The following is a 133,820-nucleotide window of genomic DNA, read 5'->3' as shown; positions in this document are numbered from 1 at the left end:
CAGTTTGCTCACTTGCTAAGGCATAAAACTAGGAATCTTCTGTGATTCCTCACATTCTGGGTCCAACCCCTCATCCAGTACCATCAGCTCTTGTGTGTTTTCTGAGCTCAGCCACTTCTCATCACCTCTGATGCCACCACGCTGTCCAAGATACCATTATCTCTTGCACAGCAATATCCACTATCGCTCTGCTTCCACTTTTCCCTGTGCCCTTTCAGACCATTCTCTACATACCAGCCAGAGCAATCATTTTTAAAAGTTTGTAAGGCTACGCCACCCCCTTGTTTAAAACCCTCCAATAGCATCCCTTAGAATAATATCCAGTTTTCTTAACCACAGCCTTTAAAAGTGCATAATCTGCCTCCTGCCTACCTCTCCAACTTCATTTTATTATTACCCAGCCTGCCTTTCTGTTTCTGACTTGTACCAAGCTTTTCCCAGTCTGTAGCACAGACTATTATTAGTAGTCTCCTAAAATTTGTTTTTTTCATAGTAATAGACGGGGGCACATGGCTGTCCAGAATAAAGACTATATTTTCCAGCCTCCATATATCCCTGTGGTAGTTCCGGCCAATCGGATATCCGCAGATACGCCATGTGGCACTCGTCCAGAACCATCCTTAAAAGACAGCTGTTGCACACCTTCAGGCTTTTACTTCATTTTCCTTTTATATCCTACACCCTGGAAGAGTTGCCAATTTGGGCCATGGGCAAGTTCTCCCATACTAGGGATGGCAAAAAGTAAGCTGGTGGAAACCTGGGGCTTGAGACCTTTGTGGAGTACCGTACCAGTCCTGCATTCCTTACGTTCAGATTTTGATGTAAGGAAAAAGTGAACTATCTTATTAAAGCTACTATTTAGGGTCTCTTGTTCTCAATTGAACTTAATGATGCTCCACCTCAGGGCCTTTGCACTTGCTATTTTATTTTCTGTGAGATATGCTTTCTCTATGACTATATATTCTGTTTCCCTGAAAATAAGACCTAACCGGAAAATAAGCCCTAGCATGATTTTTCAGGATGACATCCCCTGAACACAAGCCCTAAGGCGTCTTTTGGAGCAAAAATTAATACATATAAGACCCCGTCTTATTTTCAGGGAAACACGGTATGACTAACGTTCTCATCCTTCAGGTCTTAATTCAGTCAGATATCATCTCTAACATGCCTTACTTGGCCACCCTATCTAAAGTAGCTCCTTTTTGCATTCATTCTCTCTCACATGACCCTCTGTTTTCTTAATAGCATTTGTAATTTGTCATTTTTATTTATTATGTTTCCCTTCACCCTACTAAAAAATGTAAGTTCCATGAGAGTAGGGACTAAGTTTGTTTTGTTCACTGCTTTATCCACACACGGTACACATTAGATAAGTAGTTACATGTGTGAGACTGAATAAATGAACCACTGAACTAATGAAATAAATCCTTATCCAAGATTAGGTAGACTTTTTAAGTAAATGTCTTGAAAGTTTTCCTTCAACGCATAATGTATAAAATCCAAGTTAGGAAGCAGCTAGGAAAAATAGTGCTAAACTAATGGAATAAATATGCTTAGCTTGCAGCTCTTGATAATGAAGATATGTACCTTTTTCTGGGAAACTTACAAGGTTATTACAGAAAAAAGATAAAGTAATTGGTGAGACAGAACGGCAAATCAAAAAGAGTGCTGCAATATAATATCTAGGGCAGAAACTCCCACTAAATAGTAGTCTGATTTATTATACTGGATCTCAGATTTATCATCTAAAATATATGTAAGAATCTTAAGCTTTGAATGGTAATATTGTAAAAGTTTAATAGCAAGTCTGACTTAGGAGCGACATAACGTGTTACACATTAATTTGGTCTTCAGGTGTTATTTTATCAAGTGATTATGTCTTGATAATACTGGCAAGGGTTCAGAGAAACAGCTTATACTACTGAGTATAAATTAGCACGTTTCTAAGGTGTGGTTTGGCAATATACCGGGGGTGCCAAAAAATACATATACACATGACTTGTATTCATCTTTTGTTATCGGTATATATTGAGTATTAAAATTTTAATAGTTTTTTCCTTTCTTAAAATGTGTATCCATTTTTTTGGCACCCTCTGTATATCAAAAACCTTGAGCATGAGCATTTGACAGGACAATTCCTCTTCTAGAAATGTGTCATAAAAATATGTATAACAATTTTATTGCAAGAGTGTTCATTACTGCATTGTTTACTAGAATATTGGTTAAATAAGCTACATCCATACAATAGAACAGTATTTAGCCTTTAAAAATGATGTGGAGAAAATTTTATCAATATGGTATATTAAGTGTGAAGAAAGTTTTAAAATATAATTCCAATTTAGTAAAAATTTACAAGTTTACAAAGGACCAACAGGATAAATACAAGATAATTCATGCAACCTTGTAGAAGTAACTGTTACAATTATTTTTATTTCATTATTTCCATATCAGTTTTTTAATTTTCATAGAATAAAAAAATTTAATACTAATAAAAATGCTACCTTTATCTTTAAAGAAACAAGCTAATAATTTTGGGAAATAGTACCACATACTTAGTTGCCAAGCCTGATATCTTTCATCCTTTCTTCTTACCTATACCCCACAACTAATTATTAATTCTTGAGTATATTAAAATGAGTATATTAAAATATACTCATAACAAAGTATATTTTACTTTTTAAATATGTCTAGGATCCACCCTTTATCTGGTCTTTCTTCATGAAGTTTTACCTCTTTCCAGTCTCCCAAACTACCACCCGATTCTATAGTGCACATCTTAGGAGACTCCCCTGCATAAAACCTCTATAATGATGCCTCATCACCTGCAGGATAAAAGTGCAAGCTCCTATTCATGCAATAGAAAGACCTTGATATAACACTTTTCTCCATTTGCAGCCTCAGGTACTAGTTGTGGTTTTATCCCAGTACTTTATGCTGCTTCATATTTCATGCTCTTGCAGTTTTCTTCACTCTGCCTTGAGTGACCTCCTGCTCCCCCAAAAAATGTCTTAACTTTTTAGTTTTTTATGCTGGTTTTAAAAAATATGTCCACAAATTCTTTGATATTTTGTTCTTTAAGAGGTGGAACTTTGTTCACCTCCCTTTGAGTGTGTGTTGGATTTTGTGACTTTTTTCTAATAAATAGAATAAAGTAGAAGTGACTGTGACTCTGAGACCAGGTCATAAAAGACTTCCTCATGCATACTCTTGAATCACTCTGAGAAGCCAGCTGTCATGTCATTGGACATTCAGGCAGCCCATAGATAAGCCTATGTGCCAAGGAAATGAAATCTAACAGCCAATAAGGAACTGAAATGTGCCAACAACCACACGAGTGAACTTAGAAGCAAGTCCTTTTGCCCCCTTGAGATGACGCCAACCCTCGCCAACAGCTTACCTATAGCCTTATAAGAGACCCTGAGCCAGAACCAGGTACCTAAGCCACGTACCTTAATCTGAGATAATAAAAACATGTTTTAAGATGCTACGGTTTGGTTTAAGTTGTTATATAGCAATAGATAACTAATGTTTTCTTCCTTCAAGACTCATCTTTTGTGAAATTTTTCCGAACCCACTTTTTTCCTTCACTTAACCTTCCTATAGAATTGAGTTTTGCTCTGCTCCACAATGAGCTGCTTAAGGGCAAGGACTATGTCTCATTTTCCCCTAAGTGTTTTATTCATCAACAAGTGTTTTTAGCACGTACATACCTAGCATTATACTAAACAGAGTCAGTAGCAACATGATTTGATTAGAGAAAAATATAGTTAGGAAATAGTAATAGCAGCAACAGATACGCAAACATTTAAGACTCACTACAGGCCAGGCACTATTATAAGCATTGTATCTATATTAACTCATGTATTAGGAATTGCTAAAAATCTGTGGTACAGACTCGATCAGAAAAGGAAGTGAGAGAGGACTGGTGTGTCAGGGATAACTTCACCAAGAGGCTGTTTAAGTTCCATTTTGAATGACAGTATAGATAGATGTGGATGAAAAGAAGGGGGAGATTTTCAGTGAGGGGAATAACATGAGCAAAATCATAACAAAGTATCCACAAACTGGGTGGCTCAAACAAATTTATTTCCTCACGGCTCTGGAGGCTAGAAGTCCAAGACAGAGTTGGTTTCTTCCAAGGGCCTCTGTCCTTGGCTTGTAGATGGCTGTTTTCATTTCACATGGTGTTTTCTCTATATGTGAGTCTCCAAATTTCCTCTTTGTATAAGAACACTAGTCATATTGTGTTAGGGCATACCCATATGACCTCATTTAACCTTAATTGCCTTCTTAAAAGTCCTGTCTCCAAATACAGTCACATTCTAAGGCACTGGGGATTAGAACCTCATAAATTTCGGAGGGATACAATTCAGCCAACTTGGAAGCGGAAATGAATAGTGACAGAACTAGCCTAAGATAAGCAGAGGGGGCTAGTGGAATTTAGGTAGAATAAGGTGGTAGGATTTTGGAAAGTTATAAATGCCAGGCAGAAGAGTTGAAATGGATGGGTTTTGATAAGTCCCTGCTAATCAATCAATTACAAGGTTTAGTCAGCACCAAAAAGGAAAAATAAGTTAAATAGAATCGATTACATGTTTTTTCATATCCGCTTTTATCACCTGGCCTTGCTGCTCTCCTCTTTCCAAGATAAATTATGAGGCATCTCCAAATTAATGTGATGTAAGTTTTTACCCATTCAAATCAATTTTGTACAAGAAAAGAAAAATTTTGTCCCCACTTCATGCAAAAGACTCAATACTTTTTATTCTGCTTTCTCAACTTTATTGAATGTTTAAATACATGATTAAGCTGTTTTCTTAATGAAAAGACCAATTATTTTATCTTATGTATGAATTATAAGGTATCTTCCACTTAAAAAAGTAACATTATTCCCCCAAAAGTTACCAGATTCAATGAATGTGTAATAGTAAATCAATTTAAAACTCACATATAACCAGCCAATACATTTTTGCTGGCAATGAAAAATTAAAATCTTTTTAAAAGGGAAACGGATTAAATACTGAATTGATAGAAGGAATGAAAATAATTTATACATAACAATAGATTGATGAAAGAATTATCTAAAAAAAGAAGAATTATCTGTGCTTCTTAACTAGTAATGGCTTCAGTGATAGCCATTCAAAAGCTGAATGTCAATGTTTTTTTTAACTGAGGAACTTAACGTGAAAATATAGTCAGTATTACAGACAATGAAGATTACGAAGACAAACTATGAAGTACATAGATTCCCAAGAAAACCTTGGGCATGAGAGAATCTAAAAACTCCCTACCTCAAACTGATTCTATGCTGTTCAGTAGTTCTTGTGCTCAGGAACTGTTTTTATATTTAACCTAAAATTTTTACATTGCTTTTTTTTGTTTTTACATTTTATTTTTATTTATTCCTTGAAACTGCCCACATTGCAGATTGTTCATGGATGAAATGTGGAGCTGAGCAGATATTTTTTTCCCTACAAAACTATGGTATAAACTTACTCAATTTTCCATCTGATTGCTAATAAACCTTAGCATACACAGCTTGTAAAATGAACCCCTTAAGGACTGAATTGTAGAGCATGCTGCAAGTTATAGGAAATAGCTAAAAATGAGCATATTAACCTATAGCCGATCAACAGCACTGAATGCTGGCAAACATTATTGTAACACAAGAAAAATATTTTAGAGACAGTTCAGTCCTGCAAGAGTTAATATATACCTTAATTATTATTGTTTCTAACCATACTTCACATTACAGTGCTTGAAAGCAGTCAAAGGTCTAGCACAAAAAATTACATTTATTCGGGGGGTGGGGGGTGGGAAATGAGGGTAAGGGGGATCAAATATATGGTGATGGAAGGAGAACTGACTCTGGGTGGTGAACACACAATGTAATTTATAGATGATGTGATACAGAATTGTACACCTGAAATCTATGTAATTTTACTAACAATTGTCACCCCAACAAATTAAAATAATAAATAAATAAATAAAAAGTTACATTTATTCAGTACACATCAGAAATAGCACCTTTTAAAATGAAAAGTAAGTAACTTGGTTAGTAATTAAAAAGCATTTTTTTCAAAAAGGTACCCTGTGTCAATTTTCTGGTTAAACATGAATAGTTAACTTTAGTTCTCAAAAACTGCATTAGAAATTTTCTGTGAGGACACGTGATAGCAATTTCATTTAAACAAAACAGTTATGATCACAAGTCTGTGCAGGAAGAGTGACAAATAGTCCAATAATTAATACATACACCAAGATGCCTTAAGTTGCCAAGACTTAAGTCAGAAACAGGTTATATATACTAGTGTTCAATTCTGAAATCTTTCAAAATATAAAGGGAATAAAGTCTTTAGCTCTCCTTCCCAGTCTGTGACATTCAATAGAACTAATAAAAACTGTTTTGGGATCACAGGTTCAGCTGCTATGCATTATTTTTAGAAATTGCATAGAATCAAGAGCATACTGAAGAAAAAAAAGAAAAACCAGAACATACTGTACTTTAAATGAAGCATTCACCATTCTAAACCGAGAGACACTGTGATGGCAAATGACCGGCATCCTTAATAATACCATCATTTTGGGAAGGAGGACATGTTCCATTGTATATATTCTTAAGATCACTTTTTAAGATCTTCCATACAGATGGAGGTTACTGATTACTTATAAAAGCATTTTGTAATGCTTGAGAAACTTTATTAAGCTTCTCTTCCGGGTTTTATGAAATCTCATTATGATGACTACAGTAACACTATATCAAACACATAACCAAAATATTTTTCTCGGGGCTGGCCCAGTGGCTCAGGCAGTTGGAGCTCCGTGCTCCTAACGCCGAAGGCTGCCGGTTCGATTCCCACATGGGCCAGTGGGTTCTCAACCACAAGGTTGCCGGTTCAACTCCTCGATCCTGCAGGGGATGGTGGGCAGCGCCCCCTGCAACTAGCAAAGGCAACTGGACCTGGAGCTGAGCTGCGCCCTCCACAACTAAGATTGAAAGGACAACAACTTAACTTGGAAAAAAGTCCTGGAAGTACACACTGTTCCCCAATAAAGTCCTGTTCCCCTTCCCCAATAAAAAATAAAAACAAAAACAAAAAACCTTTAAAAAAGAACGTTTAAAACAAAAAACAAACACTGCCTATGATAGAGGTAAATACTGTATTTCGTAAAACACTTGCACGTCATCAATATAAGTGAAGTTAATTCCTATTAGCTTCTAAATCTTAGCAGTCGCTACATCTGCTAGGCCTTATGATTGGTGAAGGTGGCCCCCAAACCTCTTTTCATTTTCATAAAGTAGCCCACAGTTAGGAAATAACACTTCATAAGCATCACCCACACAAAGTGGGCAGAGAACAGTTGAATGGTGAATCCCAGAGAGACAGCCAATTGATCCCTTACAAACTCAGCAGCTGCCACTGAAGGGAGAATTTGATGGATAGCACAAAAGGAAAACAAAACATAAGACTTCTAAACAGTAGGGAACACCTTGCCTGGCAGCCTCATCCCAGAAGCTCGCTTTATTCTGCGAAAAGCCAAGGACTTATCAAAAACAAAAACAAACAATCTCTCTTACCGTAGCAGCAAAGGGAGGAGAAATCCTCTATGTTTAGTGAAGCAACAGCAGACATATTTATTATACTTCTTTAAACTGAAGAACTTGCAGGAATCTGTGTGGTTTCTTACGGAAACAAAAGTTACATAAAGGAGAAAGGGAGGGAGATAGAATCCAAACTGGGTTCCTCAGACTAGTTCTATGATATACTGGTAAGTATTCTGTGAAAAAAGAATTACATTTTAAATTAAGCATTGGAAATGCTGAGTGAAACCAAGTAAAAGAAGTTTCATTATCGCTGGGATTTTTAATATGCTAATATTTGTGTCCCTAAGTGCCTTAGTTCTTTTTTATTAAAGACTCAGCTAATACTTCACAAAACCATGAACTATCTAACTACTACATTTAAGAAAATACTGTTATTCGAAAGGCTGAATTTGGGGTTCCTGTATGCAGAGAATGAAGATTCTCTATCAACTTTGTTATAAGGAGTTGTCATGGGATGTGAATTGGATACCACAGATGTTTTGAACAGGATCAAATAAGAAAGATTTATTTGGGGGGGTGGGAGGAGTGAGGGAGGGATGGGAAGGTGGGAGAGCAAGGCCCCTACTCCCAGCACGGGCCAGGGAGCTGTGTCCTACACAACTAGACTGAGAAACAACAGTTTGAACTGGAGGCGGCGGGGGGCAGAAGAAAGGGGGGGGATAACTTTAACTGCATAATATTAACTGAGTAATGTCACAAACAGCCCTATCACCACCACCACAACCACTCCTATCCACTCTTAGTCAAAAAAAATGAGAGATGGAAAGGAGGCCTGTTGGAGAAAGCAGTATTTGTGGACAAGCTGCTCCTAACATGTGATTGATTGGGGTGGAGGCTGGAGCCTCGAAGAGAATTGCTTCTAAAGATTGGATTTACAAAAGTTAGGGAGACAAGTTTCTTTTCACTGTTGGTCATTTGCTTGGCCATGGAACTTGCTGATCTGGAGCTGAGAAAGGGAAAGGGAATTTGAACGATGATGGACTGAGAAAGGCCAGGACAACAGGGAAGTAGCCACCATGTCCATCTTTTAGTGTGGCATAAAAGATGGAGTTTCCCATGGGTGGTGTGAATACCAGGGAAGGAAGTGAGTTTGAGCCACTTTGTCAGTATGAAAGCTGACAACATCAAGAGGGAACCGCAGCAGCAAGAGGTGTGAGAGAGGTCTAGTGAGCTGAAGGTGAAGGTGATACCACCACCTTCAGGAAACCAGGTAATGGTAAACCCCTGCAGGCTCCCTCAAAGAAGCCCCACTGCAGATCTAGTGTTTGGACACTGTCACAGAGAGGTTATCAATGTCCAGTCGATGAAGATTGCATCCTTGCCCAGTCAAGTAAGGAAACACTTGCCCTTTTCTTTCATTGCTGTTCTAATAGAGTGGCTGAAAATCAGAGAATATATGTAAGATGCCATTAAAGGAGCCACCACTATGAAAAAAGGGAAGATCTTTCTACCTGGTACTGGTAGGGAGAGTTACTGAAAAAAATGAAGACATTTCTTGTGTATGCTCTCAACAGTTGTAAACATTTTAGTAAAGACAGAAATACTTAAAAACGTTTATACTTATATAGTTCATTTCAAAGACTGGTTTCTATAATTCCATATCAATTTCTTTTGTGAACTCTGTAAGTTCTGAAATTTAAAACATCCTTGCAAAGTATTATAAAGGTGTATACACAACTGACGATTTTAGTGAAGATTCTGAGGCCCAGAAAGAACAAAGTAAGCAACACCCTTTACAGAATAGTATTTTTTAAAAGTCCTGTTTCTTTTTGCATTTTCTACCTATTACAAAGACAGGCAGCTATGTCATTCAATTCTGATATTGTCACCTAGTCCAGATTTTAAACAGAAAAGTAAAATTAAAAAGCAAGAGTATGAACTACCTCTTTTCTTTTACACTGTCCTTGCTTAACTTTTTACATCAAATGGAATTGCACAGAATTTTAGATCAATGTCTTTACTTCTAAGTCAATAGAATGAATAGTTTCACCCCAAAAAGAGCAAAGAATAAATTTAAAAGTTTTATTTAATGTGATTTAAGATTCAATCTTGCAGTCAATATTGAATTCCACTGATAATTAATGGAATAATATCTAGCATATATTTATTCAAACCTTTCACCATCTCGATATGCTATTATATATCATTAATGTGAAGCATAAAGAACTACTTTTTGTTTGTTTGTTTACTAGTGACAATAATACAATACAAGTGATTGCTTAGCAACTTTAGATCTAGAAACAATTGGATCATTCTCATATGAAGAACAACATGTGTGTATGCAAATTCCCAGGGCATTCATGCTGACAAATATTTACTATGTGCCAGGCACTGATCCAAACTCACGGAAATAGAGCAGTAAGGAAAGCAGATAAGGTTCCTGTTTTCCTGGAGGAGAGAGACAAAAAACAAATAAATATTCGACATAATGTTATGCAATGATAAGAATCATGAAGGAAATGAAGCAAAATAAGGGCTAGAGAGACAAGGGGATGGAATGCTCTTTCAGATAAGGTGGCCAGTGAAGACTTCTCTAAGGAAGGAACATTTGAGCAAGAGAGCTGTAGGAAAGGAGGTTGCCTGAAGGTCATTTGATAGACATCTGATTTAAGTGTCAGGCTATGAATTTAATATTCCTTGAAGACAGAAGATTTTTTTATATTATCAACATCCCCATCTAAGAAACACAGTTACCTTATAACTTATGCTACCTTGTCTTCACAAAAAGTAGCATATTGCTATGTACAGTTACATCTTTATAGAAACTTTGATGTTGTGTTGCTTCTGGTCTCATTCATTTCGTTTCATTTTAATTCAACAGATCTTTATTGAGTGATAAATGTTACGGGGGGCTTGGTTCTTCTTGCGGACACAGTGAAGAATCAAACGTCAGCAAGCTGACTAATATGCAAGCAGGGTTTATTAGTGATACATTCTCAGGGAAGAGAAAGGGCCTAGCTGAGGTGGGAGAGAGAGAGAGGCATAGGCTCCTAGTATTAGTGAATACATTCTCCGGGAAGAGAATGGGCCTAGTTGAGGTGGGGGTGGGGAGAGAGAAAAAGAGAAAGAGAGAGAAAAGGAGGGAGAGAAAGGGGGAGAGAACAAGGGCAAGAGAGCTCGAGGGCCAGAGAGGGAGCCCTCATCCGGAGGACTTACAGTTTGCAGGGTGGGGTGAGGGAGTTACACATTGATTTGGTAGGAAAAGGGGTGCATGCACATCCATGGGAGGGCATGACCCCCTAAGATGGGTGGAGGTCTGCTGACTCAGATCCTTATCTTGCTCCAGACCACCTCTTGTCATCTGTTGTAAAAACATTTGTGGCTGGAGGCAGTTAATCAAAGCTAGTTATGAGCTTTTTCTGAAGGCACTATGGACCCCCCTCCCACCCATCTACCTCCTACATTTTCTAACTTATACCTAACATTTACTATGTTCTGGACTTTATTCTAGGCTCTTGCCATATGCCAGTGACTAAAACAAAAATCCCTGGCTATGTGGCAGTAACATTTCGGCAGGAAAAGACAGACAATAAATAATAATAAAAATAAATTATATACTGTATTAGAAGGTGATTTATTTGTGCTATAGGACAAAAAGTAGACCATGTAAAAGGAGAGATTATAAATACTAGAATAGATTTCATTAATAAATTGACTAGTCAGGGTGGATCTCAATGACGTCAGACCAGAGCAAACACCTGAAGAAATAGGGCATTAGCTAAGCGCCTGTCTGGCGGAACAGCTCTCGTTGACATGTCCATACATACACACATACATACAGACACACATACACAAACATACACACATATATATGTTTTTGCCTTCATGGAAGTTATCTTTTTTTCAAAACTATTTTTTTAGTTTATTAAAAAAAATAGTGTGGATGTAATATACCATCACTATATATAACTACTTAAAGGTGTGAATCTGTTATCTTTTATTTACTTTAAACATAGTAAGGAGGAGGAAAAAATTTTCCTCTACCTGCAAGGTTCTTCTGGCTGGTCTAATAATCACATAGACATGAGACAGATTAGCAAGAGAAAATAACCAAATTTAATACATGCATACGAGAATTGAGAAAGAGACCCCACAAGCAGGAGAGGTTCAGAGGTAGAAAGGGAACTGGTAAATAAGACATTCTGAGCTAGGGATGAGTAAGGTGCTTTAGGGGCTTCCAAGGGTTATTGTAGGATGATAAGAGTAGATGCTTACGTAGTAAATAGAAGTTTGTCCTGTCCTATAGATAGGTCAAAAAAGGTTATCACTAATAATCGCCTATTATGGGAAAGACCCCTAATTCAAGTTCTTCTAGGTAGTTGAGGGAGGGGCCGAAGTTTCGCTTGAGTGTGTAGCTAAAGTTGGCTTTAGCTCAAAATAATCTGCATACCACAGAGGCACATCTTGGGGTGACTCAATCTGAAACCCCGAAATAGCCACTACTATGGATAGAGATAGATAAATTTTTTGTCATCTGAGATTATGAAGCATTACTGTTTTAAAAGGCACTGAAAATAACGTGATTAGAAATGTACATATTTTTATGTACTGACATATAGGTCACATAGCAAACACACTATATTTTTTCCTTGTTCGAAGGTAATGGTATTCTCAAAGTTATGTTAAAAATCCAAAATAATGTAAGATAAATTGGAAAGCATGGTAGATTACTTCATGCTATAAAATGAATGTAGGACTAACAAGCATAATGATTTGTTGGTATGAGTAGTTAGAAAAATGGACTTTTATGAGTTCATTCAATAAAATTAGAATAATTTAGATTCTTTCATCTTATTTTTGCCTCACTCCATCTGTTTTTCAGGTATCACTAACTTTATTATAAATTTGTTTAAAATCAGCCCTCATCAGTTTACATATATAATAATATCTGTTATTCTGGGGAGTTAAGTAAAATCTCCTGATCTTTATGTTTTTAAGACATGACTTTTTAAAAAAGTAACTAGACAATTATAACTAGCCATACAGATATAGTAACTGTATTTCTTTTCCATTTTCAAATTGCTTTCTTTTTTAATTTTTTAAGGACAAAATTACATTTCATCTCTTTGGTTTGTACTTTTGAATTAATATTGAATAACAAGCAATTTTTGTAACTTCAGATACAGTATCTTTTACTGAAAAGGTCACAAATGTTTCATAAATTAAACATTGTATATTTCTTTTACTAACATGAAAATAATATGTTTCATTTGCTAAAAAATTTTTTAAACTAAGTTTGTGTGTATATATATATATATAAATAGATATAAAAAACTTTTTCCTTTCCAGCCTAGTCTATAGTGTTCCCCTCCCTCTTCCGAACTTGTATTTTCCATACCACTCATTTATCACTTAGTATATGCTGTCTTATGTCATTTTAGCTTCCAAAAATGGACCACACATTTTCCAAGGACAAAGATCTAGTTCTTATCAGTTAACAAAATGATTTTTCACAAAGTAACTATTTCACTAACATTTTTCCTCTACTGTGTTTCTCGGAAAACAAGACCTAGCCAGACCATCAGCTCTAATGCGTCTTTTGGAGCATAAATTAATACAAGACCTGGTATTATATTATATTATATTATATTATGTTATGTTATGTTATGTTATGTTATATTATATTATGTTATATTATATGATACCGGGTCTTATGTTAAAATAATACCGGGTCTTATATTATATTAAAATAAGACCAGGTCTTATATTAATTTTTGCTCCAAAAGATGCATTAGAGCTGATGGTCCGGCTAGGTCTTATTTTCGGGGAAACACGGTATTGACACAAGTATAACTTACATAACTCAAAGTTACGCTATATTATTGTGATATTGTGATTTTTAATAAGAAATATATATTTGATTTTTATTCTCATTTCTGGCACAGAGCTCCTAAAACCCTTGGAATTTCCTAAGTGATAAAGGTGTCTTGTTATTCATTACAAGCCCCTGTCAACCACACCTGAGTTTATGTTAATAAGGTGACTTTTGGAAAGCCCCTAAGGATGGGGCTGGTTGCCAGGGAAACCAACTACATCACCGGAGCACTGGAACCTTCAGTCCCACTGCCCAACCTCCAGGGAGAGGCAATGACCAATGATTTAATCAACCATGCCTATTGCGATGAAGCCTCCATGAAAACTCAAAAGGGCGAGAGCTTTCAGGTTGGTGAACATGTGGAGTGCTGGGAGGGAGGTGCCCCTGGAGAGGGCATGGAAGCTCCGGGTCCCTTTCCTTCAGTCCTTGCTTGCCGTGTGTATCTCTTGCATCTGGCTGTTTCTGATGTTGACATAAGAAATGTCCAAACCTTAGAGTTTCTATAAGAGTTTATTTGAACCCAAAATAACGACAACTGCCGAGAAGCAAGCTCTGAAATGCTCCGGAGAATGAAAGTTTTGCACTTTCTTTTAAGCATTTGAAATTAAGGAGGGAACATGAGGAAGGTGGGGGAAAACAAGGTGGGGACTGGATTACAGGATAGTTAAGATGATGTGCTGTCTTGATGGTGGTTAAGATTATTTCAAAGGTGTGTTAACCTAGATGGACAGAAACTATGGATAGGACTTGCTTAAGGCAAAGACAAACCTTGTCCTAAAAAAGTTATATGCCTGGGGTGTGATTACGACCATGACCTGCCCTTTTAGGAATTTATGATCAGATCACCCTGTGAGGTTACTTTCCATAGAATTCCTTTTCCTTTAAAAAAAAAAATGTCATTGAAATATAGCTAACATACAATATTATATTAGTTTCAGGTGTACACCATAGTTATTCAACATTTATATGCCCAAAGAAATTAGAGTCTCTTTGAGTTTGAAAGTGTTTATGTAGTATGCTTCCCCGAGCTAGGGAAGAAAGGTCAAGCTTTCCACCATTCCTCCTTTCTCTATGACATTTGGGATTCTATTGCCTAAAAAAATGCATCACTAAACTGGCAGTCACCAGCTTTTATATATAAAAAGTTGGTCATGAAGAGTATTATGTAGATATAAGTTTAGCCACCAAATGTTTTCATTTTATATTGACACCAAAATGTTTTCGCTTTTTTATCAGTCTGAAGATTTAGAAGATAAGCAAATAAAAGGGCAATGTTCTAATTTTTTCCCCTCTACTCTGCACAAATACTAAATATAGAAGTGGAAAAACTCTGGCCATGAAAATATGAGCATTGGATTTTAAAACCAGCCATGAAACACCCTGCTACCTGGTAGACTTAATCTTTGAATAACTAGGGTAACGTGTTCCCTGGTTCTACCCAACTACTGATGTTAAACTGGATCATGTGTCAGAATCAGTTGTGTCTAAGATGTTTTTAGGAAAACAAGTTAATCTTTGAAACCTACCCCGTACTTCTCTTTAGGTCCTCATATCTGATGGGTACTTTCTTTCCTGCAGGAGGTGATTGGGGGTGGGGAAAGGCAGACTCATCTTAGAGAAATTGGATACTGCACAAGTTATCAAGGTCTAGGGACCCAACTGCTTTGACCAGCAACTTTGCATGAAGTTGGAGAAGGATTAGTCAATTAATCTGATGCAGAGTAATATGAGCTATGGGCATTGTGCTCCTGGATTTTTCCCGACAAATGAGAACATTGACCCGTTAGCTTTGGGCAGAGCTGAAGCTTCATGTGAACTTTGAAGTTTACAACTGTAGGTAGTGAAGAGATTGAGCAGTTCATACTGACTTCCAGGTTCCCAGAATTTTTTTGCTGCCATATTTCTCCTCACCCTACCTTTCCTCTACTTGTACACATTCTCCGTGGAAATTTACTATACGTGATCTTCTAAAAGTCAAGCAATTGCCACTTTAAAAAGGGTGTCAAGTAGTTAATCTGATAATACAACCAAGCACAGAATTTATGCCCCTGCACAGTTTGCATGCCCATGAAGCTGGCCCTCTGTATAAGTGCAAGATACATCATGAAAATCCTAGCGTCTATTGTAACTAACACAACTTCTAATCTGTCCTCTGCAAGAGCTCTTAAGAGTATGCTTATTAAGGTTTTATTTGAAAAAGTGAAATTATAATTGCAATTATCTTATTTTCTCATAGCTGTCATTAGCTTATTATCTCAGTTCACATTAAAATATATAGCTCTGTTAAAAATTCAGAGATTAGTACTAGCTAAACCATAATTTTTGTTATTTTTTCTAAACAACAGATATAAATTCAGACTTTCTAAGAAGGAGAAAAGTTATTTTTCAGTTCTGATAAAAGGTTGAATTTTTTTTCATGAATAAGTTTTATTTATCACCATGGAAAGTCTGAATTTTGAACAGATTCTTGGATTAGGGATTTATATCCCTAATAAAGCTCGTTCAACTTTAGCACCTGTCTCATCCCCAGTAGCTTTTCCAGGACTGCTACCTTCACCATGAATCTCCATGAGTTTTCTCAATTCAAACTTGGGTTTCTTCAGCATTTTGACTTTTCTAACAAAGACATCACGGAGTGGATAAATTGATTAGGAAGCCCTCTCTATGTCTTTTCCAATGCTATCTTATTGACCACTTCTTTCAAGTCATTTCCACCTCTCGGGTCATGATTTCCTTCATCTTCTTCTGGATTTGGCAGATCTGTGGATGCTGAACACAAAAAGTTTTCCAAATCTGAATGTTGCATTTTTTTGGTAAAACCAATACAGACTAGATGAAGCAAATAACCATCGGTAGTCTTGACATCAATATGAGCTTCAATCATGGTCTGCCATTTTTTGACCATGGAGCACATTTTGTCACGGGTAAGATCCATGCCATGGAAATTAGTTAGGTAGTTTTTGCCCCAAACATCCTCAGTAATTAGCTTGAATTTTTCTAAATGCAGTGTCATCATTCTGCAGATCATCTAGGCTCACTTCAAAACACAACCCTTGAGACCATCAGATGTGATTTTGGTTCCTTGAGTTTTTGTGACTACTGTTTTGCCAATATTTCTTATGTTGAATATAGGTGGTGCTTTCACATCATACCAATCTTAGAAAATGAGTCAACCACTTTTTCTTGGTCCCCTTTTCGCCGCCTTTCGTAAGACACTTGTTCTTGCTGACAGCTATGGTGCTGCTCAGAGAGCCAAAGGGCAATAGGATGAAACTTTAATAAGCAGTCTTAGGTCTTAGTTTCTATAAGTTAATAGCATCAACTTGAATTATCATCGTTTCAGTAGAAGATTCTTTTAGCCTCATTAATAAAAAATTATGCGTTAGTTAAGGAACCATAGTATATGCCAAATAACTGCTTCATTGGCCTGGTCATTAATAATCACTAGACAAATAACTAGGGAAACACACACAAACACACACACACACACACACACACTTCACATTTGTCAGACAAGCTTACGACTTTAGAACCTACAAAATACAGCAATTAAATTGCAATGTGCTTAATCAAGCTTGTTTAGTTTACATATTCTTATAATGTGGAAAGTGGAATTTGACCAAGAACCTTTCAACCTAATCTACTAGATTTAATAGCCCTTCTCTCTTTAAACACTTTACAACAGTTAAGAAACCCTAACTAACTTGATTTTTTTTTTTTAACTTCTGGTTTGGATTTTTATGTTGGCTACCTGATTAGTGGGTGAAATTGATAAACAAGCATTATAATTCTCACTGTGACAGTTCTTTGTGAATCAAATTAATGGCTACATAAATACAGAACTTAAGTTTCAACTCTCTTAAATTGCTCTCTTTAACTTGGTAACGTACTCTTGGTTTTGACAAATCAAATCACTGAATGAAGTCTCTTCTCACACTACCCTCTCAGTTAGCAAACCAGACCAAAATCCCTGCCTCATGGAGCTTAAACTCTAGAGAGAGTGAGGCGGGCAATAGACAAAAATACAAAAACAAAATTTTGGTATTTTAGATGTATATTTAAGTTCTAGGGAAAAAGAGAAAGCAAAGAAGGAATATAGAGAGTCCAGGGTAGACATGGGGGCAGAGGGGGATTGCAATACTAAATAGAATGAACAGAAGTTCTCTCTGAGAAGGTGACTAAATGGAAACCTGGAGGAAGAAAGAGTGTGAGTCATTGACTAAATGGGGGAAGAGCATTCCAGGCAAGAGGGTACTGCAAATGCGAAGCCTTGGTGTGTTCAAGGTTCAGCAAGAAGACCAATAAGACTGGAAAGGAGTGAGCAGCTGGGAGTGCAGTAGGAGACAAGGTGAGAGAGGTAAGTGAGGTGAGTGGAGAGAGCCCTGTGGAGAAGGGTGCAGGTTTCAATCACAGAGGTCACTGTAAGCTAGTCAGTAACTTTGGCTTTTACTCTAAGTGAGATAACAAGCCATTGGAGGGTTTGAAGCAGAGGGGTGGCATCTGTTTTGTTAAGAAGATGACAGAAGTGAGGCAAGAAGCAGAAGCAGGAAGGCCAGTTAGGATGCTATAGCAATAGTCCAGGTGAAAGGAGATGAGGACAGACCAGAGCAATAGCAGAGGAGAGAATAAGAAATGGTTAGATTCTGAATATAGAAAAAAGAGCTCCCAAATTTATATCGATTGGAATACTATAACAATTTGCTTTATACATTTTCATGGTAAAATATTATGATCATTTCCCATTTCTCTAAATATTTTCCAGCATATAATATTAGTGACTGCATAATATAGTTTGGATATAGCATAATTTAGCCATTGTATAGACAGAACAGTTTATTTAACCAGTCCTCTAATATTGACCATCTAAGCATTTTCCAGTTTTTTTCAATTGTAAATACCACTCAAATGAACATCCTTATTGTTATATCTTTGCAAATATAATTACTACATTATATAGGAATCTCTGCCTGTTGATTTTGGGAATGACTGCTGAATTTGAACTAGAAAGGCAGAAACTAGAAAAACAGAACTATTATAAACCACTAACTTAGATGGTATTTTTTCAGCTATCACTATAGAAACAAGATTATGTATATCAGATCCACATTGATAGAGTTTAAAGGATACCACAAGTATTTGAATATGAAATATTTATAAATTCCTGCTCAAGACTGAATAAACATTCATGTATTTCAGAATTTGTTTTCTATTTCTGATAGACTTGGTTATTACTAGGAATATGAACAATTACAAAAACTGCCATCATTTTAACAATCTATATGAACTGTGGCCATGTTGGGTTTCTGGTACCTGCACTTTCACATCCGTCTGTTTATATGGCATTTTGCCCGCTCATTCGGTTTTGCGAGTTTCAAAACGTCACTTCTATATCAAAATAGACAATGTATATTCTTTGATATCTAAATCATCTATTATTTAATCTCTTTGAATTATGTTTCTAGAAAGACCTTTAGCCACTTACTGATTTGAGATAACTTTCAATTAGGTATATATAGAAAGCAAACTATAAACAAAATTTTAACTTTACTAAGTAATAGAATACTAGGCTTCTTCAGCATGAGAAAATTGAAATTAGACAAAGTGCTATAACAAATACTCGAAAAAAGTTTTAAATATACTATTTGAGGGAAAGAAACTAACATTTGTTTGGTACCTGCTGTGTGCAAGGTGTTTTATGTAATTTATTTATATAATTCTCATACTAATCATGTGAAATGAGCTATCATTCTCCCTATTTTGCAGATAAGAAACTAAAGGAAATGACCTATCTAAGATCACACATAGGAAATGACTAAGATAATTTCAAACCCAGTTCTGACTCCTAAATTCGTTTTTGTTTTTGTTTTTTTTTTTAGCTCTACCACATTATGTAAGTGGTTGGGATTCAAACACTAAGGTGAATTTAAAAATATGTGATGTCAACTGAAAGTGGTTTTTAGAAATTAAAATTTAAAAAAAATAATTGACCAACCAAATGATTGCTTTATTCGTAAAACTCAACTACACGTCCCAAGGTAAGTGTGAGGGTATAAATTAGCTCTCATTATCAAGAGGGCAATAGTAAATAGCAATTGATTATTTTTACTCTAAGAGACTACCTACCTACTTAGACAAAATATCTAAGAGGGAAAAAAAGCTGGTTGTTGTCTTTAGATAAGTGATTTTCAAACTTAAAAACAACAACAACAACAAGCTATTTCTTTTTCCCAAACAAAACTAAATAAAACAGGCGAGAATGGTTGAAGCAAGGTTACACCTGGGAGGTGGAAGTTGTAGCTCTGTTTGCTCCCCACCCAATTTCCTCCCCTAGGCCACCCTGTAACCTCTGAAGTAATGCTTATAAATCCCAGAACTCAGAATGTCATTTAAAGCCCATGTTGTGTCTGGAACGCTTGGTTGATCAGCTTACTTTTGTAATATTCAACTGATTTACTGTGGTGACCTACTGATCACAATAAAAATGTGACTTGAAAGTGGTGGAAAACATTCTGGGGCAATGGCCAAGAACTTTTTATTTTATACTGAATTATCTTTCCTTATTTCTCCAAGTCAGAATCCATTAATTCATCTATCATATATTTTTTGAACCTCAACTGAATGCCAGGTACTCTCATGATTCTTACTTTCAGGAAGCTTAGATTCTAGTTGGGAGTGACAGATAATAAAGAAGTGGGCGGGGGAATCAATGTATGCTATAAAGAAAATGTGTGTTTTAAATAAAGAATGGCAGATGGCTGGTTGATTCAATGGTTAGAGCGCAGTGCTCATAACACCAAGGTTCCCAGTTCAGTTCCCACATGGGCCAGTGTGAGCTGCGCCCTCCACAACTAGATTGAAAATAACAACTTGACATGGAGCTGATGGGTCCTGGAAAAACACACTGTTCCCCAATATTCCACAATAAAATATATAAGCACATATATATATACATATATATATACATATATATGTATATATATATGTGCTTATATATTTTATATGTATATATACATACATATATGTATATATACATATACATATACGTATATATATGTATATGTATATATGTGTACATATATACATAAACATATATATGTATATGTATATGTATATATGTGTATATATATATATATAACGGTTATAGTGTGCCGGACTACTTTATTTTTGTCTCACTGGTGGAAGTTACTTGTATTGGGTTGAATGTGTCCCCTGAAAGTTCATGTCCACCCAGAATCTCAGAATGTAACCTTAGTGGTAATAGGGTCTTTGCAGGCATAATTAATTAAGATGAGGTCATATTGGAATAGGGTGGCCCCAAATCCAATGATTAGTGTCTTTATGAAAAGAGAAAACGGAGACAGACATATAGGGGAGAAAGCTGTATGAAGGAGGCAGAGATTGGAGTGATGATCCACGAGCCAAAGAACACCAAAGGTTCCTAGCAACCACCAGAATCTAGAAGAGGCAAGAAAGGCTTCTTCCCTAGAGCTTTGGGAGAGAGAAAGTCCCTGCCGACACCTTGACTTTAGATTGCTAGCCTCCAGAACTGTGAGCGAGTCAATTTCTACTGTTTTAAGGCACCCAATTTGTGTAATTTGTATGGCAGTCCTAGGAAACTAATACATTACTTTAGATAGAATAGGAAGGCTTCTCAGTATAAACAGAGACACGAATGATGAGAATGATCCAACCGAGATGAAAAACTTACTGGTGTTATTTCAGCTCAGTGATACATATTCTATAAGTATTTAAATTACTATTTTTAAAACAAAGTCGTCATTTTTTCCCTCACTACAAATACCTTTCCTTTGCGAAAACTCCATGAAATCGATATTGCTATTTCTACATTTCATATAGAGGCTAAAGAACTTGGACAGGGTCACACACCTACTAATAGGTAAGTGGCAAAGTCTAGATTCAAGCTCAGCTAATCTGGCTTCAAGAGCCTAAATTGACCAGATTACGCCGGCACTGTTTCTCACGCTTCAGGCACCAGGCTTTCATTCTACCCACAGGCCTCCACGGTTGCCCTTTGGTGATGTTCCACTTCATTTAGTCTTATACATGGAATGTAGTTTCTCTATTTTGTCTCCTTTTCATTCTCCCCTTTATAATAATAGTAACAGTACACTAATGACGATAACCACGATTGCTAAGTTTATTGAGCACTAAATTTGCCAGCTTTCTTAATCCAAGCAACAACCCATGAGGTAGATATTATCATTATCCCAATTTTCCAGATGAGGTTTCTATGGCTTAGAGAAGTTACGTAATAACATCACATAGGATCTTAAAACTAATAAACGGCAAACTCTGGGTGGGTCAGCTCTGTCTGACTTCAGAGCTCTCACTTTTTAAAATTTTTACTTTTATGAATCACGGTATAAATTATATATAGTAAAATGTACAGTGCTTAAATATATAGTTCTATGAATTCTGGTAACTTATGCACTTGTGTAATAATCACCAGGATGTTCTCAGCTCAGAAGGCTCCCTTATGCTCCCTCCCAGTATATAGTCCTCCAAAGGTAAACACCATTCTGATATCTCTTACCACAGATTAGCTTTGCCTGTTCTTGAACTTCCTACAAGTGGACTCATACAGTATACACTCTGGTGTCTTGTTTCTTTCTGGAGTCCTCACTTTTAATGACCATGTTATACTTTCTCCAACAAAATTGCCAAGACTGCTGCCCTATTTCCCTAAGCTTTTGCTAAGTAATGTTGATGACATAATAAACTAATTCTTGCTAAAATATTAGTGAGTGAAAATGGTTTAATTCTTTTCAGATAACGTTAATACTATAACTGACCTTACACCTAGAAGAATGACTACTATGGGAATTCTAAGAAGAGTCTCAGAGATTTTTGGAGGGGGAATAGAGAGATTTTTTTTCCCCTTGTATCTGAACACATAGTTTTTAAACTAGTACATTAATTGTATGCCTTTAAAATTTCTAAAATGTAAATGCTGTGTCTCTGACTGCAGTGAAATACTATTGACGAAATCTTAGATGTGTTTAAAAAAAAAGGTTAATGATATAGAAAAATGAGCATTGAAGTAAAAAATTTGGGGTTCTATTTCCTGCTCTGCAATTTTCTAGCTACTTACCTCACTTAAACCACCTAATGTTTCTGGTCATCTTTAATGTGAGGATAAACACATTTACTGTACTTGGCAGAATTGGTTTGAAGATCAAATATAAAATAAGCTTGTGTATATCAAGCGCTTCATAAAGTCTCACATATGATATTCAATATCTATATATCACACTTCCATAAAACAGCTAATATAATAATGGATATATGTAACATTAAATATTCTGACCATCTGATGTAATAGGAAATCTTAGTGAAATTGTTAGTGAAGAACTTTTAATTTAATAACCTGGATTGCCAATCACTTGGTTCAAGTTTAATCTCTAAATGAGTTGATTTGGGAAGACGTAACAGCAATTTGCTTTCCCACTTCCTTTTATCTTGTTTTTACAAGAAAGGTGAAATACCTCCCCTCAGTTATAAATGTTGTTGGAATGTAATAAATAATTTTTTACTTTTAACTCTTTCCTTAGACTTTCTTACACATTACATATGAGCTTGTCTAGGGATTCTCCTGTAACGAGAATTCTCTAAATGACACAAAAGAGTGTGAAGAATCTATTAGAAAGAAAAATGTGAAATACTTTTATCATTGATAACCACTTACTAATCAATCGATATCCAATGAAAAGAAGTTTCTTAAGGGGGTTGTGTAGGAGAAGGTGGGTAGTGACAGTATGTTCCACTTTACTTTGGAGCGCCACCTGCTGGTAAATTAAGTCTAATAGTGTCTGGCAAACAACAATGAGAATTATGTTGAGATTAGAACAATCAATTTGTTTTACATAAAACATACTAGTTGGAATCATTGTGGAAAAGGCTGATTTGATTTTCCAACTGAATTATTCAATTATTAAAGATATTTTTCTCAAGGCTTTTTCTTTGGAGAATTTCTTTATTTTAAAGTCTGAACTCTAACCAGAAAAACCACAAATATGTATTGAGGGTCTGTTATTAATTAGTAAAATATTTAAGATAAACACTTAAGCAGTAAATACATAAACAGTATCACACTGTGCTACACTGGGATGAAATGGTGAAAAAACCTGAATCTCCCTGCCCTTGTTGAGCTTAAAGACTAAAAAGAAATAAAATGACCAACGACAGATTGCTGAAAGATTATGTTAATAAAACAAGAGACAGAGAGAATACGGGGTGGTTGATGTAAATACTTTAGGTGGTACTTTCAGGAAAGGCATTTCTTTCTTTTTTTTTTTTTATTAAAGTTTATTGGGGGTAGGAAAGGCATTTCTGATAAGACCTTTAAATACTTGTTCTGTGCTGTATCCCCAGCAATGAGCACACTGCCTAGTACACAGTCCGTGCTCAGTGAATATTTGTTGAATAAAAGAACTGATGACAATGGGTGATAACTTTGAATAGAAACGGAGCTGAAGCATTGTCAGCTTTTACTTTTGGTCTGGTGATATGTACATGGGTCAGGATGGCCTAATGACACAAAAATATGGTGGGAAAGGAAGTGCAGGAAAACTACTGGAAATATACACAATATAATCATTTTCCCTTTGAGCTGGGTCAGTTTATCAAATCCAATCGAGGCTCAAAGATTGATGAGAATGATGATGACTCAGTTCAAGGCTATGTGTACTTTAGTTTACCACCAAACTACCAAACAAGCGGTGCTAGGGAACTCTACACCACATAAGGATACAAACGAGTGGATGCAGCTCCCTAATACCTTCCTTGTACTTCACAAAGGCCCAAGTTCAGAACTGAGGCAGCACATGAGGAATCCAATCAAGGAGTTTTAGAACTGCTGACCTTGATAACATTAGTGGATCTATTCCACTACTGTATTAACAATTTATCCTCGCACTACAGTAATGTCTTTATGCAGTTTGTTTCTTGCTGTATCATCTACCTTACGCTAGAGCTATAGGCCTACCAAACCTTCAGTGAATCTAAATCTAACTGGAGAGCTAAGAGTAAGATGCTTTGGACTATAGTTCATGCTGAAAAGTAATATAACACCTAGGTATTAATAGTAGTTCTCTCAGTCAGATTGTTTGGATTACTGCCTTTTGCTTATTTACACTTTTCTGTATTTTCGAAATTCTTACAACAACTATATGTTCTTTTATCATCAGAAGAAAAGTACAACGAAAAATAGTTAAACGTTAGCTTCTAGCTGCAAAATAATTTAATGAGAAAGAAAGGAAACATCTTTTTTTTATGACCTGCCTAACTTGTGAAACTGGCTCCCACTGACAGCCTTTCACTTTGCAGTCAATATAGACCCACCTACCATACACATTTTCCCCCACACATAATCATACACAAATAATACACCTCCACATATAATCTATAAGCATTGATAAGTTCCCTTCTTCAATAAGAAGAGAACCCTGAATTATAGTCGGGCATATAGTTGTCCAGCTAAAAGACTACATTTCCCGGCCTACAGCTCTGCTTGGAGTGGCCATGTGATGAGTTCTTGCCGATGAGGTTTAAGAGGAAATAATGTATAGTATTTCTGGAAAATCTTGAAAGACAAAAAGTATTTATTTACCTATTCTTTTCCTTCTTCCATATTGCTGCTTTGAATATAGTTATGCCTGGTGCTCCAAAATTCATACTGGATGAAGAGGACAAAACAGCAGAAAATGGGATGGATCGTGGTATAGTGTAGAGCCAACAGACTAGCCCTGGACTATCTCATGACTTCTCATATGAAAGGAAAAGAAGCACCTGTCTTGTTTATGACATTGCTCTTTGGAGTTTCTATTGCTCTGTGCTGAACTTTATCCTAACCAAATTGGTGGGCAATGTAGATTTTGCTGATGTTTTCGTGACAAATGGAGGAGAAGGCAACATTTCACACCACACAGCAAATTTCATCTTGTCATTATACAAGTCCTCTCTTTAGTCTCTTGTCAGATCTGAATTCCCGTTAGACCTGACCCCCGACCCCAATCACCTGTAACATTATTTTCCTCTCTTGGAGTCCCAGTCTCATGTCTCTGATTCTATAATGACACTTGGGTGGGCATTGTACTTGTTTCAGCTCTTCTTCGGCAATTCTTTTCCATGTAACGAGGGACAATTATTTTAGCTGAGACTTTGGTCTGTGAATATGCTGAATGTTGTACAGTATGCCTTAAGATGATAGTAAAAATAGCAACAACAACCCACATGATTACACGCTTACTGTGGGCAGTCATTTGATTCTCACAACAACCCTATAAAGCATTATACTATTTTACAGAGGGTAAGTCATCGGCCTGTGGCAGAAAAGGCTAGCTGTCTACCCAAAATTCATGCTCCTCGTTCCCTAGAATGGAGTTTGCATTGGGAATTCACCATTCATCACAGACTACGTATGCTTTCATAATTGTCATATCTTCTTAATATATTGATCCTTTATCATCATGAAGTATCCCTTTTTGTCCCTAGTAATACTTCTTTTCTTGAAGTCTATTTTGACTGATATTAATACAACAACTCCTGCTTTCCTGTGTTTACTGTTTGCATGGAGTATTTTTTTCCCCATCTTTTTTGCTTTAAATCTGTTTGTCTTTGTATTTAAAGTGTATCTCATGTAGGCAGCATATAGTTGATACTTGCTTTTTTTTTTTTTACCAGTCATACAATCTCTGCTTTCTGATTGGAATTTTTAATTTGTTTGCTTTAATATAATTAATCATACGGCTGATGTATTTAGGCCTGCCATTTTGCTATGAGGTTGGTGCAAAAGTAATTGCGGTTTTTGCAATTCTTTTTAACCTGTTAAACCGCAATAACTTTTGCACCAACCTAATATTTTCTGTTTATCTCATGGACTTTTTTTTTTTTTTTTAAAGATTTTTATTGGGGAAAGGGTACAGCACTTTTATTGTGGAACAGTGTGTATTTCTAGGACTTTTTTCAAGTCAAGTTGTTATCCTTTCAATCTTAGTTGTGGAGGACACAGCTCAGCTCCAGGTCCAGTTGCTGTTGTTAGTTGCAGGGGGAACAGCCCCCCATCCCTTGCGGGAGTCGAGATGAACTGGCAACCTTATGGTTGAGAGCCCACTGGCCCATGTCGGAATCGAACCGGCAGCCTTCAGCGTTATTAGCACGGAGCTCCAACCACCTGAGCCACCGGGCTGGCCTGTTTTTTGTTCTTCAGTTCCTCATTGCCTTCCTTCTTTTGCGTTAATTAAATATTTTTTCAGTATATCATTTTAATTCCTCTGTTTACTTTCTAACTCCCTTTCTTTTCATGTATTTTTTGTTTATTTAGGATTTAAAAATACATTTTTAACTTATCCCATCTACTCAGAGCTGCACTGCATTACTCCAGATAAAATATAGAAAACTTGCAATAGTATAATTCCATTTGCCCCTTGTGCTTAGTTTTCGTATATGTTGCATCTATACTTGTTATAAAACCATAAATACAGTTTTTGCTTTAAACAGTCATATCTTTTAAATAGGAAATAATATATACAGGTTGATAATTTTTTACACTTACCGATATATTTTCTATTTCACTATTTTAGCATAATTTCACTATACTATCAAGAATCCTGAAATATTTATATTTTTAACTAACAATGCATTAACAGGAATTTTTATGGCAATAATTAAAAATGGCAATACATTTGTTATAATCATGTTTTTCTCACTGATTTTTATAATTAAAATTTGAAATAATTTAAATGTCTAAAAATAGGAAAATCAGTACATGAGCTATGTTACATACATGGGATGAATAAGCACATTCGTTTTTAGGATATTGGTTAACTGATATATGTATATAATTATTATAATTAATATATAACATTGTTATGGTTTTTAGGAAAAAAGACTAAAAAAGTAATGTACCTAGATATTAATAGTAGCTCTCTCCAGTTAGTTGGATTATTTATTTGGATTACTGCCTTTTGCTTATTTACACTTTTCTGTATTTTCTAAATTCTTACAATATATGTTCTTCATAATCAGTAGAAAAGTGCAATGAAAAAGAATTCAAGATTAGGGAGCCCTAATTTTGTTATATAAAGACTGGTCAAGATCTTTGAAACTAGTTAATCATAGTATTAAGAATAATTAATTTTCATAAATATACTTATCAACTTGAATTTAGGATAATATTTGTCTTTAGTTAGACAAGTTTGGAGCATAGAATGTAAGAAGGCAAATTGTAGTGAAAGATATATGGATTCATATATTATTCAGTATATTAAAACCTGTTCTGTTGGTAGGGTTTCCTTTACTGGTATGATTTAAAGATTGCCACAGGTCCCTAAGAGTCTCAAAGTATCTTCCTGGCTGGCTGCATCAGCCCTTAAAGTTTCTGTAAATTGTTTTAAATTCTTTTTTACTATGAAACCTACTGTATTTTATCTAGGAGGTGAGCATCCATTGACACATAGCCACATACACATAGCAACTAACACAGGTTACTGTATCAGACACAGGACGTTCTGATGAAAAACATCTTAGCAGTTTTGATAAAGACCTACAGCTATAGAGCTGACAGAGTAGGGCAGTTCTAAGCAGAATTCTGTAGTGGGATATCCTGGAAAGTTCAATGGCAGCCTGAGAGTATGGAGAGCTTTGTAGGATTGGAGGTGGGTAGAAGGAAGAGGAAAAAAAGAAAAAGGAGAGAGAATCCTAAAAACGGATGCAGGTACTGTCCAAAATGTATTCATTCCTTGGGCTTGTGTTCAGTTATTAAGCTTGTATTATCTTTTAAGTGGAATTTGTCAATGACCATTTACTCTCATGATTCCTCATTTGCTTGCTCCTTCATTGAGACAGACATACAAATCCTCTGTAAATTTGATAGTCCTTTTGCCTTGATAGGCAAGATATGTTTATTATTTTCCCCTTCACATCTTCAAATTCCAAAGAGTTGCCTCAGTAATTGGAGACATTAATACCCAATAAAGAGACATGGCAAGTGAACTATACCCGGGGTGGGGGGGATGTATTACAGGTTAATCAGGACTTTCTGGAGGCTGTACCTCTTCTTCCTTGGCTGTCACACATGTTCACAATGCTAAGATGGAATTTAAAGCCAGGCGAAAGAGAAGACAGAGTCTGTGGAAGCTCTTGCTAGATGGACTTTCAGAGGCTCACAAGTCATTAGGTTGGCAATCTCTGTTCGGTCTTCCCAAAGGAACAGTTCAAAGGAAGGAAGTCATAAACACACACACACACACACACACACACACACACACACACACACACACAGAGTCAGAGATTGGAATACATAAAGATGTAACAAAGCCAACTCTAACTCCTTCATTGTAGAGATTGAAAACAATTGAAGTCTGTACAATTTCACTTACCCAAAATTATAACTAGTTAATAGCAGAGCCCAGACTAGAACCCAGGTCTCTTAGCTGTTAATCTAATGGGTTTCCCACAATATCAAGTTGCCTCAAGCTTAGGTATTAGACACACACCTTCAAAGCCCATAAAAAACACCAAACAAAGCAGGGCAAACAGCCAAAAGCAAGGTCCTGCTAGTCTGACATCAAACACTAGAAGAAAATGTGTAAACATGTTGGTGGTCTAGAATCTCATGGTGCCTTTTATAAAAAGTGGATTCTATCAACTGTACTAAATAATGTTTTCCTCCTAAAATTGCTAAACAAAAGAAGGGAATATAGATTGCTACTTATTTAGGCCCTGAGACATTTTTGATGTGAAATGATGTATATCATTTGAAGTCTGGCTTCAACTGATTTGGGCAATACTTTGTAGTCATGGACAAAGAGTGAGAATGAGCCTGTTGTGTCAAGATGCTTGGCTGACTGCCAAAGGAGTTAGAATAAGGTCGTGTTTATTCTATTGGACATTTTATTCCTTATCTAGACTCCAAGAAGCAAAGAGCATGATAATGAAGTCTATGGGTGACCTAAATTGGGAGGCATTGTCAATGTGAATGAGGAAAGAGAAATAAAATAAACATATATGCCAGAGAAGACACCGTGAGACTCCGCTGTAAAAGAAACCTAACAACTTAGGATGGAAATGGGTTCTAGAAATTCTAGGGATAGGAAAGTCATATAAAATGATAATGATTTAAAAAGAAAAGAGGACTTATAACAGTTTGCAAACTGCTTCAAGATCACAATATGGAATAGTGAGAAAAATACCCCAAACAAAAAGGTACAACTATATACTTATATATATTTACATAAATCTTCCATCTCAGAAAGATTTTCTGTTATTATTTCGGGCATGTAGACATTTTTGGTGTAGAATTGGAGCTGGTATCAAAATAACTAAGTAAAGATCGAGTTGCATGTAAAAGGCACTGACTATGTGAAGTTGTTGGTAGTATCCTCAGGAGCCCAATGACATTAAAGACCAAAGAGGAAGAATTGAAAAAAGAGAAAGAGAAGGATATTACTGTTTCTGCCCTCTGTTGTCTATTATGCTTTTCTCTCTACTCGTTCATCAAGAAACAACAAAAAGAATTTTTTTCCTTAATAAATCCCTGCCAATTTCTAGGTCTAGAAAAGGGCGGCCAGGCTGTAGCTACAATTTAAGGCCAGCTGGTCAAACTGAGGCTCCCTCCATAATCTTATGAGTATTTTTGATGTCTCAGGGAACCAGAGCCAGTGACACTCAATTTTTATTATTCTCCCACGTTTTTGGAATTTGTAAGGTTGGAATTCTCTCTGAGTGTCCTTATCAGAACATACAGCGGTTTGTTCCACACTATAAGTAATGCCATAATGAAATTTAGCACATGAGATTGCTGTGTGATGAAATTCAGAAATCATATGCCATTGGACCAGAGAGGCCCCCTCCCTGTACACCTGTATAGAGTAACTGAGGTGCCCTTTTCAGCAGATACTTCTATTTCATGGTAGAAGAAATCCATTAAAGATTGCAAGAGATATTTAAATTAAAGACTGACTCACCCAGAAATCTTAAAGGATCCAAGCACATCAATTCTCACCGACCCACAGGAAAGTAGGGGTTTAACTTTTCAACAAAAGTATAATAGAAATGATAAATGATGTATGAAAAGTAAAAGGGAACAGAATTATAAGGGGAAAGAAAAATCACACAATACTGTAGCATAATTCTTAGTAAACATCCATCCAGCCTCCAGTTTTAAGGGCATGATTCACCTTACAATGAAATAGTCAATATTTACCAGTCCGAATTCCTGGGAGCTTGACAGCAACAACTTCAAGTGATCTCTCAGAGTTAAGAATGACCTGGATACCAGGTTTTCCCTTTCTCTATTCTGAAAGTCTGTCTGTTAAAAAAGTTCTGCTGTAACACAGCCATCTGGAATGCTCTGCTCTTCCCCAACCAGCGCATATGCTGCCTGTGATCATTTTCTTGACCAGCACACTATTTTGACAGAGGGCACGGTGTCAGCATTAATTTACCTCACTATATCCTTTCATGAACCAGTCCAGGGACTCCTAAACTGCATCCTCTTTCTTTTGCCTACTCAGTTCTATGCATCTGAAAGATTTAGTTTAAAAAGAAACTGAATGACAGGCCACAACTCTGAAGATTTCTGGAAAAACAGTATCGTATGTGCTGTCAGAGCAGTAAAAGGGACACCCATGTCTGTGATACAGTGATGATTACAAAGAATTTATTGAGTGCATCAGATGAAAGTCATCACTGAAAGATTTGATTTATGTTCAAAGACCTTCAAATAAGTGCTTTATGGTTGAAGGGAAACCTGTTTCTGATTCAAGTAGTATGTATGGGATTTATGGGTACTTGCTACATGGGCCAGGCACTATTTATTTCATTTCAGTCCTACTAAATGCCAAGTATTGTGGTTATGCCGGGGATACAAGGATGAATGTAACGTAATCACTGCCTTCAAGAGGCTCGTAGTTGAGTACGGGAGATTCATAAATAGATAGCTGCACTCAGTCACAATGTGGTAAATGTAATGAAAGAGGCAAGCATGCAGGTCTATGGAAGCACATGGGGGCGTTAGGCACGGTTTTCTGCAGGAAGGATAGAAAGAAGAAGGAGCAGCTTGAACTAGGGCCAAGGACTGAGAAACAATGCTTCAGTGGTACTAGAGAACAGAGTAGGATGTGGGGAGTGGGGAGAGATGACGGCTAAAGAGTCAGGCAGAGTCCAGATCATGCCAGGTCCCGTGTGACATGTTAAAGAGCTTCCCTAGCATATATTTAATGGAATATTTTATTTCTAGCTAGAGAATTCTGTGGGGATAAAAGTTTGGAAAACATTGAATCAAAAAGACTTCTTTAATGTAGAGTCTCTTGGAAACTCAAATATGCTCATATGCATTGTAATTCTCCAAAACAAGGATATACACACTTCTGACTCTGAATTACTTATGAAAGATCATCTTTTGGGACTAGAGTTCTAAGAACCACATGTGGGAAGTAACGCACAAATCTTTGGGAAATCATTAAGGGTTTTAAAAAGATCGAGGATATGGACAGGTTTGCATTTTAGAACACACTGGTAGCATTTCAGAACTCAATGTAAGAGACAATTATAGGGGGACAAAATTGATGGCAGAGACCAGTTAGGAGACTATTGTTCCAGAGGAGCAAATAAAAAACATTAAAAAAAATGTTTAGGAGGTTCGATGGATAGAACTTGATCATTGATTGAATGTAGGAAGGTGACAGATAGGACAGATTCAGTTTTTAACATGGGTGATCAGGTGGAGGGGGTGCCAATGATTAAGTAATTATAAGAGGAGAAGTAAGTATAGGTAAGACACCCTGAGTTTAGTTTTGGAGCAGTTCAGATTGAGGAAATCTATGACATATCCAGCGGAGATTTTAGGACACAATTGGATATGAGTGTGAAACTTCTGTTAAATACCCAGATTTGGTAGTCACCAGCATATCAGTGTAGTTAAAATTATGACAATATTAAAAATCACCCAGGAAGAGCAAGTAGAATTGGAAGAAATATGGGCCAAGGATAGAAGCCAGGGAGATTCCAACAGAAGTGTTTATGTACATAACAACTTCAAAAGCTTGAATCAACTCAAACCATAAATACAGGTTGCTATTTAAAAATACCAACAACACAGTATTAGATCTATTTCAATGATGATTTTGGATCTACATTAAGTTTATGTCTTTCCTTACTTAGACTTTTTATATTGGTCTATATCAGATATTTTAACAAGCATGCTTCACCCCACTTTAATTAAATTACCAGTTGTTTGTTTTTTTTTTTTAACTTTGAAGTTCTTTCCTTCTTTTAGTTACCCTTTGAAAACAGCGAGCTTCAGTAGCAAATAGAGATTTGAACTGAGGCTGTCATGTTTAAACCTATGAATTTGCAGATTGCTAGTTGTGGCTCCAAAATTTCTACAGAGGAGAGACTTGTGGCAATCCAGTTGAAAGAAGGTGCTAAGGCAAGGTTAATACAGGAAATGTTTTTACTAAGTTTGAATGTTTCTTTGGAGGTTGGGGATTGATGAAAATTATGCATGGGGTGGAGGGAGGTAAATTTTCCTTGGCCTATGACTGCTCTTTTACATAATTAAATATATGGTAATTAATATTTCCAGCTGACATTAACATTAACCCTCTAAGTAGCTAATAATGTGTTCATCTAAAAGTCTCCTGCAACTAAATTGTGCTAAACCACATCTTCATTGTGCATTTACAGGGTGTGATCAAGCAATACAGTGAATGTTTAAATTTAAAAAAAAATATTACAGTAAAAGACAGAAATTGCTGCACCAGAAACAATGTGTGATCACAAAATACAGTGAATGCTGCTGCCAAGTGCCATCCAACAGAAAGGCAGGGATCTTCAATACCCGAAGCAGCCTGTCGAACATTAGTAACAGTGTGTGACAGGTTTCAACTTGTTTGGTGCAGTCAGTCAGGTGTGAGCTACGGTTGAGAGAAGGCGTGTTTTAAAGTGTGCTGTAAATCATCCTCCATCATGACTACGCTCTGTGTCACACACATCGTTTCTGGTATACGGCAATTTCTGTCAAATAAAAACATTACGGTGTGTCTTCATCCACATTTATCACAGGAACTGGCACTGTGTGACTTCTGGCTCTTTCTGAAAGTCAAAATGACCATGAAAAGAAAACATTTTCAAATTGATTCAGGACATCCAGGCAACCATGACAGCACAACTAAAGACACTCACGAAAGAGAACTTCCAGAACTGCTTCAGAAAGTGGCAAGAACAATGGGATAAGTGTGTCTGAAGTGAGGGGAAGTATTTTGAGGGGGATTAACGGCAATGCTTCTTTTACTATAAAATTTTTTTTATTTAAACATTCACCATATTTTGTGATCTCACACACGCACACCTACCTCTCATTAACCTAATTTATACTGTTGATTAAATTACCTAGTTTTATTCTTCAGTACACTTTAAAAGCAATGTAGTAGAACTTTAAAATATAATCACCCATGGCAAAACACAGCTTTGCTTAGTATCTAGCACAGTTGGCTCTCAGTGTGTATTTTATAGATACTAAAATTTTTACATAACCATCTGAATTCTTTGTGGAAAGAATCAGAGTATAAATAAATGAGTGAATAAATACGTGAAGGATTTCACTTATGCTGAATACTAAAATTATGTATCTAAGGACAGATCTTTTACTTCTTTGGTTAAATTTATTCCTAGGTGTTTTATAGTCTTTGAAGCAATTGTAAATGAGATTGTTTTCCTAATTTCTCCTTCTGATATTTTATTATTGGTATATTCAAATGCAACTGATTTCTAAATATTAATTTTGTATCCTGCTACTTTACTAAATTCATTTATCAGTTCTAATAGTTTTTTGGTAGAGTCTTTAGGGTTCTCTATATATAGTATCATGTCATCTGCATATAATGAAAATTTTACTTCCTCCTTACCAGCTTGTTTGTAGGATGCCTTTTATTTGTAGGGTATCCAATGGACACTTGTCCCATTAGGGAGACCACCTCAGGGATGATGTAGATGCCTGATCACTGCACTGTACACCTGAAGCTGAAGCTGAACAATAATGAATGTCAACTACAATTATATGTATTATATGTATATATAATTTATATATATGATATATATATAATTTATATATATATTTAAATATATATATATTTACAAGAAGTGTAGAAGTGTAGTACAGCATTAGGAATAGACAGTGGAAATGTAATGGCTCTATGTGATGTCAGAGGGGTAGTAGATGGGGGAGGAGGGTTATCACTGTGTGAGGGATGTAAATAATAAATGTCTATTACATTGTTTTGTACACTTGAAACTAATAAAAAAAGAATTAAATCTAAAAAAATAAAAAATAATAAATTTATGTATCTAATTCACTCTTACGTTGTAAATGACATACTTAGGTGTTTGTGTTGCAAGTTTAATATTATATGAATGTGAAGGAGTATTAAGGTACACAGAGCTTTTAAAAAATAAAAACATGAAATAATCTGTGTATCAATTAACAGTAATTCAATAGATTATACCTCATTGATCTGAAGAATTAAAGCAATTAGTTTCTTTGGCACAGAGCTTTCTTCCCAAGAATAATTTAGGCATTAAAAAACTAAGTTGTCATGTAGTTATTACCTTGGAAAAGGCAGAGGCAATACCTGTGGTGTATGTGCCCACTCCAAATACAGCTTTGCAAAAGGCAGGTTGTTTGGAACCATTGCAAGGGATACAATTAACTTGAAGCTTAATGAAATCAAGGTGGTTTTCAATGTTTCATGATCAAAATAAGATTTATTGTGACGTTCTGAGAATGGTCAATGTATGGCCTTCTTCTTTAGCTCAAGAGATTATGTTTAGTTAACAAAATAAACAGTGGCAACCATCACTTTTCCCGAAGACTGGTTTCTTCCAAGGAATTCCAAAGGAAGGGCATTTTATGTCAATAGAGTCTTTGCAAATCTAGAGCAGAAATATAAATTGCATTTCAGAGAACCTCAAAGCTGGTGCTTTTATAAAAATATTTATGAGGAAATAGGAAATATCAGGTTTTGGGGAAAAGATATTCTATATCTTATTCTTTGTCTTAAAAAATTAGTTTAGGCACCGAAACTGAGATTTTAGTTAATGGCACAGATGATTATATTAGCTGATATTTCTTAGGAAATTTAACTGGTCTTTCTTAGGAATTTCTTGGGAAATTCTCATGAAGTCTGCTACCATGTGTCCCCGAAAATAAGACTTAGCCAGACCATTAGCTCTAATGCGTCTTTTGGAGCAAAAATTAATATAAGACCCGGTGTGATATGATATGATAGATATGATATGATATGATATAAGACCCGGTCTTACAGTAAAATAAGACTGGGTCTTATATTAATTTTTGCTCCAAAAGATGCATTAGAGCTGATGGTCCGGCTAGGTCTTATTTTCGGGGAAACACGGTATTATGGACACATAACGTAATGGTTATAAGAAATACATCTCCCTTACAGAGAGATTTCAAGCCCTTCTTTGGTCTGAATGTTCTTGTTTCAAATTGAAAAGGAATCTCAGAAGGTGTGAATCTAGAGTTTAATAATGACTAAAAGTCTGAGCGGAAAGGCTAAAGAGAATTTCAAGATCCTGAGATGTTTAGAGATGTCTTTTCTGCTACCCACTCCTCCCCAGCCCCATTCCCAGGACATAAACAATCCAAAAAAGACAAAGGAAAATATAATTAAGAGTCAAATAATAGCAAAATAATGTCATTAGGAAACTAAAAAAAATTTCATTCAGATATATGCAATAATTTTCTTACGAGTCTTCATTCATCAGAGATACAGGTTTTATTTGTATTATCTTATGAAAACCAGGCCACATAAATGACCAAAAAATTCAGACAGATGTTTGTGAAACAAACTTGACAGAGTTTTTGTGTTTAAATATGTGCTTTTACTTAATCCACTTTCAAGTAATATATAATCTACAATAAATTATAGATTCAGTATTGGTTGATTTTTTGGGGTAACATTTATATACCTGTGTTATTTCTAACCATATTTTTTCATTTAAGTAATGGCTGCTTTTGGTCATAATGTGGTTTACTTTCTATTTTTTATATAATTATATGTGTGTATATATAATATTTATTATTTATATGTTATATAAGCAATGTTTATATTCATAATTACTGTTTGTTCTTATTATAAAAAGGACTATAAGCTGCTAAGTTTTAGTATATGTGCTGCCGAAGCAAGCACAGCTGCTAAGTTTTAAAATGTAAATTAGGCTCATTTTGCATATAAACACAAATTACTTAGTTAATATCTGAATACCAACGAATGTTTTTCCATCTCAGTTTTATCTTCTCCTGCTCTCTTTGGCCATCTCCTCCAGCCAATACTCCCACTTTACACTATGTCTCCCTGTTCCTGCTAAATCAGGTAGAAATGGCCTTGCCTAAGAAATGGTGAGTTCAAAAATAGTATATCTAGGTTTGGTAAAACCTGTGAATAATTTTATTTAAAAAAAAATCAAACAATTTCTAGAGAATCTATTTTAGAGCAACATTCTCTAGAGTGAACATTCAGCACACAGGGCATGTGTAAGAGGATCCATAGGGAATGTGATAAAACTACTCGCACTTCAATTTGTATTTCCTTATCCTCTTAAAATTTCAATCATTGCTTGTTTTATAATATACATAATGTGTTCATAATATGTTAGTCTAATGGAATAAAATATATAATATAGTCTAGTGGAATACATATATACCAGTAATTTTTTTTTTCTGCTGGGGTGTAAGATCAAAGAAATTAGAAAATCAGAAGTATAGAGCTTAAAAGCACTTGCTTAGCAGTCTGATACCCTTAGATTTGATTTATACCTCTAACACTAGCTGTGTGATCTTAAGCAAGTTACATAACTTCTCTATGACTCAGTGTCCACATCTGTAGAATGGTAATAATCATTATAATACTTACCTCATAGGGTTGCTTGAAGAGTAAATTGAATGATGAATGTAAAGTACTCAGTGCATGGTTTATACTAAAAAAAGTAAGGTACTTGTATGACTGGAAAAGATCATGTGGAAAGGTCACATGGAAACTTTTGGAATAATACACTTAAACTCAAGTTTTTTTTTTCACTGAAAGACGCTAAATAGAGTTTTATTATTCAGAGAGAAGAATTTCAAGTTGGAGAAATTTCAATTATCACATATTTTTCAGACAAATCTGTTCACATTTTAAAAAACATAGACCACAAAATTACTTTTCTGGGACCAGTGGATTAGCACATGATGGTCTAAGTTGTACACAGCGTTCATTTTAGTCCCATGTAAGAAAATATTTATTCACTTAATGCAGATACAAATTGAGTGCCTAAGTACATAATTCTAGGAACCCTGAAGGCAACAGGGTTCTTTTCATATTTTTCATAGTTGAGGTTTATTGATTTTCAGCATTATTGCAAAACTCATTTCATTAGAGAATTTTTTTTGTAAAAAGGTAACAAAGTAATTGAAGATTTACCTACTCAAATATTATTGTGCATTAAATTTGTGTGTGTATATGTATACATATATATATATATTTAATGAGCAAAGCTCATTAATAACAAATACTGTAATCCTGCAAATAATACTGAAAAAACTGATCTATTGAGAACTTGCTCCAGAATTAGAGAATAAATATTGGAATTAAAAAAAAAAATCAGTGAGAAAGTAAGCTTTTATTTTCAGGAATGTAGTCTTATCTCACTGGGATTTGGAAGTCTTTTCATACTAGAGCAGGATTGTCCCCTGCCCACCCCCACAAAGCTTTGCTGAAGATCAAAATACACTTGTTATTCTCTTTTTAAAATTTATTTTTAATTTAGAGTTGACATACAATATTATATTAGTTTCAGGTGTACAACATAAAGATTCAACATTTATATACCTCTCAAAGTGACCACAAGTCTAGTAACCATCTGTCACCAGACATATTTATTAAGATATGATTTACTCTATTCCCTATGCTGTACATTACATCCCCATGACGTATTTTACAACTGAAAGTTTGTACTTCTTAATCACCTTCCCCTTTCCACCCACCCCCATCCGCTTTGGAACCATCAGTTTGTTCTCTGTCTATGAATTTGTTTCTGTTTTGTTTTGTTGGTTGGTTTGTTTGGTTTGTTTCCTCCTATGATTGAAATCAGATGGTATTGTCTTTCTCTGTCCAACTTATCTCACTTAAGATAATACTCTCTAGGTCCATCCATATTGTCACAAATGTCAAGATTTCATTCTTTTTTATGACTGAGTAATCAAAATATATTTTAAAAGTTGTTTTTGTTTGTTTTGTTTTTTACTTTAGACCACGTTACCTAATGCTCAGTAGTCGCCTGATTCAGATAAACCTCATGAAATCTGAGTAGCTAGATGCCTGGGTAATAGTTTTATTACATGCTCACTATGGAGTTCTAACAGGAAGGGAGGAAAAGGCAGACAATGGAGCCTGAATACTTATGACAACTGACCTGACATCAGGCTTTCATCTAAGTCAATATGTGACTTTAGCAGAAATATATCTTAAAGATACGTATAATGAAAAATCAGAGTCAATGAAATATTCATAAGGGGCTCAATATGCTCCACAAAAATGTATTAAGTACCTACTATGTAAAAGACAATGAAAAATTCTGGGAGTGAGGTTGGGAAAGATAAAAAATAATAGGATATATCCATCTATATAGATATAGATGAATAGGATATATAGAAAGACAATGTGTTTCTCCCCAAGGAACCTCCTGTTTGATGAGAGAGATACACTTATACAAAGTAAGCATGTAAACTATAAAAAGGCTGTCGGATAGAAAGGACTACTGGGATTGGATTTTAAGCTTGGATTCAGAATAAGGTTGTCTACTTGCTGGTCTAGACTAAGTTGCCACATTACAATACAGGACACTTAAATTTAAATTGTTAAATTTGCTTTTTAAGTAAACAATGAATAGTTATTTATTTATTTATTATTATACAAGTATACCCCTTTGCTTGGAATATACTTGCTCTAAAAAAATTACTTTAAAAAAAATTTAACAGGGCATCTTGTATTTTTATTTGCTAACTCTGGCAACCCTATCTTGAACAAGAGTGCTGATTATTTATAGTTTGTCACATCCATCCACCCTTTTCTGCCCTATTCTGCATCCCTCCTGGATGCCAACTCCTGTGATCTCTAATTCCTGTGCTCCCTTGCCAGTTGGCTTCTTGTTGAATTCAGCCAGTGGGAAGGACTGGGAGGAGACAGTAGGAGGAGAAAGAAGCCAAGTCTTCCTCCTTGCCTCTTCCATGCCGCAGTGAAGCATCTCTGGTCGTGGCAGTATTCCCCTATAACTACAGCTCAGGCCTGACAGTTCCTCCTACATGGCTTCAGGTCTCCTGGGACCCTGGTCACACTTTTTGCTCCCATTGCTCCTTCGGCTTTAAGAGTAACAACAGTTTTTCTTTGCTGCTAATCTCTGGTTACCTCAGCATCCCTTTTGGTTTCCCTAACTTTGCCCATATCTCTGTAGGTAGTCCATTATAATCTTCATTTGAACCATCTGAGTTAAATTGTTTCCTTCCTGGATGCTGGTTGGTAAAGCCAGTCACTTTAACATTTTTAAGCCTCATCTCTTTATTCATAAAATGAAGAAAATAATACCTCCTTCATACATTTTTTTGTAAGACGATTATATATGTGGATATCATAGGGGTGGGAATCTAACATTTGAATTGATACATAGCACACTATATCAATAATTCTTTCCAGTTTTGGTGTGGCTTAATAGTGCCAATTGAACCAAATCTCCAACATATAACAACTATAAACTCCTGAAAAATATCAAAATCAACTCTCTGAAGGAATTGGATAATAACACCAAACAGGCAACTACTGGAGAAGAGTTAATACTTGGGTAAAGGAAACAGCACTGGGTAAGTTTCTCATTTTTATAGCTTTAGACTGAGGGCAGGCCCCCGTCTACACCAGATGGGGAGGCTAAAAACCCAATAGAAAATCTGCAGTCTTATTGACTGGAGAACCAGAGGACAGAGCTTAGAGCAACCATAGCCACTAGAAATTAAGGGAGGAAATCCAAGAAAGGAGAGTTATTTCCAGAAAGAGGAGCCCCAAATTCTATATATAAATGTTTTCCAAATCTCTAGCTGATGCCTGAATCACACCTTCATGGCGCAGACACAAGCAGGTCAACTAAAACTATAAGAACAGTAGTGAGATTTAAGCTGCCTCCAATTTAGGAGAGTTTGTAGTTCCAGCCAAGTTAAGCATCTATTAAAACAAAGCAATCAACACTTTTCAGAGAAATATGACAGGATACAGAGTCTCTGCAGCACATCATTCACAATGTCCAAAATATAATCCATAACTACTTGATGAAGAAACAAGAAACATGAACAACTTTAAAGAGAAAAGACAATTATCAGAAGCCAACCTCTAAGAAAACTCAGATGTTGGAAGTATCAGACAAGGATCTTAAAACAACTAGTATAACTATGCTCAAGGATATAAAGAAAAATATTCTCATAATGAATGGAAAGATAAGACTCTCAGCAGGGAAATAGAAACTATAAAAATAATAATTACAGAATTGAAAAATACAATATCTGAAATAAAAATATTCACTGAATGGAATTAGCACACAATGAATAGGATAGAAGAAAGAATTAATAAGTTCAAAGACAGATCAATGGAAATTATACAACTTGAAGAACAAAGAGAAAAGATTAAAAAAATTAACAGTCTCGAGGACCTGAGATACAATATCAGAATGTCAAACATTGTGTAATTGGACTTGCAGAAGGAGAGAAGAGAGAAAATAGAGCAGAACAAGATATTTGAAGAAATAATGTCTTAAATGTTCTCAATTTGGTGAAAGAAAGAAATTTACAACATGAAGAGTTTCAGAAAGCCCCAAACAGAGTAAGTCTAAGAAAAGCCACATCTAGTTACATCATAGCTGAACCGCTGAAAACCAAAGATGAAGGAAAACTATTGCAAGAGGGCTGAGCAAACAGACCCATTGTGTACAGGGGAACAATTCAACTGACTGCTGCTGACTCCTCATCAGTAACAATGAGGCTAAAAAACAGAGGAACAATATCTTTAAAGTGCTAACAGTAAAAAACAGAAAAGCCAGAATTCTGTACGCAGCAAAAAATATACTTCAATAATGAAGGCAAAATAAAGACATTTTCATATTAAAAAAAAGCAAGACACTTCATTGTCAGCAGACCTGTGCTGTAAGAAATGTAAAAGAAAGTTCTTCAGGCAGATGGAAAATAAGAACAGGTGGAAGTTCAGATCTTTAGGAAAGAATGAAGGGCTTTTCAAGTGGTAAATATGTGGGTAGGTAAGTATTTCCTAGCAACTGACATGAAAATAATTGTTTCTCTATGTAGTGTTACTTTACAATAATGTGTATAAATATACGAGGTCTGACAATTAAGTTCGTGAACTTGTTGCAATGATGTTGCTAACCTTTTTTGATATCAGATGGATTATTCATTATGAATTTGTACCAACTGGACAGTTTTAACCAAGTTTACTATTTGGAAGTGCTGAAAAAGACTGCGTGGAAAGGTTAGATGACCTGAACTTTTCGCCAATCCATGGCTGTTTCATGGCGACAATGCACCAGCTTACACGGCACTGTCTGTGAGGGAGTTTTTAGCTAGTAAACAAACAACTGTATTGGAACACCCTCCCTACTCACCTGATCTGGCCCCCAGTGACTTTTTTCTGACCTGAAGATAAAGGAAATGTTAAAAGGAAGACATTTTTTTTTTTAATTAAAGTTTATTGGAGGGCCAACCCGGTGGCTCAGGCGGTTGGAGCGCCATGCTCCTAACTCTGAAGGCTGCTGGTTCGATTCCCACACGGGCCAGTGGGCTCTCAACCACAAGGTTGCCAGTTCAACTCCTCGACTCCTGCAAGGGATGGTGGGCTGCGCCCTCTGCAACTAGCAACAGCAACTGGACCTGGAGCTGAGCTGCACCCTCCACAACTAAGACTGAAAGGACAACAACTTGACTTGGAAAAAAGTCCTGGAAGTACACACTGTTCCCCAATAAAAAAAAAAAATCTTTAAAAAAAAAGTTTATTGGGGTGACAATTGTTAGCAAAGTTACATAGATTTCAGGTGTACAATTCAGTAATACATCATCTGTATATCACATTGTGTGCTCACCACCCAGTGTCAGTTCTCTTTCTATCACCATTTATTTGATCCCCTTTACCCTCGAAAGGAAGACATTTTGATGACATTTAGGACATCAAGGGCAATAGGACGACAGCTCTGATGGCCATTCCAGAAAAAGAGTTCCAAAATTGCTTTGAAGAGTGGACTAGGTGCTGGTGTCGGTGCATAGCTTCCCAAGGGGAGGACTTTGAAGGTGATTGTAGTGATATTCAGCAATGAGGTATGTAGCACTTTTTCTAGGATGAGTTTTCAAAGTTAATTGTCAGAGCTCATATGTGAAAGAGCATTAGATAAGAAGTTTCAACTGAGTCACTGAGATACAAGGTGTCTTGGATAGAGGAGCACATTCCAATGGCTATGGTAATCCAGGTGAAAGTTTTCAAAGGAAACAGCCAAGAATATGTTAGATGACTTACCCATGTTAAAAGTATAAAATGTTTCGATTTCTGATTTTTGAGAGTGATTAATTTGGAGAGAGCTATGCTGAGCTGTGATTATCAACCATTACCATCCAAAGAGATTGGGGTAGGGGTCTTGACACTCAGGTCCAATGAAAGGAGCTTCAGTGGGACCAACCATTTGGATAGCATGATATGGTTGAAGGGTATAAATAGATTCATTCTTTCATTATTTATTAGTTCAGGTTTATTGAGATATGCATACAGTAAAATTTTACCCTTTTTTTAGGTATACAATCCTATGAGCTTTGACAAATGTATATAACATTTGGTGGCATGTGAATAATACCACATCATTACCCCCAAAAGTTCTCTGGTATCCCTTAGTAGTCAATTCCATCCCCATACTCCCAGCCACTAACACGCACTGATAACAAACCCTGTAGATTTGTCTTTTCTAGAATGTCATATAAGGAAAATCATGTAGTATGTAGCTTTTTCTATCTCCCTTCTTTCACCTAACATATTGCTTTTGAGATTCATTCATGTATCAGTAGTTTTATGGATGAATTTGTTCTTTTTACCAACTCATGAATTTTTTGGTTGTTCACAGTTTTTGACAATTATGAATACAGCTGTTTTAAGCATTTGGATACAGATCTTTGTGTGAACATGTCTTCATTTCTCTTGGGTCAGGCCAGGGATTTCTGGGGCAATAGGTTAAGTGTATGTTTAACTTTATTGGATTGCTGTTTGAGCCTACTTCAGAAATCAGCCAGCAGATTGACCAACAGCTTTAAGAGCAGAATGAAGGAGAGAGCTATCTCCTCTATCAGGGTGTGCTGGGATAGGATGCATGAGTACTTACTGTAAACCAGGCAGTCTCTTCTATCAGGAGCTTATAATAAAAACAATAAATTATTTGCTTATAATTTTGTAATTTGGGTGGGTCTCAGGTCTGGCTTCTCTCTGTTGACTGGAGTATCTATTTAGTATTGCTAGAGGATCAAAAATGTCTTTACTCCCCTATCTGGTGCCTCAGCTCACACGGTTGGAACATCTGGGGTCTGGCTGAGCCTCTCTCTCCAGCAGAGTAATTGGACTAATGTACCTGATGACGCGACTCCAAACAGGAAAAAACAGAAGCTACAAGGTCTCTTAGAATCTAGGCCTGGAAGTTACATAGCATCAATTTTGCTGTGTTTTCTTGGGACCATCCTAGTTTCAAAAGGAAGGAAAACAGGCCCCATTTCTCTGCAGTAGGAGTGGAAAAATCACATGGCAAAAGTGAAATGGGATGAGAGGCAAATGTTAAAGCTACCTTTAAAGACAGTCTACCTCAGTCAGCATTACGTGTGTACCAGATTCTGTTCAACAGAGCTACATGGAGGAGTGATGAGACTTCCAAAGAGGGAAGTAGAGGTATGTTACAGGATTCTAGGAGCTGGGAGAGGATAACATATTTACACAGAACAAGGGAACTAAGGTTGAGAGGCCTTTAACAGGGTTGGAAATTTCCAAAGAGCCAATAAAAATGCCCCCTAGGAAGAAAAGTGAAAATTCACATGGTCCAGTCCCATTGAACACAAAGCCAACATACAACAGGAACTTTCCATCCTTGTATAATATATCTTCTCCCCTCCCATCCCAACTTCAACTCTGATGGAAACAGAAATCAGAAACCATAGTTAAAAAGCTAGGGGACGAGGAGCAGGGAAGGAAAGGTGGATTGCCCTCACTCCCAGCTTGCATGCATCCAGACTGCAGCTGGCCTTTGTTGGAAGTGGTGGGAAGATGTTAACATTAAAACAATTTTGAGGAGACATCATCAAAATGGCGGCGTGAGGTGAGCCTCTGGAAATCTCCCCTGGAATTTACAACAAATTGAACAACTATAACTCCACAAAGGACTTCCTGCACAGCAGGCAGGCAAGACGAAGAGTCTCATTACTGAATTCACCTAAAGGCGGGCACATTGTTCCAGCAGGGGAGGAGAGAAGGGAGAAGTGCGGAGACGGAGCCGCGTGGGGCGCAGGACGCAGACCTAGCTCAGTGCTCTGAGCTCGCAGCATCCCGGAACTACTGCAGCTGCGAGAGAGGGAAGAACTTGGACTGCTAGGGCTCCGCTTATGGCCCACAGGGCTGATGGGGCAGCATATAACACGGCTGAACCCAACGCTCACGGCACAGACCTCGGAGCAAAGACTGAGGGAAGAAGGCTGAAAACGGTGGTTTAAGCCCTCACTGCTGAGCAGAGAACGGAGACCTTAGGCATTGAGACTAGCCACCCCCCCCACCCTCCCAGAGCACGCCCCACCCCCACCTGCCCGGTGCTAGAAGCGGAACAGTAGCAGTGTCAGATCAAAAGAACAGAATATTTCCTGTTCTGAGAACTGTGGACCACAGACACAGATTCGCAGCCCAACTAGTTCCAACAAAAGGGAGGGAGCTGTGGAAGCAGGACTGGCTGTGGTGGTCGTCACCGCCATTGCTCTGGGCCAATTCTCACAACTCACCCCGCCCCTGACCCCACCTATCTGGGAGGATCCCTGCAGGAGTAAACAGAACTGCTGAAACACACGTGCTCTGAATCTGGTGCAGGAAGAGCTTTGGAACTTCAAAAGCTCTGCACATCCTCACAGGGACGCGGCACCCTATGACCCAGGCGAACTGTTAACAGAGGAGAAGCCCACCTTCCAGGGAATTCCCCCATTGTGTGAGAAACTGGAATAGTGCGGAGAAAACATAACACTACCGTGTGAGAGAGAAAAAAAGGCTGCAAAGTCGGAGAGAAAATAAAACATTCTACAAACACGTACTGGAAAAGAAAGACCTCTTCCTATCAACTTGTTGCAGAACCCACTCCTGTAGATGTCTAGGAAGAGAAATAATAAATCATTAGTTGCCGTGAATAACCAAGGCAACAAGACAGCTCAGAAGAAAGTGAAAAGTCTCCAGAAAATGAACTTAAAGATCTGGAAATATGTGACTTAAATGACAGAGAATTCAAGATTGTAGTTCTGAAAAAACTCAATGAGATGCAAGAAAACACAGAAAGGCAGTTTAATGAACTCAGAAACACAATCAAAGAACAACATGAATATTTTACCAAAGAGATTGAAATTTTAAAAAAGAACCAAGTAGAATTTCTGGAGATTAAGAAGTCAATAGAAGAAATTAGGAATGAAATAGCCAGCTTAGGTAGTAGAGTTGACCAGATGGAGGAAAGAATCAGTGACGTCGAAGATAGAAACATGGAAATGACACGGATGGAAGAAGAAAGATACTTGAGACTTAAAAGGAATGAAAGAACTCTACAAGAACTTTCTGACTCCATCAGAAAGAGCAATATAAGAATAATGGGCATACCAGAAGGAGAAGAAAGAGAGAGGGGAACAGAGAGTATATTCAAACAAATAGTTAATGAGAACTTCCCAAACTTGTGGAAAGAACTGGATACTCGCACCCAAGAAGCAAATAGAACACCTAATTACCTCAACCCCAAAAGGACTTCTCCAAGGCACATTGTATTGAAGCTGTCAAAAATCAACGACAAAGAAAGAATCCTTAAGGCAGCCAGAGAAAAGAAGACAGTAACCTACAAAGGAAGGCTCATTAGATTATCATCAGATTTCTCAGCAGAAACTCTACAAGCCAGGAGGGAGTGGAACCAAATTTTCAAACTACTGAAAGAGAGAAATTACAAGCCAAGAATAACATATCCAACAAAGATATCCTTTAGATATGAAGGAGGAATAAAGACCTTTCCAGACATACAGAAGCTGAGAGAACTTTCTAATACACGACCTGCACTACGAGATATACTAAAGGAGGCTATTTGACCACCATCAACAGGGACAATTTGTGGCAACCAAAACATAAAAAGGGGGAACGTAAAGGCCTGAACCAGAATATGGGAATGGAGAAAGTAAGCATGCTGAAGAAAATGGAATACTCTAAATATCAAACTTTCTTTTACATAAACTTAAGGGTAACCACTCAAAAAAAATCCAGAACTGAAATATATACTCTAATAAAAGAAGAAACAGAGGGAAACATCATAGAATACCACCACACAGAAATAATAGACAACAACAAAAAGGCAAAGAAACAATGGAGACACAGTCTTACCAGAAAACTAAAGATAGAATGATAGGAAATTCTCACATATCAATAATCACCCTAAATATAAACGGAATGAATTCACCAATAAAAAGGCACAGAGTAGCAAATTGGATCAAAAAACTAAACCCAACCATATGCTGTCTCCAAGAGATGTATCTCATCTACAAGGACAAGCATAGACTCATAGTGAAAGGGTGGAAATTGACACTCCAAGCAAATGGTACCCAGAGAAAATCAGGTGTAGCCATACTGATATCAGATGAAACAGACTTCAGGATAAAAAAGGTAACAAGAGACAAAAATGGACATTTCATAATGATAACAGGAACTATACAACAAGAAGACATAACAGTCATCAATATTTATGCCCCCAATCAGGGAGCACTGAAATATACCAAGCAACTGCTAACAGAACTAAAGGGAGAAATTGACCAAAACACAATTATACTAGGGGACCTAAACACATCATTGACAGCTATGGATAGATCATCCAAACAGAAAATAAATAATGAAATGGCAGCCCTAAATGACACATTAGATGAAATGGACATAATTGACATTTATAGAGCACTTCATCCTAAAACATCAGACTATACATTTTTTTCTAGTGTACATGGAACATTCTCAAGGATAGACCATATATGGGGACATAAAACTAACCTCAGCAAATTTAAGAAGATTGAAATCATACCAAGCATATTCTCTGATCACAAGGCTTTGAAATTGGATATCAACTGCAAAAAGAAAGCAGGAAAAACCTCAAATACATGGAGATTAAACAACATACTTTTAAAGAACGACCGGGTCAAGGAGAAATTAGAGGAGAGATCAAAAGATACATAGACACAAATGAGAATGAAAATACATCCTACCAAAATTTTGGGGATGCAGCAAAAGCAGTTTTAAGAGGGGAATTTATATCATTACAGGCCTATCTCAAGGAACAAGAAAAATCCCAAATAAATAATCTCACGTTACACCTTGAAGATCTAGAAAAAGAAGAACAAATGAAACCCAAGGTCAGCAGAAGAAAGGAAATAATAAATTTCAGAGCAGAACTAAATGAAATAAAGAAGAAAAAGACAATTGAAAAAATTAATGTGACAAACAGCTGGTTCTTTGAAAAGATTAACAAAATTGACAAATCCTTGGATAGGCTCACTAAGATAAAAAGAGAGAAGACACTAATAAACAAAATCAGAAATGTAAAAGGGGAAGTTATCATGGATGCCACAAAAATACAAAGGATCATCCAAGAATACTATGAAGGACTATATGCTACAAAATTCAATAACCTAGAAGAAATGGACAAGTTCTTAAGAACATACAGCCTTCCTAGGCTGAACCATGAAGAACTGGAAAATGTAAACAGACCGATCACCAGTAACGAAATTGAATCAGTCATCCAAAACCTTCCCAAAAGCAAAAGTCTGGGACCAGATGGCTTCACTAGTGAATTCTACCAAACCTTCAAAGAGGATCTAAAGCAATCCTGCTCAAACTCTTCCAAAAAATTGAAGAAGAGACAGTATTCCCTAACTCATTTTATGAGGCCAACATTACCCTGATACCAAAACCTGGTAAGGACAACACAAAAAAAGACCAATATCTCTGATGAATACAGATGCAAAAATCCTAAACAAAATTCTAGCAAATCGAATGCAACAATGCATTAAAAAGATTATTCATCATGACCAAGTGGGGTTCATCCCATGGGCACAAGGATGGTTCAACATCCGCAAATCCATCAATCCATCACATAAACAAAATAAAGGGCAAAAATCATATGATTATATCAGTTGATGCAGAAAAAGTATTTGACAAGATACAACATCAATTTATGATTAAAACACTTAATAAAATAAGTAGAGAAGGAAAATACCTTAACATAATAAAAGCTGTATATGACAAACCCTCAGCAAATCTCATAATTAACAGTGAAAAACTGAAACCCTTTGCTCTACGTTCAGGAACACGACAGGCTGTCCCCTGTCACCTCTGCTTTTCAACACAGTGTTGGAAGTCCTCACCAGAGCAATCAGGCAAGAGAAAGAAGTAAAAGGCATCCAAATTGGAAGTGAAGAAGTTAAATTGTCACTCTTTGCAGATGACATGATGCTATATATAGAAAACCCTAAGGACTCCACCAGAAAGCTATTAGAAACAATAAACGAATACAGTAAAGTTGCTAGCTACAAAATCAATGTACAAAAGTCCATTGCATTCCTATATACTAACAATGAAATCTCAGAAAAAGAAACCAAAAAAACCAATTCCTTTTGCAATTGCAGCAAAAAGAATAAAATACCTTGGAATAAACTTAACCAAAGATGTGAAAGACCTATATGCTGAAAACTACAAGACAGTTTTAAAAGAAATTGAAGAAGACACAAAGAAATGGAAAGACATTCCGTGCTCGTGGATTGGAAGAATCAACATAGTTAAAATGGCCATATTACCCAAAGCAATATACAGATTTAATGCAATCCCCATCAAAATCCCAATGGCATTTTTTAAAGAAATTGAACAAAAAAATCATCAGATTTGTTTGGAACCACAAAAGACCCCGAATAGCCAAAGCAATCTTAAGAAAAAAGAGCAATGCTGGAAGTATCACACTCCCTGACTTTAGCTTGTACTACAGGGCAACAATAATCAAACAGCATGGTATTGGCAGAAAAACAGACACATAGACCAATGGAATAGAATTGAGAACCCAGAAATAAAACCACATAAATATAGACAGATAATTTTTGACAAAGAAGCAAAAAACATACAATGGAGAAAAGACAGCCTCTTCAATAAATGGCGCTGGGAGAATTGGAAAGCCATGTGCAAAAGAATGCAACTGGACTGCTATCTATCACCATGTACCAAAATTAATTCAAAATGGATCAAAGACCTAAGCATAAGACCTGACAGAATAAACTGCATAGGTACTAAACTTATGGACATTGGGTTCAAAGAGCATTTTATGAATTTGACTCCAAAGGCAAGGGAAGTAAAAGCTAAAATAAATGAATGGGACTATATCAAACTTAAAAGCTTCTGCACAGCAAAAGAAACCATTGACAAAATAAAGAGGTAACCAACTGAATGGGAGAAGATTTTTGCAAACAGTGCCTCCGATAAGGGGCTAATATCCAAAATATACAAGGAACTCATGCAACTCAACAACAAAAAAACTAACAACCCAATTGAAAAATGGGCAGAGGACCTAAAGAGACATTTCTCCAAAGAGGACATACAAACAGCAAATAGACATATGAAAAAATGCTCAACATCACTAATCACAGAGAAGTGCAAATAAAAACCACAATGAGATATCACCGCACCCCAGTTAGAATGGTTATCATCAACAAGACAAATACTAACAAGTGTTGGAGAGGCTGTGGAGAAAAAGGAACCCTCATACACTGTTGGTGGGAATGCAGACTGGTGCAACCACTTGGAAGACAGTGTGGAAGTTCCTCAAAAAATTACGAATAGAATTACCGTATGACCCAGCAATCACTCTCCTGGGTATCTACCCAAATAATCTGAAAACATTTATCCATAAAGACATGTGTGCTCCAATGTTCATTGCAGCTTTATTTACGGTGGCCAAGACATGGAAACAACCAAAATGTCCTTTGATAGGTGAATGGATAAGGAAATTGTGGTATATCTACTCAATGGAATACTATTCGGCGGTAAAATAGAAAAGATGAAATAGAACCATTTGTGACAACATGGATGGATCTTGAGACTATAATGCTAAGCAAAATAAGTCAGACAGAAAAAGCAGAGATCCATATGATTTCACTGATATGTGGTATATAAACCAAAAACAACAAAAGAAAAGACAAACAAATGAGAAACAAAAACTCATAGACACAGACAATAGTTTAGTGGTTACCAGAGGGTAAGGGGAGTGAGGGGTGGGAGATGAGGGTAAGGGGGATCAAATATATGGTGATGGAAGGAGAACTGACTCTGGGTGGTGAACACACAATGGGATTTATAGATGATGTAATACAGAATTGTACACCTGAAATCTATGTAACTTTACTAACCATTGTCACCCCAATAAACTTTAATTAAAATAAAAAAAATTTTGGCACTTTGATTATTCTTGGACATTTAGAATAACTAGTCAGACTATATTTGTGACCTAACATGATTGTAGGACTTTGTCTAAGGATGGCCAGAAAAAATACGGGGCCTGTCTGAGTTTTGATCCACTCACATTCAACAGTTTAAAGAGTAGTGGGAAACACAAATAAATTGTCTTAAATACCAGTTATGCAGTCAGGTCTATAGGTGAATTTTCATGACAGTTAAAGAATCATTTAAAGAATGAAAAATTCAGTGTAACTAGATATTTGGTATCACATGCCATATACTAGAATGTTCCATCACTTACCAGTTGTGCAATCCTAGGCAAGTCAATCCCTCTGTGCCTCCTATTTTTCACGTGTAAATGAGGTAAATAGTATCTGCCTTGTTTGGTATTTGTGAGAATTAGATAAAATGTAGATTCAGTGTTTAGTGCAGTGTCTGGCAAATAGTGGCTGCTCAGCAAATGATAATTACCACTATCATCACCATCATCATCATCATCTGCCCTAAATTGTTTTGCTGAATTAAATTGTTTTGCAAGTCTATTTTTTATTTCCATTTTGTTAGTAGTTACTCATCGGTGGGCTTTTAGAAGTAAGAGTATTTTATAATGCAATAACCTCCTTACACATGATTAACATAATGACTGCCACATACGTAGTTAGTGTTCAACAAATGATCGTTTTTATTACAGTCACTTGAATGCAAGCCCTTTGGCATGCTCTCTTGGCATCGTGCTCTAGGACATGCCCTTGCTGCTACTCCATTTAATCTCTTTGAATCTTAGTTCCTGCTTGTGTAAAACAGGGCTTTGACTTCCTTTACCTACCTCACAGCACTGCTATAAGGAATAAGAGTGTTTTTGTACGAGCAGTTTTAAAACACTATGCATAACTTTGGGGAGGATGTAGAGAAAACGGAAACTTGGTGCTCTGTTAGTGGGATTGTAATTGGTGCAGCCACTATAGACAACAGTAGGGAGATGCCTCAAAAAATTAAAAATAAAACTATCCTATGACGCAGCAATTCCACTGCTGGGTTTTTATCCAAAGAAAACAAAAACACTAACTTGAAAAGTTATATGCACCTCCGTGTTCACTGCAGTATTGTTTACAACAGCCAAGATATGGAAGCAACCTAAGTGTCCATCAATAGAGGAATGAGTAAAGAAGAGGTGGTAAATATAGGTATATATAACGGAATATTACTCAGCAATTAAAAAGAATGAAATCTTGCCATTTGTGACATGGATGGACCTAGAGGCTGCTTTGCCAAGTAAAATAAGTCAGAGAAAAACAAATACTGTATCATTTCACTTACATGTATAATCTAACAAAACAAATGATAAAAAAAAAAAAAAACCTGAAATGGAAACAGACTCATAGATAGAGAGAATAAACTGATGGTTGCCAGAGGGGAGGAGGTTGGGAGGTAGGAATAGGTAGAAAAGGTGAAAGAGAACAAGAGACAGAAACTTCCAGTTATAAAATAAATAAGTCATGGGGACGTAAGTTACAGCAGAGGGAATATAATCAATAATATCGTAATAACTTTGTACAGTGATAGATGGTTACTAGACTTATTGTGGTGATCACATCCTAAGGTATATAAATGTCAAATCACTATGCCATACACCTGAAACTAATATAATATTGTATGTCAACTACACTTTAAAAAAAACTATATAAATACGAGTTAGCATTATTGTTGTTTGTTGTGCAGATTATTTCCTTTTTATATTATTTATAAATCTCTTTTAAATGATATTGAATGATACTCAATACTCTTCTGAGCTGAAACCTCCATTCACATATAAACTGCTTCCTAAAAGTAGGTGTGTATTTTCTAGCCCTTATACACAGATGTTGTGTTTGCAGAGAAGTAACAAGATCCTACTAGCCCACCAATCTTTCTTCTCCTTGGTACTGAACTACTCTCCTACCTTCACTGAAATTTCTCAATTAGTGCTTTTAGTAGGATAGACAAAAAGGGTCACACTTCTGAAAATGTTCACGTTTTACCCAGAAAGGTAAGGAAAATGCAGGTGTTGAGAGAAGAGACTGTCTCCTACCACTTCTCAGAACAAATTCATTGATTAGATCAGCTCAGAGTTAGCTAAGAACATCCATTCTAAAAGTGTGAGATCGTAAGATGGGCATATTTCAGTGGAGGAGCCAAACACGATCACAACCATGTGAGAATAAATAGCTCAATGAGCTTTCATTCTATTTATGTCCAACAGAAGGTAGCTGCTTCCCTAAGATGCTTCCCACCAGATGGTGACTTCTCAGTTCATTTTTAACTACCTGCAAAATCATGGCACATGGCTCTGACCTCATTTCATTTTGGAATCTACCTTTTGTTTCAGCACTAGATTACCACAGCTTCTGATTTTCATCTGGGCAGAAACATTTCTTAAAAGGCAGGAGGTCAAAGTCACAGGCAAACACATGTACACATGAATATATTGACTTTTGTAAAAAGCTGTTTAGCTTCCTCTTCATAGGCCATCTGTAATTACAGGCAACCGATTTTTTGTTTCAGACCAGGTTCCTTCCTCTACCTACCGGATAACAATGATCTCTATTGACTCAAGAAATGAAAGCTGATTTTAAATTATTCTAAAGGAAACATAATTATGAAGGCACATTGGAAGTTCTCTCTCTATAGGCCATTCTAAAGTCAACCTAAAATCCCTTAGATTATCTTTATCAATCCTCATTCCCCAAATCTCCTTCTTTTAGTATTCATGATTGAGAATTGACAGCACAATTATACTGAGCCTCTAGGATAATCAGGGTAAGACCTTTAAGTAATGAGGAGTCACTAGGGAGCTTAGCTACCACTCTAATCAATTACTTTGTTTTGTCAGAATTTATGACCGCACACTGCCCCTTAAAATTAGTCATGGGCACACATCTTGCAAGTAGGTGCTGCTTGTAGGAAGAGAAATGGGGCCAGTGGAAGGATCAGGACCTGTTCATCACCACTATTGGGAAAACAACTCACAATAACCCAGGGGTCGGCTATTTTGTCATCTTCTTGGATGCAATTTAGCAAACAATGTTTTGGAGAAATGACAATGATGTACTGCTCTGCCATCAAGTATAAATCCATCTAAACTGTTTTCTCTTTATTTCTTAGGGTGAGCTGATTATTGTACTGAGGATTATAAATAGGTAATGGGAAAAAGTGATATGCATATATGAAAATAATATTAGTTAAATGAAATGATGAAAATATTTATGATATAGTTCCCTAAATAATGATAATAAACATTCTCAGCATCATATGGGGAACTTTTAGTTGGGGTATATACATTTTATAATTTCTGATTTTGTTTTAGCACAGGGCATTATAGCTATTACCCCAAAAATGTGAAGTTGGAAAGAACATTTAAGAATAACTAGTCCAGCATCCTAATTTTACAAAGGAGGAAACTAAAGCCCATGGGGATTAGGTGTCTTTCCCAAGGACACCACACTGGCTCGTGGTAGAGGATCATCCCAGACACGATCCCACATCTTCTGACTCTGAGTTTTGCATTCTTCCCACTCCCATGCACATTACACAGGTAATTACTTTTATATTAAAACTTACAGTAATTTATGCACATAATTAAAAATAAAATGATACTAAAAAGTGGTCCTCCATCTTAGACACACATTAAAATCACCGGGCGAACTGTTAAAACAACCAATACCAGACTGTACGCCATCAATTATATCACAACATCTGGGGATGGGATCCAGGCATCACTAGTTCTGAAAGCCCCCCAGGTGATTCCAGCAAGCAGCCAAGTTTGAGAATCACTGCATGTACTAAAATAATTATAATGAAAAACAGGTGTCCTTGGCCTAACTCTTCCAAACGCCCTACTTCTACCGTGTTTCCCCGAAAATAAGACTGGCTCTTATATTAATTTTTGCTCCAAAACACGCATTAGGGCATATGTTCAGGGGATGTCTTATTTTTTCATGTATAACAATCTACATTTATTCAAATACAGTCATGTCATCTTCTTCAGGAACATCGTCATCACGTACTAAATGTGTCCATCTGGCTGACGATCTTAACTGGGGCTTATTTCCGGGGAAACACGGTACTTCTATAGCAGTTGTTCTCAAGGTTTGGACCGAGGACCAGAGGCATTGGCATCACCAGTGATCTGGTTAGAGCTACACATTCATGGGCTTCACCCCTACCTATGGAATCAAATCTGTGAGGATCTTACTTATGTCAACATTTGAGAACTCCTATCCGATAGACTACGATTTTTTACTATTTTGATTTCCTCTGTGTTTACCTCCATGCCCAAATAATATGCTTATGATCCTATTTCTTAACTTGACAATTTTCTATTTCATCTATTGACTTGCTGTTATGGTAAATGAGGGTTTATTTATCATTTAGTTCTTTGTACTTTCTCTCCTACCCTCATCCTTCCAGTAGAATTTCATCACAAATTTTTCGCTAAATCAATCAGACTGTGTTGATATTATTAATACCATTAAAATATTGTTTCCTGCAATGAAGATAAATCTATATTTATATACTTTTTCTTACATACTTATTGTTTTTCCTGAGATTAATAATTGCCTTGTTTATTTATTGATTAATTTTCTATGTATTTATTCTTAAGAATTTTACATGTTCCAGTATATTTGTTATATGACTACTAATAGAACTTTCAAATATCCAACTCTGAGACATTCTGTCCATCCCATTTGGAAACCTATGCCCCTCAGTCTTCCATCCTCCTGCAATGATACGGACTAGTTATTCTTGGAGGTCTGCTAGCCAGCTGACATTCTAGAACTTGGCATCATCCTTGACCCCTTTCTATCACACTACATCCAGTCTGCAGGCAAACTTACTACCACTACCTTCAAAATGTATCCAGACTCTGATCCCCTCGCTCAACTTCTTCTGCTACCACCCTGCCCAAGCCATCATCACCTCTCACCTGAATGACTGAACTTGTCTCCTTCGTTCTTTTACTCATCCCCCTTCACCCTACACTCCATACCGTAGTCTTTGGAAACATAGCTCCTGTCATGTCTCGTGTATTTATAGTTATGTGTAAATAAAGAAAGGAACTATGTGCTGTTTAGAAAATGTTTGTTTCTTTCTCTATGTGTGTGTGGACCGATGGGTGGGGTGGATAGATTACAGGTATGAGAATTCCATATGTCTTTTCACCGATCATCCTGTAGGAGATCAATGTTATGGGAAACAAAGAAACAAAAACATTAAACATTTATACAATGAATACTTACTGTAAAATATTAAAGTAGAATATGTGATTCTAGCCTATGAAAATTCACAAATTTCTATAGGAGATAAAACTTGTACACACAGTACACTGAAAGGGCAAAACAAGGTTTGATTATATGTAGAAACTAGTATTATAGAAATTCAGAGAGAGAAAGAATGCACTACTTTGGCTGACTAATAAGAAACACTCTATAGAGAAGACAGGATTTGAGTTAGAGTTTAAAATGCGTGTAATAATTTTATGTATAGAGACTGGAAGGAGAATTTTTAGACTGAGATAGCAGTGACATCAAAGCATGGAGCAAAGAAATGTAAATCAATTTGAAGAGAATATGGACTAGGATAATATGACTGATATATTGAAATTGTACCAGGGAGCAAATGAAAATAAGATAAAAAGGGTAGATAGGTTTTCATCGATGTTTAACATCTAGTGGATTAGTTGCCTTTATCTTATTGATTTATATGTTAAGGGTAATAATAATAGCTCTTAACTAACCCAAGAAAGTAGATTTTATTATTATCTTCATTTTATATTAATAGATGAAGAAGCTTGAGGCCCAAAGGTGTTAAGTAACTTGCCTAAGATCAAAAGACTAGAACATCGTATAGCTCGTATTTGAACCTGTGCAATCTAATTCCTGAGCCTATTTTCTTAAACACTACCCATATTGGCTTTGTCTATTATATATATACTGAAAATATTTTCTCCATTTTTCCTTTATCATCTTAACTTTGTGTGTGGTGTCTTTCACTGTGTAGACATTTAAAACTTTATGTAGTCAAATTTTCAATATTTCAAAAAAATTGTACTCAGGTTTGTTTTATACTAAGAAAGGCTCAATGTGAAGAAAAATAAAAATATTCTACTATATTTTCTTCGGAATTTTTATGCTTTTATTTTTAATTTTATGGTAATTAATTTTGAATCTTTTATTGTGTATGTCTATGGTCTGAGGTGGGGATCTAATTTCACTTTTACCCCAAATGGCTAGCTAATTGTTCCTAAAATATGCCCTTTCCTTAATGAGTTCGTGTTACCTTGATATAGTAGATATTCAGAAATGTGTCACATTGCTAGACAATCTACTAATTAGTGCTTCATTCTGGTTAAGAATTTAAAAAATAAAATGCAACCCCGGAAGGGATACCAATTAAAAATACTAGTGTAAATTAGTTAGATAATATTGGCTTCTTAATACCCAGCTGAGATAAATGTAGCCAACGACAGTAATTTTGGCTCTGGAGGTCAAATCTTCCAGGGGAAGATGATGAAAGAAGAAAAGTTAATTTTTTTAATTTAGGGCAGGGATAGGAGAAACTATTGCCTTCTTTGTAATTTTGCCTTTCACAGGCAAAATTCTCACATTTTTTGATGACAATATTGTCAGGCAAATCGAATAATTTGACTGACAATAATCTGCCACCAATTGAAGTAATGAGGACTTGTAACCTGACTTTTTAGTAAGCAAATCTCTCCAAATTTTTCTAACTATCTCCCAGCTTTGGACCAATGGAAAAGCAACGAAATAAAAACAATCATAAGGATACATAGTCCAGTAAAGACCCTTTCTTTGGAAATGTGAAACTTAGATGGGTTTTGGGGGGGAAATGCCAAATCTTTTCATTTCCTCCAGGACGACATCATGCATGTACATCAGCGGTCCTTCTCTACAGAGTATCAGGAAATCCATATGCAAATATGAGTAATTTCCCCCATTTGACTATACGCATGCTCTGAACAACTAATGTCCTTACTTGCCTCCACAATGGTTCAGTGTGATCTAACACAGATTCAACCATCTGTCTGTGTTCTATTCCATTCCCAACATTTGTTTTTCCTGCAGATCTGACTGCTTCTTTTCTCTGCTTTCTGATTCAAATAAAGCAAGCTGTCCCAGAAATGTACTTGTTAGCCAAAAGCAAGTCCTTTGGACTACAGAAATATAAAATTCACCCCAAGCTAGTAATGTTTAAGAAACCCTTCCCTTTTTTTTGCTTGTTTTGTTTTGTTTTAAAGTATTAGGTTGGTGCAAAAGTAATTGCAGTTTAAAAGGTTAAAAATAATTGCGAAAACCACAATTATTTTTGTGCCAACCTAATGTGTTGCCTAGAAAGCGTCCCAAAGTCTTACTAACAGAAGCTTTTTAATCTGTTGGCACAATCAAATGTAAATCTAAAATCATGCTTGGAAGAAATAAACAATTTTCTTAGACATCACCCAGAGGATCACTAGTGTCCTGTTTCAGTAAAGTCCCAACATTCCTTCTTGAGAAGTGCTGCTCAGTCCATCCGACTGACTTACATGCCTCTTGAACTACATTCTTTAGTTGTTCTTACAATGAGAGTCTTTTGGTAGTAAATCCTCTCGGTTTTGTTTTGTGTGTGTGTGTGTGTGTGTGTGTGTGTGTGTGTGTGTGTGTGTGTGTTTCTTTGATAGTATATTTCATTTTCATTCTCAGAAGATCACTTCAATGATACATTTTTCCACTATCTTCTGGCTCCTATTACTGTTATTAAGAAATTAGCTGCGAGTTTAAGTATGTATCCCTTGTGGATAACTTATTTTTTCTTTCTAGTTGCTTTTAAGGTCTTCTTTCTGTCTTTTTGCTCTGCAGCTTCACTCTATTTATCCAGGTGTGGATTTCTACTTATTTGTACTGTTGGGGATTTAATGGGCTTCCTAAATATGACAATTGATGTCTTTCATCAATTTTAGAAAATTCTTAGACATTATTTTTTCACATCCTGCTTTTCCTTATTTGAATTGCCTCTTCTAAGAATTCTAATTAGCACTTCTGATACTTTATGTCTCCAAAACAATCTCTAGTGTTCGACACCTATTTATCTCCATGAGCTGCGTTCTAAATATTTTTTTCAGTTCTATGATCCATTCATTTATTCTAATCAGCTGTATCTAACCTGCTTTTTAATCTTTTAATTGAGTTTTAAATTTCATTTATTACATTTTCATATTTAGTTCAGTATAGTTCGTTTTCAAGTCTTCCTGATCAGTTTCTATCGTCTGTTTTTCATTGCTCGTGTATTTCAAAGTCTGTTATATTTCTGCAAACATATTAAATATAGTTATTTTGTATTTTTATCTGATCATTTCAATATCTGAAGTCTGTTAGGATCTGGTTATCTGGTATACTGTTTACTCTTGCTTCTAGTGGCTTGTTTCCTTTTGTGTTTGTGATTTTTAAATTATTATTAGATAATACTTAGAACTCTATCTGTAGAAATTGAGGCTAGCATAAGAGTATGCTCCACTGGGAGGGTTTGTATTTACTTCTTCCAGGGGCCTAGAAACAAAACACACCAATTCCACTTAAATTTTAACGTTTCATTAAGGTAGGTTTAGGCCCCAAATCCTTGTGAAAGTCAGAGAATGGCCACAGTTTTGTGGAGAGAGTTCTTTTGTTTTGTTTTGTTTTTAAACTTCTACCCAGAGCCATTTCTGAGACCAGTCATTTATTTTAGTATCAGCAGGGTCAAGTTTCTTTTTTTCTATTTCACTCCTTCCCTAAGATTATAGGTCTTCCAGGGTTCTACTTTTATACAGTATGATCTCTGGTACATACGAAACTGTTCCCACATATTTTTCCGCATAGTAGTTTTAAACTGCCATGACTCATATAGTTGGCCAAGAATTTGGTGGCTTCAAAGTTCATATATCTTCCTGATCTTGTATTCCTGATTAGTACTATCTTCTGTGGATTTCCCTTACTTTGTTTCAGTCTCATTCAATAGTTTTAAAAAAATTATCTTTAATTTATAGAATATTTTTAGATATCCTGTGGCAGGAAGTTTTTAAGATCTCTAATTCACCATACTAATGACATTTTTATTTCTCTTTCACTTTTGAATGATAATTTCATTGAATATAGAATTCTAGGTTGACTTTTTTTTTTTTCTTTCAACACTTTAAATATGTCACTCCACACTCCTCTTGCTTGCATAATTTCTAATGAGAAGCCTGGTAAAATTGCTGTTCCTCTCTCTATAGGTAAGATGTTCACCTACCTCACCTCTCCATATTCTTTTAAGATTTTCTCTTAGCCTTTGGTTTTATGAAATTTGAATATGATATACCTAGGTGTGGTTTTTTTTTTTTTTTTTTTGTATTTATACTGGATATTCTCTGAGCTTCCTGGATCTGTGGTTTAGTGTCCATCATTAATTTAGGAAGATGACTTCAAATATTTTTCCTGCTCTGTTTTCTTTTTCTTCTCCTTCTGGTGTTATAATTATACATATGTTACACCTTTGGCTGTTGTCCTACAGTTCTTGAATGTTCTGTTCTGTTTCTTTCTTTCTTTTTACTCTTTGCATTTCAGTTTGGAAAGCTTCTTTGGCCCAATCTTCAAATTCACTGATTCTTTTCTCAGCCATGTTGAGTCCATTGAAGACATTCTTCATTTCTGTAAGTGTTTCTTTTTGTTTTTTGTTTTTTTTTTCATTGTTGTTGCTTTTACTTCTAGCATTTCCTTTTGATTTTCTGAAAGTTTCCATCTTTCTGCTTATATTACCCATCTATTCTTACATGTTTCTACTTTTTCCACTACAGTCCTTAACATATTTAATTTTTTTTTCAATTACAGTTGCTATACAATATTATATTAGTTTTAGGTATACAACATAGTGATTAGACATTTATAGAATTAACAAAGTGATCGCCCCGATAAGTCTAGTAGCCATGTGACAACTACATAATTATCACAATATTATTGACTATATTCCTATGCCATATTTTACATCCCATGACTGTTTTTATAATTGGCAATTTGTACATCTTAATCCCTCCCCTCTTTTCACCAGTCCCTGGAACCTCCCTCCCATCTGGCAACCATCAAAATATTCTCTGTATCTCTTAACTTATACTTCATATTCCCTATCTTATAATTCCAACATCTGTGACATATCTGCTTCTAGTTCTGATGATTGCTTTATCTTTCCAGACTATTTTTTCTTGCCTTTTAGCATACCTTGCATTTTTATGTTAAAAGCCAGACATATTGTATCAGGTCATAGGAACTAAGGCAAACAGGCCTTTAGAGAGAGAGGTGTGTTAATCTGACTAGGAGATATGCTGTTTAATGTTTGTTGTAGCTTTGTGTCAGAGGCTTCAAATTTCTCCAGAGTGGTGACAGTATCGGTATTGTTATTCTGAGACTACGGTGTATGTAATGTCGGATAAAACAAATGAATAATTATGGAATATTCTAAATCTGTTACGATGTGTGTTCTTGAGAAATGGTATTCTCAATGAGGAGGAAACTTCTGGTTTTTATGGTTCCTTATGAAAAATTATCCATCATTTGTATCATTGTTCTGCTGTATGTTATGTGTCTTTATTTTTTTTTAAATCTCTGGCTGCTTTTAAGATTTTATCCTTAATTTTGTTTTTCAGCCGTGTGACTATGATGTACCTAGTTGATGTTTTCTTTGTATTTCTGCTGCCTGCATTGTGCTGTACTTTTCATGCTTTCTTGAGAAAATTTCACCTGTTATGTCTTCATATTTCTTCTGCCCCTGTTCACTCTCTTCCTTCCCCTTCCATGACTCCAATTAGTTGTATGTGAGATCACTTGACATTTTCTCACCGTTATACCAAGGCTCTATTTATTTTCTTCATTTTTTTCTTTCTCTTATATAGATTGGGTAATTTTTATTTAAATCAATTAATTAACCTTTTCAGTTCACTTACTTTTCTTATGTCAGATTTATCTAAAAATATCTTTTTATCCTTCATTTTTGGAGGATATTGTTATTAGATATAGAAATACACATTAAAATTTTATTTCTACTTTAAAGATGGCATTTAATTATCTTATGCCACTTCCAGTTTGCTATAAATCCTAGCCAGTGAATGAAAATATCCTAGATATACTTTTTAGATCAGAAATATCCACTTAGTTCTTTTCTTAAAGAATAGTTTTTATTTCTCTACTGATATTTCTCTGCTGAAATTTGTCCTTCAGTTTACTCATTATGACTATTTTTTTTAATACAGCCTTTTCAGATATTTTTTTTTCTTTTTTTTCTTTTCTTTTTTTTTTTTTTTTTAATTTTTATTGGGGAACAGTGTTTTTTCCAGGACAATTAAGCTCCAAGTCAACTCTATTTTTTTTTTTTCAATCTAGTTGTGGAGGACACAGCTCAGCTCCAAGTCAAGTTGTTGTTTTCAATCTAGTTGTGGAGGCCACAGCTCACTGGCCAATGTGGGAATCAAACTGCTGACCTTGGTGTTATGAGCACTGCACTCTAACCAACTGAGCCAACCTGCTGCCCTCATCATGACTAAATTTTAAGAGCTGTTTTAAACTCCTTGTCTACTAATTCCAGTGTCTAGACCATTCAGACTTGGTTTCAATATGGATTGTTTTTCCTTTGGTCCATGGATCTTTTTTTTTTTTTTTTTGCTTCTTTGTATATTAATAATTTTTTTATTGTTTTCTGGACACTGTAGAAACACAGGGTTTTGTTATCTTCCTCTGAAGAATATTAGTTGTTGTTTTTAGCAGTAGTTAACGTCACTGGATAGAAACTCAGAGCTTTTGTCGTCTTTGTGATGGATAGTAGCCAAAATGCGTTAAATTCCCTCACCCTTTTGGCTTTTGTTTTCTACTAGGTGCCTTAGTTTCCCCTTACATATGTATAGTTCTAGCATCAGCCAAAGATTTGGATGGAGTTTTTATGGAGATTTTCAGACTTTCTTCTTCTCAGGGTTCTCCTTTACTTCCAGCCATTCTAACAGCTCCATACTCTGTCTTATGATTCCTTCTGCCTCTAAGACTGCAGCTTACCACTTGAGTTCTAGCTACCCATGCTCCACAGACGGGATTTCCCTCAGGCACAAAGCCATATGAACACAAATATCACACAGTACATTTCCCTTATTTCAAGGATCAACACTCCTTTAGTTTTTGTCTCTGTTTGTTTGTTCTCCACAGTCTTCAACTGGTTGTGTTTTAATTTTATTTATGACTATTTTCTCCAGATTTTAAATTTGTAATATGCAGGAAGCTTAATCTGAAATATACTGTTCTGTTATTAGTAGAAGCAGAACTCATTCTAGTAATCTTTGATTTCCATTGAGTGGCTTTAAAAGCAATGAATGATAGTAGCAATGAGCACATCTGAGCCCAGATTTTGGTTTCAAATACCATTCTTTCCATTTTTACCACCTCTGTGATATTTCTGCCAAAAATGCCTAACCCGAATTATATCATAGAAGATCAGACACACAAACTGATGATAGTCCCTGAATTGGTTTAGATTTATCAATCTACATAATTCTAGGAGTGGGGTTGAGTGGAATGGTATAGCTTGAGAGAACTCTGCAGATTTTCCCAACTTTGCCTTTTTGTTATGCTGTGGTTCTGACTGGATTATGACTGTGAGCATCTAATCATAGAAAATGTTATGATGCTTCTCCCTCAAGGAGTAACTCAAAATAAAAACAAAACACTAAACCATAAGATAAATAACTTACATACTGAAAATAAAATACCTTCTTTCTCAAAAAAAAAAAAAAAGTCACGTCAATATGATGCAGGAAACAACTTGAATAATCTCCCACTGACCAAATATGAGATAATTTGAGCTTTGATGAGGATAAGAATTGCAATGGGTCAAAATCCATTACACAAGTTTAAATATGTGATAATGAATTATCATAATGATATTAAGAAAAAAACCAATTTGTTACTTTCTGGGGCTAACAGGGAACCAATTTATTATCTTGAAATCTAGGGAAATAAAAGAATCATGGACCTAGCCTGCATTTTCTATATGAACTCTATCACTGCATAGTCAAGTAATATAAAATTATTCCAGCTAATAAGTGAAAATAAAATGACAAAATTAAAATATCAGCATTTTTGCTGATACTTTAATGAATTAATAGATCTAGGCATTGAGCATCAATGGTTACTAACTAAAAAAGAGAGAAAACCAGACGTTATGTCCTTCCTGACAAATCTGATTCAGTGTCTGAATTCCTCTGGCACTTTGTAGGCAATAAGAGAGAGCAGCATGTTTAACTTCATCATGAGTGAATAATCAGCAAAATCCAGACTTTGGAGCATCCTATATGTCAAATGATCCTAAAGTTCTTCAATCTTAAGAAAAGAGAAATGGTGGAGGGGAAGCCTGTAGATTAAAAAATACTTAAAAGACATATGAGGTTTCTTTGTAATGGGCAATACTAAACTATAATATCTAGGGACACTCTCTTGAATGATTAAATCATAAAGAAATTTAAGAAGTGATCACTACAAAAGTCAGGATGATGATTATTTTTGTAGTTAGAGACATAGCCTTTGGGATGGGCAATAGGAAGGGACTTCTGGAGTAGTTGGAAAAGTTATTTTTCTTATTGTGGGCGGTGGTTACAGGGGTGTTTTCTTTTAAGAACTCATTAAACCATACCTTTGTTTTGTGTGGTTTACCATATCTGTGCTTTATGTTATAACAAAAAGGCTAAAACTTTTTAAAAAATAATATCCCAGGAAAGAAGTTCTCAGTTGGTCTAGTTTGGGGTACAGGGATATCTGTGGGTTAGAATTACAGTCTCATCGGATTGTGTTCATTGGGTTGGAAGTTACCCCCACCCCCAAAAGAAATAGAGTTGCTCTCAGAATGGGGCAATGGACGCTAGGTAGCCTAAACCCACTATTTTTCTATTGTAATACAACTTTCCTAAATATTTGGAATAGTCCTGATGTGCTATATATCAATCCTCTTTTGGTAAGCAGCAAACCTATCATAGGGGCAAGACAATTCAAAAGAAATTTCTAGGGCCAGCCCGGTGGCTCAGGTGGTTGGAGCTCCATGCTCCTAACACCAAAGGCTGCTGGTTCGATTCCCACATGGGCCAGTGGGCTCTCAATCACAAGGCTGCCAGTTCGATTCCTTGACTCCCGCAAGGGATGGTGGGCTATGCCCCTTGCAACTAAGATTGAACACAGCACCTTGAGCTGAGCTGTTGCTGAGCTCCTGGATGGCTCAGTTGGTTGGAGTGCATCCTCTTAACCATAGGGTTGCCAGTTCGACTCCCTCCTGCAAGGGATGTTGGGCTGCACCCCCTGCAACTAGCAATGACAACGAGCAACGGACCTGGAGCTGAGCTGCGCCCTCCACAACTAAGACTGAAAGGACAACAAGTTGACTTGGAAAGAAATCCTGGAAGTACATACACACTGTTCCTCAATAAAGTCCTGTTCCCCTTCCCCAATAAAATCTTAAAATAAAAAAAAAGAATTTTCTAAAATTCAGTCAGCTAGAAAACTAACACATTTTTTTAAATGAATTTATAAGCAAGAATATGTGCAGCTAATTAAAGAAAACACTTGATATTTATAATGAATAAAACATAAGGCTTTTCAAAAAATCAGTATTTCAAAAGCTTAAATACTATGGTACCTCCAGTTACAAATAAAACATATTTTTGTTTACTAAATGTATATGAGCTTTTTGGATTGTTTTTGAAACCATTACCTGAGATATAAAATATTCTAACATCAAGATAGATAATTATCTCAAAAACGATTCTTATACATATATTGCTTATTAGCATTTTGAACAGGTTAAGTCAAGAGACATTAGGGCCATGGTAACTCCTGACTCTTGGTCCTTCAAATGATATAAGACAGGCATCCCCTCAGATAACTTTTTTTTCCTGTGTAATTCCTGACCTTTCCTTCTCTTTCCATTTGCTTGAAAGAATTTGGAATCAGAATGAGGTGTACTGATGTCTTTGATAATTTAAAAAGCAAATGTCAATATTGAACAAAGCAAACCGATTATAGACATCAGCTACATTAATATATGGGTATGCAATTATCTGATCCACACTATACTCCCTAACCCTGCTGATCATTCACTGCTATTAAACATTAACTATCTGAATAGGTATAGATGGCAACCTTGAGAGCCCATCTCAGTGTCTATGATTGTATATTTACTCATATTTATTGAGCATACAGATGGCCAATAAGCACATGGGAAGATGCTCAACATTATTAACTATAAGAGAAATGCATATTAAAACCTCAATGAGACACCACTTCACGCCGACTAGGGTGGCTAACATAAAAATGACAGACAATAACAAGTGTTAGTGAGGATGTGAAGAAATTGGAATCCTCATTCATTGTTGATGGGATTCTAAAATGATTCAGCCACTTTATAAAAACAGTTTGGTAGTTCCTCAAAATGTTAAACAGAGCTACCATATGACCCGGAAATTCTATTCCTTGGCATTGAACCAAGAGAATGGAGAACATATGTTCAAACTTAACCTTATCCATTATTGTTCATAGCAGCATTTTCATAATAACCAAAAACTTGAAACAATCCAAATGTTTATCACCTGATAAATGAAATATAAACAAAATATAATTTATTTGTACAATGAAATATTATTCAGCCATAAAAAGGAATGAAGTGCTGATAAGGCTATGACTTAGATGAACCATGAAAACATTATGATAAATAAAAGAACACAGACAAGAAAAGGGCATATATCATATGATTCCTTTTATATGAAATGTCCAGTATAGGCAAATCTATAGAGACAGAAAATAGATTAGTGGATTCCAGAGGTGGAGGGGAGGAAAGAGGGTGGAGAGTGATTGCTAATGGGTAAAGGATTTCTTTTTGATCATAGAAATATTAAATTATACAGTGGTGATGGTTACACAATGCTATGAATATACTAAAAAATAAATATTACACTAAAAGAGTGAATTTTATGGTATGTGAATTATTTCTCAATAAAGCTGTTATAAAAATATCCATTCTGTGCTGGAAACTCTTCTAAGCTCTGGGAATAATTTAATGAAGACATCAAAGATCCTGCTCTCAAAAAGCTTTCAGTAAAGAGATGTATCTGTTGAATCTATGCTTGTGTCCTTGATAGGTTGCACATAGATTGGGGTCCTTCCACTTTTTTTTCAAGGGAAAATTTGGCAGAATAATTTCTCCCCGTAGCAATCCTCCTCTACTTTTCTTTGCAGCCTTTTCCACTAAGAATATGTAAAGAAGAAACTGCCCAAGAAGTAAAAGAGGAGAATGAGCTATCACAAATTACACGAATTTCAAGAAGCTGAGAGTGAACAAAATTAACAGATGCTGCAAAGAGGCCAAGTAGTTTAAGGATCAAAATGTACTCCTTATATTTGACAATTAGGAGATCTCTGCTAATCTCCTAGTACAGTTTCCATGAAATAGTGGGGACAGAGCAATTCTATAATGGTTGCACACAGCACAATGCCTGATACATAGTAGTTGCTAAAGAAATATTTGTTGAATTGAGAATAAGTGTGCTATGGGAAAGTAAAGACAGAAAATAAAGGCTATGCTTACAAGAAGTTTGTATGAAAAGTGAAAATAGATAGTGGGTGGTACATGAGAGAATATAAATTAAGGGAGTTTATGTTTTAGTATGAGAGAAATTGATTATAATCTGAGAACATGTTGCTAGTAGAGAAGGAAAGTTTGAATGCAGTGCAAAGAGACAAGGTAGCAAGGTCTGAAGAGGTGACAGGGTTGCTCTGAGATTAAATTAGATTTAGGTAAATGCAGTTGTAATTGCAGGAGTGGGCAAATTTAGGGAAATAATATCTGAAGGCTCATCTGATGGTTTCTGTATTAACCAGAAAGCTAAGTCATCTGCAAAAAAAGTGAGTACGGGTAGTAGAGAACCAAGAAAAGGGCTTGAAGATAGCAATGAAGATTTGGAAACAGCTGTAAGAAGTGGAAATATAAACTTGCCAAGGACAAGTAAAAGGAATACCAAGACATATTGAAGTTTGAAACTGTAAATGATAAAATTATCCATTAACGTGCCTAAATGTTTAATGTTTCGAAGTTTTCTTGGGCATTCTTTCTTTAAATGTTTTCCAATAATTATTTAACTTCAGAGATAAAAGATAAAGAAGGTGGATTAATGCTATATTGACATTTGTCTATGTGTATGGATGTTATTTTCAGAGCTCAATTTGAAAGTAGTATTTCAAATTACAAGCAATACTTAAATTTTTTTTTTCTTTAATGAAATTGTCAAACATAACTTACGTAACTCAGATGACCTCTTAGTTTCTTGGGGCCACCTATGATATGGATGAGATTGATTAAATTCACCATCATCCTGTGGATTGCAGATGTCTAAAATTTTCCTCAATGCTTATAGGTGTTCCCCAAGGTCTTGTGATCTCATAATCATTTCTGGCACAGAGCTCCTGTTTCCATTGAACTTAGATCATGCATCACCCTGCTCTTGTCGCCTGTTTCATATTATGTGAGCCCCGTTGTGGGATTGTGGTCTTTTCCCTAATGGCCATTAAAACACTCGCAGAGGCATATTCGTATATGTAGAGATCACTGTGACGAAGGTGGCAACGTTCAGGGATTCTTACATCACAGTAACAGGAAACAACTCAACTTGATGTCAACCTCCTGTACTCCTCTTACTCTCCTCACTTTTCTGTTCCCTCCTATAAGGAATGAAACTTCAATCCCTTTAGTGGCAGAGCTATGTCCTCTCCTGCCAAAGTCATCTTGAGGTATATCTTGCCCTATCCAAAGCCAGTCAAGTTCTCAACAGAACAAATGGTCCTTCTTTAGAAATCTTTTTTTGCATTCCTCACATACATAAGTCTCTAGCCAATTACATATTTTTCTCCTTCTTTAGGACTTATCATTAAAAATATTCTTTTGTTTCTTTTTCTTGAAAAGAATATGGCCATTTGGCAAAATAATCCTATGTCTGAACTGAAAGGAAACTTAAATACTCTCCCTCACCCCTGTATTGTACCACAATGAATTCCACTGAGGGGCAGGTACCATCGCCTTTTTGTTTTTTTAATTTTTTTTTAATTAGGGAATATTGGGAACAGTGTGTTTCTCCAGGGCCCATCAGCTCCAAGTCGTTGTCCTTCAGTCTAGTTGAAGAGGGTGCAGCTCACTGGCCCGTGTGGGAATCAAACTGGCGACCCTGTTGTTCAGAGCTCTCACACTAACCAAATGAGCCATCCGGCCGCCCCACCATAGCCTTTTATACTCCTGAATTTTTAAAATGCTTTTGTATAATTGTTATAGTCTATAAAATATCCCAAGTTTTCAAAGAAGGCCACATTTTTTCATTAAGGTACCAAGTCACATAGTTTCTTCAGTTTTCATTTAAACTGTGACGGCATTGCTAGGGGTCTCTTCCTGAACGTGGTGGTACGTACACTATCATTACATAGTCCTCAGAATGCCCGTGTCATGTCAGATTTACTAATCCTCTTTACTAAGAGAGAAAAAAAAAATCAGAATTTACTTTGGTAACTGCTATATCCCATGTGTCTTAGGTTAATAATTTAATTACTTTCCTCTGATACGGCCATTTCTTTTCCTGAGGAGCCCTGTGTGGGGAAGCAAGCAGACTGGGCTTATGTCATTAAACCTGCCACTAGCTGTTTATGTCAGTTAAGTGACCTAAGGGAACCTGATTGTTCATTAACTGCCCCCTCCCAGGGATGAATTACGAAGAAAAAGGGACTGTTCGGGAACAGATGAGAAATGTAAGTAAAAATCTTATAACACGAATGTAGTGAAATGGCCCCATGAGTCCAGGATGGTGCTGCAGGGATCCTGAAGGGACCAATCAATGGTGAGGAAGGTCCCAAGGACATAACTATGTGCCGTCCTCACCACTGGGATTGTATCTCACATACCCACAAGAACAAACAGGAAGTATTTTAACAGGAGGATGAGACGGAGCCTATGATTTGTGCAAACCAATATTCTTGTTTTTAGGGAAAACACCCTTCTGGGATAAACACAGCAGGCTTTTCAGATTCAGGAGAGTTCAGCTGCTACATTAAAGCAATTCTTAACTTAATGAAAAGGATTTTATGCTGTGACAACAAAATGTGAATAGAAGTCATTATAATAATATTAATAAAGGCGAAATGATAAAGAGTCGCTGATAATCTAAAACAAAAGTCATTACTAAGAGCTGTAATATGAAGTTGTAAGGAGTAGAGAAAATGAGGACATCACCACCTACATGAGCAACAAAAGCTTAGGTGAAAGAAGACCTGGGTTTTGAGGAGAACGGGGAAAGGGATGGCTCGGGTACCAGAAGATTAAGAAAAGTGGAAAGACCACTCAGCAGGCAAGAACACCAATGGCCACATGTGAGAGAACATTTTAGGTGCTACTCTTAGGTGTTATTCTGACTCTGTGAATGCCAGTAGTCTTCTGTATTTCTGTTTTGGACAATGTAAAATGATAAATGTCAATCATCAGACTTTTCCTAGGACCTTCTGAGGAGTGAGAGAATCCTTCAGAAATAGAAGACGAAAATTGTTCATTTAAAATAAAATTAAACAAAAAAAAATCAATGAAATATCGATTAAGCTTGAGATATGTACAAGCCCACTTTGTCACAATTGAATTGTGAATATTAATAATAACAGGTATTAGCATTCATTATCTACCCTATACCAGGTATTGTACTATGCATTTTTATAAATGGAACCTCATTTAATTTACATAATAAGTAAGGTGAGTTTTTTCTCAGGTTTACAAAAGAAGGAAATTGAGGTTAATTAAATGTTTTCCAAAGACTAGTATGTGTAACATAAATGGGAAATTCCAAGCAGGCATATTTGTACAGGAAAAGCTCAGTAAACTCTGAGCCCAGGGATAATGAGATGGATGGTGTTATCTACTTTGTGCTTTATAGCAGACATTAAAACTTGGGCTAAACTTGGGATATTAGTGAAGTAATTATCAAATCTCGTCCTCACCTTGCTACCTTTTCAAGCACTCATTACTTTCTGATGTTACTATGCTAAAAAAATTAATAGAATCTTAAATCTCACAGGGCTTACATTCTAGTAAGGGAAACATCATAAACAAGTATACGAATATGTTATTTCAGATAATGATATTGCTATGAAGAAAATGTGACAGTGAAATGGGGGGAGGAGTTAACTTTAACCAAAGTGGTCAGGGAAGTTTTCCCCAAGAAGCCAAATTTTGAGCTTGTTCTTCAATAATGTGAAGAAGTCAGCCATCTGAAGATCTGGTAGGAAAACATTTCAGATAAACAAGGTAAATATTTGGGAAATGATCTGCTTGTTAAATATGGATACCCAGACTGTTTTAAGTTTGGCAATATTTTGGTGAATGAAAAGAGACTCTGTTTGTCTTGGTGTTTCCCCTAATTCTTTTAGTAGTTAAGTATTCAGTGGTCTAGTCTGCTTCTAAGTTCCCACCACAAATGTACTTAGTAGTCTCTTGCATGAGGCCTCATGCAGTCTTTTCAACTTCTTTCTCAGCTCTTAATGGAGAAAGGCATTTTCCTAGCTGTGGTAATTGTTTATAAAAACATCTGCCGTGATTCTTCTCATCTACGTTAAAGTGTTTCTTTGCAACTGTGACTTTGCTACTTCTCTCATCTGCAGGGCAAATTCTTTCTCCAAACCCTTGAATCTGAGCTGTCTTTGTGACTTGCTTTACCAATAAAACGCAAGAGAATCGACATTGTGGAGATGTATAAGAGCAGGCTCCAAGAGATGTCTGAAGCTTTTGCTGTTGTCCCCTTGGAACACTGCCATCACCGTGTGAAAAAGTCCCAGCCAGTATCCTTGAGGTTGAGAGACCACGTGGAGACAGAGGCTCAGCCAAAGCCATCACCAACTGCCAGACCTTCAAGTAAGGCCATCTTGGACCATGCATCCCATAATGGTCTCCAAGTGATAACATCTGCAATGAGTGACCATCAGCAAAATGAGTGAGATCACCAGAAGAATCACCCAACTGAACCCAGCTCAAATTTCGGACCCACAGAATTCTCAGCAAATAAAATAGTAGCCATTTTAAGCCACTAAGTTTGTTATTTAAGATGTGCTTTCTTTTAAGATGTGTTCTAAATTCCCAGCTTAGGAAACTTTTACAATACCTATCATGCTACTAACCAAATATGGGTATTTAGCGCCCTGCACACCAGAATCTTGACTACTATTTGCTGATTCCTGGTGTTTCAAGTACCTACATTAGTAATAAGAAGGGCAATTTTGCTTTGGGATATAGTATAAAGATATAATTGAGAATAATGGAGTCCACATTAATAAAGGGATCTTACTTAGCTCTAATGTACCATGTAGACCTGGCCTTAATTACTGCTTCCTTTCCACTGACATTTGGAAGGGTTTGATGACTGGTTACCATGTCTTTATGGTTTTTCTAGTGCTCTGACTCCATTTATTCCTTTTTGCTACTTAACAGATCCAGACTGAATAATTCTTCAATTAAATAAGGATGCCTGCTACGACTCCCTTTAGGCACCTTCTTTTTTGTGCTACCGTGTTTCACCGAAAATAAGACTAGCCGGACCAAATTAATATAAGACCCGGTATTATATTATATTACATTTATTATATTACATTATATTATATTATACCCAGTCTTATATAAGACTGGGTCTTATATTAATTTTTGCTCCAAAAGACGCACTAGAGCTGATGGTCCAGCTAGGTCTTATTTTCGGGAAAACACGGCACTATGGTAGTTTTATAAGGATCCATGGAGTTTAATGAGTAGTCAGTTTCTGATGTGTGTTTACTGAAAACTCTTCCTCTGTTATTCATAATTCCACCATTCTATGGTTATTTTATATGTTGTTTAATCAATATCCCTTTCTCTACTTTCTCATCAACATCAACTGGGGGGAAAACTATCCATTTGCTGACCCACTGGGGTTTGTGGGGTTTATTCACACAATGGCATTTGCATGTGGATGATGTTAGTCTTTCAAATGATTTTCTCTATTGCCCATGCAATACCTTGGCCAGTTTCATTTTCAACTCCAGCTTTTCTGCATGGTGTCATATCCCTCTTAGACTGTACTCTTTCTGTTTCTGAGCTCACGTCCTTTTAGCCTAGGGTCTCAACTTCCTGCTTCCTCTTAGAAGAACAGTTCTCAGTTTAGACTAGAAATAAATGGTATTTCCTGAGTTCCATCAATTGTTGAGACTATGCTCCTATCATTCCCAGGATTACATATCCAGCTCTGCACACTTCCCCAAATTCTTTTTTGTGATTAACACTCACATGTTTTTAAGAGATAACATTTCTAAGTGTACTTTACTTATAGTATTATAGTGTGTGAGACTTCAAACGTTTTAAGATAAGAGACAGATAAATCCCATTAATGCACTTTCTTGAGGGATAGCAGATTTATGAATGGCAGATCTTTATAGATTTATAAATCTATAAAATTCCATTTTACAAGTCTTTTTCTATGATTATATGTTATCAGTCTCTAAATGTGAAAGGCCAAGAGAAGAATGAGCTGGAAATATTTGTAGAACTCTGGATCAAAATTTTGAGAGATTTAGAAGAGTATGAAAAACACTGGTTATCGTTTACAGGGTCTACCCTTACTAAAACAAAACATAAAACCCTAAAACAATATTCCAAATTCACAGGTCTGATTTAGCCAGGCTGATCATTTTTAATTATATTTTTGAATGACAGAAGTCCTACATTAATATTTTTTATTGTGAATAATTAATATTACACAGAAACATGCAGAGTAAAAGCGTAAGTATCTTTTACCTTAGTTGTGGTCTCCCCAAAAGCAGATTCTGAGAAAATGATTTGGGAAAAACTCCTTGTTTTCCTCCTTTATTCCACAGCTCACTAAACATTTCTGTACTCCAAGTTTGTGGGTTTTTTTCCCCCATACAAAGCCATTCTCCAGTTCTCGGCAGACACTAGCTGGGTGTTCTACAATTCAATTCAATTCTGACACTATCTACCTGGAGATAGCATCAGATCCCACAAGCTAAGGGCTCAATCTCACAAGACTGCCGCCCCACTTCTGATGCCAACTGCAAATCCAGGTTTTCACCTGGACTTCTGACTGACTCGTTGTAAATCAGAGGTTCCCACAATCCCCTCCTCAGGTTTGACAATTTGCAGCATGGCTCACAGAACCAGGGCAGTGTACTTACTAGATTACCAGTTTATTACAAAGGATCCAACTCAGGAACAGGCAAATGGGAGAGATACATAGGAGCAGGCATGAGGGAAGGAGCACAGAACTTCCACAGCCTGTTAAGGCACACCACCCTCCCATCACCTCTGCGTGTTCACCGACCCAGAAGCTCTCCAAACCAGTCCTTTTGGGTTGGCATGGGGGCTTTATTATGTGTGCACAATTGATTAAGTCATTGGCTGTTGGTGATTAATTCAACTTCCAGCCCCTCTCCCCCTCTTCAAAGGTTGAGGGGCGAGACTGAAAATTCCAACCATCTAATGACTTGGTTGGTTCCCCTGGCATCCAGTCCCCCAACCTGTGGTTATCTAGGAGCTTTCCAAAAATCTCATTATTAACATAAACGTAAGTGCAATTGAAAAGGACTTGTTATGAATAACAAACACACCTTTATTTCTCTTATTACTTAGGAAATTACTTAGGAAACGGGGTTTAGGACTTTGTCACAACAGGTATTTTAACTGGGAGGTGAAGAAAGTGAGATGGAAAGGGGAAGAAAGCCAATAAAGGGTGTGTTAATAAATGCGTTACTGCTGTAGACAATTGAGGCTTAATTTTGTTGAAGAACCTCTGGGGATCCTGCAAAGTTGTAGAAATTTGCTTCTAAGCTCTATTATTTTCCTTCATTTATTTATTTATTTAGCCCTAGGCTAATCAATATTGTACTGTTTTATTCTAGTGGTGTATAGTATGTTTTGATTTCTAGTAGGGTAAATTCCCTTCCCCATTGTTATTCTTTTTGAAATCTAATCATATTTATAATTTTTTTTTATTCCATGTAATATTTAGAATAAGCTAAGGGGATTTGGATAAGAATTTCTTTACTTTATAATATTGTCTTCCTATTCAGGAACATGTTTCCATTTAGTTGGGTGTTTTATATATTTGTAAAGGTTCTATTTTTTTTTAACATGGGTTTTGTATGTTTCTTGTTTCATTTACTCATTATTTTATAGTCCTTATTGCTACTGTGAATGGGATCTTTAATTTATAATATTTTTAAAACATGTTATTAGTAGTGTGTAAGAAAGCTGTTTATTTTTGCAGGTTGATTATGTATGTACCCAGCCACCGTACTAATTGGTTATTGTTGGCAAATTTTCACCCCTTCACACTCTCCCTTTTCAAATTCTCTTTTTAGCAGGAGGAAACACAATTTGACTGCTCTTTCCCTCATCCCTTATTTCTGGAGATTAAAGACAAGACTATGTTTCTGACTTTTAATTAGATTTTACTTACCTTTTGGGATCTTGTAATCTAATTTCCACTATCGCCACTACATACTGCTACCTTGGGACACACTTTTCCACTTACAACATTCTGGCTCAAATATGGCTAGAATCTTTATTTTAGAAAAGTGCAAAATTTTTACCATAGTACTGTTTACCTACTTTTAAAAATCATAAGCATTTTTTAAATAAAGAACATTTCATGGGGTGGTCGGTTAGCTCAGTTGGTTAGAGCGCATTGCTACTAACACTTGTTGGTAAAAAAAAAAAAAAAGTGCACTTCTTCCCAAATATCAACATATTTCTTTACACTGGAACTGGGTTTGATCTTCATCATTAATTCTATGGACATCAGGAAGAAGAATAGTTTTTATAAAATGTCCTTGCTGTTGATTTTATATTAATAACCTATGTCCTCTATAATGTAAATGTATTAGCTCTTCAAAAATTCAAATATAAATTTTTTCCTAATAATATATCTTTTTTTAGTCCTAGCCCCAGTCGATACCAAGTTCTTCTTACCCCAACCTTTCAATTAAATCTTTACACACGACTACTACCTGGGTTTCTGAATTTAAGTAGTAATACAGCATTGTCATCAAGAAGTTTGAAATCAGATGGACCTGAAATTGAGTCCTGACTACCAATTATTAGATGTGTGAGTGTGTGAAAATTATTCAACCTCTCTAAGCTTTCATTTTCTCTTTATAAAATGTTAATTATAATAATATCTACCTCAGAGAGTTGTCAAGATTAAATGAGCTATTGTTTGGCAATTAGTAATACTATTATTTCTATTGTCATAGTTCTTATTTTCCTAGACATTATTTGATATCCTACTGTTTATGCTAAAATATTTCAATTTGAGTTGATCCAATAAAATATAAAATCTTAGGAGAATAATGAACTCTGATATTGATTTTACAATACTATCTACTTCCTTCTAGTATTCTAATTGGAGTCTCACTGGTTCCAAGTTTTTTACTAAGGCTTTTCACCCTCAACTGTAAGGAAATTATGAGTATTGATATCAGTAGGAGTCCAGACTTTGAGTCAAGTAATTTTTTTTTTCCAATGGCATGGGTCACAGGAGAATGTTTCTTTCAAAATGTAGAGTTGAGAAATAAAAGATAGATAAAAAGTCAAGCTGTGTGAGGCAGGAATCGGAAATACCTTGTACTAAGTCCTAAGAGATAAGTGACTTTGTAACATCAAAATAAATGACTCAGTGTGCTCTTTTGCTATAAATTCAGGCTGTACTAAATGACTTGCAATTCCTTTGCCACACCATGCAGTTTTACTGTTTCATACTGTTTCATCTTCCTGGAATTCCTTCTCTCTGAGACTACTTATGTCCATCTAGTGGATTCTCCCCAAAGAGCCAATACACTATGTGTGCTTTCCTCAGGCAGTGTTTCAGGCCTTACTGTTAAAGATCATCTTCATCAGATACAGATCACGTATACAGATCTGTATACATGATAAAGCAAAATCTATGAACATATTTTAAAATTCATAGTTTTTAAAATGTGTTCCCATCCATAAATAAATAACTTCTCTGATTGAGGAAATAAAATGTTAATTTTTAATACAAACAAGATTTTAAAATATATTGTACTACTATGATTGAAGAGAGAACAGGGAGGAAAGGGCCAGGCTCCCTCGATGTGGAGGAAAGGTCAGGTTGTGGCCTTCTTACCACACTGGCGATAGGAAACCAGGAAGTAGAAGAGAGGCCAGGAGGCCATGCTGCACACAAACACTAACCTTTAACATGGTGTCTCTATCTACCAGTAAACTGTGGCTCCATGAAAGTAAGATTCTGACTGATAGGATGAACAACTCCTCATCTCAATCATTACTGTGAGCCCAGAGGTACTCAAGTGTTTCCTGTCAAGACTCACAGTGCTCTCATCCCAACCTTGAGCAGAATTCTATCTGCCCTATGTTCTGAGGTAAAAACAGGAGAAGAGAGAGAAGGGGCATAATGTTTGCATTTTGCAAAATGTTACTATACTTGTGGATGAGGTTACTGCTGTAATTTAGGGAATTATTGCACTATATTTTAATAGTTTAAATTAGATTATAACGTTTAACATTAAAAGTAAACACATTTGCGTTCTGTTTAACCTCTCTACTAGATTCAGGCAGTATTGAGTGTCTTCTGCTAATAAATATACTGTATCTAAAACTTCAATTAATTTGCTATTTCCTTTAATATGATATGCATATACTTTAATTAAATTTCTAGACAATTATGTTTCAGACTATAGGTGGCAAATGAATTAATCATTGTTGTATCATTAAATAAATTTCGAATGAAGAGAGAACAATTTAAACCTAAAAAAATATGCCTCTAGTTTTCCTACCAAAAGTTATCTAAAACCAACCTGTAATATCTTTCTTTAGTTTTTTTAAAATTGTATCTTGAAAGACTTGACATTTCCCCTGGTATTACAACCTGATTTTATCAACTGGAACAGACTTGATGATAGGATTAAGTTATTTGTGCCATTTTTAAGTACATAAAATATTCAAGTCTGTTTACAAATATGTGTTTGTAAAAATATATATATATATGAAAAAGAACCCTCAAAGCTAAAAAGAGAATGTAAAATTTTTTTCATCTGAAAGCCCATTTTGGGAAAAGAAGATAAACAAATGAGAAAGTTTGCTGCTATGAGTATAAACGTCAATTAATAAACATTGTTTTTGTAATTGCTTTACTCTATATTTAATGTAATTTAAAGATTAAATTAAAGCTCAGAAATAGTTCAACTATTTTAATGTTTATGGCGAAGTAGAAAATAATGACATTTTACTGTTCCTTTGGATTACTAACTCTCAAAGTTACATAATATAGTACGTCAATTAATTCCTGAGACTATAACAGAAATTATTCTTATAAAATATTATCTATCTTTTGGCAATAAGTCAAAAGAATATCCTTTAGGAAATACTGCAATTAAAGGAATTAACAATTAAAAGATATTCATATTTCATGGTTAAAACTAAAGCACATAATTTTTATCAAAGTCCTCTGAACAATATATAGTATGGTGCAAATGTATAATAATATTTTTTGTTTTTTTAATTTTATTTTTCCAAGTGTCTTTCCTCCTATTTAGTAGGGCTTCTTTATGTCTTTCATGTGATCCCTATTCCACTTATTTTTCTCTTAGCCTATCCTAGTAGAGAATAAGAAAGGAATAAGGAACTAACAAGCACTGTGTTAGGTACTTCAGACAATAATCACTTAATCTTAAGGCATGGAAAAATCTGGCTAGATAGGCCAGGTGTCTGTGGCTCTTCTGGCCATAGATGAAATAGGTCATGGTTGTTTTGTTTGTGTCGGCCTTTGGTTTGATGTTATTATTTCTCTGTTAGTTTCCTTACTGCTGCTTCAGTGATTTTGAATCATTTAAACGAAACAATAAGCCATCATTTAATGACTAGACTGAAGAGGTCTTTAATGATCCTCCAGCCCAATCGATATCTTATTGTAGAAATAAAGAAACTAAGGGCTACTAGGAGGAGAATGACAAGGATTACATGCCACAAACAACAGTCCCCTTTCCCCCGTTCAGTCCTAATCTACTACACCATTTAGCATCTGTAAGGATTAAGACAGAAGTATGCCCACGGCGCTATGATCGCATGAAGAGGGATACTTAGCAGAGGTGTGTGTGTGAGAGAGAGAGACAGACAGACAGAGAGACAGAGGCTTCAGCAGCCCTGTGAACAACCAGGGAAGGAGATGAGTGAAGAAAAGATTTCTTGCAGTGATTGACACCTAGGATCAGTAAGGAGTAATCCAGGCAAAGATGAAAAGGGAAGGGCATTAAACTCAGAAGAAACAGCATATAAAAAGATATGAAAGGTTCAGAGAACATAGCGTGTGAAACTAAACGGGGGAATTAAACTGACATAAGAAATGGCCAAAATAAGAGTATCTTTGAAGTTTTTATTACTTCTAAGGAAAATATCACCGTATTATGAAGACTCAAGAGGTAAATTCTTCTCAGAGTTCTAAAAGGGTGGTTTTTTTTTTTGATGATCTTGTATTTTCTTTAATTGTCCTGTGAGATTCCCATACCCCTTCCCCTTATGTTTTTCTTTTTTGCCATGGCTACCAAGAAGCTGTGAATTTAGTTTTATATTTAATGGTGGTAGCAAGAAAGGTCTAGGGGTGGAGGTAAGGATCGCTTTAAGGCAAGGCACTACCTTTTCTTTGCTCTGGTAGCATGTTTCCCCGAAAATCAGACCTCACCGGAAAATAAGCCCTAGCATGATTTTTCAGGATGACATCCCCTGAGCATAAGCCCTAATGCGTCTTTTGGAGCAAAACTTAACATAAGACCTAGTCTTATTTTCGGGGAAACACAGTATTTCCTATAGAAGTTTATATAAAGGAGCATTAATAAGACCTACAAATAGGACAGTCTGTTTTACAAAGTAAATAAGTCCAGTGCTCGCTTCAGCTATACATATACAAAGTAAGTAAGTCCACAAGAAAACCTTAGCTTTCTCCCAGAGTTAAAAATCCATATCTAAATGTCTGAGACATTTATCACTGTGGTTAATTTAATATAACGCACAAGAGAGATGGAGGGTTAGTGAAACTTGAGATGAGTTTGAATGTGCAGGCTAAGGCAGGTCTAGTTCTTATTCTTTGACCTTTGTCTCTGGTCTTTGATGTTATAACGATTCTCAAATAGCAGTTTGATTGTGATGAATACTATAATTTGGGGGACTCTTATAATTTTCCAATAGTAAAAGTACAGCATTAAAGTAATTTTCAGCAATGTGTCCTGATTTAGCTAGGGTATTGTTATATAGCATTACATTATTTTCTGTTTACTATTGTGCATACAATGAGCTTATATAGGCTGGAATGCCACAATTGCCCATATGTCACGGCCGGGGTAGAGGGCAGACAGAACTGAAGCATAGTCTTGTGCTCCTATGGGTTATTTTCATGACTGATTGAACAGCATGCAATTAGATGACTGTGTAGCCAGTCATTCCAATATCTTTTACAATAGTTATTTTGTACACTTGGATTTAACCCACGTAGACAAAAATATCACCAAGGGGAAACTTGGCCTCAAAATATAGTTTTAATAGGTTATGCATCTAACTATCATTTCTCACTTCTGTCCTTCTTATTCTATTGCTTGAGCTATAAATTGAAGTGCTCACAATTATCACTGAATTCATACCATGTGACTCTGGCTGCACATGAGAACCGTTAACTATTCTATATAAGGAATAGATGAGTGTGTGTGTGTGTGTGTGTGTGTGTGTGTGTGTGTGTGTGTGTTTTAAGGGTTTCATGTAAAGATTTCAAATCTAATTTTTTCCATTGCTTCAATGAACAAACAGACAGATATGTGCATAGAAAATGTGTTGGCTTCACGGAATGATAAAATCACTCTTAGGGAAGCAGCAAATCCTTAAAGTAACTATTTTAAAGGAAAATATCATTATGAATATATCCCTGAGAAGATAAAATAAATCTTTCATATTACCATTAAAGAATTCCTTTGCAGAAAGAAATTTTCAAAGACCACCCACAAACTATAGGATAAAATCTAAACTTTTAGTATAATATCCTTTGTATTAACTTACCAACTTCCTCTCTACTCTTCTCCCCCATGAAATCTCTGCTCTAATCTTAACATTTTTCTTGCTAGTCTCTGAAGAGACCACGTGCTCTTGCCTTAGTACCTCTGCATTCAAACTTTCCTCCCTCTATGCTTAGCAAGCTTCTATTCACACTTCCCCCCTCTTGCTACTATTTTTGTTTATATTAACTGACTGCTTACTATGCTCAACACCTTACATATACTACATTATTGAATTCTCACAATGGGCCTAGCTACATGAATAAGCCTGATTCATGTAGCTAGTAAAGTGACAGAGTTCAGATTTATATCCAGAGCTTTCAGAGCCAAGGACAGGCACTCTTTTCCATTAACACGGACATTTTCAGGCCAGCATTTTCTCCTCGCTGAAGCTTTCTCCGAGTCTCACATGTTGGACCTAGGCTCCCGTCTCACATTGCTGATAAATCTATCTGCAATAAAAGCATTTATTATATTTTAAGTGTATTGGGACTTTGGTACCTTCACTCTCTAACATTTTCATTTCTTTCATTTATTCATTTGCTATGTTTTGTATAGTGGCTATAACATGTATTAGGGACTTGATAAAAATTTACCAATGGAAAATACCAGAGCTGCCAAAAAATGTATACACACGACTTATATTCATCTTTTGTTATTGGTATATATTGAGTAGTTCAATTTTAATACTACAATTTTCCTTTCTTAAAATGTGTGTGTATATATATATATATATATATATATATATATATATATGCACCCTCTGTATTAATAATAACATAGATGGAAAAATAAAGCATTCTGTCAATTTTCCCAACCATCTTACAAGGTATGTAGGTTCTTTGATCTAGCTCCAATTTATGGGTAAGAAAACAGGTTTTACAATTCTTTGCAATTGTGGGGCTATAAGGTAGGGGTTAACAACTCAGAATTTGGGTTTAGACAGCTTGATTAGAAGCAGGCTATGCTGGTTTTGACCTTAGGCAAATTACTCAGTCTCTCTAAGCTTAATTTCTTCATTCATAAAATGTGAGATAATACTAGTACCTAGTCTATATACAGGGTTGTTATAAGGGTTAAATGAGATAATACATAAATCAGCTTCAGAAAGCATCTGTTAACTTTTCCATTTTTGCAATCATATACATGATATATGTTGAAAACTGTGCTAAGACTTAGAGAAACAGAGACTAATAAAACATCACTCCTGATCTCAAGAAACTTGCAGCTTACTGTGGGTTATAACTGCCAAGTGGGTCAAGTATAATATTGAATTGTGTACATGTTATTATTAGTGCACAGTGAAGGGAGGGCCTATTTCTTCCTCTGAAGATCAAGGGGCAGTTGGGAGAAGGAGTATCTGGGAACTCTCTGTTTCTTCTATTCAGTTTTTCTGTTAACTGAAAACTGCTCTAAGAAATAAAGTCTAATACAAATGGCCAATAGACATATGAAAAATTGTTCAACATCACTAATCATCAGAGAAGTGCAAATAAAAACCACAATGAGATATCATCTCACCCCAGTTGAATGGCTATCATCAACAAGACAAATAGTAACAAGTGTTGGAGAGGCTGTGGAGAAAAAGGAACCCTCATACACTGTTGGTGGGAATGTAGACTGGTGCAGCCACTATGGAAGGCAGTGTGGAGGTTCCTCAAAAAATTACGAATAGAATTACCATATGACCCAGCAATCCCTCTCCTGGGTATTTACCCAAAAAATCTGAAAACATTTATCCATAAAGATATATGTGCTCCAATATTCATTGCAGCTTTATTTACGGTAGCCACGACATGGAAACAACCAAAATGTCCTTCAATAGATGATTGGGTAAATAAGTTGTGGTATATATACACAATGGAATACTATTCTGCCATAAGAAAAGATGAAATAGTACCATTTGTGACAACATGGATGGATCTTAAGATTATTATGCTGAGCGAAATAAGTCAGACAGAAAAAGTCGAGAACCATATGATTTCACTGATAGGTCACTGGTATATAAAACTGAAACCAACAAAAGAACAAGACAAACAAATGAAGAAGCAAAAACTCATAGACACAGGCAATAGTTTAGTGGTTACCAGGGGGTAAGGGGGTAGAGGGGATGATAGACGAGGGTAAAGGGGATCCAATATATGGTGATGGAAAGAGAACTGACTCTGGGTGGTGAACACACAATGTGATATACAGATGATGTATTACAGAATTGTACACCTGAAATCTACGTAACTTTGCTAACAATTGTCACCTGAATAAATTTTAATTAAAAAGAATGAGAGAAAGAAAGAAAGAAAGAAAGAAAGAAAGAAAGAAAGAAAGAAAGAAAGAAAGAAAGAAAGAAAGTCTGTTAATTTAAACAGACAAACAAATAAGGTCAGGGGAGACTTCTCAGAGGGGTTTATGTTACAGTTGAGTCCGTAAGGATGTTGCAGAGATGACGTCTGAGGAAATGACAGGAATGAAGTCTGGAAAGGGAGACTGGGTGCAGGTGTATGTTTGATGTTCTCTGACATGTCATTGTTTTTCTACTGTAAGGTCATTGTCTAATGCTTGTGGAATATTATTAATGGAAATAATTTACATTTTATGGTCTTTAACATACTGTTATTAATACTTCCATTTTAACACTAATGTATTATAAATTATCTGTTAAAATTAAACATAATTTGTGAAAATATCTGTAATGTATGTGACAAGAGATTCATATTCTTAATTTTCAAGGAATCCTAACAAATCAGTAATAAAAAGACAGAAATTCCATAGGTAAAATACATAAGCAGTCAATTCACGAAAGAAATAAGTATAGCTAACCAATACACAAACTCACAAGAAAGCAAAGAAATTCAACATAAAGGAGACACCATTTTCACTTACCAAATTGGCAAAAAAAAAATTATATATATAAAACTGGTAAAAAAAAATTATGTATATAATATATAATATTATATAATATATATAATATAGAATAATATATAATATATAATATAAATATATAATATATAAAAATATATTAAAAATTATGTATATAATATATGTATATATTATATGTATATATATATCCTGTGTCCCCAAAAATATATAAAATTATGTATATATATATCCTGTGTCCCCAAAAATAAGACCTAACCAGACAATCAACTCTAATGCATCTTTTGGAGCAAAAATTAATATAAGACCCAGTCTTATTTTACTATAAGACCAGGTATAATATAATATAATATAATATAATATAATATAATATAATATAATATAATATAATATAGTATAATACTGGGTCTTATATTAATTTTTGCTACAAAAGACGCATTAGAGCTGATGGCCCAGCTAGGTCTTACTTTCAGGGAAACATGGTATATATAAAATATTTGTTTATTGGTTTGTTTATTACAGTCATTATTGGTCAGAGTTTGGGAAATGAACATGATCCCAAAGACAATTTAGCAGTAGGTATTAAAATCCTTTAAAGAAGCCTTTGACCCAGCAATTCCACATCATGAATCTACCCCACGTAAATGAGCATATATGTGAACATGGATTTAGTTTATATATGTATGTGTATGTTTGTAGATATGTATGTGTCTGTGTAAGAAAGTAAACTGTGAACATTTTCTTAGCACAGGTTCATTGTAGCAACAATAAGAAAGAATAACTGGAAAAAAATCAGCATCTAACAATAAAATATTGATTAAATAAATAATACGATACATCCAGATAATGAGATACAGTGTATCCTTGAAAATGATTTTATAGGAGGATATTTGATATCATGAGGAGATATTGATAATATAACCTAATTTAAAAAAATCAGATTATATAGTATACAAGTATATATAAATAATCCTATTTTAGTTATGCATAAATACATAGAAAAAGACTAAAAGAATATATGCTTACAAAGAATATTAAGCTGATTTATTATTACCCTCTAGATGGTAGAATTCCTGATAATTTGGGGGTCAAGATTAGACAAAAATGTGAAAAGACAATTTTTCTTTGGTGTTCTTGACCTCTCCTTTATACTCCCCTTTACCCATCTTCTTGGATACACAGGGCATTCAGATGCTCTCCCCCTTCTCCTTTAGAGGAGGGTCTGTTAAATTAACTCTAATTAACTTCGTCGGGGTATTTTGTTGTTAACAAGGGACATGGGACAAAGTCAGAGGAATACGTAGTCATTTTAGAAACGTATGAAGCTGTAAGCTGTATAAGGTGTTTAACGAACACATGGCTTTTGCTGCCTCAATAAGACGGTTTGATGGTAAAATGAGAACTGAATAAGTGTAATGAGCATAGGAGGATTTTTCATCCCATCTCCTTTTTTTGATCAATAGTGTAATGGCATTTCAGTTTCCTTTTGTGGAATTACCGCTCCCCTATTAAATGAAAACTTGATGAGACCATAAATCAAGGTACCTGCTGAGGAGTGGGCAGATGACCTAAGGGTCGATCTGTCTCTTTCTTCTGGTTCTTTGGCTCATTAATGAAAGGGATGAGGGAAAACATCCATTGGTTCCTCTTGTTCTATGAAGGCTCTCTGTCAAAATGGTTGAACAGTTCCTATTCCTGAGACCACTGACGCTGTCTGGGTTTTGTCCTTTCTGATCTCGGCACTTCAGGTTTTGCTTTACTTCTGTGAGCACTCCCTTGTCTTTCAGCACATTCCTTCTTGTTTAGCTTAGACTTGTTTAGGTTCTGCTGCTTACAGCCATAGACCCAGATCAGGAGATATGATGGCTCCCTGCGAAATACTTAGCACCTCTGGTTTTATTTTTTTCATGTGTGAAAAGGAAGTGGTTGGACTACATGGTTTCTAATTTCTCCTCTAAGTGTAGAAATAAATAAACATATAAGGCTAGCTTTCCTTAGAAGGTTTTAATAATTCTGAGCATATGCCTATTGCTAGATGAATCGGTTGGGGGCTAATGCACTTTCCCATTAACTATGACTTCTAATTTGGTCTCTTAGCATGCCTTCAGCTCCTGGGCCCTGGAGTCCATTTAAGGTCATTTAAGCAGAGGCCACATCTGTGGTATCTGAATTATCTGGCTAAGCATCCTCAACTCATTGGATATTTGCCAACCATATGCTAGATCAGGGCCTGTCAGAATGGCCTCATTTTGGAAGACTGTTTAAATGACAAGAGAAATTACATCTGAGAGAAAGGAAAATATGGGTAAACAGCCAAAGGAACTGGCATAGCTGGGTATCATTAACAATGACCAAACCTTATCCAGTATAAAAAGCAACAGAAAGTGAGATGGGCATATATGTGTATGTATTTATATGCCTGTTTATCTATGTATGTGTATGTTTGTGTATATGTATGTGTCTGTGTAAGAAAGTAAATGTGTAAATATTTTTTTTTTAAATCCTGTTTCCTCTGCCTGCTTTTCCCCCTCACTCCTAACTTGAATCTTTCTACTGTATTCTCGTAGGAGTGTTTGAAGTATTGAAACCATCTTAGAGTTTCACAGTCTTTGAGGCAGACTTTGATGGTACAGACTCAGAGGAGGGGTAAATAATTACATTGTTAACAGGAAAAAAAGTGCAAATACTAAACAGCTGCTAGAGAATCTAAAAACTTTGAAAAACAGATCAATGAATGATCCATATCCTTTTATTCTCCAGTTATTATATATTTTATAATGATGAATTTCCTGAATATAAAATAATACCTTTATTTTAGAAAACAATAACTTAGAAAATAAATGAAGCATATATATATATAGGAGCAAATAAATATTACCTATATTCTTACCACCCAGATATCCACTAATTAATATTCTGGTGTATTTCCATTCATTTGCAGAAGATGTTTTTAATGGAATAATACAAATTTAGGAATTACTGAGCCTAGTTTGGGAATTCTTCTAATTCTGAACATGCATTTGGCTTCTAGTTTGGTAAATAGAAACAAAACAAGATTTCCCTTAGCAGCTCTTAATTTAGCTTTACAAATAGACCTTTAAGATAATGGCCTGCAGATTTTCTTTGAAAAGCTTAAATTTGTTGTTTTACATTTGCTGGTCCCCTAACCCCACTCCCTTGAACTTACCCTACTGTACCAATTTCTGCTCACCTTCAAGTGTAAGCCAAAAGCCACTACAAGCACACAAATCCATAGCACATGTCAAAATAGGAAGCGAGTCAGTACTAATAATTGAACACAAGTGGCAAGTACCACACCAAAAGCTTTTTATGTGTCCTCATTTACTCCTCACAAAACCTTATGATGAAGATACTACTAATATGCTCATTTTTACTGATGAAGAAACTAAATCTCAGAGAACTTAAGTGACTTGCTCAAGATGGTCACGAATTAGTTACTGGCAAAGTTGACATTTCAGCTCTGGTCTCCCTGATCCCAAAGCCACCTGCTACTGCCGCATATCAGGGCAAAGAAAAGGCATGCCCAGGCAAAACTGGAAAGACAGAAGCCTGTGTTTAGAGCGCTCCATTCCCAGCCAGTAGGAGCCCTTTTTGAAAGCAGTGTTTGATGAGAAGAAGAGTATCCATTAAGAGCTTTCTGTATTAAGACGGGAGAGATAGTTTGAAACTTATGATGTTCTTCGGGAACACTGACTTCTAGAACATTCGAGGTGGCATTAAGAGCTATACTAAATAAAGTATGATCTAATTTAATTCCTACGATTTATAGATAAAAACAGACCTGGGAGGTGAGGTTACAATTTCTTGGCAATAATAAGAGTATGGTTGAGAATTTGGCTCTGTCGATTCTCTCAATCTAGAGCTTTCTGATCACACCAAGGCCTCTCTATCTCATAAGGTAAATGAGTCTGATGAAACAAAATGATTTTGAATGGACTTTGGAGGATATTACTTTTTTGTCTACTAGATGATTTTCTCTAGCTTCAATTTGTTTAGGCCAAGACCGCATAGTGATTAATGTTTACTCTCAAGCCTTTGTACATTTCTGATATTTTATTAACACAATCACATGAGACTCAAGCAATTCATATCTCTAAGTTTTAAAATCCCCATGTGAAACTTCTTCTGTACCATCTGTCCTATGTGTTGTTTTAATTTATATGGAACCACTGGAGGCAGGAGTTATGCCCCGGAACAGTTTCGGGTTGCACTGTGTGTTCTTTTTCTCTATTTTGCTCTTTGTTTCAATTTTTAAAATGAAAAAAATTATGCTGAAAAGCAACCAAATGAAACAACACTATAAAACAGTCCCTTCATGTAGTTTAATGGAACAAGTAGTGTAGAAAATAAAAGAATAAACTGATACATATAGATTTACATCTGGTTGAGTTTTTATGACTTGCTCTCAAAAATGTTTACCTCAAAAGAGTTGATTCTGAATTTTACCATCACGACTTCAGTGGTTCTCTTCCATCTAGAACTCAAGGCCATATTTACACCACTTTACCTTAGTTTTGAAGATACTTATCTTTCCCATTGCCTTTGACCTTAAGATTTATCCTGAGCCTATGAGTTAGACTACCTAAAAAAATTCAGTTGCAGAAATAACAAAAACATTTCTCATTCGGATAGAAATGATGAGAATATAATGTCCTTTTAGTTTTATTCTGATAAAGTGAGCTGGAATTCCCAGAAGACTGAGTAAGAATAGATACTGAGGGCAGATGTTATCAGATTTGTAGATGTCTGAAGTAATTCCGTAGATGTCATTTGACTAAGTATATGTTTTGCAAAATTAAGCTCTGTCAGCACCACACCTAGAACATTTACTATAGTATGCATTTCAAATAAGTACATGTGGATTTTCTACATTGATGCTTTTGCTTTGAGTTTGCTAAAGGCTTGGGTTGTGTTAAATGAAATGCAGAGAAGAATATCTAAATGCTGAGTGACAAATGAGGATGAATGATACGTATAATTTATATATCTAGGAATCTAATATATCATTACTTTTGGGAAGAAAAGCATACTATTATGATTAAGGAATGACTATCTTTATAAATCTCTTGCATTTAAGAAAGTTCATAAGCTAAACAAATTCATTTACATTTAGGTATGTAACACAAAATTGATATTTGTACATTTTTAAATTGAAATATATTTGGTCTATAACGTTGTATAAATTTAATGTGTTCAACTTATTAATTTGATACATTAATATACTATAATATGATTGCCATTGGAGCAATAATTAGCACCTCTATCATATTTCGTAATTATTTCTTTTTAGTGCTTGGAATAATTAAGTTCAGGTCTCTTAGCAAGTTTGATTGTTATAATAAAATATTGTTGGCTATATTTACTATATTTTGCATTAGATCTCTAAATCTTATTTACTACTCGTTGCAAGTTTGTACCTTTAAAGAACATCTGTCCTATGCCCCCATCCCCATCCCCATCCCCTGGTAACCACTATTTTACTCTCTGTTTCTATGAGTTTGACTTTTTTAGATTCCACATATGACTGATATACACTATTTGTCTTTCTCTATCTGACTTATCTCACTTAGCATAAAGTCTTCAAGGTCCATCCATGTTGTCGCAAATGACAGGATGTCCTTCTTTCTCATGGCTGAATGGTATTCCATTTTGTCTGGACGCCGATTTTAACCACTTTGAGCACCTCTTGTAATTGCAGAAGTCAAACGCGACTTGTATTCATCTTTTGTTATCAGTATATATTGAGTATTACAATTTTAATACAGTTTTCCTTTCTTAAAATGTGTATACATTTTTTTGGCAGCCTGTGCTTATATACTGCATCTTCTTTATCCATTCATTCATTGATGGGCACTTAGGTTGTTTCCATATCTTAGCTATTGTGAATAATGCTGCAATACAGATGGGAGTGCATATATCTTTTTTTTTTTCCACTTATTTATTTTTTTAGTTTTCAATTACAGTTGGCATTCAGTATTATATTAGTTTCAGGTGTACAGCATAGTGGTTGGACATTTATATAACTTACGAAGTAATCCCTCTGGTAAGTCTTGCACCCCCCTGATACCATATATAGTTATTGCAATATTATTGACTATATTCCCTAAGCTGTACTTTACATCCCCATGTCTATTTTGTAACTGCCAATTTGTATTTCTTAATCCTTTCACCTTTTTCATCCAGTCCCCCAACCATTCTCCCATCTGGCAATCATCAGTTTGTTCTCTATATCCATGTATTTGTTTCTGTGTTGTTTATTCATTTGTTTTGTTTTTTTAGATTCCACATGAAAGTGAAATCATACGGCATTTGTCTTTCTCTGTCTGACTTATTTCGCTTAGCATAATATCCTGTAGAGCCATCCATATTGTCACAAAAGGTAAGATTTCATTCTTTTTTATGGCTGAATAATATTCCATTGTATATATGTACCACTTCTTTATCCATTTGTCTTTTGATTGGAGAATTTAATACATTTATATTTAAAATAATTATTGATAGTATGTAGTTATTAACACTTTATTGATTGTTTCTGTAGTTCTTCTCTGTTCTTTTTTTATTCTCTTGCTCTCTTTCCTTCTATGTTGATGACTTTCTGTAGTGTTGTGTTTGGATTCCTATCTCTCTTTTTTGTGTATCTCTTATAGATTTTTGGTTCGTGGTTATCATGTGCTTCTTATATACTAAACTATGTTCATATTTTAAGTTGATAGTCACTTAAGTTCAAACACATTCCAAAATAACTACCATTTTCACTCACCCCTCTATGTTTTAGTTTTTGTCATTATTTTTTACTTTATGTGTTGTGTGTGTGTGTGTGTGTGTGTATCCCTTTATTTACTGTTGTAATTATACATGATCTTCCTTCTTTTGCCTTTTAACCTTTATACTAGCTTTAGTGTTGGTTGATCCACTGCTTTTATTATGTGTTTGCTTTTCTCAGTGAGAAATTTTTTCTTTGCAATATTTTCTTATTCATATTTATTTATTTATTTTTTCTTCTTAAATACGTCCTTTTAAGATTTCTTGTAATACTGGTTTGGTGGTTATGAATTCCTTCAGCTTTTTCTTGTCTGGGAAGCCCTTTATCACTTCTTTGATTCTAAATGATAGCCTTGCTGGGTAGAGTAAACTTGGTGTATGTCCTTGTTTTTCATCACTTTGTATATTTAGTTCCAATACCTTCTGGCTTGCAAAATTTTTGTTGAGAAATCAATTGACAGTCCTATGAGAGCTCCCTTGTATGTAGCTAACTGTTTTTCTCTCACTGCTTTTAAGATTCTCTTTGTCTTTAAACTTTGGCATTTAAATTATGATGTGTCTTGGTGTTGACCTCTTTGGGTTCATCTTGTTTGGGACTCTGTGTTTCCTGAACTTGTATGTGTATTTCCTTTGCCAGGTTAGGGAAGTTTTCCATTATTATTTCTTCAGATAGATTTTCAATCCCTTGCTCTCTCTCTTCTCCTTCTGGAAACCCTATGATGGCAAATGTTGTTACATTTGATTTTGTCCCAGAGGTCACTTAAACTGTCCTCAATTTTTTAAAATTCTGTTTTCTTTTTGCTGTTCTGATTAGGTGTTTTTCACTACCTTGTCTTCCAAATTGCTGATTTGATTTTTTGCTTCATCTAATCTGCTATTGATTCCATCTAATATACGAGGTCAGAAAATTAATCTTGTGAACTTGTTGCAATGATGTTGCTAACCTTTGTTGATATCAGAGGTATTATACATTATGAATTTGTACTACCTGGATAAACAGTTAACCAAGTTTACTATTTGGAAGTGCTGAAAAAAGTTAGATGAAAATGACCTGAACTTTTCATCAACAATCATGGCTCTTGTATCACAACAATGCACCAGTTCACATGGCATTGTCTGTGAAAGAGTTTTTAGCCAGTAAACAAATAACTGCATTGGAACACTCTCCCTACTCACCTGATCTGGCCCCCAGTGACTACTTTCTTGACCCAAACATAAAGGAAATATTGAAAGGAAGACATTTTGATGACATTCAGGACATCAATGGTAATACGACAGCCCTGATGGCCATTCCAGAGAAAGAGTTCCAAAATTGCTTTGAAGCGTGGACTAGGTGCTGGTGTCAGTGCATATCTTCCCAAGGGGAGTACTTAGAAGGTGACTGTAGTGATATTCCGCAATGAGTTATGTAGCACTTTTTCTAGGATGAGTTTATGAACTGAATTGTCTGACCTCGTATCTAGAAGGAATAGCTGGTAGATCTAATTTTAATATATATATTTTTAATTTTATTGGGGAATATTGGGGAACAGTGTGTTTTTCCAGAGCCCATCAGCTTCAAGTTGTTGTCCTTCAATCTAGTTGTGGAGGGCACAGCTCAGCAACAAGTCCAGTCCCGTTTTCAATCAAGCGCAGCCCACCATCCCAGACGGGAATTGAACCGGCAACATTGTTGTTGAGAGCTCACACTCTAACCAACTGAGCCATCTGGCCGCCCCTCCGGAAGCTCAGCAGCAGCTCGTTGTCTTCAATCTAGTTGTGGAGGGTGCAGCTCACTGGCCCGTGTGGGAATGGAACAGGCAAATCTGTTGTTCAGAGCTTGCGCTCTAACCAATTGAGTCATCCTTTCATCCCTATTTTTAATATTTTGAAGAAACTTCATATTGTTTTCAGTGGCTGGGTAAATCTACATTCTCATCAACAGTGCACAAGGTTTCCCTTTTCACCACATTCTCACCAACCCTTGCTATCTCTTGTCTCCTTGATAATAGCCATTCTAACAGATATGAAGTGATATCTCACTGTGGTTTGGATTTCCCTGATGATTAGTGATGTTTAGCATCTTTTCATGTCCTGTTGGCCATTTGGATGTCTTTGGAGAAATGTCTATTTAGTTCCTCTGCCTATTTTTAAAATCAAATTCTTTGTGGTTTTTTTTGTTTGTTTGTTATTGACTTTTATGAGTTTGTACATTTTTTTCTTTTAAAGATTTTATTGGGGAAAGGGAACAGGACTTTATTGGGGAACAGTGTGTACTTCCAGGCCTTTTTTCCAAGTAAAGTTGCTGTCCTTTCAATCTTAGTTGTGGAGGGTGCAGCTCAGCTCCAGGTCCAGTTGCTGTTGCTAGTTGCAGGGGGCGCAGCCCACCATCCCTTGCGGGAGTTGACCCAGCAAACTTGTGGTTGAGAGGATACTCTCCAACCAACTGAGCCATCCGGGAGCTCAGGGGCAGCTCAGCTCAAGGTGCCGTGTTCAATCTTAGTTGTAGGGGGCCGAGCCCACCATCCCTTGCGGGACTCGAGGAGTTGTACTGGCAACCTTGTGGTTGAGAGCCCACTGGCCCATGTGGGAATCGAACTGGCAGCCTTCGGAGTTAGGAGTATGGAGCTCCAACTGCCTGAGCCACCGGGCCAGCCCCTGAGTTTGTACATTTTAATACTCACTAATTACATAGTATTCAAAAATATTTATGTACTTATACTTTTGGCACATGACACAAAGAAAATTAACAGTATTTATGCATCCAGAAATCCTTTCCTCAATTCCCTGAGAGTGGCAAAGGCTGCGGGGGAAAAAGGTTTCCACATATTTTATGAGAAACCCTGTTCTATGATGTTGGGTGATGAAATCCTATGTCGGACTTAGATTCATTTATTATTAAATATTTACTAAATGTCTACTATATGACAGACACTTGGCTAGCTTCTGGATACACTATGGTGAATGAGAAATACATTACCCTTGCTTCCTGAAGTTTCCAGTCCCATGGGCAAGACAGAAAAGATAAATAAATAATTACAAATTGTGAAAATACTATACAAAAAAACCCAAAAAACAGGGAACTCTAATATCTGGCATAAAGTAGATAAGCAAGAACGGCCTCCATGAAGAGATGAAATTTAAATGGAATGCAGGATCAAGTGTGGGTGAGGTGGTGCTTTTGGTTGCTGCTGTTTATTAAGCTACAGGCCTGGGTTAAATTTATTTTATATGTTACTTAATAACTTTATAATATGATGCCCACATTACCAATGAGCAAATCAAGATCTCAGTTACCAAGGTGACAAAGCTCGTAAGAAAGTGAAGTAGGGTGGGAGATAGGGACATCATCCTCCATCTGACCCCAGAGTTCATAGCCTTTGTAGCTGTAATTCCATTTCTAGAAAAACTTTAATAAAAGAATAACCAGAAATTCAAATACGGGTAACCCCCGTATAACACGGCACTTTTGTAACATGGCTTCACTCTAACACGGTTCGAGAATTGGGGAAAACCCTCATACAACACGGCATTCTAGAACATGCTTTCACTCTAACACAGTTTGAGAATTAGAGAAATCCCCAAACAACATGAAATGTAATAAGAGATTTTAAGAGCAAAAGATATCTCATTTGAAATTAGAGAAATCCCTGAATAACAGGGAACGTAATAAAAGCTTTTAATAGCAAAAGATATCTCATTACTAATTTTCCATTCAAGTGTGGATGTCATATCAGATTTGCCTGCAGAATTTTAACATTAGTAGAATTTTAAATCCATTTTGTTTGTAGAATATTAAGTTCAGAGGATGAAGATAACTTGTCAAAAGAAAACACCCTCGGTTAACGGTGCTTAGTAGTGATGATGAACAAACATTATTTAATACATATTAATATGCTATACTTTTGGTGAAAATTGCTTTAATAAAGGTATTTCTCTTAATTACAAAAATATAAAATATGTTTTTTTTAATTTTTGGAACCTAACCCCCTTTTTTGCACTAGTTCTTTGTTTTGTATAACACGGATTTGCATAACACGGCATTTTTAAGGAATCTAACAACTGTGTTATACGGGGGTTACTTGCACAAATTTAATAAAAGGAAGATTCTCTCAACTCACTGTTTTCAAATTTCTACTAGTCTTTTATTTGGGGGACAGAAAGGGATTTTAGACTCAGTTATAGTTTTACTTAATAACACTCCTTATCTACTAGTTTTAAATGATTTATACAAGTATGTAAGAAGCTAAAACTGGTAACCATCAAAATTCTAGAAAAGTGGTCAGATTTTTACCATGTTGTACTTGGAGAAAGGCAAATAAATAGAGTTATAAGGGAAGATATAAAGTGAAAAGGCAAGAAAAAAGTCTCATTTTGACTAATGAGAGAAATCTGTCAGAGATTAGCCTGAAAGATGGTGCTTTCTCTCCACTACCTAAAGCTAATGAGAGCTCTAGGGTTACACCTTACAAAAGGCACTCTCAGACATTTTTCAGGAAACTTGAACAACGATTGTTCCCATACTCATGGGATGGGGACATCTCCAACATTTTCCTAATTCCATGGATTTGTGCAAAATTAAATAGAAACAGAAAACCTAGGGCAATAGAAAATATATTGGACGAAATCTATATATCTGAGTTTGAATGTTATTATACTTTCAATAACTAACTATTAAATAAAACAGGCAGAGAAAGTAAAAACTCTTGGTCTATTAGAATATTCATCCTGATCCATGGAACTCAAAAAGAATTGGGAGGCTTTGGCTAAAAATAAATCATAAACATTTATTCAAGGGTCTTAGAGTTTGCAAACAGTAAACACAGCTAAGCAAAAATTCAGAAGTGTTCCAAAGAAGAAAGAAAAGTTAAAAGTTCTTATAATAAAAATTACTTTCCTGAGAATTATCAGTCCTGCATTCTTTGCCCTAGTATTGGTCCAGGATGGTTATCAGTCAGTCAGATGTCAAGCAGTAGGGATGATGTATGCTAGTTGGTCTGAAATATGGGTGCTAGGAGGTCATGTCTGGTGGCGATGTCAGGTGATCTGGATATGTGAGTCTTTCAGGAGATAAATAGAGGGTTATCTGGAGGTTCAGATGTATATGCAAGCATTGATGCAGGACTGGGAAGTTCTAAATACATTTTAAGTTCTCAGGTTAGTTAGAACAAGAATGGAATCTTTCCTCATGCCTCAACCTTCATAATGTTAATAATTTTAACAGCTTGGTTAAAGTGATTCCATTTTACATGAGTACATTCCCTATTTTCACTCTTCCCTCAGGACCCACCTAGATTATCGTCTTGTAGAAGCTAAATAATGAAAGAACATGCAAGAAAATTTACGTAAAACTTGGAAATAAGGCACATGTGCGCGCGCGTGCACACACACACACACACACACACACACATTCAGGTGGGCAGCCTGTTTTCCAATATAAAACAAGGTCAAAGGCCACTCAAGGAATGTGTAGAGAATGTACGTAGTTCATAGCAATGCTTACTATTGATTAAAGGCCCAGACTCAGGTAACTCGTAGACTGCCAGTTAGAAATGGTGGTGGAGCCTGGTGAAACAGCTATTTCCAGATTTATGGCCTATTTGTCATTACCAGTTTATATCTAACCCAGCAATCTTATCCTAACATTTCTTTGTTAAATTTTTTGTAAATACCTCAGCTTCTTAAATGCTTTTTGAACTTGTCATAACATCTTACTTGTTCTCTCATTAGTTAATAAGTTCAATAAAAATCTTTTACATGCATTAATTTTATATTTGCTTGAGAGTCATGATTTTATTTTTTTTGAAAATTATACTTTAACATGGAGGATAAAGAGTTTATCACCATTACTCAGTTTCATTGTGTTCTATTGATGCCCTGCAAAGTGGGATTGTTATTTGTAATTTGCTATGAATATTTATTCCTATTACTTGATTTATAATTTGTCATGTATTTTTATGCCTATTAGTTACACCTCCACATAGGAGATTTTATTCTTTTAAATTAGTGTTTTTGCAAACAAATCCTCAAACACTTAAAATGGTGAAATACCATAAATAAATAAGTAAGTAAAGTAAATAAATAAATAAATAAATGAAATAGTGAAATACCCAAATTTGGTGGACCCAATGAACATTTGTAGTCAGGATCCTAATTTCCAGAGTATACAGACTAAGCAAGCAGAGACCAATTTGCTGCTACAGCTAAGTAGAGTTGACATCACCACAGATCTTTCTGTACCTGCTTTCCTCTTTTACCTCATTCTCCTTTTGTCCTCCTGTATACACTTTGCAGGGTATTTTCAGACAGTTTTTTTAAAGAGCAATTGAGTGGGCCAGTCCTTCATATCTGTTTGCATGCCTTTGTTATTTGCTATTCAGTAAGGTGAATGGATACCCAATTGCTAACAGCATCATGTATGCTTGGGTTTTATGCCTATAGCGTTCCACCGATTTAAAAGAATAGAGATTCCTATTTGACAAGCAGTGTTCATTAATGGATTTCTCTATTTCTTACCCTGGAAGTTAATGACAGATAGTTGAGATTGGTTTGAATTATGAGGAAACTCTTTGATATGAATAAAGTGGACTGATAAGAAAGCATTCACCTCCTGATCACATCTCTTTTGTCTACATTTCATTAATTTTATATAATGCCATGGTTATTTACTGAAGGTGTATTGTGTTTGTTATGCTAATGTGCTGTGGAAGTAATACCTTTTTTTAAATCCCTAGCTCAAAGTATCCTGCATAGCAGCTGAAAGTGATAACTTGAGCTTTACTCCGGTCTGTATCAACACCATCAGTATTGTTCACTTTTATTAAAAAAAAAAAAAGTAGTTGAAATGTAAATGTTCCAATTTTGCCTGATCATATAAACCCATTAGTCATTTTTTTCTGTAATTGCAAGGATAGGGTGAGAGGACCAGGGAATTGTCATATTTTGAAAAAGAAACTAGGGGCTTCTTTTGTGTTTTATGTTTACTTGCTGTAGACAAGTCAAGCCATTGTTAGGTTCTTGGATACTAAAGTTCCAAAAAAGTCTCAAGACCTCTCATTGTATCCTGAAACTTTACCCTTTGCTAAAACAATCACTGTATCTTGGTTTGACACTAACTGGTGATGTGATATTTGGCAAGTCAGTTAACTTCTTCCTTCTAGGTTTCCTTATCTTGAAGAGGTGGTTATTGGAGTAGGTGATTGGGAAGATTCCTTTTAAGTAGGCATTTTTGAGTCTACTCTGGGCCTTTGTCAAGTGATATCCAGGGATTTATAGGCTCTAACTAATTTGTGAGTTTTCTCTTAAAATAATAACATTCCACATTAGTGTTTACAGTTTACAAATTCTTCCCAGTAACAGGTTTGTTCCTCATAACTAATAGCTTATGGTGCATAGTAAGTGCTCAGTATATGTTTCTTGTGAATTAATACATTCTACCATAAATGCTGAAACCTTCCTAGCTCAAGTTTGGCTTTTTCCAAGTGTTAGAATAATAATAGATAAAAAAACATATTTGACCCTCACTCATTTTCTTTTTGGACATGAGTTAATTATGTCCATTATAATGGAAGGTAAATAATTTCTTAAGTGATTTGCAACAGGTAAAATGTGGAAAGAGCACTGGATTTGAAGATAGAAGAATTCGTTCCTAGTCTGACTCTGCAACACAGTTGGAAATTCCTATCTCTTATCTACAAAGTGGGGACAATATCTTCTATAATTGTAATACATATAAAAGCACTTCGTCATTTGCAAAGCGCTTTATAAATGTGAGATTTCTTCATTCTTTAATTAACGTATACAACTCTATGTACTAGATGAACACCTATTAATTCTTTTACCCCCAGGATTAAAATGGGAAACTGGAAAGGTTGATGGGTTTACGCTCACACAAGCAAGGGGAAAAGCCAGGGCAGTTATGAGAAGGTTGAAGTTCATCCATCAGAAGTGAGTGAAACAGAAGGGCTAACCTCCCTAATCACTTTGATCACCTGAATAATGATGACTGATCAATTAGACTGGTCACTGATATCCATCATAAAGATGGCCATAACAGGTGTGATTAGACCCACTATAAATAATTTAATACAAAACAACCACCATTAACAACATCAGACTGGAAATGAAGAAACCTGACTTTTGACTCCGGCCAGTGACAAGGAATATGATCGAAAGCTAATCACTCAGCCTTTCTGAGCCCCATTTTCCACTTCTGTGAAAATATGGTTGGGAGGAAATGACTTCCATATTTCTTATTTGGCATTATTGCTGATTAACTGTTCCAGACATGCCTTCCAATGATGGGTTCAAGGTAGGTATTTTCTTTTTGTTACATTTTTACGTCTTTTCAGATTTATCTGGAATAGCATGTTAAAGCATTCTGTATTTTGTGCTTACTGACCATGGCATTATAGATTAGCCACAGCATCAGTCTTGGCTTTTATAATTTGATGTTTGAAAGGATGCTTCAAAAGGCAATTGAAAGAAATTGATAATTAAATGTATCTGTTCACGATTCGGAGAATAAATTAGGCGGGTTCTTTTTAACAGCAAAAATGATTTTCTCAACATAGTCCAAATTAATAATAAAGCAAAATGACTGTATTCTAAGATTGTATATCTAAATTATAAAGTGGAACTGCTGATTTAATTGAATCAGATCAAACAAGGTTTTTCTTCAGTAGCACATCATCACTCAAGCTTAAAAATGTTTTGAAGGTGAGTAAAGCAATACTCTAAGCTGTTTTACAGAGAGAAATTTTGCTGAGGAGTACTAAACAAGTACATCACACATCCTGACATTAAGACTGGTAGGCTGTTAAACTGTCTTCCAAAGAAACTAGAGAAAAGTGGTCTCCCTTGAGACATGTAAACATGAATCAACTTGGTGAGACAATTCCTGAATCAACCTTAAATAACTAACGTGAATCAGGACCGCCTTATTACATACCTTGTCACCATTTACTCATTTACCTGTCGGCCTTCTTTGGGTGTTACAAAGGTCAAACAAAAGCAAGAAGTGAAAACTCAGAGCAATGACTCAGGACTGTAAAATTTTCCTGAGGTGGGATCAAGCAGGATAGGGCCTGAGCACCGGGTGTCTGCAGCTGGCAACTCCTTGCAGCTGTGCTCGCATCTACTACATTGTTACTGGTACAGAATTGGGCTTCTAGTAGCAGAAAAGATCAGGAAGTAGTTGTTGGTTAGGCAGCGCACACTGCCTTCCACACATAGCATCCAGCATACTCGTATCTGATTGACTTCCTCTGAGTGAGTACCTGTTCAGTCAGGACTTCCAAATTTTACTCCCTTTCTTTTAAGCTACAGAGCGACTAGGAGATAAAAAAGAAATCTACACAAAATAGTAAAAAAGAAAAAAAAAAACAACTCAAACACCTTTTTTCATTTGAGCATTACTGAGGTTAACTGCCATGGAATCATAGAACTCTGACGAACAACCTATAAACCACTGCTCTACTTTGTCAATTTTTCTTCAGTTGTGACATCCAAAAATAAAGACATCATTTGAGACAGTTTAGCATGCACAAAACTGATCTAACTCACTTGTTTATATCTTGTAGATTTTTTTAAACCCACCTCCTCTTCACCTACATACTAGATGAACCCAAACACTCTATTTCCTCAGTAACACTTACAGAGGCTCACAGTGCTGAAGACCCAAGACTAGGGAGGGAATTCTCTCATATACTCTACATGGCTGCTCTCCCAGTTGAGCAGTATACCTGCTTACCAAGAGTCAGTTGTGCTTACCCGAGCTGTTCATGATAATTGTACTTGTTACTGTAATAATGTAATTTGAATATTATATAACCAAAGAATGAATGCAAACATAAAAATGTTGATTTGTGAACACTAAGTTGGCAAAAATTAACTCAAAATGGATCATTGACCTAAATGTAAGAGCTAAAACTATAAAACGTCTAGGAGAAAATTAAGAGATGATCTTTGAGACCTTGGGGTAAGCTAAAATTTCTTAGATGGGACACAAAAAGCACAAACTAGAAAAGAAAAAAAAAGGAAAAAAATTGGACTTCATCAAAATGAAAAACTTTTGATCTTTGAAAGAAAATTAAAAGGTAAGGTATGAATTGGGAGAAAATATTTGTAACACACGTACCTGATAAAAGATATATCCATAATAATAAAGAATAAACAAAGAACTCATAATTCAGTAATAAGATAAACGTTCCAATTAAAAATAGTCAAAAGGGTTGAACAATTAAGTAAATGGATGGTGGATGGTAAGAGCTAGGTTTCTCATTGTTGGAGAGGAAAGTTACAGATAAGCAAGAAGAGAAGGCTAAAATAAACCCTGTGGTACTGGATTAGAGTCAGAGACACATTATGTGTTACCTTAATATATGCACAAATGGATAGATACAGAAACAATTATAGATCTGCGTGTATTCATAAGTTGGTACACACAACAACCTAGTTGTGTCTGCTAAGAAGGCATAGAGGATTTCAAGAACAGCTGGGCCTCATGAGAATAGGGAAGTGGACTATACAATCAGGTCTCCTGAGAACTCATCAAGCAAACAGGCAGCTTCTCTCTCTGCCTGACTTTCTCTGTGGTCACACGGTGTCTTGATTATCTCACCCAATGCTACTACATTCTTTAATTTTTCTTACAAGACCCTTTCTTCTTATGGAACTGCATGCAGATGGTTGCAAATGGCCACCAGCTTAAAGTCCCCATTAGCTTAGAGTTCAATGCCCGCCACCACCCAAATGACTTAATCTGTCTTTTAGATTCAATTCTTCAGAGAATCTAATTGTCCCGGCTTGGGTCAGCTGTGTCTGGGGAGCAAGGTTACTTGCGGCTTCATAGGTGCCCTGGCTCAGAAGGGCTCTGCACACTTGCTTTAATATTCTGCTGTCACTATCATGAAATTCTTAATTTTCGAATGAGGGCCCCGTAATAAATTACGTTGCCAATTCTGTTGCTGGGTTTAGATGTGGGGAGAGATTTGGTGGTATGGGTAGATTCTCTTATAAGGAGATGCTGGCAGATAGGGAATATTTGGTGTATAATTTAGTGCCCTGGGTTTCAAAGCCAGGCTTCTCCCTTCTGTGTACTCACATTTCTGTGTAGTGCATCCAGTCAGAAAATATAGGCTCTTGATAGGTGTTAAGTTCTGTGCTAAACACTGGAAACACTTGGTGAACAAGACAGATACAATTTTTTCTGTTATGGAACTTAGTGTCAAGCCAATTTTACCCAAGTCCTAGAGTTATGACCTTGTTCTTCTACCAAAGGCTATAGAGCTTTTGCAATGGAATTGTGTTGAATTCATATATCAGTTAGGGGAAAAGTAACATCTTAATAGTATAGAGTTTTCTGGTCCATTTTATCTCTCTGTTACTTAGATTTTCTTTAATTTCTCTCACCAATGTTTTATAGTTTTCAGGGTACTAGTCTTACCTAAATTTTCTTAACTTTATTCTTAAATATTTCATGTTTTCATGTTATTTGAAATGTTCATTTAAACTTTTATTTTCCAATTGCTTGTTGCTAACACATACACATACAATTATTTTTTGTGTATTGACCTAGTATCCTAGCTTTAGCCTTGCTAAACTCACATTTATTTTAACAGCTTTTTTGTAGATTTTGGATTTTTCTATGTAAACAATCATGTTTGTGAGAGGCAAAAACAGTTTTTTATTTTCAATGTGTATGCTGTTTATTTATTTTTCTTGCTCTATTTTGCACTGGTTATACTGAATACAGGTGATGAGAGACCCTCTCTGTTCTTAGTTATGGGGGAAAGTATTCAGTCTTTCACTATTGACTATATTAGCTTTAGGTTTACCATAGATTATCACTGATAATTTGTTTTTATCATGACAGCTCTTGAATTTTGTCAAATGCTTTTTCAGAATCTATTATGATGGTCATATGCTTTTGCTATTAATACTTTAACTTGGCGAATTAAGTTGATTGATTTTCAAATATTAAATGAACCTTGCTTTGCTAGAACATATCCCATTGTCAGGATGGATTGTTTTTATATGTTACTAAATTTAATTTTCTAATATTCTATTTCAAAATTTTATACTTTTTTCTTCTTGCAATGTCTATCTGATTTTGGTATCAGGATAATGTGACTTCATGAAGAGGTATGAAGTGTTTCCTCATTGTTTACTTTCTATGTTTGTGTGGGATTACCACTTTTTCGTCCTTAAATGCATGATAAAGTTACACAGGTTTCAAGTGTATGATTCTGTAATACATCATCTATATATCACATTGTGTGTTCACCACACAGAGTCATTTCTCCTTCCATCACCATATATTGGATCCCTTTAACCCTCATCTACCACCCCCTCCCCTCTTACCCTCTGGTAACCACTAAACCATTGTCTGTGTCTATGAGTTTTTTGTTTCCTTACTTGTTTGTCTTGTTATTTTGTTGTTTTCAGTTTTATATCCCACATATCAGTGAAATCATATGGTTCTCAACTTTTTCGCTTAGCATAATAATCTCAAGATCCATCCATGTTGTTGCAAATGGCACTATTTCATCTTCTGTTATGGCAGAATAGTATTCCATTGTGTATATATACCACATCTTCTTTATCTAATCATCTACTGAAGGACACTTTGGTTGTTTACTAACCATTGTCACTCCAATAAACTTTAATTTAAAAAATGCATGATAGAATTTACCAGTGAACCTTCTCCCCTTCTGATCTCACCTTTTATCCTATTACCATCACAGTTAACCTCTCTTAACTATTTCTGACTTGAATTCTTCTGGATATTAGCTGCTTAGCCAAAGTATTTGCTGATAAAAAGATACTACATGGGACTGATAAGTTAAAATTGAGTTATAATTTGATTAAAAAGAAATGAGAGTTTAGCTCACATTATTCCCATCTTCTCTTCTTATGTTTGACATTTATATTATTTTTAGTTCTTCTACTGTACAGCTTTATAACAAATGTATATTCATAACTCCCTATTTCTTGTTCTTCCATCAATTCTCAGTAATCTCTTTTAACTTCTCTTTTTTTTTTTTAAAGATGATGGTATGAATGAATCTATTTTTTTTTCTTTTTTCATCCTGTTTCCATACCCTAGCTCCTGTCAACAAAACAAGATTTTTGCTGTCAAGGATGTTAAAATTTTGTCTTACAAACACAATGAAATCTCCTGAATTTTTCCATAAATTAACTCTAAAAGTTGAAAAGCAATATATAGTATTTTTATTATAACGATAGTAAACGTTTTTCAATGCCAATTTCCTGTGCCAAAATTATATTTCCTTCTTTATAGAGTCAAAGTAATAACCCCTGGCCTATTTGAAGGAAAACGTTACTAGCTTTAAGGTCAAATGTATAGTCTTTGTTACACTTTTATTAATCAGTAGCTTCATTTTAATTTGTTTCATAGTTAGACCATGTCTCTAATGTGTTTTTATTTTGTTTTGTTTTTCCTGGGGTTTCTATTTGCCTTTCTTTCCCTGCTTACATTATTTGCCTCTGTCTTGTATATTTCCTATTACTGCTGTAACAAATTACCACAAACTTGGTGTCTTAAAAACAGTACACATTTATTATTTTATAGTTCAACAGGTCAGAAGTCTAGGATGGGTCGGTAGGGCTGCATTTCTTCTAGAAGCTCTAGAGGTGAATTTGTTTTCTTGTTTTTTTCCAGTTTCTAGAGACTATCCACAATCCTTGGCTCATAACCCTGCATTACTCTAGCCTGTGTTTCTGTTGTCACATATCCTTCCCTCACGTTGACCCTCCTATCTCTCTGGTCTAAGGACCCTTGTGATTACATTGAGCTACCTGAATAAACCAAAATAATACTGAAATTTCAAGATCCTTAATTTAATCACAGCTGCAAAGTCCCTATTCCCATGTAAGTTAACTTATTCACAAGTTCTAGGGACCAGGATGCAGAGCTCTTTGAGGAGCCATAGTCATACACACAGTATTTTCCAACTTTCCTATCATATTTTTTACTCCACCAAAAAAGTAAATAAACATTAGATATTCAAGAGGGTCCTGGGAAATAAGGTTTTCTCCAGAATTGTTTCCAAGTTTGTTTTTTCCTCCATGCTTTTCCTGGCATGTTAATGTACAACAGAGAATTTACATTTTCCCTCCCTGTACATCTCCAGATTACTAGACTGTCATTCATCTTGTACATTAGTCAGAAAAATCCTTTTAAGCAAAAATGTATGTGCTTTTCTCCCCATTTCTAGTTCAGCTGAAAATTGTCACCTTCTTGGAGGAACCGACTTGAGTCTTCAAAGTCAAGTCAACACATTCTAACATCCATGTTTGTCCTTCCAAGTCTCTGAATGTTGCAGTCTTATTAAGTATACGATCTGAGTTCCAAGATCCAACAGACAATTACCTAACTGTGTGCTACCATATAATAAGAACTAAAACTTAACTTTTTAGTTATACGAAAAAGCCATTTAGCATATACCAATCGTATCTTTGGTCACTGTGGTAATTCCATGAGTACAGTGATGAATCTAATGGTTCCATGATGGTTTAATGAGACTCAATCCTGGAGTTTTATAGGGACAATTGAAAAGTAGATTTTTTTTTTCCTTTATGGTTTCCTTTAAGGTAGAGACATCAGTTTGGAGCCACTGGTGGCCATCTGGATATCATAAGGAAAAAGCCCTCAGGTTTTGCCTAAGAGTAAAACCAACAAAGAGAAAAAGCAGAGCTCCAACTTGGAAAGACAGATGGATTGAGTCCCAATGCCAGTTTTTCAGCACCTTGATCTAGTTATGGCAAAAGTCAATTGTACATCTCAACTATGTAAGAGTCTTTTTCTCTTAAGCTAGTTTGCCTTGCTTTTTTGTTTTGTTTTGTTTTGTTTTGTTTTGTTTTACAAACTAAGAATAGCTATAAAGGTAAAAACCTGTGGGGGCAGAGATATGGATCAATAGTTTACTAATTTGAAAATTTCCCTGAGAAAACTTGAAGCTCTCATTTAAATTTCTTATATTTGTAGTTTCTGTCCTCTTTTTTCAAAGGTAACAGCATAAAACATAGAATATTGCTTATTAGTGGTAATTTCTATTAGATGTTTATTTACTCATGTCTCAGAATGAAAGTTTTCAGTGAGAACTGGGTGACTATGACTTTCTAATGGAGGAAAATAAAGTCACTTAAACTCTTTAAAATTCCCATTCACTTCACAGTACATTAGTTTTTAGCACACTCAGTACAGAATAAAACTAAAATATTCCACGGATAGTTTTACTAGTAAGGTCAAATCCATGCCCTTTTACTGGTCAATCCTCTATTATGCACATAATTACTTCTAAGAATAAAAAAAAGTGCCTCATTCTAAACATCTGTATATTTGTCATATAATCCTCCTGCTAGATTTACTTTGGATTTAGTTCTTAAAGATAGACTCTAAAGTTTTTAACTAAAGCTTAAAAAAAAAAAAAAAGACTTTAGGTATCCAGGCTTTATTCTGAATTCTAGGGAAATGCTTCCTCCCTATGCTTTATATTTTAACAGAAAACATTTCCTCTCATCTCCAGTATCTACTTAAAAAAATATTTTCCATACTCGCTGATTGTTACCTGCTTACAGATGGTTTGACTTGTCTAATGAGTAACTTCTTGGGGCTGTCAGTAACTATATGGTTTCTCCCTCCCCCAAATTCCAGGGTGATCCCTTCTGAAGGTCTGATAGACTTCACAGAATTGTTACGACATTTAGAGTGCTCTCAGGGCCGTGAGCCACAAAAAGTATTTTTCCAATATTGTAATTTATCTGTGATATTTTTTACTGTTATGTCCTCTAAAATACTCCAGAAGACTAAGTCAACACACAGTTTGTTCTTCTTGAGTACTTTTTGTTTTGTTCTGGAAAACAACTTTTGGGTCTGAGAGGTGGATAATAATACACTCACAATTTCTACTTTGAGAGATAGCAAAGGGATTGGTGGCTTTAGACACACATAACTTAGTTGGTCCTTTGTCACTGTCACAGCAACCTGTGGATTTTGAAAATCCACTTGTTAATGTTAGGTTTCTGAATGTTAGGTCTCAGAGACCTTGACTTACAGAGTTATGTCTACAAGAAAACAACAAAATGTCTGTTGGCCTGCACCTGCAGACAGAGCCAAACTTGCGATAACAGAAAACTCCACAAAACAGCTACTGGCTTGCAAGCAGTCAACATTTTTTATTCAAACAATGCTACCCTGTCAGCACAGCCCCTATAAAACCCTCCTCACCCCCTCCTTCAGGGCTGCAAGCCTCCTTTAGACATGCAGCCCGGGTTGTATCCATCTTTTGCTCAGTCTGATATACTTTTCTCTCTTACAATAAAAACTTTCTTAACTTGTCTGACCATGCACGTTCCTTTACCGGCCAACCTATCAATTTCTTAATATTTGGGGCTCCCATACCTAGATATATTAGTCAGGGTAACCACCACATTAGGTTTGATAGAGATGGCCCTGAGTTTGGTACTGAATTTGCTCTGCAGACTCTCAGGTCCCTGAATTGGCCTGGTTACCAGGAGAGCTGGGGTGTGTGAGCAGAGCCCACGGAGCAAGCAGAGGAACTCTAGGCAACTCTTATATAGTTGCCCTCTATGGGCAGGCCCATAGAGTCATCCCTAATCCTTAGCAATTTAGTGAGGAATTGCTTTATTCCAGAACTATCACCTCAGAGCTCAGCACTACAGAAATGAGATTCTGACGTGGGAGAGGTAGGAAGTATCATTCTGAAGCCCTGGCCATTGCCCATTGCGTCTATATGGACGCAATGAAGGGCAGTGCTGGACACCGTGGGAATCTGGATTACAAAAGGAGTGGAAAAAGGAGAGGGGCCCAGAAAAGAGGTAGAAGGACACCGAATTCAGATCCGTTTGTCTGTCTCATAATTTTGCTAACCGTAGCTGTTTCACAGCAAAATCCTTTAGTTTTAAAGGGTTAGGGAAAAACAGTCCGAGTGTATTCCCCTCCCAACTTTGATGCTTGTTGGAATGATTTTTCTTTGCAGTCACATCTGAGTTTACCTGACTTCTACATGCACAGAAGCAGTTTCACGCTGAGAGTTGTTACAAAGTAGATCAGTAAATAAGAAATAAACCAAAATGTTTGCATTTTAGGTCAAAACATGTATACTGTGCTGATAAAGAAACCCAGTCATTTTCTCATTGTTTAAGTGGAATATGACAATGTCCAAAGACATTCCAAAGGACTGTCTTTCTTACAGCCACAGATAAGGATTTCTTGGACTGCTAGCTCTCTGTCAGACTTTCATTAGCATTATAGTTGTCTCGTTGGCCGGCATTCTTTGGAAAAAGTAATTGTCCCAAAAAATAAAATAAAAGAGAGAGAGAATAAGAATATGCAGACAGACTGATTTAATAATTTGTATATCAATTTTACCCTTCAGGTGGTTGTTATTAACATATAAATTAACTTCTACAGCATATTGTAAGCAGTGCATGAACTCTGGAATAATTAATTTGATAAAATAAAACTAAGCTTGAAAAGTCTCTCTGCACACAGTGAAATTTCCCATAATTCAAAATGGAGAAAGAACTCAAGATTCTAAAAGCATGTAAGACTGCCTCACCGTGCCATAGAATTTTGAATAATTTCCAATAAAAGCCTTTCTTTAATAGTTGGGCATAGATTGCCTGCCAAACAGGTCCGCAGAAGGCAGAAAATGCAAGCTTTAGAAGTTCTTCCTACATGTCCAGGCGTGCCAACTCCTGCTGAGCAATTTAATACCCATGCTCTACCTGTATTTAATACTCTACTAGCTTCAAAGACGAGGGTGTAGATTCTGCAAAATGCCTACTTGAGAATAGACTTTTCAAATCTACTAGAATAAAGCCCAGGAATCATTGCAGCAGCTCATGTCAACTTTTCTCAAATACTTTTGAAGCCCAGAAAGTGAATCATGCCTAAAAGGCCCAGGATGGAGTATTTAAGGATATGGTAGTATTTCTAAAAATATTTATAAATGGCTATGTACACTAGAGGGTAATTTATTCTGTAATCAAATGAAGAATCTTTCTTAATATTTTTTCATGATACTTTTCAGATTAATGAGATCCTTCTCTGTATTTATATTGGGAAGAGTCCCAAAACATGGAAAATGTAATAAACTTCTATGATAAATATTCACCACCAAAATGAACAAATATTAACTTATATTCCCTTCAGTTTTCTTGGTTTTTGTTTTGTTTTGTTTTGTGTTTTTTGTTGTTGTTGGTTTTTTTTAAGTAAAGGATTAAAATCTACGTTTTCTTCATCAGGCCCATTTCTTCTCTTTTCAAAGGTCAGCATCATCTAGTATATGTATCCCAATTATATTGTCATTCTTCTACTATATTTATTTTAGTTCTTTAACTTGGTTTTGTGATATTTTCCATAAATGTCCTGCCCAATTAAAAAAATTTTTTTATTATATTTTCTAATTATTATTGTTAGTATTTAAGTATGGTATTGGTTTTTTGTCTATCAATCTGAGATCAGATAACCTTTTGAACTTTTTAATTTTATAAGTTATCTGAAGGTTTTTTGAATTTTTAGGAAGGTAATTATATGGTCTACAAATGAAAATGTTGCCTCTTTCTTTCCAATCCTTATACCTCTTTTTCTTACACTATTCCTCTGGTTAGGAACTTCAGTTCAACATTGAATAGTGGGGTGATTGCAGGCATCTGTGTTGTGTCTTATTTTACCGGAAATGCTTCTAAAGTTTCACCATTTAGACTAATGTTTATTGTTAGTTTTTGATAGATTCTCTTGATTAGGTAGGAGAAGTTGCCTTCTAGGCACATTTTTTTGAGGGTTTTCTTCTGCTTTATTGAGAAGAACATATGGCATATCTCTGTCAATCTCTTAATGCAGCAAATGTAGTGATTTAATTTGATAGGTTTTTCTAATGTGAAATCATCCTTGCCTTCCTAGTCTTAATCATTTGGTGTTGATCCATATACTATATATTAGGTTGGTGCAAAAGTAATTACAGTTTTTGCAATTATTAGCCTTTTAAACCACAATTACTTTTGCACCAACCTAATATATATGTATGTGCACATATATGCATATGCACACATACATATACGAGTGTATATACTTTCAATATAGCAATTTGGGGATTTTAAAATTAATTATCATTCATTAAACAAATATTCACTGAGTACTTCCTGTGTGCCAGGCACTTAGGCAATAGAAGTACAACAGTGACCAAAATAAAGTTTTAAAAAATCCTGATGAAAATTTGAGAGTGATAGCCCAGGCTCTCTCCTTGACTAAACACACTGCACTGCCATTCGGACGCTACTGCTACTGAGTGCTGTTGGCATAAAGGCATTCTGCAAGGTTGCCTCTTTAGTGATTCCACAAGGGCACAAGCTGCCCTCTTTCTGCCATTGTTCTCAATGAGTAGCAAATGAGCCAAACCATAGAAGTTATTAGTTCAATATCTGGCACTTATTGAGCACTCAATAAATGTCAGTTATGATTACAATTAGAATGATTACTAGTATGTCTTTGTGCAGGTACTGTGCTAAGTGATACCTTGTTTCCTCTGTCCTCCCAGCACCCTGGGATAGTATTATTACCTAGGAAGGTGGCGCTGTGCTTGAGTCTTTCTGTCTCTGAATCCCATACCCTTAATCACCGTGCTCCTCTGACCGGAGGTTTAAGAGAGGATATATTAAAGAAAGAGTTCAGGAATTCTGGTATCATTCTACTCTCTCAGTATCCAAAAGTGAAAAACAAGAGAACCCAGAACTCCTTGTGACATTTCTTACGTTGCCACCAACGTAGATAGTATTTAGACCACTTAATCCACGTTGTAGTCTACAAGATACCCCACAAACTGCCTTGAAAACACTTAGAGAATGTCAGGCTTTTTTTTTTTTTTTTTTTTTTTCCTTTTCCACAAAATGACAAATGTTACCGAAATCTTTCATTTTTGTTTGAAAAAAATGTTCTTTGCCATCAAACTATCTAGCATGAGGATATTTTGTGGAACATCAAACAATCATTGATAGCTAATGATGCTGGTTTGGTATAAGTGAAAGCCAACAAGAAGCAACCAAATTGTCACATCTAGTCAAGAACCGTGAGACTGGTTAAGCTATGGGGACATCAGTATCAAAGGGAAAAAGATGTTTTCAGCCGAAACTTCACCTGAACATTAATCTCTTTTGAGAAAAAAAAATAGGCAAGTTTGAGGGACAGTGAGAAAGAGAAAAGGAAGTTCTGGTTATTTGGTATTTATAGAACAGACACTATTGAAACAAACTACTCCAAGTGCCTTCATTTCACGAACAGCAAATTAGAAGCAACACTACTTAGAGGCATAAAATACTACTGATGAAGATTTTATAATAAAGTTTGAACTCTAAGCAATTGCATTAACATAAGTAGTAGAGTGTAAATACCACTCCAGTAGGGAGTGGGAGGCTCTGAAGAGGGTCACCAAGAAAAGGAAGATTAAGGCAAATAAAGGAGAAGCTCTAGGTAGGAGAGGGCAAGGACTACTCCAGCTTTGGTCCTCCCAGCTCAGAATCTATCTATCCCTTAACAAGAAAGCGTTAGAGCAAATACCAGAAGTATTCCAATATTATCTGTAGTCTGTTGGGTCATGAATGGTGGCTTAGACTGACAGTGGAGTACCAATATGCATATATAGCATTTACCTTTTTTTGTCAATATAAAGCCGCGAGTAAAAATTTTCCTTCAGGCATTGTTAATGGAACTGGGGAGAATTCAGCTGATAATTGCAGTGTAGGCTTGTTACCCTTGCAAGGAGAGAGAGAGAGAGAGAGAGAGAGAGAGAGAGAGAGAGAGAGAGAGAGAGAGAGAGAGAGAGAGAGAGAGAGATAAGCCTCAATGCCCTAAGGCATCCATTGCATGTAATGAATTAACTTCTTTGTTGCATCTAGAATGTTATTGTTATGTATCATCATCCTTAAAGAAGTGAGAAGATAATATTCAAATCATATTTTCTTATGGAACCTGCATTGAGAAAGGCTGCTAGAAAATGTCTTCAGAGGAGGCCTCGTCCCATCTGGATGTGTCATAGATTTTGCTGATATATTGAGATGTGTTAAGCTATTGTTTCTTGGTTCTGACACTTCACCCAGTGCCATCAGAATAGCCTTTAAAGTACTGACTTTGGAGCCAAACAGGCATAGGTTCAGATTCTGGTTCTGCTGCCACCAGGTTGTCTGATTTAGGAAAGTTATTTATCCATACCTGTGATAGGTACCATGTTTTTCCCCGAAAATAAGACCGAGCCAGACAATCAGCTCTAATGCGTCTTTTGGAGCAAAAATTAATATAAGACCCGGACCGGGCAATATAATATAATATAATATAATATAATATAATATAATATAATATAATATAATATAATATAATATAATAATATAATATAATATAATATAATATAATATAATATAATATAATATAATAAATATAATAAATATAATAAAATATAATATAATATAATATAATATAATATAATACTGGGTCTTATATTAATTTTTGCTCCAAAAGATGCATTAGAGCTGATTGTCCGGCTAGGTCTTATTTTCAGGGAAACACGATATAATATAGATGACATAATAATAGTACCTCCCTTGGAAGGTTGCTGTGATGATTTCATTGAGACAATGCATGTGAAACAGACCTCAGCACACTGTCAGCATTCACCCCATGTTATTGTGAATCACTGGAAGTGACAATCCTGATGACGCCCACTGAATAGCTTTCCTCTTGGGGAGACTGAGAATAACACAGAACCATTAGGTCTGTCTCCCCCTAAGCCATCTGACATTGATTTTTCAGCTGCACATCCTGGGGACAAGCTGTATATCACCAAGGCCATAAAATAAAGGAAGCAATAATTCTCCTCTGATCACTCAACTGCTAAAATGAAGGACCTGGAATTTTACACCCTCTAGGATAACACAGAGAAAGCCTTGTAATCGGTTACTCTGTTGCTGGTTTCAAGACTGGTAGCTAAGGGGGAAGGGGGATTCTGTATGCTAGAGGTTTTACTGTCCATTAGCCTTGTGGTCTCCTCAAGTTCTTATCATAACCTGTGGTGGTATTTTATGAAAGAATTAACCCCAAGTAGCTTTTGCAGCAATAAAATAACATGCTGTGGAAAGCTTGCTCATTTTCTGCGTGTATTTTACTGCTATGTAACACATGGGGAGTGAGAAAATGGGAGAGAAAAACACGTGGGGAGGCAGAGATGTGCAGAGAAGAGGGAGAAGTATATATTGATTCTATTCCTTCTCCTTCCCATGAACTAAATCTGTATTTTCTAAGACTCTTTTCTTCAGACTACCGAAAAGAAAAAAAAATAGCAGGGCCAAGTCTTTCTTTTTTCTTTTTCTTTTTCTTTTTTTTTTTTTTTTAAGACCATGTGCTGCTTTTCTTTCTGGTTATAAAATAGTAATACATATTCATTACAAAAAGCAAGAAAAGCACACGGAAAACAATATTTTAATTCTCCATCATGCTATTAACCAGATGTACACGTGTAATATTTTGGTGAATTTTCTTCTAATATGTTTTCTATGTATGTATGTGTGTATCTAAGGGTCATATTAGACATATAATTTTGTATCTTCCTTTTTTTTTTGAGTTACCATTACTAGGTGCTCATTACTAGATTTCTCCACATCATTTAAAATTCTTTTAAAGATAAAATATGATCAGTTCATCCTACCACATACAAGAATAAACTCTAAATCAGAGATCTAAATGTTAAAAAAACTAATCTATACAATGTTAAAAACAATCATGAATAATTTTCTCTACAGCCTAGGTTGGAGGAAAGCTATCTAAATGTGACTTAGAATTCAAGTGCAATTAAAATTTCTTGACAAATTTGACGACATAAAAATTAAAAACTTGTACAGCAAAACCTCCACCATAAACAAAGTCAAAAGACAAACAACAAATTGAGAATAAATATTTGCAAAATACATCATAAAGTATTAATTTCCCTAATATATAAAAAATTGTAAAGATTGAAGAAAAAACCTAAATCCTGTAGAAAAAAATGTACATGAGATATATACAATTTATACGAGGTCGGACAATCAAGTTCGCGAACTCATCCTAGAAAAAGTGCTACATACCTCATTGCTGAATATCACTACAGTCACCTTCGAAGTACTCCCCTTGGGAAGCTACACACTGATGCCAACCTTCAAAGCAATTTTGGAACCCTTTTTCTGGAATGGCCATCAGAGCTGTCGTCGTATTACCCTTGATGTCCTGAATGTCATCAAAATGTCTTCCTTTCAATATTTCCTTTATGTTTGCATAAAGAAAGAAGTCATTGGGGGCCAGAGCAGGTGAGTAGGGAGGGTGTTCCAATACAGTTATTTGTTTCCTGGCTAAAAACTCCCTCACAGACAGTGCCATGTGAGCTGGTGGATTATCGTGATGCAAGAGCCATGAATTGTTGGTGAAAAGTTCAGATCGTCTAACTTTTTCACGCAGCCTTTTCATCACTTCCAAATAGTAAACTCGGTTAAGTGTTTGTCCAGTTGGTACAAATTCATAATGAACAATCTCTCTGATATCAAAACAAGGTTAGCAACAGCGTTGCAACAAGTTCGCGAGTCACACGTTGTAATTAAGTGACTTCCCAACGATCAATTAGAAACTGGATTCAGACTTGGACATATCTGACTACAAAGTCCAGGTGCTTTCATCTACTTTTTCCTTGCCTCTCTGCAAAGGCAAAATATTAATCATGATAATAACAATAATAAGAATAACAAGTCATGGAAATGTTTTATTAAAGCAGTTGCTCCTTTCAGCATAGAAAAAAACAACAGACCAATTCAAACAATTAGTGATATTTCTCAGAGTGGTACACTCAGAACTTTAATTCTCCCTAAACGTTCGCAGCAGAATTTTCCTTCCTACTGTTGAAGAGAGGCTAATTTCTAAGAGGTCAGGGGGAGAGAGAAACAACACAACACAGTTTAGATATTTATGTATATCAAAAATCAAAACCTCACGTTTTTTGCATTTGATTTGGAAATCTTCAGCCTGCTGATGAAGAGAGTATCGTCCTGAGATGTGTGTAACAGCAACAGCTGACAGTTACTGAAGCCTCCTACGTGACAAATACGGTGCCAAAAGCTTGTCATGTATTAAGTCATTTAAACCTCACAGCAATCTAGATGAGGAGAATCGTTACCTCCATTTTACAGATGCCAGAGCAGAGCGGCACAGCTCAGTTTCTAGCCTGCTTCTCAAACACGATGCTCAGCTCCTTCTCACTGAATAGAGAAGCTAAACCACCAACTGAAAGTTTCGTGTGATCAAAATTATGTTTTGTAGCCAGCTTTCAAGGGAGCGATTATAGTGGTTAGAACAGGGGTTTTGGGGTCAGACAGACCTGAATTTGAATCGTGGTCCACCCCTTACTCGTTATACAACCTTAGGAAAGTTGTTTTGCTTTCTTGGGCCTCATGTATCCTAATAATATTTTTCCCAGAAGGTGACTATGAAAATTAAATGAGATAATATATGCAAAGCACAGTCACTGGTGCATAGGTAATGACTCTTAAGTTTATTATTGTTCTCCAACAGGTAAAATATTGTTTTGAATTATATTCAGATACATTTCCGTATCTTATAAATCTTAACTGTCAACTTCTCACTCTATAGAGAAGGGGTTCAAGTGATTCAGGAGAAGAATAGGTACCTGTTAGAACAAGGAGACTGTTGCTTGTCTACTTGTTTGAGATTGAAGATAAGAGGCTCAGAAGCCAAGTTTTGCTAAGAAAGAAATGACTTTTAAATTTCTTTTAGCTTTATTAGCATACAGAGAATTGGGTCTGGATGTCTAAAATGCAAATTTCTTGGAGTAGAGATGATGCTTCTGTGAAGTGTCTCTTGGCTGGCTTTCTGTCTAGACTAGAAGGAGGATATAACACAGAGGCAGTGAGGATTATGGGAAGAAGCAAAGCAAAAGGAGATTAAAGAAATCGGACAGTAGAGTCCTTGAACCAGCCCTTCTCCTTAGGATTGGGAGCACCACAAAGCACCTCAAGAAAGCAGGTAGGAGGAAGCACTTTCAGAAACAGTGAGAGAGGTGGGAAAGATCCAAAAACATTAAGGGTTATGGCCAGCTTCTCTGCCCTGGGCAGAATGTGGGGAGGCTGCAGGCCGCAGGGAGAGGCCCAGTTTGCGGTTAATTGCGACAGCCACATGGCGTGGAGGTGGTGTAAGGCCGGTCAATGAGCCTTAGCAGCCCTCCTGGTTCCCTGGAGCCCAGAGGTGGCTGAATGCATTCAAGAAAGTAAGTAGAGGCACTAACGAAGCCAGAGGTCAGCAGAAGTCGAGGGTTTCCGAGGGTTACAGCGAAGAGCAGGGACTCCCACCCCAGAAACAGGTAATGGAAAACCAATTCCAGCAGTGGGTGCCAGTACATCTCCTTACAAACTGCAACAGTTCTAGCTACACCTCAGTGACCAGGGGCCAGGGAGCAATCCAAATCGTGATCAGCAGACACTCGACAACCACCTTTCTCCACAGCTAACGGTAAGTGTGTAGCTCTCCCTTCCCATGACTCGTGATGCCAGCTGGGAGAGGAGCAGGGAAAAGAGCAGAACTCTGAAACACTGCACACTTTCCTGAGACATCCAGGCATAGGCTGTAGAAGTCAAACCATAGGTCGGACTGACATTACCGGATTGTATCAAAATATAGTATATTTTCTTCTGCTACCTGGTGGGTTGGGTCTCCTGGGGTAGAACAGGTAAGATACAGGAAATAATGAAGCCCGGTTCCTTATTACATGTCTTGCTTCATGTAAGGCCTCGTGGTATGCTTCAAAATCAGTGTACAGCATGTAGTTACACCAAAGACTGGTTACAATCCCTACTAAAATTAAAAGTAAAAGTTGTCTCGAGGGCAGCACCATGAGCCTATGAGAAAAAAAGAGAGGAGGAATTAAGTTTGTTATACAGAAATGCAGAGAGAAAGAGTTAGTAGGTTGTTTCTGGCATTCAGAATAGGCTTTTAAAATATACAATAAGACAGTACGTTTGAAAGTGAGACTTTTTTAACAAACAAAAAGATTTCTTGAATATAACACCTACCTTTATCATATCAAGAGATAGACTTGGTGGACCAGATCATAGAATTTAATAGGACAGAGAAGAGAAAAGAGATAAAGAGAAGCCAAAAGGCTATTCCTTCTGACTTGAGGGATTTTGAGAATAATGAAAGGGGGGGGAGAGTAAAGACGGGGGAGAGAGAGAGAGAGAGAGAAATTAAGGCGGTGAGAGGCCAAGGTCGTTGTCCTACCCTCCTGCAACTCCAGGCTTCAAGCAGAGGTTGGGGACTGTCTTTAAAAATATCCAGGGGCCAGCCCGGTGGCTCAGGCGGTTAGAGCTCCGTGCTCCTAACTCCGAAGCCTGCCGGTTCGATTCCCACATGGCCCAGTGGGCTCTCAACCACAAGGTTGCTGGTTCAACTCCTCAAGTCCAGCAAGGGATGGTGGGCTGCGACCCCTGCAACTAAGACCTAGAGCTGAGCTGCGCCCTCCACAACTAAGACTGAAAGGACTACAACTTGACTTGGAAAAAATCCTGGAAGTACACACTGTTCCCCAAGAAAGTCCTCTTTCCCTTCCCCAATAATAAAAAAATCTTAAAAAAAAATATATCCAGACAGAGTGGAAGGCCAAGAGCCCTGGGACCACGGTGGGCCATGCATCCTTTGTACACAGGGAGATGGAGAGCCTTTGGAAATAGTAGCTTACACAGAGCAATTGCCGTGTTGTACAGGGAAGGCAGGAAAGTAGTGGTAGAGACAGGTGAATAGAGGAGTGTTGTAAGCTGGCTTTTCTGGAAGTAGATGTTGACAGAGTTTGGGTGCAAAATGTTTCTTAGGGATCAATACCTGTGAAAAAGGAAGGAGGAATCAGGACTGGGCAGAGGGAGAAGTGGCTGAGACTGTGAGGAGACCCAACACAACCTCAGCCAACCTGAAGGGAAGCTCTGGAGTGAACATTGCCCATCAGTGTTGCACTGCAATCTGCGGAATGGACCAGCCCTTTCCACCCCTGTCTCACTCAGTCATAGGATGAGGCTTATCCTGGGGAGGGCATGACCTCAAGTAAGATGACTTTCTGTAGCTGAAGCAGATCCTGGAGGAATTGAAAGCCAGAAGCTGTCTGCTGACCATTCCCTCAGCAAATCCTTCCTGTCTACCACATTGAGTGCAAGGCAAAGTGCCCTATTCACCTTACCCGAAGGACGCCGAAGTACCTACTAGCCCCAGAGAGGGAGGCTGTGTGTACTGAGAGGGTGAGGGGTCCAATACAAGCCTGATGTTAGGATACAGAGAGGCTGCTGGGTAGATGTGCAGACAAATAGGGCCAGTGGGCCCTTGGGGAATGCCATTTGAGGGAGTAGCCCCTTCTAACCCCGAGAGACCATGAGGATTCTGAGAGCAGCATACATTTGAGCACCCCCATCTTGCCACCTAAAGCACACATGCACTACTCCTCCACCCAGATACCATCTTGGAGAGGAGCAAAAGGAACACTGAGCATTTAGCATGTACCTGAGTTAACTGACCCGACACTGAATTGCCTAAAGAGGTTTTAAATGATTGGACCAGACTAAAGTTCCATATTTTGGGCTAAAACTTGGTTTTTAATTTTCTGTTATCCAGCAGGCTAAGGGGTCATCAGGAAGAGACCGTCAATTAAGAGGTTCTCAAGGAAACATCTGCTTTGCACATTTGGATGTAATGTGGGGGACATTTTGCACTTGCTACATTTCTAGAGAAAAACAAGCATCAAGAGTTCATTTACTAGGAATTCCAGATTTGGAGGACAAAATGAGGTTGGAGGAGGGATTAGTATTTTCTTTCCCGAGAAGATACATTATGCAATTGCTGGGTTTGGTTGGTGAACAGTGTAATTTTTCATTCTGGCTTACTCCCTATATAAAGTTCTGAAATATTAGGACCTTACTCATTTTCACTGGCCATAAAAATTATATGTTAAACAAAGCCAAAGATTTAGTAACCTACAAATCACTCTGACTTCCCGCTACTGTGAAAACCTATACCCAGAAAAAAATAGAAAAGGTCCTAGTTGATCTAGTTCCCTATGAATATTAGAAACACCAAAATCTTTGGCAGCCAGAGAATAAAGAAAATTAAATCCACAGAAATCTCTTCATCAGCAAGTAAAAGCCAAAACCAACACAACTGGAACTCTGGGATCAAAGGATGGTAAGATGTGACTGGCAGGCCATCCACTGTTAGGAGCCCCAGGCAGGGCTCATAATCAACGAGGACAGAGCTTCAGATGAGAGAAGCCAGGCCATCATCCCTCAGCTGAGCCAGCCCCTTGAACCCACAGATGAAAAAGTCCAACAAAGCCTAGGACCGCTGTGAACCTTATTCAGCTTAAACTTACCAAGTTTACTTCTCTCTGCTCAAAATGATCAATTTCACCGTGACCACAAAAGTCTAACTCTGGAAGGAGTGGTAGCTCCATTTCTGAATCAATTTTTCTTTGGATAATGGAATGGAGCCTAGAGGATTTATTGTGGAACATTATCACATGTGCTCATAGGTGTATATCTTTCCAACCTCCCTAAAGGATCTGTAAACGAACCCCCGTTCTTTTTCCATCTCCCCTAGAGCTTGACCATGTTGCAAATAAGACTGATTTTAAGTAACAACAAAAACTGACAGTTATTGAGCATTCACTGCATGCCAAGCATCTACTAAGTGACTTACAATCATTCTCTTCTTTTAAATTCCCCCAACTCTTCATGAGACAGGCATTCTTATTATTTCCATATTACCTTGAAGAATATGAGGCTGAGAGAGATTCAAGTAACTTTCCCAAAGTCACACATTTAGGATAAAAGAGAGGGAGAAGCCAGAAAGGATTCCCAAGTGGGGAAAAGCTACAGATCATGGTGAAATCGGCATAATTCTGTCTTTGAATTCTGTGGTGTTGTCTTAGCCTGGGTTACCCAGAAAGCAGAGCCCGGGGCAAGGAGCTTATGGTACTTCTACTGGATCACGGAGTGCATTTTCAGTCGTGAGGGACAAGGAGAGTACAGCAGGAAAGGGGGGACCAAAATGAGACTATATCATCACACTGGCAGCTGCTAAGTGAGACTGGTTGTTCAAATCCACAGCATCGCCCTCCAGGAAATCACATAAACTGTATCTCAAAACAGTCCAAATAGAGAACAGGGGAAGGTTTATCTACTTGCTTGTCTCCTTTTGTCAAGTTTGTCTTGCGGGGTATTAACTCCCGTGCTTCAGGGTTTCACATGTGTAGGTCAAAAGCAGAATCATGTGGCATTCTACATCCTGGCATTAATACCTCCCTGGGACGGGTGGGCACAGACACCTGGTGCAGCATGAGGCGTGGCACTGTCAGCAGGAACCCATAAAGAACTGCTGCTATTGAAACGAGATGGGCAAGGCTAAGAGGATGCAAAGTGTTGCCTCAATGGTGTCTGAGACACATCATCTTCTTCTTTTCTACGGGATAGCAAAAAGCAACTCAGTTCTAGAATGGTACACGTCGTTGGGATACCTATTAACGACTAAGAGGAAGAAGCCTAGCTTGGAGTCCCATGTAGACACGGAAGTAAATTAGTATGTCCTTGCCCAGAAAGCAGAGTCTTAAGGCACCTTGGAGAAACAGCAGCACAAACATAAAGCACAAAACATAAAACATAACACAAAACATAAAGCACAAAAGGGCCAAAAGTACAGCACAGAAGCATCAAGTAGCCACTTAGGCATTAATTCTTCCAAGAATGTTCGCCAGGGGCATCCAGTCAGTTCCTGAGAATTCTGAAGAAATCCATTGTCTTCTTTGCTGGAGCAGGAAATGCAACAACTATGGTGTGGTTTCATCTGAGTTGGACCATCTGCATCAAGACAATTGAACTGCATAGGATGCCATAGCATAGCTCCCTGACCTAGAGTCTGATAGAAAGTCTTGCTCCTATGCAATGGCTTCAGCAAACAAAATCCCCTTTGTTTTGGACTCAACAAGATGCTATCAGCCACAAGCCTAGCTGGAGCCTGTAGCAGTTAAAATTAGTTTCTGTTAAAATGAAAATTCGGGGATTCAGTAAAAATGTGTGATAAGAGCCCTTGTAGATAACTCTCCATCGGCCTGGAAGCATTCCCTGGAGGAAAGCAGACCCCGATAAGGAAGGTACTTCTGATTGCTAGAGCCTGTCACCTGACCATACCCTCGCTGCAAAGGCAGCTGGGAAAGTGTCTGTCATTTTCAACTAATGTGGTGGATGGCAACCTCTGCCTCACAAATTGGAAGAATTATCCCAACATAGGAAGAGGGTTCAGATTCTGGGTGGCCAAAAAGAACGTCAGATGTCCATTTTTGCCCCCATTTCCTTTCCTGTTAACTGATTCTTTGCCTGGTCCCAATGTTCTCAATGTAGATCCCTGATGTCTTTTTGGTCCTTGCTAGACTTCCTTGCTAACTAGCGAAGCCAAAAGAACGAAGTCAAGTCAGATATAAGCTTGCAGGTCTACCCAACACTCCCTGCCTGGCTTTCCTTGGTTTGTCCAACAGATGCCCAAGCCCAGAATACGATGTTCTGCATAACAAATACACAAACAAAACTGCCCCATGGAATCTGAAAACTGGAACCACTCGTACAAACAGCCACGCTACCCTTAGTAACCCATCTCCCCAGTGGAGTGTAACGCTGATTTATGGTGATACAGGACACCTGGGTTACAGCTCTTCTCGCACGTTAACCAACTGTGTGACCTCGAAAAAGTGACTGAACAACTTTGTTTTAAATTTGTTTTAAAAATAAATTAAAAGCCATTGGGATCCAGATAGGGGAAAGAAATAACCAACACATGGGAGTACTGATAACGTACAAGGAGTTTTACTTTTAGTCTTTACAAGACAACACAGCGTCACTGATGAAGAAACTGAGACAGAGGGGTCAGATCTTCCTAAAAATCAGAGTTAACAAGTTGCTGAGCAGGAGTTAAGCAAGTTTCATCCAACCTCAAAGCCCTGTTCTTTTTTGAAAACAAATTTTGAGCTGCACAAACAATAAGAGTATTACTGGCAAAAAAAAAAAGAAAAAAGAAAAAAATTATAATGTTTCTTTTAAAGTTAATGTTCCTCCCTACCTCTTCCCAATCTGAGAAACCTTCTCATGTCTCATGCCACCTTATATAACCACTGACCGTTGTAGTGTGTATCCTTCCAGAGTTTTCCTATGCATTTATACACTATGCATGCAACCTTCAAAAGTACGTAATATTGTTTAATGATGTATGTGTATGTTTTTCCCTACAAAAACATGATGGTATCATTCTGCAAATATCTCTATGCAGCTTGCTTTTTCATTTAACTATAGGTCTTGGACCCCTAGCTATGTTAGTACAGAGAGAGCTAGCTCATTCCTTTTAGCTGTTACATAGTAGTATATTTCACAGCATATAGATACAAATTTGTTTAGCCATTTCCTGACTGATGGATATACCCCTTGTTTGCTGTTAGCCCATGTTTCTATTCCAACATGGGTGTCTGTTCCCAGCTTCCATAATGAGTTCTACAGCCTCCTTAGGTCAAAACATTCTGTGGCATGAAGGAAATGAAATAAGTATGAGTCTGAGGACATAATAGTTCACTTCCAAAGAACTTATTTACTAGACAGTAAAATAGTACTGAATTGTGAAATACGTTACCATTAAAAGCACAGAGACAAAGAGCCCAGACAAAAGGATAAGGATCTCTCTGGTTACTGGGGACAAACCAGTACTAGTTTGTGTTCACTTAACTTTGTAACTCAAGGCTCTGCATGGATATTCTTGATTATAGAAGTTTATTCTATAATAGCTGAGTTTTAACATTATACCATGCAATGTACTGGATGCTATACATGTTATTTAATCCTAATGATAATCCTTTCAAGCAGATATTATGATGTCCATTTTATAGATGAAGCAACTGAGGCTTAGAGAGGCCAAGTGATTTTACCCAGGGTCACAAACTAGTGACCCGACCAAGTCTCAAAGCCAAGTTGTTTGATTCCGAAAGTCTCTTTTTTCCATGTATATCATCAATTCCTTTCAACTTGAGTTAGTTCAGAAGGACCTGATCATGAAAAATGGATTCTCACCTGATATACAACCTGTCAGTACCCTGTCCTGTGCTTTTACCTCTTTAGTTCATGTTCCACTCCCATCCCTGTCTTGGACCTGGCCCTAAATTACTAATAATTCCTTCATAACACATTGCTACCAATTTTTGCACATACTGTTTCATTTTTCTAGAACATTCTTCTACTCTTTGCCCTACCATTTCCTACTGATTTTTTCAGCTCAAGCATCACTTCCTCCAGGAAGCCTGTGCTGTAGCATCCCCACTCTCACACCCCCCGAAGATTGGGTTAGGGACCTTTTCCCATAGTGCTTTCTGTTTACCTTTCGTAGAGGATTTGACGTAATGAATTATAAATATTTGTTACTTGCCTGGCTCCCTGTACTACACAGTGTGCTCCTTGGGAGCAGGAACCACAGCCTGTTTGTAACTGACTCTCTAGCCTTCGCATAGTGTCTAACACACAATAGTCATACATTGAGTTTGATGACTAACTCTTAGAGTGATGGTGAAAATGAACCTGAAAGTGGACTCTTTAGCTCCGTATATGCTGATTGTCCAAGACAGTTGGTCACCTCAGTCCTCTCCCTGGCTAAAGAACCAGGCTGTTGACTTTCCTAGCTCCTCCCTTCCCGAGCCTGCAACTTTTTGTCTGCATTTGATAACATGGGGAGATTGTGGCAGAGGGGGTCAGGAAGTTTGGGGTTAAGAAAGCCTGGGAACCTTGGAGACAAGGTCTCTAAAGACGAAGCAGCCCTTCCTTATGTGGAGTCCAGATTTATTTTATCTGCAAAGGATGGAGCATTCCTCTACTTCACATGTAGCAAATAGACTAAAATGCTAAGAAAGAAAAGGGAGCTGAATTTTATTGAGGAAAAAAGCAATTGATTGTAGAAGAAAAATAATGAAGATCTCCTGGGAAGTGTCAAGGAAAATATATCATTCAATAGTTTTAAAGAACAAAAATCAAAAGTTCCCAGCCAGAATGTGTGAAACGTAAACAGATTTTGCAGATGATAAATTGCTCTCCTGCACACATTCTTCTCTTTCCAGTTACAGATCATTGGATGAAGATAATTTGTTTATTCCTAGTTTGCCAACATAGATTTTGTTTTGACAGTTCAAGGAATGTATCAACTTGCCTTTAATAGCCTTTGAAGCCTCAAGATGTAGAAATTTGGTATTCTAGACAAGGTTTAAAAAGAATTCATAGAACTGGAACATACAACTTGTGTTAACTAAATATTAGGAAGAAAAAAAAATAGGACGTGACCTCAGAAAGAAATTAACATACACTCCAGAAAGGGCTGACATCTCCATGTGATTATTCAATTATTATTAAAAATAATAGTAGCTTTTTGGCTCTCTGAGCAGCACCATGGCGGTCTGTAAGAATAAGCGCCTTACGAAAGGCGGCAAGAAAGGAGCCAAGAAAAAAGTGGTTGACCCATTTTCTAAGAAAGATTGGTAGGATGTGAAAGCACCGGCTATGTTCAATATAAGAAATATTGGGAAAACTCTAGTCACAAGAACACAAGGAACCAAAATTGCGTCTGATGGTCTCAAGGGTCGTGTTTTTGAAGTAAGCCTAGCAGATCTGCAGAATGATGAAGTTGCATTTAGGAAATTCAAGTTAATTACTGAGGATGTTCAGGGCAAAAACTGCCTGACTAATTTCCACGGCATGGATCTTACCCGTGACAAAATGTGCTCCATGGTCAAAATATGGCAGACCGTGATTGAAGCTCATGTCGATGTCAAGACTACCGATGGTTATTTGCTTCGTCTGTTCTGTGTTGGTTTCACTGAAAAACGCAACAATCAGATTCGGAAGACTTCTTATGCTCAGCATCAACAGGTCCGCCACATCAGGAAGAAGATGATGGAAATCATGACCCGAGAGGTGCAGACAAAGGACTTGAAAGAAGTGGTCAATAAATTGATTCCCGATAGCATTGGGAAAGACATTGACAAGGCTTGCCAGTCAATGTATCCTCTCCATGATGTCTTTGTTAGAAAAGTCAAAATGCTGAAGAAGCCCACATTTGAATTGGGAAAACTCATGGAGCTTCATGGTGAAGGTAGCAGCTCTGGAAAAGCTACTGGGGATGAGACAGGTGCTAAAGTTGAACGAGCTGATGGATATGAGCCCCCAGTCCAAGAATCTGTTTAAAAATCCGACTTTTCATGGTGACAAATAAAACCTGTTGATGTTTAAAAATAATAATAATAGTAACAATTATGGCTACTTTTAACTAGTGTTGACTACATGCTAGGCCTGTACCAGATTCTGGCAATGTAAAACAGATATGTCTTGCCCTTTCATAAGTAGACATTAAAGAGATAATCACACAGGTATGTAGATAATTATAAGGTTAATAGGAAGATAGGGTTTTTTGAAAGGAATAATAGAGGCGACCTACCCTAGATAATCAGGGAAGACCTCTTGGAGGAAGTGATATTTAAGTTGGCTCCGGAAGAATGAGAAAGAAGCAGCCAGGTGAGTAGTGGTGGGAAAAGAATTATAGTCAGAGGCTACAGAATAGGTAAATATCTTGACATTGGAAAGAACTTGGCCTTTCCAAGAAACTGAAAGAAGGCTATCTATCGGTTGTTTTCCTGTTGGTGTTCACATCACTTCCTGCCCCTGGCCCTGGTATGCTGGCTTATAGGGGCCTGACTCCTACAGGTTGTGTCGGTCTATCTTGTCAGATGCCTCTGCTATGTTTAGCTAACAGAAGGAACAGGTAGGAGACTGGAAGGTGAGCAAAAGGGAGAAGGTAGGATATTTCTCACCACCACTCCCACTTTTTTTTCTGACTCAGGAGAACCTCTCCAGTAGTGGTGATGTCTTCTCTGTGGCTTTAGTTTTTTGGCTTTGGGGAGAACGTGAAAATAACCCCCTTCCTTTATTTTGGAACTGAGATAGTTGGCTGGGGACAGTCCTTATAGTTTCATGGCACCTTCTTGTATACAGGAGTATGGTTGTGGTTACAATCAACCTAGTTTCTTCCTTCTAGAAGATCATAAGTTTATAAGAAACAGGAAGCCTAACAAATTGTAGTATTCACGCATAAAAGCTTCACCCTTCTATTTTCCCACTAGAAGAGGAAAAAAAAGATACTGTGACCCATTTCTGGAATAGCTTGCAAAGCCATCAAAGTTTTGGTCAGGGCAGCCAAGATTTTGAACAGTGACTCACGTGATCAGAAATCCACATGGCAGCGGCTGCCTGATTTCTTTTTTCTTTTTTTTTTCTTTTTGTTAACAATAATGAGTGGAGACGGCTACCTTTGGCCTAGGAAAATTGTATGAGGTCTATAGTAAGTCGAGTGTATGTTATTTATATATTTATAGTAATAGTTATTAATTGGGCACTAATTCTATGCTAGCTTCTGTACTAGTACTTTAGGTATAATGCATTTTCATACTAGATGAACATTACCCTCAAGGTTGTTAGTATTATTGTCTCCATTCTGTAGAGGAGAAACTGATGTTTGGGAATATTATGAAACTTACTGAAGGTCACAGAGATGGGAAATTGATACACATTCCCATTTGTTTGACTTTAAAATCCACAATATTGTCCTACTGTATAGTATCCCCTTCTTGTCAGTAATCTCCTAATTGCTCAGTTTCATGGCGGATTACAAAACTATGGTTTGGATCATATTCAGCTTTAAGTATCATCAGTAATTGAGAAAAGACGGCTAATACGCCACTGGTGGCAATGAGGTAGAAGCAAGAAGGCTGTTACATCCTATTCGCTTATGCATTTATTGGGGAAGTGAATAGAATTTCAATATTTATTTGTTGTTTTTTAAATAAAAATTCCCAATGTGTTGCACGGGCCCCCAGCCAGTGTTGGATGCCCGGGACCCATCTTCATGCTTCATGATCAATGAATGCATTCTTTATCACAGAAGGCACCTGTGAAAGTGTTCAGTGCTGAGTCCAGCTAACTGCAGTGGTTCTCTGGAGTACTGTGCAAAAACTCTTCTTGGAGAAAATCAGCAGAAAAGAGTGCTTTGACATCTACCATGACTTTGAAGTATGATGGATGCATAGGAAAATTTATACTTGCGCTTCCCACCTTAGCAACCCATCGCTGGTACTGAAAAATGCCTAATGCTTTGAGTTTCCTTCTTCTATTGGACTTACCAGGCCAGTTCTTCAAACCCTTACCAAACAAGTCATTATAATACAGTATACTGGATGTGTGGTTAGGAAAAAAACATTACTTTTTCTTTCTTTTTTTTTCCTTCTTGTTCTTGAAATACAAAGCTATGAAGAAGAAAGTGGGAGTTTCATAGTGTTTGCTGATGGAGCACAACCAGGATGAGTGACCTGATACACACACTAGACCTGGAACAGCATTCATTCAGAGGAACATCATTAATTTTTCTCTATAAAGAAGCAGGAATGCAGTTCCTCCTTTGCCTGTTGCTCTCTGGGACAGGGCAACGAGATCCAGCAGGACCACCATCCAAACTGTGCTCTAAGAAGCTACATGCTCAGGGAAGCTCAGCATCAGCTCTGGGGTGATGAGCGCCTGGGTCCAAGCCTTGCTGGACTTACCTTTTCTGCCATCTCAGCATTCCTGGCTGGGAGGGTACCAGCTCATCCCTGACGTGAAGCAGCTCAGGTACATGTCTTCCAGTTTCAGGTGTCTAATGTGTGGAACTTTGGCCTGTAGCCCTGTCCCGCTACCCAAAAGTATTCTTTTGGGGTGTTTGCCAAATGGTCCCACCCTGCAGGATGCCAACTCTTACTCTGGGAGGCCTGCCAGGGTATAGTCTCAGATCAATTAACCTTTACTTGTCACTGCTGCATAAGCCTGAAGCCCTCTGAGAACCAGCTAGAATTGAGAACATCTTGTCAGAGTGTGTTTGGCTGGGTCTTTGCCAACACATCAAGTGGCTTGGCCGATAGTACTTATATAATTATCCTATGTATCAAAAGAAATTGATCAAATCAAAAGCTGCTATTCGTGGCTCAGAGTAATTTTCTCCACTTCTCCTGTCTTAATTCTTGATAGTTCCATTATAAGCAAGCATGATTTTTCCAATAGTCTGATCGCCCAGTTCCTCTGAATTCCTTTTCATTAGTGATTTTTGTCCTGGCCCTACCTCAGCCACTTCTTCCCGCGATTACATTGTAGATCTTGTTATTTATCACCAATAATTGCCACTCCTTCATCATCTCAATTTCACACCACCACCCCTTGTCTTTCCTGTTCATGCCCCCTCCTGTTCACCTTTAGCAATCCTTTGACATCCTCAAGGGCTTCTAGCGCATTGTTCCTGGTACCTTTCCCCTGCCCCTCAGCCCCCTTTCACGTCTCTCCTTTCCCATCTTAAAAGCTGTGACAATCACTATCATCATTTCTGTGCATGGGCCCTCAATTCCTTTGCTTCTCTCCGGTATGCACTTGGAAAAACACAACCCTGATTAAATCTAACTCCCCACCTGCCCTGAACAGTATGGGGCTGACAGAAAGCACGCTACCCTGTGATTAGTCCTTTAAAATTCATCACTACAAAACAAACATCCAACAGGCCTAATTCTGCCTGGCAACCTCATGATATTCCCCTGGTCTGTTCATTATTCAGCTTTCCTAAACAACTATTTTCCACCGGCTCCCCTCTTTTCAAATTCTTAACAAACTTCCTCCTCCATCCTTGCTCTCAGACAACGACATTCCTTCCTTAAGAAAATGGAAGTACTCAGAAGTGTACTTCTTCAGACCTCTGCTACACATTTACCTGTAGCAGCACCCATATCCATCCCTTCTGCCTTTTACTGGAGATGGACTAGCCGTGCACTGCCCAAGGCCAGCCCCTCCAGGCCCCTTCACACGTATGCACAGACATCACTGCAGTAAATTTCTTCTCCTCCTGTAGCCTTATAGTTTTCTTTCTCACTGGATAATTCCCATAAACTGCTAACCATTCTATTATTTCTCCCATTAAAAACAAACAACTTTCTTGGCTCCAGTCCATCCTATAGCTACCGTCCCATTTCTCTGTTACTTTTATCAGCAAAATTCCTCAGAGTTATCTGTACGTGCTTTCTCCAATTGCTCTCCTCTGCTTCTGTCTTGGGTAACCCACTGCAGTTAAGACTTTGCCCCCACGACTCCACTGGAATTGCTCTGATTCACTTCACCAAGGACTTTTACATCATTCGACCCTTCTCAGGAGCATTTGGTACAATTATTCTCATTATTCTCCCTGATGTACCTTCTTCACAGCTTCCAGACCACCACATACTCTTGGTTTTCTTCACACCTCACTGGTCACTTCTTACTTTCCTCCACTGGTTCCATCTTTTTCCCCGGACTTCTTAACATTGAGCTCCAGGGCTCTGTCATGGGGCCTCGTCACTTTTCCATCTCCACTCGCTACCTTGGTGATCTCTAGTCTTCACTGGTGGGGTCCAGATTGCCCTCTACTTGAAGGCTAGTTTAGTCTTTAGGGAGTGCATATTCTGGAGTCGTGGCTTATCCTCCAGGGACCCACTCTTCCTCTCCACTCAGGTGAGCTGGAGCTTGAACATCCATCTCCCAGGTAAACACAAGCTCTGGCGATTGTTTAGTTTATTCTCCAGTACTTAGTGTTGCCAGATAAAAAACTCTTGGGACATGCTAATGTTTATCTGAAATTCAAATTTAACTAGGTGCCCTATGTTTTTATTCACTAAACCTGGCACCCCTACTAGTATCTGTTTTTTCACCCATTCTCATGAAATCTCACCCTACCTATGCATGGGAGATGGTCACGCTCCACGTATTCTCCAAATCCCAACCCTTAGTCTGATGAAGGGATTTTTTCCTAAATTTGTGAATTTATTTATATGAAAATAAAAATTTTTTATGGGAAAAGTCCCATAAAAGCATAAAAATCCAATCATGTTATGGCACTTTTAATAAACCACCTTTGCTAAAAAGAGTAAATTACATGAAACTAGGACTATCTCAGAAATTTCCAACCCTCTAACTTACGTTTTAAATATACTTTCAATTCATTTCTGATTTAACCTTCATGTATACAGCAGCATTTTATACTTTTGATGACATTAAAATTTTTTATTTATGCCACACATATTAATATTTTCTGATGCCCCTGGATTTGGGGTTCCAAAGATCATACATTTTCCCCATTGTTTCCCTTATATTTATGAGTTTTTTCACCTGGATGCTTGATCTCTTTTTGTATATTCTTTCTCCGTTTTTAAAATGTGTCTTCCAGGACCCAAGGCTTTTACTCTCCCTTGTTGCTAAAGCTGGAATTCCAAACTGTTGGGAGACGACAACCCTGAGGGCCAGTGTGTTATTTCAGCAGAGGCCCAGTGCTGAGACTATCTCGGCCTAACTGCCAAGGGCATTGCCTGCAGCTGACAGTTTTCTCCTCACTGGTGTCTCTAGTCGATACAAAGCTGCACCCCAGAAGTAGCAATCAAAGCTGGGTGGTTTATGCGCTTATATATCTGTTTTGGAAGTGTTCTCCAGTGCCACATTTCTGGGCCAATAATTTTCAAACATTTATTTGTGCAAGTAGTATAAGACTCTTTTCAAATATGATCCTACATGGTAGCCCAAACGGTAAACTAGAGAAAAGGATTGTCGCTCTGGTTGACGACGTAGGGATAGGGCCTGGGGCACTGGCTGCGCAGTTCTCCTCATCACCTGCTCCCTCACCTGGGGCGGCACCCAACGGTCATGGTGGAAGCCCCAGTGTGAAGGTTTTAACAGGGCGGTCACAGATGGTACACCTCAGGTTAAACAGTTCTGTTCAAGTATTTTGTTTGGATTCACAGTGCTGTCCTTCACTATAGTTTTCCCCCCAACTGCTTTATTTTCAAAATAATCACAAAGAAGGGTTCCAGCTGCTCAACTTGATATTTCCCTTTACTTCTAAATATAATGTGTTTACTGCCATTTTGGACTTGTTGGTATTAGATGTTATCTACTAACTTCTTAACCACGGAAGATGATGATGAAACATTTTTCCACTTTCTCTGTCCCAATCTCCTCCTCCTCTCCTCAAAGTATAATTATATTACATTTTTAAATTAATATTTAGTATTTCTCTTATTATGACAATATAAATATTGTTTGCTTCTGAGTCAAGTAATATATTAGCTTTGTACAACTTTTAATTTTTCTGGTGATTAATGTTTTCTAAATTAATTTGATTAGTTTTTTTGGACCTTAATGTTTTCCACACATTCAAACATCTGTTACATACTTGAATATATTATTTTTCAAATGCTCATGCTTGCCAGAAAGTATCTGTTCCATTCCTCTTTCACCCCTAGCTTCTCCCTCTTTCTGCTCCAGTCTGGACTACTCTCCAGGTCTGCTGCCCAGCTAATGTCTTGGGCTTCATACACTTCCCTTTGGGATTCCTGTGTGCTGGATACCATGTTTTCTTATTTCCTAGTTTATTTCCTCTCTTTGCTGGAGCATGTGCTCTGATCAGCCTCCTGAAAAATGATGCATGGAAGGTAAGTACTGGATCTTGCTGTCTGAAAATATCTTATTACCCCCCAACACCCGATTAAATATGGAATTCTAGCTTAGAAATAATTTTCTATCAGAAATTTTAAGACATTCTTCTGATGTCTTCTAGCTTTATCTCTTAATAAGGATGCATATTGCTGTGTGTCCTTTTTCACTTCTTGCACTGGGCATTCAGTTGGCCCTTTTAATCTGAAACTCGAGTTCCTTCAGTCTGTATTATATGTTTGAGTAAGATATTTTTAAAGTATTAATTGAACGCCGAAGAGAAACATTAACTAAGGACAAGTTAGAGGACTGATTAAATTGTCATAGCTAGTAACAATGATGACTATAAATGTGTAGGATCCTCAAGTTAAAATATTAATCAATTTCCTGAAGTGGTCCAAACATCAAATGCTTTGACTATTTAATTTTTTAAAATAATCCATCTGTGAAATTATATATGGTACTGTTAAGGGGCTAACCAATTCTCTCCTGGCCTAATTTTCCCATGTAGAGAACGTCAGCTAGAGTAATACTCCTGGCTTCCCTTCTCACTGCTTACTTATTCCTTTCCTTAGGAGGAAAACTGATTATGTGATTGGTGGATTTTATTTGCAGACACTGAGCATTTTCACACATTCTGACATCTCTCTTTATGTGCATCCAGCTTGGCCACAAGAGGCATGCATTGATTTTCTCTGCCTGGTATTACGGGGCTTGTCTCTGTGGGGAGGCCTACAGTTGTTTACCCTGTTTGTGACTGAGGGTACACATTGTCCCATTAAAGGGAATGTATTAGGGGGTCCACTATAATCACACACCTTAACTGTTTTCAGATTTCTATTTAATAATAAGGTAATGATTGATCTCCATCTAAGTGACTTTATGTCTCTCTCTCAATTGGCTCTAAAGTCAGGAAAAGAAAAGAAATATTGTTCCCTAAAATTCCAGCATGTTTGTTACTATGCATAGCGGGTGTGTGTATATATACATATATTAAATGGTGGAGAATTATTTACCCAACGTCATGGGTGGTTTTAGGGATTCAAGGACAATTTTGATATTGCTTGGTTTTCCCTTTCTCGTTGACTTTCAAATCCAACACCCACATCATTTGTAAAACTACCATGTATTGTTCCCAGCAACAAATGAGAATAGCAAACCTCATATTTTCCAGTATGTTCTCATAGCCTTGTTGAGTGGGTCCTGTCAAACCTAACAGTAATATTTCTCATTAGTAACATAGGAAACATCTGAACCTGTTCTCACTATGATGAATTCTCATAGGATTCAGTTTAATGAAGACACTTGCCTCGATGCACTTGTGTGGCAGTAACATATTTCTGGAACAATAGCTGAGAAGCTGCTATTAATCCAAACAGAACTTCGGATCCACCAGCCTTTTTAAATCTTATGTTTGTTAAAAGGGTTTATGACCCCATTAACTTCTCAGTTTGACAAACTTTCCCCTCTAATAAATATATAGATAATCCCAGCCCTTACAAATATGCTACATGAACAGATCATAAAATGGAAAAAACAATGTCACATTTTTTTCTCATACTTAAAAGATTCTTTTTATTCACCCATTTTATTAATTTACTTATTCATTGAACACTATTGTGTGTGTATTTGATGTCAAGCACTATGCTAGATACTAGGAGATAAAGGTCATTAAGAGGAAGATTGACAGATAAAAAATGAAGTAATATAATATAAAGATTGGTGCGGATTGCACCAGAGGAGGGGTTGATTTTCTTTGGCCAGAAGAGCCTGGAAAAGTCTCCAAGAGAGACAAATTGCTATATCCTCTTCAGCTTAGCAATCTAACAATTACTTTTTCATTTCAATTAGATTTTGGCCAAAGGATAACTACCATGTTTCCCTGAAAATAAGACCTAACCGGGGCTGTCCCGGTGGCTCAGGTGGTTGGAGCACCATGCTCCTAATGCCTGAGATCACTGGTTCGATTCCCACATGGGCCAATGAGCTGTGTCCTCTACAGCTAAGATTGTGAACAATGGCTCTCC

General features: G+C 36.6%; 1 protein-coding gene and 1 pseudogene across 1 annotated transcript; one reads left to right on the top strand and one right to left on the bottom strand.

Annotated features, from left to right (window-relative positions):
- Nucleotides 1-15,855: 15,855 nt before the first annotated feature.
- On the bottom strand, nucleotides 15,856-123,735 carry LOC117028848 (40S ribosomal protein S3a-like; annotated as a pseudogene).
- A 911-nt stretch (nucleotides 123,736-124,646) lies between these two features.
- Nucleotides 124,647-125,505, top strand: LOC117028728 (40S ribosomal protein S3a-like). Its single transcript, XM_033117619.1, has one exon. The coding sequence runs from the start codon at nucleotides 124,774-124,776 to the stop codon at nucleotides 125,455-125,457; it is 684 nt and encodes a 227-aa protein (XP_032973510.1). The 5' UTR covers nucleotides 124,647-124,773; the 3' UTR covers nucleotides 125,458-125,505.
- The last annotated feature ends 8,315 nt before the right edge of the window (nucleotides 125,506-133,820 follow it).

The sequence above is a fragment of the Rhinolophus ferrumequinum genome, chromosome 10 (assembly GCF_004115265.2).
Source record: "Rhinolophus ferrumequinum isolate MPI-CBG mRhiFer1 chromosome 10, mRhiFer1_v1.p, whole genome shotgun sequence".
Taxonomy (NCBI): domain Eukaryota; kingdom Metazoa; phylum Chordata; class Mammalia; order Chiroptera; family Rhinolophidae; genus Rhinolophus; species Rhinolophus ferrumequinum.
Note: the sequence above shows the minus strand (reverse complement) of the source record. Positions and strands in the feature narration are given on the sequence as shown.

What these genes read in the sequence shown, in the direction of transcription:
- LOC117028728 (XM_033117619.1), top strand. Translation starts at nt 124,774, where the DNA reads ATGTTCAATATAAGAAATATTGGGAAAACTCTAGTCACAAGAACACAA.